This window comes from Gobius niger (genome assembly GCF_951799975.1).
Source record: "Gobius niger genome assembly, chromosome: 13".
In the NCBI taxonomy this organism is placed as follows: Eukaryota; Metazoa; Chordata; class Actinopteri; order Gobiiformes; family Gobiidae; genus Gobius; species Gobius niger.
This window is the reverse complement of record NC_136864.1, coordinates 2,204,142-2,347,189: the sequence shown is the minus strand read 5'-3', so window position 1 is coordinate 2,347,189 and position 143,048 is coordinate 2,204,142. Positions and strand designations below refer to the sequence as shown.

The window sequence follows — 143,048 nt, the reverse complement described above, 5'->3', positions numbered from 1 at the left end:
CCTGATGACGTGAGGATAAAGATCCATTCAGATGAGTTTTGTCGATCTTAGCTTTCAAATGAGGCGTCACACCGGCCTACAGGATTTGGGTAAAGCTGACCTGGAGAAAATGCTCTCGGTTCAGGCGGGAGTTAAGAGGTTAAAAGTACGGGGGGGAAAGGTCACCTGAGGGCATGCAGGGCCCCTCCCCCTGCACGCGCCTTACGAAAGCACGCACTACCTTTCCAAAAAGTGAGTAAAAGAGTCAAACTGCGGAGTGCGCTTGTGCGTCGGCGCGTGAGGAGTTAAACCTGTGACGGGGCTCCGGGCTCGGTGCCTCGGTCAGTGCGCACTTGTTGTACCTTGTTGAAGTGCACCTCGGGCTGGGCGCTGGGGGTCGGGATGGCGGCGGCTGCAGGAGCGGAGTAGTGGCGGCCGCAGAGCCTCTGCAGAGCGGGGCCGGAGCGGCGCAGGAGTCGGTTCATGACGGGGCCGAGCGTGTGGGAAGTTGACAGGACTGAGCTGCTCCAGGACTCGCGCTCCTTCTTCCTCTCTTATCAGGGGCAGAGAGCGCCTCCTCCCGGGGGTCCGGAGCATCAGCGCCACCTGCTGGACAGACCCGCACAAACAGTTTAACCTCTTTTTTAACCATCATTTTTTTGTTGGGTATTCAACTCATTTTTGGAACTTTTTTGTCATTTTTTTTTTTATCACATTGTTGTCATTTTTTTGGTCACATTTTGTATTTTTTTTTGTCAATTTTTTATAAAATTTTTGTCATTTTTTGGTCAATTTTTTATCAAATTTTTGTCATTTTTTTTGTCACATTTTGTCATATTTTTATCACATTTTTGTAAAAATTTTTGTCACATTTTGTCACAATTTAGTATTTTTTTGTCACATTTTTATCACATTTTTGTAATTTTTTTGGTCATTTTTTTGTCACAATTTTGTAATTTTTTTGTCAATTTTTTATCAAATTTTTGTCCTTTTTTTGGTCACATTTTTGTCATTTTTTGGTCAATTTTTTGTAATTTCTTGTCAAATTTTTATCAAATTTTGGTAATTTTTTTTGTCACATTTTGTCACATTTTTATCACATTTTTGTAAAAAAAATTGTCAATTTTTTGTCATTTTTTTGTCATTTCTTGTCAAATTTTTATCACATTTTTGTAAAAAAAAAAATCACATTTTTGTCAATTTTTTGTCAATTTCTTGTGATATTTTTGTGACATTTTTGCCACTTTTTCATCAATTCTTAATCACTTTTTTGTCAATGTTTTCTCACTTTTTTTGTCACATTTCCATCATTGTTTTCGTCTCAGTTTTGTCGCTATTTTCTCACCTTTTTTCCAGAAGCTTTTGGATTGGGGTAAAGCCAAACTGGAGAAAATGTGCTCGGTTCAGGTGGGAGTTAAGGGGTTAGATTTTTACTACAGTTTTACTACAGTTTCTAGACAGAACAGAAGAACTGGCAATGTACAAACGATGATCTTATATTCATTAAGGCATTGATTTTGAATAAATAACATGGAGGAAGTGGCTTTTAAAGTAAACAAACAGCAGCTAAAGACATTCCAGACCGACACGTTTCTTCTTCTGAAACACTAAAGAGGCACCGAGAGCCCCCACAGCTGCAGCGAAGAGGAGGCGAAACAAGGAAGGGGCAAACGAGGAGGTATCCGGGCAAGACTGACAGCGACGCCACACGTGTCTCTATCCTCCTCTTCTTCTGATAATGTTCATTCACTGGAGAATTAGATTGTGTTTGTCCGCCGCGCTCTATGGTGAAAGACTGTTGTGGAGCGGAGGGAGCTGCGCAGGAGGAAGAGGAAGGGGGAGGGGCTGGGCAGTGCAGGACACCACGCTCCGAAACAGATACAAAACCAAATAAACTGGCCTTTTTCCAGGTTATTTAATGTTTTCAATAAAAGGTTTACTTTGTTTTTTTCTCACTTTCTTTTCTTCTTTTTCCATATTGAAGTTCTCCTTGGAGCCTTGTTAACCCCTTAACTCCCACCTGAACCGAGCACATTTTTCTCCAGTTTGGCTTTACCCCAATCCAAAAGCTTCTGGAAAAAAGGTGAGAAAATAGCAACAAAACTGAGACGAAAACAATGATGGAAATGTGACAAAAAAGTGACGAAAAATGTATGAAAAAGTGGCAAAAATGTGACAAAAAAATTGACAAAAAATTTATTAAAAAATCGAAGAAAAAAATGACGAAAAAAAGACAAAAATGTGACCAAAAAATTACAAAAAATGTAATAAAAAATAACAAAAAAGTTACAAAAATGAGTTGAATACCCAACAAAAAAATGATGGAAAAAGATCCTCTCGGTTCAGGCGGGAGTTATTTTCTCCCATTCAGCTTTATCTAAATCTAAAATGTTACAGCATATAGGCCAGAGTAAGGCCTCATTTGAAAGCTAAGAACAACGAAACTCATCGAAACAGATTTTTTTTCCTCATGTTACTTTTGTCTTTTTTTTTCATAGACTTTTTGTCACTTTTCCCTTTTTTTTTCATGCTTTCGTCACTTTTTTTGTCACATTTTTGTCACTTATTCCTCACATTTGTTGCCATTGTGTTACTTTTCTTTTACTCTTCTGTTGTTTTTTTGTAGAAGGTTTTAGATTTGGGCAAATCCAAACTGGAGAAAATGTGCCGAGCAGAATGTGATTTTTTGTAACTTTCCGACGGGTCTTAAACTTTAGATCTGGACTGTGTCTGAGTCTGAGGAGGCTCAGAGCGGAGCCGTTATCTTATCTGCTCTGGACCAGGTCAAGGTCCAAGGCTGGGCAGAGTCAACATGCCCACAGGAGCTACTGTACCAGGTGACCAACACCCCCCCCCCCCCCCCCCCGCCCCCCGCCCCGACAGCGCCATGACTGACATGACGCTGCTAAAAATCCACAAGAGGAACCTGAAGGAGCCAGAGGCGGAGTCTCTCTGGCAGGTGTTCTCCAGAGATTAACCTTTAACTCCCGCCTGAACCCAGAGGATCTTTTTCCTCACGTCATCAGATTTTTTTTCTATCATTTTTTTGTTGGGTATTCAACTCATTTTGGTAACTTTTTTGTCATTTGTTTGGTCATTTTTTGTCAAATTTTTGTCATTTTTTCGTCATTTTTTTGTCAATTTTTTGTCATTTTTTCGTCAATTTTTTATCAAATTTTTGTCTTTTTTTTGACAAATTTTTGACATTTTTTCGTTAATTTTTTGTAAATTTTTAGTCATTTTTTTGTCCATTTTTTGACATTTTTTAGTCAATTTTTTATCAAATTTTTGTCTTTTTTTTCGTAATTTTTTATCAATTTTTTGTCACATTTCTGTCATTTTTTCGTAAATTTTGTATACATTTTTTGTAATTGTTTTGTTAATTTTTTGTTAATTTTTTGTAATTTTTTCATCAAATTCTTGTCACATTTTTGTCATTTTTTAGTCAATTTTTTGTTATTTTTTCGTCAATTTTTCATCCAATTTTTTGTCATTTTTTTGTGACATTTTTGTGACATTTTTGCCACTTTTTCATCAATTTTTCGTCACTTTTTTGTCAGTGTTTTCTCACTTCTTTGTCACATTTCCATCATTGTTTTCGTCTCAGTTTTGTTGCTATTTTCACACCTTTTTTTCCAGAAGCTTTTGGATTGGGGTAAAGCCAAACTGGAGAAAATGTGCTCGGTTCAGGTGGGAGGTAAGGGGTTAACGGACTGAGGGACAGGTCCTGGCTGCAACATAACCTCCATATTAAAATGATTACAAAACGCTGAGCTGTTTGGACCTTGAACACATCACACACTTAATAGTAAAAATAAAAAGAAGTGAAAGCCCATATTTCAAACAAGAGGCTTCTGGCATTAATGTGCATTATTCTGTTTGTGTCAAATTTTTCGGTTTTTTTTTTGTCCATTTTTTTGTCACTTTTTGTCACTTTTTGGTCAAATTATTCGTATTTTTTCGTCAAATTCATATAACTTTTTTTGTCCATTTTTTCTCACTTTTTGGTCAAATTTTTGTCAATTTTTTGTCACTTTTTCGTCAGTTTTTTCTCACTTTTTTCCCCATTTTCATCCTTGTTTTCGTCTCAGTTTTGTTGCTATTTTCACACCTTTTTTCCAGAAGCTTTTAGATTGGGGTAAAGCTGGAGAAAAGGTGGGAGTTAAGGGGTTAACAATGAATATAAAGTTTAACAGTTAGAGCCACAACTACCAGCAGAGGTGGTCAGTACTCAGTTACATTTACTCAAGTACATGTAGCTTTTTGAAGTGACTGAACTTTTGCAGTAACTTGTGACACTGCGAGTAAATCTTTATCTGACAAATCTTCATTTTGACGTAAAATAGGTTTATTTAGTTACTTAATTATTCTCAGTTTTTATACTATTTTCTTTGTTTTGTTTTTTTACATAATTACAGGTTTTGTTTCTCATAATTTATGTCACGAAAGAAACATGAATCAAATAAATACTCGCAGTACTCAAGTAAAATTTTCTCCAAGAACTTTTTTACTCTTACTCGTGTAGATATTTGGGCCACTACTTTTTATTTGAACTTCAGGAAAATTATTTAAAGTTAATTTATTTAAAGTAGAAAGCTCATTTATTTATTTATTTATATTTATTTATGTATATTTTTAATGTATATTTGTTTATTTATATTTATTTATTTATTTATTTATTTATTTATTTATGTATATTTATTTATTTGTTTGTTTTTATTTATGTATGTATGTATGTATATTTATTTATGTATATTTATTTATTTATCTTTATTTATTTTGTATGTATATTTGTTTATTTATATTTATTTATTTATATTTATTTATTTATTTTTATTTATGTATATTTATTTATTTATATTCATTTATTTATGTATATTTATTTATTTTGTATTCATTTATATTTATTTATTTATTTATTTATATCTATTTATTTATGTATATTTATTTATTAATGAATATTTATATATTTATTTATGTATTTATTTATGTATATATATTTATTTATTTGTATTTATTTATTTATGTATATTTATTTATTGTGTTTTTTAAAGCGATCGCTTATATCCGGCAGGAGGCGCTCGTGTCACGTGTGGTGTCGCGGGCGCCGAAGAAGAAGAACAAACATGTCGTCCTTCTGAAGTCAACAAACATGCGAATAAGCTACAAACTCCGCTCGCCTCGACCAGTTTAACCTCTTAAACCTGAGCCGTTTCTCCTCATTTTCTGTTTTACGGCTTTACCCAAATCACAGAGTCATCAGCCGGCGCGGGTTTGTTCGGAACCGCGTTAGAGGAGCGATATTGTGCTAAAGCTAAAGCTAACGGCTAACCGCTTATAATCTCCACGGCTCTCTGTGTTTACGTCTGCCAGGTACGAGCTCTCTGTGATTTATTTATTTATTATTTTAACACAAATCCAGACCGTTCGCGTCAATGTTTCAGGACAGTCAGGTTTGTTTTGTAGCTTTTGTCAATAAAGCGGTAGTTTTAAGCTAATCGTGCTAATGTCTCCGAGCCAGAAGTAACTGTTCATATAAACCTTTGCTGATCTCACAGTGGAGGAATTCACTTGTTACATTGAGCTCAGAAACACTGAGGCTGTGCAGGATATACAGGAAATGTGCAAACACTTCAATAGTAAATAGAGGTGTCTTACAATGACTACCAAAAAGTATAAACAGTAAAAAATGAAACGGACTCTATTAAAAAGTGTCAGTGTTCGCAGTGCATGTTCAGTTCCACGTCTCTATAGTCTGCAGGTAAAGACTGATAATCTGTGTTGTTTTCCCTCAGGATGGCAGGGAAACTGGGCGAGGATCGGCTGAAGGAGATGGAGGCGGAGATGGCTCTGTGAGTTCATCAATACAGTGCAATAATACCTGATAAATACACAGATATATGTACCTAAACAGGGCCGGACCTCTGTGAATACGACTTTCAAATGCAACTGAATCATTTTAGCTTATTAGCAGAAAAATAAAAGCTTTTATAGAGTAATATATGCAGGTTAATCAATGCAGTAAAATATAAACATGCTGTGATATGACTAGACCAAGAAGTTTAGATGTTATGTTGGATTGTTTATTAGTATTTCATAAACACGACTTGTCTGTGTCCCAAATCTGAGGTAGAGAAGTTCAAATCGAACATTTGTTCTACTGACTGACTCACAATTACTAATATATTTTACACAATGTGAAACATTTTATGTTTGCGTTATTTATTATTATTTTTGTTCTTTCAAGACTGTTATTCTACTTCCACAATCCCAACATCTGCTGTAATCCAGACTTAGTTCATTGAACAATTATTTATTAACTATATGTATGTATGTATATTTTTTTGAAGAAGAAGTAGTTTGTGAAGGTGGCAGCCCGGTGTTGTTTAGGCCAGTGTTGTTTTCGTCGACGAAGACGATAACGATATCTTTTCGTTGACGCCCCTTTTTTTAATGCCGATAACGTAACGTTGACGAGCTAAAATTAGCTCTTTGGGGACGAGAACATGACGAGACGTTTACGAGTTTACGTCAATGAGACGAGACGAGACAAAAATGGGAGAAGGTTTTTCGTCAGATCGTTCACAAACAGAGTTTGTTCGCGGAGTGAGAGAACACACGGTAAACGTGACCCGGAGCGGCGCCGTGATGCGGCAGCGGCGCCTCTTTCTCTCTCTCCCCCCGTGGCGTGCGGTCACTGCTCACGTACTTCCTCCTCGGAGCGTCAAACACAGGGACTTTATTGTTTCTCAGGACAGTTTTCAATACCGTGGCGTATGAGCACAGAACGCACGTTGAGGTCGGCTACATATGTGCAGACAGCGCTGTTGGTAAAAAAATAAAAAAATAAATCTGGAAGCGATGGACGAAGAGAGCGGGCGCTTTTGGGAAAAGTCCTGTTCACAGTCGGCCGACCACTTCTGCCAGTGCCTATCGTGGTGTCATCTTTTGTCAAAAGCCAATAGAAGCTCTTATTTATCCCAATTTCCAAGACTTATTGAAATTAGTTATAACTTCTTATAATGAACTGGACGAAAACTTGACAAAACCCTTTTTAATTTTCGTCTGACTAAAACGTGACTAAAACGATCACATTTTGAAATGACTAAAATGTGACTAAACCTAAAAGCATTTTCATCCAAAAGACTAAGACTAAAACTAAAAGGGCCAAAAACAACACTGGTTTAGGCGGCCGTCTAAATAGGAAAGCGCTCCCTGACAGGTGAATCCTCCAGCCAGGTGATTCTGAACATCTGCCTGACTCCACATCTCGAGATGGTCCCGGGCGCAGCACTGTCACCGCCCCCTGCGCCGCACAGGTCGCTCCAGCGGTAACGAAGCTTGGGTCAAATGCAGAGGACGGGTTTCCCTAAAGGGAGAATAAAGTTCACCTTAACCTTCTGTCTGTATAGTTAAAATCTGCTGCTTAAGGCGACACAAGTTCAGCTGTGGCTGTACAGCTGTTTATACCACTACATCTGCTTTCTTCTAACATTACCGTTTGGTTGGTCCTTATGTTCAGGGTTGCATTTGGAAACTTCACTGTTTGTATTGAATCAGCTGGATTTCAACTCTGAAACGTATTTAAAACTAAACCAAAGAGAATTCTGCTGTATTTTGTCTCGTTGCTCTGTGTTGTTGTATTGTCTGCTGACCTGAAGCCTCTGTGTGTAGTTTCGAGCAGGAGGTCCTGGGCGGGCCGGTCTCAGGCGGTCCCGCTGTGATCGAGGCTGTGCCCATGGCCCTGGCGGTCCCCATGGTGCGGCCCATCATCGGCACCAACACCTACCAGCAGGTTAGTCCTCCACACGCTGTTCAGAGCCGACGCCTGAGCGGGGAATCAGCTCCAAACTTCACACTCTCCCCTCTCAACGCTGTGTTCAGGTGCAGCAGACCCTGGACGCCAGAGCCGCTGGGTTTGTGGGACCTCCGACCCCTGCCTTTGTGTCTCCAGGTACCCCCCTTATCAATCCTCTTTAAATCACATCATAACGCTCACTCTTGAAGCTGTCCTTTGTTGACGTGTCTGGGCATTGACCTGTGCCCCCGTGTGTCCAGTGCGGCCCCCTCCCCCGATGATGCGACCCGCCTTCGTGCCCCACATCCTGCAGCGTCCCGGTGAGTGATCGAGCCGTCGCGCCGGCGCCTCCGAGGGCTTGTTCTGAATAACTGTGCTCTGTTGTAGGAACCAGGCTGCCCATGGCCCCGCCCCTGCCCCGCCCCCCTCCACCCCCGCCCATGATGGTGCCCCCTCCTCTGCAGGGCCAGCCGCAGGTGTCGCAGCCCATCCAGCACATGAACGTCGCACCTGTGGTAACTTCGACTATTACCTTTTATTTTAACCCCTTAACTCCCGCCTGAACCGAGCACATTTTCTCCAGTTTAGCTTTACCCCAATCCAAAAGCTTCTGGGAAAAAGGTGAGAAAAAGCAACAAAACTGAGACGAAAACAATGATGGAAATGTGACCAAAAAGCGAGAAAACATTGACAAAAAAGTGACGAAAAATTGATGAAAATGTGACAAAAAATGACAAAAATTTGATTGAAAAAAAAATGTGAAAAAAAAGACACAAGTGTGACAAAAATTGACAAAAAATGACAAAAATCTGACAAAAATGACACAAATTTGATTTAAAAAAATGACAAAAAAATGTCAAAAATGTGATAAAAATTTGACAAAAAAATGACAAAAAAAGACAAAAATATGACAAAAATGACACAAATTTGATTTAAAAAAATGACAAAAATGTGACAAAAAATGACACAAAAATATGACAAAAAATGACACAATTTTGATTAAAAAAAATGGCCAAAATGTGACAAAAATGTGATAAAAATTTGACCAAAAAATGACAAAAAAAGACAAAAATATGACAAAAATGACACAAATTTGATTTAAAAAAAAGCCCAAAAAAATGTCCAAAATGTGACAAAAAATGACACAAAAATATGACAAAAATGACACAAATTTGATTAAAAAAAATGGCCAAAATGTGACAAAAATGTGATAAAAATTTGACCAAAAAATGACAAAAAAAGACAAAAATATGACTAAAAATGACACAAATTTGATTAAAAAAAAAAAGGCCAAAAAAATGTCCAAAATATGACAAAAATATGATAAAAATTTGACAAAAAAAATGGCCAAAAAATGACAAAAAAAAATGACTAAAAATGCGACAGAAATGTGGCAAAAAATTACAAAAACTTCATATGAAAAATGACGAAAAAATGACAAAAAATTGGTTACAAAAATGACTAAAAAATTTCTAAAATGTGATAAAAAATTGACTAAAATGAGTTGAATGACGTGAGGAAAAAGATCCTCTCGGTTCAGGCGGGAGTTAAGAGGTTAAGCTCCTTCACAAAACAACAGCAGCAGATATTATAGTTTCAGCTCCATCTGATTCTAAAGGCCTTTCAGGACCTCAGATCCACAGCAAATCTGATCCAGACTCTCAAAAATACCTGGACTGGCCACCGATCCCGAGCACCGGATCAGGACATCACTAACTACTACTAGTCTTCTCTTCTAACTTACTCCTTTACTCCTTTACTTACTCGAGCTGTGGTGTGTTGTGAAGTTCTCATCCGGCCGTGTCTCCTCTCAGGTCAGGGACATGATGTCGCCCGTGGGTGAGAGCAGCGGCCCGTCTGTGGCCTCCAACAGCGCCCCCGTCATCCAGGCTGCCCCCACCGTCTACTCCGCCCCCCCCGCCACCATCCAGCGCAAACCGGAGCGGATGCAGAGGCAGGCGCGCATGGTGAGTCTGGAGATTTAACTCAACAATCCTGGCAGTTCCCTGAAAACATGTGAAACCCCACTCAAATGTGGAAACTGCCTACAGATTATAGACGTAGATTATTCCAACATGGGGTGTTTACGGCTGAGGCTCTGCTCGTTACAGGAGGAGCTGGCGGCGCGTGTGGCGGAGCAGCAGGCGGCCATCATAGCCGCCGGACTCCTGGACAAGAAGGAAACAGAGGAGAGCCTCAGCAGCAGCAGCTCGATGAGAGCCAGCAGATCAGAGCCAGAGCCTCACCACGCTGAGGTGACTGATCTCTCCTGAAGCAGACGCAGACGCAGATGCAGACGCAGACAGAGAGCTAACGCTGTTGTTTGTGGAGCAGGTGGAGAGCGTGTCTGAGGACAAGAGGAAGCCCAAGTCGGAGAAGATGAAGAAGTGTATCCGCACAGCCGCAGGCACCACATGGGAGGACGCCTCTCTGCTGGAGTGGGAACCAGGTACGACCCTAAGGTCAGAGGGCGGGGCTCCTAACCAGGTACAGCCCTGAGCTCAGAGGGCGGAGCTCCAGACCAGGTACAGCCCTGAGCTCAGAGGGCGGAGCTCCAGACCAGGTACGACCCTGAGCTCAGAGGGCGGAGCTCCAGACCAGGTACGACCCTGAGCTCAGAGGGCGGAGCTCCAGACCAGGTACAGCCCTGAGCTCAGAGGGCGGAGCTCCAGACCAGGTACGACCCTGAGCTCAGAGGGCGGAGCTCCAGACCAGGTACAGCCCTGAGCTCAGATGGTGGAGCTCCAGACCAGGTACAGCCCTGTGCTCAGAGGGCGGAGCTCCTAACCAGGTACAGCCCTGAGCTCAGAGGGCGGAGCTCCAGACCAGGTACAGCCCTGAGCTCAGAGGGCGGAGCTCCTAACCAGGTACAGCCCTGAGCTCAGAGGGCGGAGCTCCAGACCAGGTACAGCCCTGAGCTCAGAGGGCGGAGCTCCAGACCAGGTACGACCCTGAGCTCAGAGGGCGGAGCTTCTAACCAGGTACAGCCCTGAGCTCAGATGGTGGAGCTCTAGACCAGGTACAGCCCTGAGCTCAGAGGGCGGAGCTCCAGACCAGGTACAGCCCTGAGCTCAGAGGGCGGAGCTCCTAACCAGGTACAGCCCTGAGCTCAGAGGGCGGAGCTCCAGACCAGGTACAGCCCTGAGCTCAGAGGGCGGAGCTCCAGACCAGGTACAGCCCTGAGCTCAGAGGGCGGAGCTCCTAACCAGGTACAGCCCTGAGCTCAGAGGGCGGAGCTCCAGACCAGGTACAGCCCTGAGCTCAGATGGTGGAGCTCTAGACCAGGTACAGCCCTGAGCTCAGATGGTGGAGCTCCAGACCAGGTACAGCCCTGAGCTCAGATGGTGGAGCTCCAGACCAGGTACAGCCCTGAGCTCAGAGGGCGGAGCTCCAGACCAGGTACAGCCCTGAGCTCAGATGGTGGAGCTCCAGACCAGGTACAGCCCTGAGCTCAGATGGTGGAGCTCCAGACCAGGTACAGCCCTGAGCTCAGAGGGCGGAGCTCCTAACCAGGTACAGCCCTGAGCTCAGAGGGCAGAGCTCCAGACCAGGTACAGCCCTGAGCTCAGAGGGCGGAGCTCCAGACCAGGTACAGCCCTGAGCTCAGAGGGCGGAGCTCCAGACCAGGTACAGCCCTGAGCTCAGAGGGAGGAGCTCCTGTACCGAGGGGTCGAGTATTTAGTTGACTGTGTCGTTGCACAGACCTGAGACGGCTCAAAGGGCGACTCTGTCATGTTCAGGTTTCTTCTCGCTCTGCTCTGCATTGAGGCGCTACTTTTAGACTCTTCTCATTTTCCTTCAGGCGAGCGGCCAAGGCCTCCACACACTCACACTCACTGATATAAGAAACCAAAGCTTCACTTCCCTGCCCTGGGTCTGCCTGCTACTACACTGCCCACACAGTTACACCAGCCACAACAATACCTGACTGTAAAGCACTAGAAACCAAGAAGAGGTGAAACTCTAAACTTGATCCTCAGGCAGGATTGTGATGTTGAGTCCTTTTAAGTTTGTTGCTTTGGCTCATTCTGCTTTTCCCCCCTTGTGTCCGTGCGTTCCAGACGATTTCCGGATCTTCTGCGGAGACCTGGGCAACGAGGTGAACGACGACATCCTGGCCCGAGCCTTCAGCAGATACCCGTCCTTCCTCAAAGCCAAGGTGCGCCTCGTCCTCTCGCTCCTCTCGCTCCTCTCGCTCCTCCCCCTCCTCCCCTGCTCCTCTTGCTCCTCCTGCTCCTCTCCTGCCCCTCCTCTCGCTCCTCTCGCTCCTCCCCCTCCTCCCCTGCTCCTCCCCTGCCCCTGACCCTGTGACTGTAACGCCTCTGCCCCTGCAGGTCGTCCGGGACAAGCGCACGGGGAAAACCAAAGGCTACGGCTTCGTCAGCTTCAAAGATCCGAACGACTACGTGCGAGCCATGCGCGAGATGAACGGTGAGCGTGAAGCACTTCCTTATGAGACTCACCGGATGATCGGTCATGAAAGAGGTGTCCACTTTAGGGTCAGCTATGTGGCAGGAGTTTGGAGCTCGTTTTCTCCCTTAAAGGAATAGGCCACCGTTTTTACATACTGAGATATGTTCTTACCTCACTTTAGCCGAGTTAATATATCCCCGTCTGGTCTTTGTCCATGCGCTCTGTCACGCAAACGGAGCACATACGCAGCCTCTCCCACATGTCATATAGCTCCAAAAAAGCTCACGATAGAAGCTACCAAGCTCTTCCACGTGTTCCCTATTTAAATAAAGTTACGTGAAGTGTTTTCATGCGAAGTGTATTCACACAGAAATGTAACATGTCGATTTTATAAGCAAATAAAAAGGGGGACTATATTGTGAGGCGTAATGATACGAGGAGTAAAACATCTGCGCAGTAACTCCTAAAGGTTATTGACGGAAGTGAGCGGAGGAAGTTTTTATATGACATGTGGGAGAGGCTGCGTATGTGCTCCGTTTGCCTGACAGAGCGCACGGACAAAGACCAGACGGGGATATATTAACTCGACTAAAGTGAGGTAAGAACATATCTCAGTATGTAAAAACGGTGGCCTATTCCTTTAACGTCTGAGCTTTAATCTCAAAGTCACACATAAACAAACTCACCCTTTACGATGCTCCTTTTATAACGTTTTGTCACATTTTATCACCAAATACAAAATACATTACACATCCAAATATGGTCATTTCCTTTGAGGGAGACAGTTTGGAACATTTTGGATTATTTTTATTTTTTAAGTTTAAAAAAAAAAAGAAAAATGTACATAAAAAATTAAAAGGTTGGAAAATTTGTGGACCTGGAAAAAACGATTGAAAAAAAAAGTGAAATTTGGAACATTTTGGATAATTTTTTTTTATATATTTGGAAGAAAAAAAATAATAATAATAAAATAATAAATTAAAAGGTTGGAAAATTTGTGGACATTTTGGAAAAGTAAAAAAAAAAAAAATTGAAAAAAAAAAAGAGTGAAGTTTGGAACATTTTGGATATATATCTTTTTTAATATTCAAAAAAAAATAATTAAAAGTTGGAAAATGTGTGGACCTTTTGGAAAAGTCAAAAAAAAAAAAAAGTAACGTTTTTTTGTTTTTTTGTGAAATGTCCTCCAACATGTCTGACGCTCCCTGGCCTTTCCCACGCTTATTCATTCACAAATACTGACATGTTCGGTATCCACGTGTAGCAGGAAAGGCTGTGACCGAGACGACGCTGTAATCCAAATATGGTCATTTCCTTTGTGGAAGACGGCAGCCAAACTGGAGGAAATGTGCTCGGTTAAGGCGGAGGTTAAGAGGTTTTAATACAGGTGAAACTTGGAATAAATTCATTTGTTTCTGTAATACAACTTAACCTCTTACCACCTGCCTAAACCGAATGCATTCTGTCCTCTGGCTATAGGCCTGTGTAACGCCTCATTTGAAAGCTAAGACCAACAAAACTGACCTTTTTCCTCACGTTGTTGCTGTGTTGTGTCACCTTTTGTATGTTTCTGTCACATTTTTGTTGAAATTTCGTCACTTTTTTGTTGCGTTTTTGTTGCACTTTTTTGTTGCGTTTTTGTTGCATTTTTTTCACATTTTTTTCAAATTTTTGTTGAAATTTCGTCACATTTTTCACATTTTTGTTGCATTTTTTTCACATTTTTGTTGCATTTTTTTTCACATTTTTTCCACATTTTTGTTGCATTTTTGTAGAAATTTCGTCACATTTTTGTTGCATTTTTGTTGCATTTTTTTCACATTTTTGTTGCATTTTTGTAGAAATTTCGTCACATTTTTGTTCCATTTTTGTTGAAATTTCGTCACATTTATGTCACATTTTTGTTGCATTTTTTTCACATTTTTGTTGCATTTTTGTAGAAATTTCGTCACATTTTTGTTCCATTTTTGTTGAAATTTCGTCACATTTATGTCACATTTTTGTTGCATTTTTTTCACATTTTTGTTGCATTTTTTTCACATTTTTGTTGCATTTTTTTCACATTTTTGTCACGTTTTTGTTGCATTTTTGTTGCGTTTGTTGCATTTTTTTCACATTTTTGTTGCATTTTTTTCACATTTTTGTTGTGTTTTTGTTGCATTTTTGTTGAAATTTCGTCACATTTTTGTCACATTTTTGTTGCGTTTTTGTTGAATTTTTGTCACATTTTTATTGAATTTTCGTCACTTTTTAGTTACGTTTTTGTCACATTTTTTTCAATTTTTTGTTGAATTTTTGTCACATTTTTGTCACATTTTTGTTGCATTTTTGTCACATTTTTTGTCACATTTTTGTCACATTTTTTGTCACATTTTTGTTGCATTTTTGTCACATTTTTTGTCACATTTTTGTTGCATTTTTGTCACATTTGTTGCATACAGTCTTTCATCTCCCTGCCTCCGGGTCAGAGTCACCAAGAACATGAGTCTACACCCCGTTCTCCTGGTGTATTTGCCCGTCCTGACGAGCCTCTCTGTCCTCAGGGAAGTACGTGGGCAGCCGTCCCATCAAGCTGAGGAAGAGCATGTGGAGGGACCGGAACATGGACGTCGTCCGCAAGAAGCAGAAGGAGAAGAAGAAGCTCGGGCTGCGATAATGTGTCAGTGTCTGTTCCAACGTGACTGTGTGTGTGAGTCTTAGGTCAATAAAATGCTCCTTTTATTATCACGCCTTTGTTTTGTTCACCTGGTGCAAAAAAAACGATTTAAATACACAAAATCCAACATTCAAGATCGTTCTTTATTAAAATACTTCACTTTGCAGCAGGTCGTTCAATCATTTACATAAAGTTAATAAAGTAAAAAACAGAAACACTTCTTTTCGACGTCACTGATCAGCTCCAAACAGCTTCTCCACAGCCGAGCGTCCACTGAAGATGACATCATTCACAGACACGCCGTCATAGGAGGAGCCGACCAGGGACAGCGGCAGGAGGCGGGACTTGATGAAGCCGCGCATTTGCTCTGAGGAGAGGGAGAGAGGAGGGTGAGGAGGATGAGGAGAGAGAGGAGAGGGGGAGAGAGAGAGAGAGGGGGGAGAGGAGCAGGTGAGGAGAGTGAGGAGCAGGTGAGGAGGGAGAGAGGAGCAGGTGAGGAGGGAGAGAGGAGCAGGTGAGGAGAGTGAGGAGCAGGTGAGGAGGGAGAGAGGAGCAGGTGAGGGAGAGAGGAGCAGGTGAGGAGGGAGAGAGGAGCAAGTGAGGAGGAGAGAGAGAGGAGGTGAGGGAGGAGAGAGGAGCAGGTGAGGAGGGAGAGAGGAGCAGGTGAGGAAGGAGAGGAGGGAGAGAGGAGCAGGTGAGGAGGGAGAGAGGAGCAAGTGAGGAGGAGAGAGAGAGGAGGTGAGGGAGGAGAGAGGAGCAGGTGAGGAGGGAGAGAGGAGCAGGTGAGGAGGGAGAGGAGGGAGAGAGGAGCAGGTGAGGAGGGAGAGGAGGGAGAGGAGGGAGAGAGGAGCAGGTGAGGAGGGAGAGAGGAGCAAGTGAGGAGGGAGAGGAGGGAGAGAGGAGCAGGTGGGGAGGGAGAGGAGGGAGAGAGGAGCAAGTGAGGAGGAGAGAGAGAGGTGGGTGAGGAGGGAGAGAGGTGGGTGAGGAGGGAGAGAGGTGGGTGAGAAGGGAGAGAGGTGGGTGAGGAGGGAGAGAGGTGGGTGAGGAGGGAGAGAGGTGGGTGAGGAGGGAGAGAGGTGGGTGAGGAGGAGGGAGAGAGGTGGGTGAGGAGGGAGAGAGGAGCAGGTGAGGAGGGAGAGAGGAGCAGGTGAGGAGGGAGAGAGGAGCAGGTGAGGAGGGAGAGAGGTGGGTGAGGAGGGAGAGAGGTGGGTGAGGAGGGAGAGAGGAGCAGGTGAGGAGGGAGAGAGGAGCAGGTGAGGAGGGAGAGAGGAGCAGGTGAGGAGGGAGAGAGGAGCAGGTGAGGAGGGAGAGAGGAGCAGGTGAGGGAGAGAGGAGCAGGTGAGGAGGGAGAGAGGAGCAGGTGAGGAGGGAGAGAGGAGCAGGTGAGGGAGAGAGGAGCAGGTGAGGAGGGAGAGAGGAGCAGGTGAGGAGGGAGAGAGGAGGGTGAGGAGTGAGGGAGGAGGGTGAGGAGGGAGAGAGGTGGGTGAGGAGGGAGAGAGGAGCAGGTGAGGAGGGAGAGAGGAGCAAGTGAGGAGGAGAGAGAGAGGAGGAGGGGGAGGAGAGAGAGGCAGGTGAGGGAGGGAGGAGCAGGTGAGGAGGGAAAGAGGAGCAGGTGAGGAGGGAGAGGAGGGTGAGGAGGAGGGAGAGAGGAGGGTGAGGAGGGAGAGAGAGGAGAGAGAGGAAGAGGGAGAGGAGAGAGAGGAGCAAGTGAAGAAAACAGATGCTACACAGCCTGACGGCCATGTTTTACCAAATTATTTAAACTAAAATACAATGAACTTCATAAACACAAGTTCTTCTTCTTCTTCTGTTCTTCTGGGATTTCCAAGGATCAGTTTTGTGGTTTAAAACTAGCTTAATGTTCAATCAGTTTTTGAAATTGAGCCGATCCCACACTGACCTGGGCTCGTTCTCGTGTTTTGTTTGGACCTTTGTCTTTCGATCATCTGGATTAAGAATCTGCTCACGCACAAACCTGTTCATTTGAGTTTATGACTTTATCTCCTTTCCTGCACTGCCCCCAACGATGTGAAGGGGGCGCTGTGTCTTTATACAACAATAGACAGTTTACATGTGAAGGGATGATTCAAAGGGAAAACTTTCTGGCCTAAACCGTCTTTTTGAGGATGAAATGTGAACGACAAATGTCTATAGTGCAAATTTAACAGAAGATGCTGTTACAGAAGCAGCGTTTTCTATTTTGGTGACGTTATATCGGAGTCTCTACAACCTGTTCCTCACCGCACGCCGCTCACTAGTTCACTGTATTTAAAAGGACTTACCGACTCTCCGGGCGTGTCCCTCGTAGTACTGAGGGATACAGTCCTGTCAGAGAAACACAAATCATAAAATCACATTCAATTCACAATGTTTTGAGTTAATCCTCAGGTTAATCTGGTTTAATTCCGTTTCTTCTTCTTCTGTGTCGGTGGAGCCCCAGTCAAAGTCCTAGACCTGTGTTTGGTTAATCTCAGACAAACTAAAAGCCCTCACATAAAGGTAAAGATGGTTTAAGTCTATTGTAAGCCGGTTATTTAACCCCGGGTCCAAGGCCGTGGGAACCCAGGGTGCTGAGGGCGCTGCAGCACCCCCCGGTGGATAGTTTGTGAACTGCAGGCAATATCAACCCCTTAACTCCCACCTGAACCGAGCACATTTTCTCCAGCTTCACCCCCAGTCCAAAAGCTTCTGGAAAAAAGGTGTGAAAATAGCAACAAAAAAGTGACGAAAAATTTATGAAAAATGTGACAAAAAATGACAAAAATGTGATAAAAATGTGACCAAAAATGTGACAAAAAATTGATTAAAAAAGACAAAAAATGTGACAAAAAATGTGACAAAAAATTGATTAAAAAAGACAAAAAATGTGTAGCCTGGCTAACACCAGACTAAAATCACAAGTGATATTTAGTCTGGGGACACCAATTCATTTTCTCGTAGGAGAGGTGTGGTTTACGATCGTCCATAGTCGTTTATTGGGCGATACGAAAAAAAAAAAAAAAGTCTCTCATGCGTCTGCACGAGGCCATGGCCAATCATATCATCGTATGAGATGACGTATGACGTACCCGCTGTAAACTTTTGAATATAAACTATTTAGAACAAGGTCTAAGCTTGATCAAAAAATACCATCGTGTCTGCTGCCGTCATGTTGGATCCGTAAATAAACTTTTTTTTTATTATCCGTAAATAAACTACAAGCTTCCATATATCGAATAGCGCGTCATCGTCTTGCCGTCCCTCCTCGCTCTGTGATTGGTTCCCAAATCCACCGGAGATTTGGCCATGGTCCCCAGGCTGTTGTGCAGTTCGAAATAATTCGAGCGCACACAGCAGCCTGGTGTTAGCCAGGTTAAAAAATGTGACAAAAAATGTGACAAAAAATGGATTAAAAAAGACAAAAAATGTGACAAAAAATTGATTAAAAAAGACAAAAAATATGACAAAAAGTGACAAAAATTTGACAAAAATGAGACGACTGCCCAACAAAAAAATGATGAAAAAAAATCTGATGTGAGGAAAGTTTGTAGGTCTTAGCTTTCAAAATAAGGGTGTTACACTGGCCTACAGGATTTGGGTAAAGCTGAACTGGAGAAAATGCTCTTGGTTCAGGCGAGGTTAATAAATTGGATTTATGCACAGAAAAAGTATTTTGGGGGTATATTTTGTCCCTCAGCACCCCCTAACTAAAATATCTTCCCACGGCTCTGCCCGGGTCGTGTTGTGCTGGTGTGTAAATGTAAAGCCTGTGTAAAGTACCCGATGCACTTCCACGCTGCTCCACCGGGGGCTCTGTTTGACGCCCAGGTGTCGTTCGACCGCGGACACGGCCCTGGAGACGAGCTCGTCCAGGCTCACGAGGTCCGGGTCCCCGAAGGCCTCGTGGAACCAGGCGCCGCCCAGCATCACCTGCCACACACCGGGGTTACACGCGGGTTTGGATACTCACGGGGGGGGGGGGGGGGGGGGGGGGGTGCTCACCGTCAGCCGGGTGCTCTCTCCCTCAGGGCTGTTGTGTTGAGGGAAGAACTCCGAGTCGTAGACGACGCCCAGCACCGCGGGGTCCTCTGAGGAGGGCAGCAGGTGACCGAAGCCCTGGGCACAGACCGGGACAGGCTCAGAACCTAAACCTTTCTCTGATACTCGTGCCCGGTCTCAGTCTTACCTGGACCGGCAGAACGGAGCCCTCGTACTCCAGGCTGACCACGGCCACGGACACGTAGGAGACCTGCTGCAGGAGCTCCACCAGAGGAGAGCAGGAGGAGGAGGAGGAGAGGGCGGCTCCCAGTGCTGGAGAAAAGACAAGATGTTACTGCACTGGAGGAGGAGGAGGAGAAGAAGGGGGAGCACAGGAGGAAGAGAGGAGGAGGAGCACGACCTGAGAGGAACCCACCTTTAGCAGGAAGAGCTGAGACGATGTGGTCGGCCGCCGTCTGCCCGTGCTCAGAGTGGATCTACGGGAGACACAGAGGGACAAACACAGAGTCAGAGGAGCCTGGTCTGACCTCAGGAGCTCCTGTGAAGAGGCTGATACACGGTGATGGTCTCCTGGAGCTCCAGAAACACGAACTTTGACACAGACTGGTACAGCTGTTTTTGACATGTGTAAAGTTTCACATTAAACTGGCCCTCGTTAAAGAGCCCTGGTCTGATGAGTCAGTCCTGGAGAAGGTTCTCTGATCTTTCTCCACAGAATCTTCCGTGTGCAGTTTACTCTTCTAAACGATAACACAGCTGCAGCAGAACAGTCTGAACGCTGTGATGGACCAGATGTTTCTGAATCAATACCGATACTTTAGGAGCCGATGCTGCTCATTTCTTATTTCAACATACATCTCAAAAACTGGTTATTGATTGACTGCGGAATTCTTCCGCAGTCAATTATTGGTTTTCATGTTCTTTATTATTATTCCTCTTCCATCTTTTTCCCGATTTTCTAGAGCTTTCAGCACCTTCATGCTTTGTGCAATTTATGCAAGTTATGCATCAAAATGTTCCGCATGTTGAGGAGAAGGTGCTGTTACTTTTGGGACTTCTGCAACTTATGGTTTTTCCGCAATCGGCCAAAATGTCGGAGATTTTTCCCATTGACTTATAATGGGGCTGCCGCAAATCCATGCTTTTCTGCACTTTTTTCTGCAATTTCTGCACTTTGTGCATGTTCAGCTTCTGCAACTTGTGGGTTTTGAGAAAAAATTGTCCTTCTGCAGTTTTCCAGTTTTTTTATACGAGAGTTTGAAATGTTTGCATTGGTGTGTATGGGGGAATCCAGCCAATGGGGAGACTCCAGGCCTTTCAGCCATTTGTGCAGCTTCTGCCAATCAAGCACTGAGGCCATTTCAACAGTTTGACCAGTTTATGGAAGTTTATGCATTATATTAACAATATATGCAAATTAACCACTTTATGCATTTTAAACCATTTATGCAACTTAAGAGTTTATGCCATTTAGGATTTATGAATTTTAAAGAGTTTATGCAATTTACATATTTTATGCAAATTAACCCATTCATTCATTTTACCACTTTATGCAGTTTATACAGTTTATGCAACATGACATTTTATGCATTTTACCAGTTTATGCAAATTAGATTATGCAAATTAAGCAATTTCTGCAATTTGAACAGTTTATGCAATTTCTGCATTCGCTTCCCGCAATTCCGCAGTCAATCGCAATGGCGCAGCCATTGCATTTCTAGTTTAATGTGTTATTAATATGTAAATTAAAATGATGTTACTTTAACTGGAAATATAGAATTACATAAACATTTGACAAACAGAACCTAAAACTAGAATAATAATAGTTTGCTTCAGTTCAATCCTCTGTTGCTGTCGAGCCGTTTGTCACAGAATGAAGACAATCGTCCTTTTGTGTTTATAACTGTGCCACGCCTTCGTTTTGCATATGCTAATTAGGATCAATATTTTTCACCCAGTATCGATACATGCGTGAGAAAAGCTTCACTAACAATCTGTGTCTGCGTCTGCGTCTGTAAATGTGAGTCTGCGTCTGGGTCTGCGTGTGTCTCTCTCACCGTCCACCCGGAGCCCGTCGGCTCCAGCCCTGTGACCGCGGCTCCTGTGAGCAGCTCCACGGAGCCGCTGTTCTCCAGGCTCCGCCCCAGAGCCTCGGGGAGGGACTGGACCCCCCTGCGCAGAGACCACTGGGCCCAGCGCTCCCTCTGGGCCCTCTGAGCCAGGGGCCCCGGGGCCACGTCCGCCCGGGGTCCTGCAGGACACGCACAGGTCAGTTATGTAGAAACCAGAGGACATGTTATTACGCATGTGCATCATGTTATTACACATGAGCCTATGATCATGTTATTACACATGTTATTACACATGTTATTACACACCTGTGCCCAGGATCATGTTATTACACATGTTATTACACCTGTGCATCATGTTATTACACATGTTATTACACATGTTATTACACATGTTATTACACATGTTATTACACATGTTATTACACATGTTATTACACATGTTATTACACCTGTGGTCAGGATCATGTTATTACACATGTTATTACACATGTTATTACACATGTTATTACACATGTTATTACACATGTTATTACCTGTGCCCAGGATCATGCCCAGGACGACGGAGCCGCGGTGTCGTTCCGCTCGGAGCAGGTCGGGGAAACAGGCGCCGACGCTCAGCCTCCGACAGTCTCCGGCGAACACGCCGCGGCACAGACTGTCCACCGCGATGTCGGCCAACTGCAAAACGGCACAACACGGTAACTGAGCTGCAAACAGGAAGTACTGAAACAGGAAGCACTGAAACAGGAAGTACTGAAACAGGAAGCACTGAAACAGGAAGTACTGAACAGGAAGCACTGAAACAGGAAGTACTGAAACAGGAAGTACTGAAACAGGAAGCACTGAAGCAGGAAGTACTGAAACAGGAAGTACTGAAACAGGAAGTACTGAAACAGGAAGCACTGAAACAGGAAGTACTGAAACAGGAAGTACTGAAACAGGAAGCACTGAAGCAGGAAGTACTGAAACAGGAAGTACTGAAACAGGAAGTACCTCTGGGCTGAAGCGGCGGCTAACGAAGGCGTGAATACTCTCGTCGTCTCGCTGATTCTTGGACACGAACATCTCTCTGAGCAGCAGAGGCAGCAGCGGCCGAGAGAACGGGGGCGTGGTCTTCAGGAGCCCGCTGTGCACATACACACGCATACATACACACATATACACACACACACACACACACACACACACACATATACACACACACGGGAAACACACACGCAGAACAAGCAGAAACAAGGCCGTTCAGGAAGAGCTCCTTTCCACCGTGATCCAGACGGAGCGGGTCCTAACCTGAGGCCCGCGGGCATCTTCCACAGCTGACCACGCACGAACAGGAAGCGGTTCTGCGACGCCACGTGGCTGTAGGTCACCGGGATGACCTCTGACCCCAACCCCAACTCCTCCACCTGCGCTCACAGCAGACGCGGTTAATGTCTCTGTGCAGGAAACAAAAACTGTCACAAAGTCCAGAGCCTCGTCTCTCTCAGCACGAATGTTCTCAGGTCACATGACCGTCCCGTAAAGGAAGAGGAGACAAAATTACAAACGATGAAACGACTTCAGCCACAAAGTGAATGTGTCGGGTTTGTGGATCCAGTCACTTTCCCGGGCGTGTCCTGAAGCGTCGCCACATCTTGGAAGGAGCTCCTGCCTGAAAACTAACTGCTGTTTTGGAGCTAACTAGTCCCTCTTAGCTCCTGCCGTGTCCTATGGGTCTTTAACTACACCCCATGGTCTCCGACAGCAAAGCAGTGGGTCCTATGTATTAATATTGCCTGCAGTTTGTAAACTTTCCACCAGGGGGAGCTGCAGCACCCTCAGGACCCTAGGTTCCCACGGCCTTGTACGACAGGATCTCCCCAGTATTTAAAGCCTATATCCAGCCCGTACACTTGAATAGAGGGACATTACTTGTGGCAAGTGGCTCTGCTAGGTTAGCCCTGTTAGCATGCTACGGCTAAAGCTCATTGTTGATGAAAAGTCTGCAATAAACCACAGATGTATCCAGCCCGACTCAGTGTGTGATCATCATAAAGGCTGCTCTATGTAATTACGGCTTTATTGATGTTATTAGTGCATAATACAGCGGTACCCAAAGTGGGGCCCGCGGCCAAATTTGGCCCACCGAAACAATTTTGTTGGCCCGCGAGAGTGACCTACTGTAGCGCTGCGTGTGGTAAATACTAACTCTCTTCCATTCATTCTCAATGGTAAATATGGATGAAGTTCACTTTTTGACCACCAGCGTCAAATTGGGGGCGCTGTTTCACTCCTTTCACAGAGTTAAGGAAACACTGTTGTGGTGTCTTGGTGTTTATCAATCACAGAGCTTTGTTGCATCAACTTTCACAGTTTTCCAACATTTATTGCAAAGGTTGTTGACATCAACATCAGTATATGTTAAAAATGACTTATAAAAGAATTGATGCTGAACTGACACTTTCGAAATAATCTAATGTGGCATTTTCTTTTAACGAGTTAACGAACGAGGTAAAGTTACTGAGCTGCTGTAGATACACGTGTTTTCTTTTGGTTAATGGTTGATTTTGTTCTACTAAAATTAGGCTTTTGCCAGAGTTACAATTTGTTTTTATATAGCATGTTATTTGCACAGGTAGAAACAAATGCAAATGTATGTGCTTTCGAAAACATTAAAAGTAAATAAAACAAAGTAGCTTTATAATTTGCAGTTATATGTGTTTTTCGTGCTTGACATCCCTGTGTTTGGCCCGAGACTCGCAGGCACTTTTTCATTTTGGCCTCGGAGACAAAAAGTTAGGGCACCCCTGGCATAATACTTGTTTTCACAGGATCAATCTGAGCTAGCAGCCGGTCTGCAGCTAACTCCGGATGCTAACCCTACCCTGTCGGTGGCTCCGCTCCAACGTCACTGTCAACAATCCCAACACTGGCGATACGGCGACACCTCGGCTCTTTCAGCTCAGCCCTGCTGTCGTGAGCAGCCTGTGTGTTGTCCAGAAACTCACCAGGTTGAGGGTGTTTCGTCCCACGGCTCCGACCGGACGCACCCCCCTGGGCCCCAGCTCAAACACGGCTCCGTCAGGCCTCCGATTGGACCACAGCCAGCCCCCGAGCCGCTCACTGCCTTCCAACAGCAGCACCTGCACACAGGGGTCACACAGGGGTCACACAGGGGTCACACGGGGGTCACACGGGGGTCACACGGGGGTCACACAGAGGTCACACACACACAGACACAGAATCTTCAGGTACAGAACATCCATCTAACACATAGTTTCTGTAAAAGAGGTTAAAGTTAGAGCCTCACCTTGGCGCCCGCCGCGCTCTTGCGGAGGTAATGCGCGGCTGCCAGGCCCCCGATGCCCCCGCCCAGCACTGCCACCCTGCCCAGTGTGCCCATGGTTCAGGAGGGAGCCCGGCCCTGGACACACAGACCAGCCTTTTATAATGAACATACAGCAACACATTAAAACCATACATTTAAACCAGGCTCGATCCAGTATTCACATTCTATACGTTTGTGTGAGGGTGAGGGGGGGGGGGGGGGTGAGGGGGTGAGGCAGGGTGCGCCGGACACTCCCTGGGGCAGATTATCAGCCTCCGTCAGCCTCACACTGACCACACAAACCCCCCCCAGGCTCCGCTCTCTGATGAACCGTCTGTACCTGGACTCAGAGTCGGCCTCTTCCAGGAGCAGCTGCCATGAGACACTTCACTGATCTGTCCAAGAACAACAGAGCGCGTGCGTCAGGGCTTTATTATTTACACACATTAAACAACAAAAGTGTGAGCCCCGTCATCATCTTGGAATATGCCCGAAATCAGCAGGTGGAATAACCTGGTTCATGGCAGTCTATGTTTATGTGACAATCTGAGTACAACATCTATATATAATCACTACATATACTAAATATCAAAATAAATCAATGAATTTTACGAGAAGTGTCATAATTTCGCTAAACAAGAGCAGCGGATATGATGATAATTATCTCCAAAGTGGCAGGTTTAAGGTCAACCCCGTCTCTCCCGAGCACGAGCGCCTCTGCCCCGGCTGTGACCCCCCCACTCCCACCCCCACCCCCCCGGGAACCACAAAAAAAACAACTTACATGGCGGGACAGGAGCGGGTCAGGAGCGGTTTCCAAACAGTCACAAAGTCCTGTCACTGAAGCTCCAGCATGTGCGGCTCAGTTCTTGTGTGTTATGTACTGAGGGGACACCGCGCATGCGCACAACAAGGCGGAAGTAATGAAACCGACTGTACTTTTCTTTTGTAAAAATAAAGCTTGTGTTACTTCTTTATCAACTTTATGAACCTCTTAACCCGCACCGGGACCGAGGGCATTTTCTCCAGTTACGCTTTACCCAAATGTAAACGCTCATGAGTTGTTGCCGCACTGTCGTCCCTTTTTTTGGCCGTATTTTTGAAATTTTTTCGTTACTTTTTTACTATTTTCTTTTTGTCACGCTTTTGTATTTTTAATAGTTTTTTGGTCACGTTTTGGGATTTTTTTTGTCACGTTTTGTAAAAAGAAAAAAGTCACGTTTTTGTAAACATTTTTGTCACGTTTTTGTATTTTTAATATTTTTTTGGTCACGTTTTGGGAATTTTTGTCACGTTTTATAACAAAAAAAGTCACGTTTAAAAAAAAAAAATTGTCACGTTTTTGGAATTTTTTGTCACGTTTTATAAAAAAAAAAGTCACGTTTTTTAAAAAAAATTGTCACGTTTTGGGAATTTTTAATACTTTTTTGGTCACGTTTTGGGATTTTTTTTGTCACGTTTTGTTAAAAAAAAAAAAAAAAAATCACGTTTTTGTTTAAAAAAAATCGCTTTTTTTGTCACGTTTTTGCATTTTTTTGTTACCATTTGTTTTGTTTTTTTGTTAGGTTTTTGGCGCTATTTTGTCACGTTTTTTTTGTTGCTACTTTTTGTTAAAAAAAAAAAAAAGATAAAAAAAGAAAGAAAAGTTTTTTGTTGCGTTTTTGGCGCTATTTAGACGCTTTTTTCAAGAAGCTGTTTTTTGGTCAAGGCCAAACTGGACAAACTGTGCTCGCTTCCGGCGGGAGTTAAGAGCTTTACCTGAAAGGCTGAAACCAACAGAGGAGTTGTTGAACCCTCTCCACAGTAAAATAATACAAATATAGTCAGGCTAACGGACTAATGAGCACTCGTCCAGCAGAAGATTGGATGTTTTCTGTTACAAAGTGACAGGTTTGAGATCCAGCTGAAGGACGTGATGTTCATTAATGCACTTTTTGTCCAGATGATTTATTCCGTTTATCAGTAAAGCTGAAGGACTTTCCACCTGTCAGCTTCATCTGCCGTCAGTGGTTTTTGGCACCACCTGGTGGAGCGTGCCTGTCAGCGCAGCTTCTTTTGTACATGTAGTTCCCTCATGAATCCATCAGGGGGCAGTCAGGGCACACTCAGAGTCTGACCTTTCCCTTTGCCTTCGAAACCTTAGACCTAAAGGCTGGAACCTGAACTACAAAGGCCTGAACTCCTGAATCAAGCGGAGAGACTTTACAAAGATATAGTTAAATAGATACAATAAACTTTATTAATAACAATAATTCAAAGCTTTCCTTGTAGACGGACGGCGTGTCTGAGGGGAACGACCTGGAGAACCGTCGTTTATCGTGGACCTCGTGGACTGGTGTGAGCGTAACCACCTGTGCTTGAGCACCAGTGACACGAAGGAGGTGGTGATGAACTTCAGGAGGAAGACACGACCACACACAGCGCTGAACATCCAGGGGAGGACATGGAGGAGGTGGACAGTTTCAAGTGGGTGTTCACCTCAATGAGCTTCCTTCGCAGGGTGGCTGGGCGCACCCATCACCCCCGGGAGGAGCTCGGAGTAGAGTCGCTGCTCCTTCACGTCTAAAGGAGCAGCTGAGGTGGCTCGGGCATCTGTTCCGGATACCTCCTGGTCGCCTTTTGCGGGAGGTGTTCCAGGCATGTCCTTTTGGGACAAGGCCTCGTAAAAGATGACCTGGTGTGGCCCCGGGGTCAGAACAGCTGGAGGACGTGTGAGTGAATCGGGAAGTCTGGGCGTCTCTGCTGAGATAACGCGGAAGAAAATGGATGGATGGATGGATGGGTTTGTGTTCACCTCAACAATAAACTGGACCAACACCCTGAACAAGAAGAGCCAAAGTCGCCTCCACCTTCTGAGGAGACTGAGGTCCTTCTGAGGAGACTGAGGTCCTTCTGAGGAGACTGAGGTCCTTCTGAGTGAGCAGGCCTCTGCTCTCCACGACGCTGCCGTGTGCGGGGCCCCGGGCAGGACAGAGCGGGACAAGAACAGGAGGGCCAGCCCCGTCCTGGGCTGCCCCCTGGACTCTGTGGAGGAGGCGAGGGACAGGAGGGTGTTAGCCAAGCTCACCTCCATCATGGACAACACCTCCCACCCACTGCACGGGACTGTAGAGGAGCTGAGCAGCTCTCTCAGTGACTGAGACACCCTCAGGTCCTTCATCCTCACTGTGACTGTACAAGACTGTAAAGTAACATGTGCAATAACCCCCCACAAAAGTGCAATAACCTGTATCTGCGCCACTTGCACTATGATGACGGTGAACCGACATTTTGATATTCTACATTTCATCGTCTGTTCTAACTTGATTTTGTTTTATTTATACTTTTTGCCCCTAAAAGCCTTTTGTTCATTGTGTATAAGGCACCTCTGTTTAACCCCACGTGACTTCCTCCATAGTGAGATCCATAACGACTTCTCCAGGGGCGGACTGGCCATATGTCCATTCTGGAAGAGCACAGAAGGGCCACCGGTCCCGCCTCAACCGAGCTTTACCCAAATCTAACAGCTAAAAAGAAAAGCATCAAAATAGCGAGAAAAAAAGAGGATGAAAACATGAGAAAAACACGGACAAAAAATGATAAAGAAAATCATTAAAAAAACAAAAATATGACAAAAATGTGGCGACGTGACGAAAAGTTTCCGTCACTTTTGTCGGTCTTGGCTTTCAAATGAGGCGTTACATTGTTGATCTCCAGTCGAGAAGCTTTTAGATTTGGGTAAAGCCCAGTATAAAAAAAAATGAATCTAAAAGGAATTCCGTGGAGTATGGTGCACCACAAGGTTCAATTTTGGGACCATTATTATTTATTATTTATATGAATGATTTTGCTTCTGTTTCTACGACCACCTTTCCCGTTCTTTTTGCTGATGATGCCGATCAAAAAAAATAAAAAATAAAAAGTCGATCTGGGGAAAATGCACTCGTTAATGTTAAGGTTAATGTTAAGGCGTTAATGTAAGAGACTCCCACCTGAACAGATCCCATTTTCTGGCTTTACCCTAATCAAAAAGCTTCTTGAGAAAAAAGCATCAAAAATGTGACAAAAATTCAACAAAAATGTCACACACAAAAAAAAAGAAAAACATACAAAAGGTGACACAACACAGCAACAACGCGAGGAAAAAGGTCAGTTTTGTGGGTCTTAGCTTTCAAATGAGGTGTTACACAGCCAAAAGAGGACAGAATGCATTTGGTTTAGGCGGGGGGTAAGAGGCTAAAACATGTATTTGTGGAAGTGTCACAATTAGGCTAATTTGGGCCAGGCTGCTCAGAGTCCGGGGCTGTTTTTCAGTCCCAGTCCGGCCCTGGGCTTCTCTTTCCTCGTAGATTCATTTGCAACGAGCGCCTGCCTTACACCCGCCCGTACAGCAGGGGGCGGCCTTCTCCCCCGCCCCTGGAGGAAGCTCTCACTGCGCAGAATCGGAGCGAGCACATGTGAGGAGTTTGTGTTCATGCGCGTAACAAGCAGCCGGAGCCACGCGTAACAGACGAACAGCAGCTTTTCACGGCACAAACCCCCCGATAACAGCGACATGAGGCCCGGTAAGCGCACCTTTTCTCCCCGTTTCACCCCCTAATGTCTCCGTTTACACTTTAAAACGCAGCTGATTCGCTTCATCCGCGCTTTTCCGTGGATTAAACGCTCCAAACGTCCCTCCTGCGCCACGGGGTTTAGCCTCCCGACACGTGCCCGGGCTCCCGTTCACGTTAGCGCGTTCCCCACAGCTTTACGCGAATCTAAAACACACTTTATCCTTTCACATGAAGAGAATCGTGTCTTTTCCTTAGATTTTAAACCCGTTTTGTTCCGTGCGCGAGGCTCGTGCCGCGTTTAGGCCCGTGCACGGGTTAGCTTCGACTGTTTACGCACTAACTTTGTCGTGCGTAATTCTATCCAAAAAACGTGCCCAAGAGCGAATCTAACGGGAATATACCGACTCAGGCCTGGTTTTTAAAGTGTAAAGTTTATTTGGTTTAAAGGAGACTCTCAGGCAGAACTTTTAAAGCCGCACTTTGCAAGTTTTGGGGCCGTTTTTGCTCCGAACATGTGCTTCACCCGCAGAGACTGGTTTATCCGCGCGCTGTGGATTTAAACGGAAACGTGAGATTGTGCGGATTATAAGAAGGAGCTCATCGAAGTGAAACATTTATTTAGTGGTAATTTTGTTAACCGCTTAACTCCCACCTGAACCGAGCACGTTTTCTCCAGTTTGGCTTTACCCCAATCCAAAAGATTCTGGGAAAAAGCGACAAAACTGAGACGAAAACAATGATGGAAATGTGGCAAAAAAGTGAGAAAACATTGAGGAAAAAGTGACGAAGAATTGAGGGAAAAGTGGCAAAAATGTCACAAGAAATTGATAAAAAATGTGACAAAATAATGACAAAAAATGACAGAAATTTGATTGAAAAAAGGACGAAAAAATGACAAAAATGTGACAAAAAAATTACAAAAAATGACCAAAAAGTTACAAAAATGAGTTGAATACCCTACAAAAAAATGATTGACAAAAAAAAATCTAACCTGAGGAAAAAGAAAGTTCAGAAAAAAAAAAAGTTCAGGCGGGAGATAAGAGGTTACCCAAAAGCTTCTTGCAGAGGGAAAAAAAGTACCAAAAGGCGATAAAAGTGATGAAAAAGTCACACACACAAAAAAAAGTGACACAAAATTACAAAAATGTGAAAAAAAAGTAACAAAAAAATAACAGAACATTTGATTGAAAAAATGACAAATGTGATAAAAAATTGAAAATGGCAAAAATGACAAAAAAAAGTTAAAAAGAATGAGTTGAATACCCAATAAAAAAATGATGGGAAAAAATAATCTGACGTGAGGAAAAAGAAAGATCAAGAAAAAAAAGTTCAGGTGGGAGTTAAGAGGTTAAACACAGTCTTAACCACATTTTCTCCAGGTTGACTTTACCCTAAAGCTTCTTGCAGACGAAAAAAAGTACCAAAAGGCGATAAAAGGTGATGAAAAAGTCAATAAAACAAAAAATTGACAAAAAATGACCCAAATGTCACAAAAAATTACAAAAAGTGAAAAAAAAGACAAATTAGACAAAAAAAATGACATTTGATTCAAAAAATGTGAAAAAAAGTAACAAAAAATAACAGAAAATTTGACAAATGTGATAAAAAATTTAAAATGGCAAAAATGTGACAAAAAATGACAAAAACAAAATGACAAAAAAAGTTACAAAAATGAGTTGAATACCCAACAAAAAATGATGGAAAAAAAATCTGACCTGAGGAAAAAGAAAGTTCAGGAAAAAAAAGTTCAGGCGGGAGTTAAGAGGTTAAACACCGTCTTAACCACATTTTCTCCAGTTCGACTTTACCCAAAAGCTTCTTGCAGAGGGAAAAAAAGTATCAAAAGGCGATAAAAGTGATGAAAAAGTCACAACAACAAAAAATTGGACAAAAAATGACCCAAATGTGACAAAAAATTACAAAAATGTGAAAAAAAAGACCAAAAAAATGACAAATTTGATTTAAAAAATGACAAAATGTGAAAAAGTAACAAAAAAAATAACAGAAAATTTGATTGAAAAAATGACAAATGTGATAAAAAATTGAAAATGGCAAAAATGTGACAAAAAATGACCAAAAAAAATGACCAAAAAAGTTACAAAAATGAGTTGAATACCCTACAAAAAAATGATGGGGGAAAAAAATCTGACGTGAGGAAAAAGAAAGTTCAGGCGGGAGTTAAGAGGCTAAAAACCGTCTTAACCACATTTTCTCCAGTTCGACTTTACCCAAAAGCTTCTTGCAGACGGAAAAAAAGTTTCAAAAGGCGATAAAAGTGATGAAAAAGTGACACACAAAAAAAAGTGACACAAAATTACAAAAATGTGAAAAAAATGACAAATTTGATTCAAAAAATGACAAAAAATGTGGGGAAAAAAGTTACAAAAAAATAACAGAACATTTGATTGAAAAAATGACAAATGTGATAAAAAAAAAATTGAAAATGGCAAAAATGTGACAAAAAATGACCAAAAAAAATGACCAAAAAAGTTACAAAAATGAGTTGAATACCCAACAAAAAAAATGATGGGAAAAAATAATCTGACGTGAGGAAAAAGAAAGTTCAGGGAAAAAAAGTTCAGGCGGGAGTTAAGAGGTTAAACACCGTCTTAACCACATTTTCTCCAGTTCGACTTTACCCAAAAGCTTCTTGCAGAGGGAAAAAACGTACCAAAAGGCGATAAAAGTGATGAAAAAGCAACGAAAACACTGCAAAAGTGACGTGAAAGCTTTTAGATTTAGGTAAAGCTGAAAAAAAAGGAATGATGTTTGAACTTTTTGCTTTGAAGGACTTTTTATTAGCCCTTTAATTGCCAACTTTCTTTTAAAGTTACTATAGTTCACGGTCCAAAAACTCAAATAACTGCAACTAACAAGTATTTTTACGATTGGCTGCGACAAAAATAAAAAAAAATATCAAAAAGTGGCGCCGCTTCAGGACGTGTTGATGGTGTAAACTTACAGTAAATGTTTGTTTGAGGCTCTTGGTGCTAATTCTGCTTCTGATTGGACGAGACACAAACATAACAGACCCTAAGCATAAAAACAAAGTAGGTTTTCATCAAAAATACAAACATTTTCAGTAAGTTTGTGTGAACCAGAAAACTAGTAATCGATAATAATGGATAATTGTCGAAATATTTCAATAATCGATTAGTTGTTTCAGCCCTAGTTATGCTAAGAAAAACCTCCAAAAGCACCAAAGTGTGAGAGAGGGTTCAATGATGTCATGGTCAACAAACAAATGCATTTAAATCAGACTCTATGGAAATATATGAACTTTTTTGGGTCATTTTTCCCTTAAAAATGTCTCAAAAGACGTATCTATGAAGTATTTTGAATATTTCCTAAACATGGCCAAACTGCACGCTCATTTGTTTAAATAAATATATGCTTTTAGTTGACTTCAAATCATAAAAATGCCACCCAAGACTTGACTTCCTGTTTCGATCCAGCTCGCCAAAAGAAAAGCACCGTCTTATTCATTAGTTCAGAAAGAGAGTGACAAAAATCCAGAAAAAAGGTGAAAAAAATCCAGAGAAAATGTGACACAGATGCATCAAAAAAGTAACAAAAGTGCCATTTAAGTGACAAAAATCCAGCAAAAAAGTGACACAAATCCAGCAACAAAGTGACACAAATCCAGCAACAAAGTGACACAAATCCAGCAACAAAGTGACACAAATCCAGCAACAAAGTGACACAAATCCAGCAACAAAGTGACACAAATCCAGCAACAAAGTGACAAAAATCCAGCAAAAAATGTGACAAAACAGCAACAAAAAAGTGACAAAAATCCAGAAAAAAAGTGACAAAAATCCAGCAACAAAGTGACAAAAATCCAGCAAACAATGTGACAAAACAGCAACAAAAAAGTGACAAAAAAAGTAACAAGTGCCATTTAAGTGACAAAAATCCAGCAACAAAGTCATAAAAAATCCAGCAAAAAAACGACAAAAATTCAGCAAAAAAACGACAAAAATCCAGCAAAAAATGTGACAAAAAAAGCAACAAAAGTGCCATAAAAAGTGACAAAAACACATAAGGGAAATAAAAAGTGACGACAATGGCAAAGAGGAGAGAATGCATTTGGTTTTGGCGGGTGGTAAGAGATTAAAAAAAGTCTTCATCAAGCGATCGTCCCCGTGGTTGATCTGTGGTGTTTGTCCAGCGGGGGCAGCAGTGAGCAGTGTGTGTGTCTTTCAGGGTTCAGTCCTCGCGGTGGCGGCCGAGGCTTCGGTGGTCGTGGAGGTTCTAGCGACCGAGGCTTCGGTGGTCGTGGAGGTTTTGGCGACAGAGGCCGCGGTGGATTCAGAGGAGGTCGAGGTGAGTGTCGTCCTGAGAGGGAGGGAGGTCTGGTCCTGAGAGGAGGGAGGTCTGGTCCTGAGAGGGAGTGAGGTCTGGTCCTGAGAGGGGGAGGTCTGGTCCTGAGAGGGAGGGAGGTCTGGTCCTGAGAGGGAGGGAGGTCTGGTCCTGGGAGGGAGGTCTGGTCCGTAGAGGGAGGGAGGTCTGGTCCTGAGAGGAGGGAGGTCTGGTCCTTAGAGGAGGGAGGTCTGGTCCTGAGAGGAGGGAGGTCTGGTCCTTAGAGGGAGGGAGGTCTGGTCCTGAGAGGAGGGAGGTCTGGTCTTGAGAGGAGGGAGGTCTGGTCCTGAGAGGAGGGAGGTCTGGTCCTGAGAGGGAGGGAGGTGTGGTCCTGAGAGGAGGGAGGTGTGGTCCTGAGAGGGAGGGAGGTGTGGTCCTGAGAGGGAGGGAGGTGTGGTCCTGAGAGGGAGGGAGGTCTGGTCCTGAGAGGAGGGAGGTCTGGTCCTGAGAGGAGGGAGGTCTGGTCCTGAGAGGAGGGAGGTCTGGTCCTGAGAGGGAGGTCTGGTCCTGAGAGGAGGGAGGTCTGGTCCTGAGAGGGAGGGAGGTCTGGTCCTGAGAGGGAGGGAGGTCTGGTCCTGAGAGGGAGGGAGGTCTGGTCCTGAGGGGAGGGAGGTCTGGTCCTGAGAGGAGGGAGGTCTGGTCCTTAGAGGAGGGAGGTCTGGTCCTGAGAGGGAGGGAGGTCTGGTCCTGAGAGGAGGGAGGTCTGGTCCTTAGAGGAGGGAGGTCTGGTCCTGAGAGGAGGGAGGTCTGGTCCTGAGAGGGAGGGAGGTCTGGTCCTGAGAGGGAGGGAGGTCTGGTCCTGAGGGGAGGGAGGTCTGGTCCTGAGAGGAGGGAGGTCTGGTCCTGAGAGGGAGGGAGGTCTGGTCCTGAGGGGAGGGAGGTCTGGTCCTGAGAGGAGGGAGGTCTGGTCCTGAGAGGGAGGGAGGTCTGGTCCTGAGGGGAGGGAGGTCTGGTCCTGAGAGGAGGGAGGTCTGGTCCTGAGAGGGAGGGAGGTCTGGTCCTGAGAGGGAGGGAGGTCTGGTCCTGAGAGGGAGGGAGGTCTGGTCCTGAGGGGAGGGAGGTCTGGTCCTGAGAGGAGGGAGGTCTGGTCCTTAGAGGAGGGAGGTCTGGTCCTGAGAGGGAGGGAGGTCTGGTCCTGAGAGGAGGGAGGTCTGGTCCTTAGAGGAGGGAGGTCTGGTCCTGAGAGGAGGGAGGTCTGGTCCTGAGAGGGAGGGAGGTCTGGTCCTGAGAGGGAGGGAGGTCTGGTCCTGAGGGGAGGGAGGTCTGGTCCTGAGAGGAGGGAGGTCTGGTCCTGAGAGGGAGGGAGGTCTGGTCCTGAGGGGAGGGAGGTCTGGTCCTGAGAGGAGGGAGGTCTGGTCCTGAGAGGGAGGGAGGTCTGGTCCTGAGGGGAGGGAGGTCTGGTCCTGAGAGGGAGGGAGGTTTGGTCCTGAGAGGGAGGGAGGTCTGGTCCTGAGAGGAGGGAGGTCTGGTCCTTAGAGGAGGGAGGTCTGGTCCTGAGAGGGAGGGAGGTCTGGTTCTGAGAGGAGGGAGGTCTGGTCCTGAGAGGGAGGGAGGTCTGGTCCTGAGAGGGAGGTCTGGTCCTGAGAGGAGGGAGGTCTGGTCCTGAGAGGGAGGGAGGTCTGGTCCTGAGAGGATGGAGGTCTGGTCCTGAGAGGATGGAGGTCTGGTCCTGAGAGGGAGGGAGGTCTGGTCCTGAGAGGATGGAGGTCTGGTCCTGAGAGGGAGGGAGGTCTGGTCCTGAGAGGGAGGGAGGTCTGGTCCTGAGAGGGAGGGAGGGAGGTCTGGTCCTGAGAGGAGGGAGGGCTGGTCCTGAGAGGAGGGAGGGCTGGTCCTGAGAGGGGGAGGTCTGGTCCTGAGAGGAGGGAGGTCTGGTCCTTAGGGGGAGGTCTGGTCCTGAGAGGAGGGAGGTCTGGTCTGGTCCTGAGAGGAGGGAGGGCTGGTCCTGAGAGGAGGGAGGGCTGGTCCTGAGAGGGGGAGGTCTGGTCCTGAGAGGAGGGAGGTCTGGTCCTTAGGGGGAGGTCTGGTCCTGAGAGGAGGGAGGTCTGGTCTGGTCCTGAGAGGAGGGAGGTCTGGTCCTGAGAGGAGGGAGGTCTGGTCCTTAGGGGGAGGTCTGGTCCTGGGAGGGAGGTCTGGTCCTGAGAGGGGGAGGTCTGGTCCTTAGAGGAGGGAGGTCTGGTCTGGTCCTGAGAGGGGGAGGTCTGGTCCTGGGAGGGAGGTCTGGTGGTCTGGTCCAGGCGTTCCTCTGATCCCTGATGTGACCCTGTTGTGCAGGAGGAAGCTTCAGGTCCCCAGAGGGCGGCGGATTCCGGGGTCGTGGAGGCTTCGGCGGCCGGGGAACGCCCCGGGGCCGCGGGGGCTTCGGTGGGCGGGGCGGCGGACGAGGCGGCTTCGGAGCAGGAAGGAAAGTCATGGTGGAGCCGCACAGACATGAAGGTACAAGACCCGACTGCGGAACTTCAGGAATCAAAACTCTGATGACAAACTGATTCCAGAAATAAACTAGATCCAAAATCCGTCTTCATGTCATGTGTGACCCGGGACCTGGTGTTTGCAGGCGTGTTCATCTGCAGAGGGAAAGAAGACGCCCTGGTGACCAAGAACATGGTGGTGGGAGAGTCTGTGTACGGAGAGAAGAGGATGAGCGTGGAGGTGAGCGCCCGGGGTTTCCTCAACTAAGACCAGAATTATATCCAGGGTATCAGCGGGGTCTTAAAAAGTCTTAAAGGAATAGGCCACCGTTTTTACATACTGAGATATGTTCTTACCTGAGCTTTGACGAGTTCTTTAGGACCTGTCTGATCTTCAGTCACGTAAACACAGCTCAGACGGCGTTAGCATTTAGCCTCTCCCTCTCTCCTCTATAGCTCCAAAACAGGTCAAGATAGAAGCTACCAAGCTCTTCCACGTTTTCCCTATTTAAATATGGTTACGTGAAGTGTTCCACTACAAAGTATAATTACACAAAATTAAACAATGTGGATTTTCTAAGCGGATAAAAGGGGGAACTATATGGTAAGGCGTAATAATACCAGGAGTAATTTGGCATCGGCGCAGTAAAGTGAAGATTACTGCGCGAATTTCGAACTACCACCGCCCCTTTTAAACGCAGCAGGGAAGACCCCCGTCTGAAGAGAGCAATTCATCATGTTTAGAAGCTCGTCTCTAAAAGATCCATTAAATGTTTTAAAAAACGGGGTTGGGATCGGGTCCAAAAGACATGTGGTGGGAAAGCTTTATCAGGCATCTCAGCATTAACCAGGACAAAACTGTCCAGTGTTTCCTCTGGAACAAATAGACCGTCAGGTGTATTTAGAACCGTGTTACTTTGGGTAGATAAAATATTACATCTGATAGTGTCTATCTTTCCTCTGAAGTGTCTGCAAACTCCTCACAGAAGGCGCCTGTGGGGTCAAAAGGAGTTTTGTTAAAATTAGGGTTTAAAACATTTTCTATCGTTGAGAATAAGACTTTTGGATTATTTTTATGATTGGTGATTATTGTGGAAAATAATTTGTTTCTTGCATTTCTTATTGCTGTATTGTAGGTCTTTTGTTGGGCGCGTTAATCACTGAGTTAGTTTTAACCTCCGCAAACGTATCTTTGATAACATGGAAATACCTGAAGTAGCCTCATAAAATAACCACTGCTGAAGCCAAGTGTTTGTGTTTTAGTTTAAGAAATAACTTATGAACATATTTCTAATTATCAAATCATTTAACCCCTTAACTCCCACCTGAACCGAGCACATTTTGTCCAGTTTGGCTTTACCCCAATCCAAAAGCTTCTGGAAAAAAGCTGTGAAAATAGCAACAAAACTGAGACGAAAACAATGATGGAAATGGGACAAAAAAGTGACGAAAATGTGATAAAAAATTACAAAAAATTGACAAAACTGGACGAAAAAATGACAAAAATGTGACGAAAAAATGACAAAAATGTGATAAAAATTTGACCAAAAAATCTACAAAACTAGACGAAAAAATGACAAAAATGTGACAAAAATGTGACAAAAATGTGATAAAAAATGACAATTTTTTTTTACAAAACTGGACGAAAAAATGACAAAAAGTTACAAAAATGAGTTGAATACCCAACAAAAAATTGATGGAAAAAATGTTATATACTTTATACCATGTTACAATGTTGTTCTCATCAAAACATACCAGTGTGACAGGCCAGAGTTTACCCCCGATCTGGACTATACCAACCCCTTAACTCCCACCTGAATCGAGCACATTTTCCCCAGTTTGGCTTTACCCCAATCCAAAAGCTTCTGGGGAAAAAGCTGTGAAAATAGTGACAAAAATGTGACAAAAAATGACAAAAATGTGACAAAAATGTGATAAAAAATGGACGAAAAAATGACAAAAAATTTACAAAACTGGACAAAAAAATGACAAAAAATTGATAAAAATGTGACAAAAAATTGATAAAAAATGACAAAAAAAATTGATAAAAATGTGACAAAAATAACAATAAATGACAAAAATTTGACAAAAATTTGATAAAAATGTGACGAAAACATTGACAAAAAAGTGATGAAAAATTGATGAAAAAGTGGCAAAAATGTCACAAAAATATTACAAGAAAAATGAGAGAAAAATTGGACAAAAAAAGAAACAAAAAATTGACCCAAAAAAAAATACTTAAAAAATTAACGGAAAAATAACAAATGTGACAAAAATGAGTTGAATACCCAACAAAAAAATTATGGAAAAAAAATCTGATGTGAGGAAAAAGATCCTCTCGGTTCAGTCGGGAGTTAAGAGGTTAATGTGAGTTATTGATCTTAATATAACCTAAAGCCTCTCATTTACTCGAGGATATTTAGTGTAGAAAAGTCCAGTGATCCCTGTTCAATGTTTATCCACGAGTTTATCAATAGATATAATTGATAATTGATCTGTAACATGACAATGAAGTACAACTTTATTGATCTTAAACTGGAGAAAAGTCAATTCATTTTTCACTCGGAGAAAGACTCTTTTAAGTCTCTTGGTATCGGCAAATATCGGATAATCGGCCGATACTCAACCCAGTATCGGCATCAGAATCGGGGCATTTCCAGCCTCACCACAGGTCCCACATCCTGCATTTCAGCTAAAACTCTAACGTTAAAGTACTGGCTTTGGATGTAGCGTTGTGGGTGTGAGACTCACTAAAGTGCAGTACAAAAAACACTAAAGTACTTTACGTAAATACATTCAGGTCCCGGGATCATGAACTGAGTCTCATAAAAGTTCTACATCCGGTGTCGTTTGTTGCAGGAAGGAGAAACGAAGACCGAGTACAGAGCGTGGAACCCGTTCCGCTCGAAGCTGGCGGCGGCCATCTTGGGAGGAGTGGACCAGATTCACATAAAGCCCGGGGCCAAAGTCATGTACCTGGGGGCCGCCTCCGGAACCACCGTGTCCCACGTGTCGGACATCGTCGGCCCGGTGAGCAGCGCACTTTAAACTCTTTGACCACCAGGACACGACCGCTTTAGACCCGCCCCTCTGACCACCAGGACGTGAACGCTTTAGACCCGCCCCTCTGACCACCAGGACGTGAACACTTAAGACCCGCCCCTCTGACCACCAGGACGTGAACACTTTAGACCCGCCCCTCTGACCACCAGGACGTGAACACTTTAGACCCGCCCCTCTGACCACCAGGACGTGAACACTTTAGACCCGCCCCTCTGACCATCAGGACGTGAACACTTTAGACCCGCCCCTCTGACCACCAGGACGTGAACACTTTAGACCCGCCCCTCTGACCACCAGGACGTGAACGCTTTAGACCTCCCCCTCTGACCACCTTAGAACACTTTAGACCCGCCCCTCTGACCACCTTAGAACACTTTAGACCTGCCCCTCTGACCACCTTACAACACTTTAGACCTGCCCCTCTGACCACCAGGACGTGAACACATTAGACCCGCCCCTCTGACCACCAGGACATGAACACTTTAGACCCGCCCCTCTGACCACCTTACAACACTTTAGACCCGCCCCTCTGACCACCAGGACATGAACACTTTAGACCCGCCCCTCTGACCACCAGGACGTGAACGCTTTAGACCCGCCCCTCTGACCACCAGGACGTGAACGCTTTAGACCCGCCCCTCTGACCACCAGGACGTGAACGCTTTAGACCCGCCCCTCTGACCACCAGGACGTGAACGCTTTAGACCTGCCCCTCTGACCACCAGGACGTGAACGCTTTAGACCCGCCCCTCTGACCACCAGGACGTGAACGCTTTAGACCCGCCCCTCTGACCACCAGGACGTGAACACTTTAGACCCGCCCCTCTGACCACCAGGACATGAACACTTTAGACCCGCCCCTCTGACCACCAGGACACGAACACTTTAGACCCGCCCCTCTGACCACCAGGACGTGAACACTATAGACCCGCCCCTCTGACCACCAGGACGTGAACACTTCAGACCCGCCCCTCTGACCACCAGGACGTGAACACTTCAGACCTGCCCCTCTGACCACCAGGACGTGAACACTTTAGACCCGCCCCTCTGACCACCAGGACGTGAACACTTTAGACCCGCCCCTCTGACCACCAGGACGTGAACACTTTAGACCCGCCCCTCTGACCACCTTACAACACTTTAGACCCGCCCCTCTGACCACCAGGACGTGAACACTTTAGACCCGCCCCTCTGACCACTGGGACAAGAACACTTTAGACCCGCCCCTCTGACCACCAGGACGTGAACACTTTAGACCCGCCCCTCTGACCACCAGGACGTGAACGCTTTAGACCCGCCCCTCTGACCACTGGGACAAGAACACTTTAGACCCGCCCCTCTGACCACCAGGACGTGAACACTTTAGACCCGCCCCTCTGACCACTAGGACGTGAACACTTTAGACCCGCCCCTCTGACCACCAGGACGTGAACGCTTTAGACCCGCCCCTCTAACCACCAGGACGTGAACACTTTAGACCCGCCCCTCTGACCACCTTAGAACACTTTAAACCCGCCCCTCTGACCACTGGGACAAGAACACTTTAGACCTGCCCCTCTGACCACCAGGACATGAACACTTTAGACCCGCTCCTCTGACCACCAGGACGTGACCACTTTAGACCCGCCCCTCTGACCACCAGGACGTGAACGCTTTAGACCCGCCCCTCTGACCACCTTAGAACACTTTAGACCCGTCCCTCTGACCACCAGGACGTGAACACTTTAGACCCGCCCCTCTGACCACCAGGACGTGAACACTTTAGACCCGCCCCTCTGACCACCAGGACGTGAACACTTTAGACCCGCCCCTCTGACCACCAGGACGTGAACACTTTAGACCCGTCCCTCTGACCACCAGGACGTGAACACTTTAGACCCGTCCCTCTGACCACCAGGACGTGAACACTTTAGACCCGCCCCTCTGACCACCAGGACGTGAACACTTTAGACCCGTCCCTCTGACCACCAGGACGTGAACACTTTAGACCCGTCCCTCTGACCACCAGGACGTGACCACTTTAGACCCGCCCCTCTGACCACCTTATCAAACGGATGGTGTTCCTGCAGGAGGGTCTGGTGTACGCCGTGGAGTTCTCTCACCGATCGGGCAGGGACCTCCTGAACGTGGCCAAGAAGAGAACCAACATCATCCCCATCATCGAGGACGCCCGGCACCCGCACAAGTACCGCATGTTAGTGGGTAAGTCCACACGGGTACCGCATGTTAAGTCCACACGGGTACCACGCGGGTGAAAGTCTCTGAAGTCTTTGACCTGAGTTGTTGTGACCGAGTTATTCCGGTTTGTTTCAGGGATGGTCGACGTCATATTCGCTGACGTTGCGCAGCCGGACCAGACCAGAATCGTCGCTCTGAACGCTCACAACTTCCTGAAAAACGGCGGACATTTTGTAATATCCATAAAGGTAAAACCACTGCAGATGTTGTTGTTTTTTAGTATCGAGCTTTTTAAAGCGATCTGGAGACTCCTGTTTTCAGAGGAGGCACAGAATTATAGACACAACATAAGACGCTCTGTGTATTTGTGTATTTGGCTGAGGGGTTCACGCTCTTGCCTTACAACTAGAAGGTCCCGGGTTCGATCTCCTGCCTGGGCCTCTGTTTCCTCAGACAGTTGAAGTATCAGGATCAGCCCACAGTTACATTATGATGTGATTATGGGCTGTATGCACAGTGACCCCACGTGATTTCCGCCTGGACAGTAAACCAGGCGCTGTCCTTCCTGTCCGTTATCTCTTCCCATTAAAAATGAGCAGGTCCCACAGAAATGAAGCAATAGCTTAAAGGGGGCCTATTATGCAAAATCGACTTTTTCAAGCTTTACATCATGTTATTAAGTCATTCCCTCATTAAAACCATGCCTGAAGTGTTGCCTTGGCACATTCACGTATTTTCGAGTAATCTGTAGAAACTCTGATGGCAGCCATTTTAGGGATAAAACGCCTGATTCCTTCAGGAAACGCCCTCGACCTCCAGGATACGCCTCCGACCTTTCGTCACCAGCCGAGTAACCAACCACCGCTCCTCAGCAGAACCCCCTCCCCGCAGTGTCTAGCCCTAAGATGTAAACAGAGTCATCATGGATGATTAGCTTCATGTGTTGTGAACCGGAGCCACAGCAGACTTTTACAAAGACACACATCAGTGTTTCTGTTACCGAAACACCCAGGATTAAAACCGGTGACAAGAACACTTATTTCAGTGTCTGGTTCTGCGCTGGGCCTTGATGATGCACAGAGCCTCCGGAGAAAGCTAATGCTAAGCTAAACCTCGAGTCATCACGTGAAAACGAGAAATATGCACAAATAAAGTCAATAAAACCACCACACACATAAAGAACCGTTTAACAATGATCACACACGGAGCCAGGCTTGTTGATTTGGAAGTTTATTGCTCACATTTCATCTACAATGGGTCATAGCCGAGTGGTTTTCTCCCGGAGCTAACAAGCTAGCCGCGACAAGCTAACGGGAAAATTCACTGAATACAAGCATATTATGCATTGAAAACGTCACTAAAACAGGCAACTGCTTGAAGCAGCCTTTATGATGATCACACACGGAGCCTGGCTTGTTGATTGTGTAGTTTATTGCTCACATTTCATCTACAGTGAGTCGTAGCCGAGTGGTTTCTCTCGGAGCTAAGGCACTATTAGCCGCGACAAGCTAACAACCTTCACCTTCACAACATTCATTGAAAACAGGCAGCATATTATGCACAAATAACGTCAATAAAGCAGGCAACTACTCGAAGCAGCCTTTACGATGATCACACACTGAGCCTGGCTTTACACATTTGTGGTTTATTACAGACTTTTCATCAACAATGAGCTGTAGTCGATTATAACAAGCTAACGGGTAACCTCGAAAAACCACTGTCCACCTGCACAGATAATGTCCGTCTTTTGAATGGTATGGGCTCCTGCAGATCCTGGTGTCGTCCATGGGGGTATAGTTAGAGATCCATAGGGCATGGCAGATGCAAAGAGAGAGCCTCCAAACAGCAGTTATTTTTCAGGCAAGAGCCCCTTCCAAGCGTCCGGTGTGGAAGGTTTGTTTCCAAATAATATCCTGTGTGGCCATTGTTCACAAAGTGATAAACAGTAGGTCCTTTCCAACAATAAAAATTAAAATGCACCGATCGTAGTTTCAATACTTGAGACAACGAGCGCAGTGTTGTGATGCCACAGACAGCGTGTGGAGGGGGCGTGTCGGAAAGGGTCAGAGGTTCTTAAAGAGACAGGGGCCTATTTCAAGTCATTTGCTAACGCCATTTTGAAAGAGCAATTTTATACAAGGCAGTTATTCTAATTTACTGCATTGACAGACCAACAGAAGGTTTCGTCATCATTGTAGTGTCCTATAGACTGGTGCTATGTGGCTGAAAAAAGCATAATACCCCCTCTTTAAGATTTGGTAAAGGACAGCGAGTAAAAGTTCAGATGTGACGGAGCAGGTTAAAAATATTACATGAGACGCAACGACTTCACTGGAGGAAACTTCGTGTTCATAACGGTGGATGTTTTTGTCTTGAGGCTAACGCGGCTAACGCGGCTAACACAAAATAAAAAATTAAATCTAGCGCAAAGTTTTGAACGAGCCTGCGCAAAAAAAGAATCGTCCTGTTAGTTTAAATAATATTTACTTGCTCACATGTTATATTATCATTTTTCAACACTAGCCTTCAGCTCTAAGATAAAAGCTCCGCCCCTTACGAGCGCTGGCGTTTCCTTTGGGGCTGGATTCACAGTGAACATGATGTTTGTAATACGTTGCTGTGACTCCATCAGTAACTCGTTGTCCTTAACCAGATCCTGAGCTTCTCTATATTTGTGTGGGACCCTGATAATTGTGAATGTAAACGATCGCTGAAAGGAAATACAGCGTCTGGCGGACTGTCCAGGAAGACGTCACGTGGTAAAACTGCATATAGCCTATTGGTCTAACTTATCTAACAGTTTCCAGAGAGGGAGACACCCGCAGGAAATCGCACTTCTTAAATATTTACCGTCTTTGTCGTGATGATTCTGACCCGACATCTGCTCCCGTTCCAGGCGAACTGCATCGACTCGACGGCGGCGCCCGAGGCCGTGTTCGCGGCGGAGGTGAAGAAGATGGGAGCGGAGAACATGAAGCCTCAGGAGCAGCTGACCCTGGAGCCGTACGAGAGGGACCACGCCGTGGTGGTCGGGATTTACAGGTAACGCTCGAGCCTAACGTGTGTGGGGTTAGCAAACCGGCTTCTCCAGGAACGTCTGTTAGCATTTAGCTCATTTAGCCGTCAAATACAGAATGAGAGAGTGAATGGACTGGTTCCTTACGGTGAAGCGCTTTGGGCCTGAGAAAGGTTGAAAAGCTATTCACTGTTTTTACCATTGTTAAATTATGAACGAACCAGATGTTTTCAGCTGTTAACATGTGTTGTTCGTAGTTTAAAATGGGTGCACAGTGGTCCCTCGCGGTTCACATTTCGCGGTCTCGCAGATTTATTTTTAGTACAATTTTGTAAAAAGAAATTAGGGCTGCAACAAATGAATATTTTGTCATCGATTCATTTATCAATCGATTAATCGCTTGGTTGTGAATTGTGTAGTAAAAATGTTTAATTTTTAATTTTTTTTATCACATTATAGCTTAAGTCGCGCTGTTTAAGGAAGTGTTGATGGAGTTTAATTAAAGGGAAATGTGGCTCTATTCATGACATTTACATTGTACAAACCACTACAGACCCTAAATATAATCAATAACACTACTTTTTTTTTTGTCATTTTTGCTCCATTTTAGTCTGTGTGAGCCAGAAATCGATTAATCGATTACTAAAGTAGTTGTCGACTCTTTCAATAATCGATTAGTCGTTTCAGCCCTAGTTTTTTTTACAGCGTATGAACGCCTAATTCTAGAAACAAATGCGACAGCACCAATGGAACAAGAATTAAAACCCAACTTGAAATCAGACCAATAATTGTTTTTCACTTGATATGACACAAAATTATCTGAATTAAGAGAATAACTAATAGGTTTTATCTCATCTAAAACCAGACCAAATCCACTCAAACATTAATTCAAGTAGATTTATGTCATTTCTGACATAACTGGGTGTATTGACAGTATTTCTACCTTTGTTTCTCCCATTTAACTCTAATAATGTCAAAAGTACTCTCTGATTCAGTGTTAATTTTGACAACATATTTTAATTTAGTTTTAGGCTTAGTCTTTACTAAAACGTAATGTAATTTTCAATCAATCAATCAATCAAATTTTATTTGTATAGCGCCCAACAACAACCAGAAGGTGCCCAGAGCGCTTTCCAGGATAAAAACAAGAATCATCGTAGACAACAATAAATACAAAAACACATAAAAACAGCAGTCGAGACGGTGGCTATCCGAAGGCTTTCCTGAAAAAATGTGTCTTCAACTGTGATTTAAAAACACTCAGCTCTGTGATGTTTCGAAGCTGGACCGGAAGTGCGTTCCACAGCTTTGGGCCTTGCACTGCAAATGACCGGCCTCCAAACTTTTTGTATTTAAACTTGGGAGTGACCAGGGAGGTGTGTTCAGAGGAGCGCAGAGTTCTGGCTGGTTCGTAGACCGTTACCAATTCGGCAAGGTAGGCCGGGGCCAGACCATTGATGGCCTTGAAAACAAACATCAGGACCTTAAAGTCCACCCTAAACGCCACCGGGAGCCAGTGGAGAAAGCGGAGGACTGGGGTGATGTGTGAGCGTCTGGAGGTGTTGGAGAGGAGACGAGCTGCTGCGTTTTGTACCAGTTGAAGCCGATTGAGGAGTGATTGGTTAAGTCCAGTGTAGAGGGCGTTACAGTAGTCTATCCTCGAGCTGATGAAGGCATGGATGGCCTTTTCCAGGTCAGCTCGGGACAAGAAAGACTTGATCTTACTCAGTAGCCTAAGCTGGTAAAAGCTCGCCTTCACAACTGCACCTATCTGTTTATCAAAGATCATGCCACTGTCAAAAATAACACCCAGGTTGCGGATGGCGGGGGCAAACTGAGGTGTAGGAGGACCAAAACTGGGGGAACTGTGAGGTGAGTCCGGGGTGAACAGGATGTACTCAGTCTTTCCTTCATTCAGGTGAAGGAAATTCTGGGAGAGCCATTGTTTGATGGTGTGAAGGCAGTTGTAGAGAGGGTCCAATGCAGCACTGTTGCTCAGAGTCACAGGGAGGTAGATCTGGAGGTCGTCTGCATAGAAATGAAAGTGGACGTTGTGTTTAGAGATAAGTTGACCAAGTGGCAGCATGTACAGTGAAAACAGAATAGGGCCAAGAATGGATCCTTGGGGCACACCGGATGACAGAGGAGCAGCTGAGGAGGAACAGTCATTGAGCATTACGGAAAAAGTTCTGTTAGTGAGATATGATGAAAACCATCTGAGAGCCATGCCCTGCAGACCGACAGTGTGTTGAAGTCGGGAGATGAGGATGTTATGATCCACGGTGTCAAATGCAGCGGTCAGGTCCAGTAGCACCAAAACCACAGAGCTTTTACTGTCCAGGGCTCCCAGGATGTCATTGTGGACCCTCAGTAACGCTGATTCGGTGCTATGCCTAGACCTGAAGCCGGACTGGAACTTATCAGCTATTGCATGCAGTTGGAGGTGAGACTGAAGCTGGGAGACAACAAGCTTCTCCATCAGCTTAGACAGGAACGGCAGATGAGATATTGGGCGGAAATTGGACAGTGTGGAGGGATCAAGGTTGGGCTTCTTGAGCAGCGGTCTGACAATGGCATGTTTGAGAGCAGTGGGAACAGTGCCCAAACTGAGACAACTGTTTATAAAGGAGACGAGGCAGGGACCCACGATGTCAATAGCCTCCTTCATAATTTTGGTAGGAACAGTGTCTAGAGGGCAGGTGGTGGCCTTCAACTCATGGACCGCTTTTTTGAGGTCTACAAGGGTAACTGCCTCAAAGTTCACCAGCACACATTGCACCGCTTGGGAGGGCATGATAACAGAGGGGGCTTGTGTGATGGATTGCCTAACAGACGAAACCTTGTCCAAAAAGTACTGTTTGAATGCGTTACATGTTTGTTCAGATACATCAGTCAAACCAACAGACACCGGATTTATCACAGAGTTAATAGTGCTGAACAGGATTCCAGGGCGATGGCTATTGCTGTTGATGAGATTGGAAAGGTATTGTCCTTTAGCTTCCTTCACTGCTGTCTGATAGGTGGCAAGACTGTCTCTAAACATCTCCAGTGACACCTGCAGCCTATCCTTCTTCCATTTGCGCTCTGCCTGTCTACACTGACACCTAAGAGCCCGAGTTGTATCATTGAGCCAGGGGTCTGATGGGCCTTTGGTACCCATTGCCTTGTAGGGCGCAACAGAGTCCATAATCTGGGAGCAAATGGTGTGAAAGGAGGAGAGGAAAAGGTCAGGACATGGAGGCGATGCCAAATCAGCAGTAGAGCAAAGATCAGAGACAGTAAAGGCAGCAGTAAAGTCATTAACTGTTGATGAGGTAATGATGCGCCGACGTTGGGGGGCAGTGGATGTGGGTGCAGGTGGAACAGCACGGATGTCAAACCGTATGAGAGAGTGATCAGATACGGGAAAATCCAGGACCTCACAAGTTGACACTGTCACCCCACGTGAGATGATGAGATCAAGAGTGTGACCTAACCTATGAGTTGGGCAGGATATGGACTGGGTCAGATCTAGTGAGTCTAAAAGTGCCTTGAAATCATTAGCAGATTTATCAGAGGGGCAACAAACATGGATGTTAAAGTCACCACAGATTAGGATGTTGTCAAACTTTGGCAGAAACTCTGACAGAAACTCTGAAAAATCATTTAAGAAGTCCTTATTTAATTTAGGCGGTCGGTAAATTATTGCACATAAAATAGGACATGGGAGTGAGAGCACAAATGCTTGTAACTCAAAGCTGGAATACACTTTGGTGGACAGCTGGTGGCACTTCAATGACTGTCTGTATGTGGTGGCTATCCCCCCGCCCCTACCCGTTTGCCGTGGGGCGTTGAGGTAACTATAGCCAGAGGGGAGGAGTTCCGAAAAGGCACTGACGTCACCTGGGGGGAGCCAGGTTTCCGTGAGGAAAAACAAATCCAGATTGTGAGAGGAGATGACATTATTAAGGATAAAAGTTTTGTTATTGAGCGATCTGGTGTTACAAAGAGCCATGCGGAACGTGGTCGCGCTGACAGGCGGCGATGTCACGCGAGGAATTGGACGGAGGTTTCCGTGGACGCAGCTCCGAGTGGATGTTTTTGCGCGGCGGGGGCACGGACACGGAGGGCCGGTGTCGGGGCTAACCAGCCTAAGCCACCCGTAACAATCCCGCAATTTTGGTCGAGATTTAGTCGAAAAAATCCTTTCAATTTTAGTCTAGTTTTAGTTGACTAAATTTAAGACTAATTTAGTCGAATTTGCATTGATAATATTCATTATAATCATATTTAATCTTGTTCCTCTGCTTCATGGAGCTGCTCCTCATGAACAAAGCAAGTTCATTTGGCAGTGAATTTACATGATCTGAGGCTCTTTCAGACGGACAATATAAGTTTGGATGATTTTAGTCTCTCCTTTTCATTTTTATTTAGTCTTATTTTAGTCGACTAAAACATCTGGACATTTTAGTCATAGTTTTAGTCTCATGAGAAACTTTTTATTTAGTTTTAGTCCAATTTTAGTCGTCAAAAATATCACTTTCACTAAAATCAAGACTAAATATTTTAGTTGACGTAATTAACACTGCTCTGATTTGCGTCATAATGTTTCTCAAATCATCTTGAGGGCCAGAGGTTCTGGGCTGGAGGGCCAGATTTGACCCCCGGGCCTGACGTTTCCTACCCCTGGTTTAAATAATCGCAGAGCGGAGACGAGAGCAGCTCACGACGTTTCCAACCCCACGTCTGTAAAGTGAATTTAAAAGTGTTATTAATGCTAATGCTAATAATGCATTGGTTTTATACAGCGCTTCTCTGGACACTCAAAGACTCTTTACATTGCATTATTCATTCACTCCGTACTCGGTGGTGGTAAACTACTATTGTAGCCGCAGCACACTGGTTTTACAGCCTTAAACATATATGATAGTTGTAAAAAATGAAGCTGTCTACTTCACCGATTTCGTTTATTGTGGGTTATTTTAGAACGGAGCCCCCACGATAAACGAGGGACCCCTGTAATAAGACAAATCCACCTTCTGGGGCCCTTTACCTTATAACAATGTTTCCACCAGTAATCCTTCAATCTGGCAACATTTGAAAGTGTTTTTTGTTCATACAAGCTCTTTGCCAAGCAGAAACTCCTGGCTCTTTTCAAAAGCGCCGCTCGGTCATGAACGTCAGAGTAGTCCTGCGCTCGGGTCTGTTTCCTCTTTCCACACACACGGAGCTTCACTCTCAAACATCCCGCTCTCTTTTTAATACAACTGTTTGGTCAGAACCCGTGACTTTAAAGTTTGTGATTTGAACTTCAGCCGCTCGTCCGCTGTGCTGGAGCGCCCCCTGGTGTCTGCTGTTGGACACTGCTCAGCCGGGTTAAAAGTGGAACTTGTTAGTCTCACTAAAGATTTGTAAAGTGTAAAAAGGCTCTGCTGTTTCAAACAAAAGGTGACGTTTAGCCTCATCCACATGGTTCTGTTCTGTTTTCTAGAGCCCCCCCGAAGCAGAAGAAGTGACGTGGCCGCGCAGCCGGACGTTCTCCTGGACGTTCCCCTGGACGCGGGGGTTCTTCCTGGACTGTGATCAGTTTTGAGCTTTTTCGTTCCAGAGTTTGTATTTTTAATTATGACATGTATATTGCTATTAGTGTCTTTTTTCTATTGTTTCCCCCCTTATGTTCCCGGTCAAAGAAACCGCTTTTCATTACATTTACTGCAGCCATTTTGTGAACTGTAAACGGGACGAGTTTTGAAATGTACAGACGATAATCGATTATTAAAAACCTTTGGAGCTGCCGTCCTGTGTTGTGCTTAAGAAAAGGACAGACTCTTGTTCAGAGCAGAGCGGTGGAACAGCTTTGTTATATACAATCAAAACTCACTGGAACTCGTGGCCACAAGATTAAATAACATCACATGCGTTTGCGGTGACCCCGCCCTGGCCGACGCCGACTTCATCAGCAGGATTTTGCGGTGAAGTTGAGGCGACAGAGCAAAAAGTGACCGAGTTTTCTCAACTGGAGAGTCTGATTTTCCTTCTACAGGTTTAAAAACACGACCTGAGACGGCTACATTGGTTGTTTAGGCTCACCAAATGTATGAATGTTCAATATGTATAAAGTATTCAATTATTTTTATTAGTTTATTTGGTTAGGACCCTGCATGTCAATGAACAAACTCAGAAAATTAGAATATGGTTAGGAAGTGCATTCATTTGTTCAACTTAACCTGTGAAACTAATACATGTTAGACTCATTACATGCAAGCTAGAAGGTCCCGGGTTCGATTCCCACCTGGACGGGGCATTTCTGTGTGGAGTTTACATGTTCTCCCTGTGTCTGCGTAGGTTTCCTCCAGGCACTCTGGTTTCCCCTACCACTAAAAATATGTACAATAGATTCCCCTCTAGGGCCAGGACTCCCCTGAAAAAGAGATTCTTGACCTCAGTGGGACTATCCTGGTTAATTAAAGGTCAATAATTAAAATAGCCTTTATTTATTTTGCTTATTATGGTTCAGCTTGTATCAAATCAAATCAAATTTATTTATATAGCACATTTAAAACAACTGCTGTTGACCAAAGTGCTTCACAAAAGGTCTACAGTACAGAGAAAAACAACATATAAATATAATAAGAAACAAAACAAAATATACAAAACAGCAAAGCACCAACAGCTTAGATTTGGCCAGGTATGTGCTAGACAGTGTTAAAAGCTTTTGCATAAAAATGTGTTTTAAGCAATGATTTAAAATATTCAAGTGTGTGCAGCTCTAATGTGGAGAGGCAGTTCATTCCACAGTTTTGAAGCTGCAACAGAGAAAGCCCTGTCCCCTTTGGTCACATATTAAAAAACCTAAAATTAAAAATGTCATACATTTAGAATATATTACAAATGGACTGTAAACCATCCATTTTCTTCCGCTTTATCCGGGGCCGGGTCGTGGAGGCCTCAGCAGAGACGCCCAGACTTCCTGATCCACACACCACCTCCATGTTCTGACCCCGAGGCCACACCAGGCCAGCTCGGAGACGTAGTCCCACCAGCGTGTCCTGGGTCTTCCACAAGGCCTCGTCCCAATAGGACAGGGGCAACGTCAAATCCGACCCTTCAGCATAGAACCTTTGGCCCTCAAGATTATTTTGAGAAATATTATACAAATCAAAGTTATTTTAATCGTTTTGGAGTTTAACCTTAGCCAAGCACATTTTCTCCAGCTCCAGTCGAGAAGCTTTTAGATTTGGGTAAAGCTGAACTGATCAGCCTAAAACAGATTTTTGATTGACTCTTCATTTTTTTTTGCTGTTTGTTTTTCTTGTTGCATTTTTGTCATTTTTTGTCTTTTTCATCTTTTTTTCCCCAGAGTTTTGGGGGTTTGTCTCACTTTTGATTCTTTTTTTAAAGAAGCTTTTTAGATTTGGGGAAGGTCAAATTGGATAAAATGTGTTCCGTTTAAGGCAGGGGGTGAAGTACTGAAAAAAATGTGAGAAATACTGTCAATTACTTAAAAATGTCCAAACAGAAAACCAAATGAGGTCATACATTATGCACAGCACTGGCACTGGTAGAAAGTGGTGCTTTATTTTTGGCGAAAATTGTCAGATTTGGCCCTTAGACTATTTACAAGAAGAAAATCGACCCTCCACCAAGCGAACTCGCCTACCCCTGCAACAGGACATGCCTGGAACCCCGACCAGGAGGTATCCGGAACAGATGCCCGAGCCACTTGAGACTGCGAGGACTCCCCACCGACCTGAAGAGGGGAAGGAGAACCATGGCCTCGAATCTGGAGGAGCTGATCCTCATCCCGGTCACTTCACACTCTGTAAACCCGCTCGTCATCCCAAAGTGATTTCAAGCACTTTTCAAAAATCTGTAACTTACTGTTTGAGCTTATTTCCTTATGACATGTTTAAATATACTTATTATACTTACCATAGTTATAATTTTATTTTTCAGTGAAGCAGCAATTTTAATGAAGAAATGTTGGGCAGAAAAGTTAATTTTTATTGGGACAAATGTGAAGTTTGACTCATTTCCCATCGACTTAACATGGTCGTCACGGCAACGGTTCAAAATCGTTTGCCTCGATCTATAGATACAGACGGCATCTCGCCATAGAAGGGGGCGTGGCCTCGCCGAGGGGGAAAATAGAATCTTTTGGGAAACACATTTTTCCCTCTTTTTAGCCATTTTCTGGTGAAATATGAACTTATTTTTCACATACAAAGAAAGTCAGGTGTAAATCCGGTCCATATGGATATTTTCTCACAGCAGATTGTTCAGTAGAAGTGAAAAAACGGCAGTTGTAGCTAGCGCTAGCTAACCGTTATCATTAGCCCGATGCTAACATGTAGCATTCTGTTAGCATTCTCCGTTATTTATGTATTTATGGGCTGTGGAACCACTTTGCTCCTCTCCATGTCTTTGTATCTTCATTTAGTAGAAAACTATATTCATAATTCAGCGTTTGTTAAAGTACTTTTTTGAGTAATTAAGAGAAAGTTTACATTTTTTCAAAATTGTTTTCCCCTTTAACTGTTTTCAAACATGACCATATATGGGCGATTCCAGAGATGCCGTCTGTATCTGTCACTTCCTGTCAGTGTCCAATAAGGAAGTGAAACTCAACGCCGCAAAAATGGTTAAACTAAAGAAAACGGGACGATCTTTAGCAAAATCTTAAACATAAGTGAAGTTCAGCAGCAGCTTCAGCTTCTTTGTTGTGGTCTTTTGTTGCGTTTTCCTCTTTTCTTTTGTCACTATTTTGCCTCTTTTTTTTTTTTTTCAGAAGCTTTTAGATTTGGGTCATTTTCTCCTGTCCGGCTTTACCCAAATCTAAATACTTCTACTGCCCTACAGTCCAGTGTGTCTTAGGGACCAGGTCTGCAAATGAGCTTTTAGCTATATGACCTTATGACCTATGACATCGCCTATTTGTAACACCGCTTCTTGTTCTATCCCTTACAAATAAACATATTCATAAATTTGAAAGCTAAGACCCACAACACTAAAGACTGTTCCATGCATTGTTGCAGTGTTCGCTTTTTTCAGGAAGCTTTTAGATTTGGGTAATGCCTGGATACTTGTACAATAGCTGGAGAAAACTAGATTTTTTTTAGGTGGGGATTAAGAGGTTATTTTTATTACACTATCTTTGCATTATGTTATTACAAATGAAATCCTCATGCTTATTGTTCTGTCCCTATCAAATAAACATATAAAGAAATTTGAAAGCTAAGACCCACAACACTGACTTAAGACTTTTCCCCGTGGTTCCGTGCATTGTTATTACTTTTTTTGTTTGCTTTTTGGACACGTTCTTGCGTCTCCTTTTCATCGCTTTTTTCAGGATTTGTTTAGATTTGGGTAATGCCTGGATACTTGTATAACAGCTGGAGAAAACTAGATTTTTTTTAGGTGGGGGTTAAGAGGTTATTACACTGTCTTTGCACAATGTTATTACAAAGGAAATCCTTGTGTTTCTTGTTCTGTCATCAAATAAACATAAAATTTGAAAGCTAAGACCCACAAAACTAACGTAAGACTTTTCCTCGTGGTTCCATGCATTGTTACTTTTTGTGATTTTTGTTGTCACTTTTTGGACACTTTTTTTCAGGAAGCTTTTAGATTTGGGTAATGCCTGGATACTTGAGTAATATCTGGAGATTTTATTATTTTTAGATGGTATTTAAGAGTTTTTATTTATTTTTTATTACACTATTTTTGCATTATATTATTACAAAGGAAATCCTTATGTTTTTTGTTCTGTCCTTATCAAATAAACATAAAAACATTTGAAAGCTAAGACCCACAACACTAACGTAAGACTTTTCCTCGTTGTTCCATGTATTGTTATTTTTTGTGATTTTTTGGACACTTTTTTTCAGGAAGCTTTTAGATTTGGGTAATGCCTGGATACTTGAGTAATATATGGAGAATTTATTTTTTATTTTTTTTAGATGGTATTTAAGAGTTTTTATTTATTTTTTATTAAACTATTTTCGCACTATATATTATCCCAAAATGAAACCCTTATTTGGGTCGCGGCTTGTCCCCCTGAAGTGATGGAGGGTCCTGATGACACACCAGTTGAGAGCCACTGCACCGGGGCATTAAAGTGATTTCACCGACGGGTCGCAGCCTCGTGACCCGCTATGGTGAAGCCGACACGCGGGCAGGGGTCTCTTTCATAACCGATGCATATTTTAACCGCGAGGGAAGAGCTGCCAGAGGAGAAGCGTCCCCGAGAAGCCGAAGTTCAGCAGCAGTTTCCACTTCTTCGCTGCTGGGGCTGGATCCTGGCAGCCATTTTGTGGGAAACCGTGAGTGGAGCGCGCTGGGCCGTGCTCGCCTGGCGTCGGGAGTGCGCTCAGTGCAGCCCCTCTAACTGTGACCGATGTTACCACCACAGAGGGGCTGCCCGGCTATAGCCTTTAGCGACAACATTTGCTTTTCTCGTCCGTTTTCTCCGCGTTCAGAGCGCTAACGGCCGGCTTCACCTCCCCCCGGAGCGAGACTGCACGAGCGCGGGGACCGTCTTCCTCCCCGTTTCAATGGCAGCGTTTTTACGGACCGTTAGCATGCTAGCTACTAACAGCTAGCTAGTTCCCCGTTAATTATTATTTATATAAATATATTCGAGATGCTGGCGGGCTGCTGTTCGTCGCACGGACTTGTACTGTCGTGGCTTGAGTAAAAAGAAAAAAAAAAAAAAAAAGAAAAAGAAGTGCACACCAGAACCGCTCGGACACGCCGTTGCGGGAGCGGTCAGTGGGAGCTGTCAGCGGCCGCTCAGGCTAAGGAGCCGCACCGCTTCGAGACCCGTCTCCCTACACTGGGGGGGTGGGGGGGGCACCACCAGGATCTACCGGGAGGACAGAACACACCGCGGCCAGAGGGGGGGGGGAAGAGTTGGACACTTGTGGGGAAGAGAGAAGAAGGAAGGAAGGAAGGGGGGACCGCTGACCCGGAGGGGACAGGGAGAGCTGGTTCCGATCATGGCTGCTCCACGGCACTGGCACCGACACAGCGCCTGAGGTAAGAGCTGGATGATATTCTCCCGTTTGAAAGGTGGTGGTGTGGGGGGGGGGAAGCCGGTGTCGTTTCTCGGTTTTTTCGGGGCGTTCTCTGGAGCTTATGCAGCGGGCTCAGAAAGGAGGCCGGTACCGGTGACTCAGGCGGCCCGTTCTCCCGTATGCACCCCCCCTCCTCCTCCTCCTCCTCCTCCTCATCCTCATCCTCCCCGACCCTACCCATGCATCTGCAAACGCGTTTAATGATCGGCTTCATTATCACCGGTGCTTGTTTGACACTGTCTTTTTTATTTTATTTTTTAATATAAAGAACAGCGGTCGTGTCCATCAGTACCTGTGCATGAGCATCCTGTGCACGGTCAGCTTCATGCTTGTGTGTGTGTGTGCGTGCGTGCGTGTGCGAGGAGAGCCATGTCATCTGTCTACTGGAGGCAGAACACCCAGCAGAAGCGGAGAGGAGAGGATGCTGTTTGGGATTGGTTCGTGCAGATGCGTTGGGGCCTGTGCTCCTTTTTAATGCAACTGCGCTCGCCTCCTTCCTCCTTTCCCTCCCCAGCTGTCGCATATCGGGGCTGGATCCACTGAACTCCTACATTTTTCGGCGGCCTTTTGTTGTGTTGCTCTATAGCTTTACCTGCCTAAGCATCCCCTCGCTACCACCACCACCAACCCCCCCTTTTTCCCTTTTTTTCCCCCCCTTGCCATTCAACCAACCCATCCCTCCGACGTTCCAGCGCCCCGGCCTCACACCTGCACCGAGGCTGTCCTCACAGGCTGCCGCTGACCCACATGTGCCCGCCACAGCTTTGTTCATTGGCTGGCAACATGAGCAGTCCCCCCCCCCCCCCCCCCTTCTATACACGCTCATCTCCCATGAAAGATACCTGTGCGACGTCTGATGATTCGGTACAAATCGCACACGCCGTGGGTACGCGGGCCCGGGCTGCACTTTGTTAGCCTTCGCCGTACAGTAACGCTACAGTAACACCTAAAACGATCCCCCCCCCCTTTCTTCCTTTGTGGTCTCGGTGGATTCTAGTGTTTGGGGGGAAAGTTGATCACCCGCTTTTTAGCCGGCGACGCTCTCGGACTTATCGGTTGTGTGCTGCTGTGGGGTTTGTTGCAGTGTGAGCTCTTTGTGAGGAGATATCTGCGTTTTATCTACTGTACTACTGTAAAACACGGCCACGGCGGGGGATTCACGGCTCTTTCCCGGGAGCCGAATCTTTGTGCGCGTGAATGAAGCTTCGTGGCGCAATTAATGCAAAGCTATGCCATAAACTCACTCGAAAAAAGTAAATGTTTGACCTTGATTTGAGAAGGGAAGTAACCGGGCGGGAACAACTGATCGATTATTGAAATAGTTGGCGACTGTTTTAGTATTGCCTGATGGGTTTGTGCTTGACAAAGACTCAAAAAAGAGCAAAAATGACAGTCAGAGAAAGCAAAAAGATGATAAACGACAAAGTGAGGGTCTGGAGAGAGTTTCACGAGCTCCACTTTTATTGTTGCCAGGTCCGAGAGTTCAAACCAGTTTGGAAATAAACTTCCTTAACCCCAGCTCCCGAGGTCTGGAGGTTCTTAGCTTTCAAATGTTCACACAGACTCGTGCTTGTGTTCGTGTGCAGCTTCGAGCAAACCCAGTTCAAGCCTCAAGTGCCTCCTACAAACATTCCCTTTAAGTTTACTCCATGGACACGACATCGGCGCCACTTTAGCTTCATGTGGGACAAAGTTTGGAATAATGCAACTCTTCTTCCACGGCCAAACGGATCTACGGATTAAAGTGATTGTCTGTAAATTTGAGTAAACGATCAGATTCCTCCCTCTTTAAACCAGAAAGCCCGTCTTATGGTGCGTTCAAGGCGACTGGTAACTGGTAAATTTCCCACCTCCCACTTGGAAAAAGCCCTGGAGCTGCTCAAAGCGATAATTTCAACTCGTAAACTCGGAGATCTCCAGACTGCTCCTAGTTCAGCTACGTTATGAAGACAGTAATGGTGCCCCCCAGTGGACGAGCAGCTAATGATAAAACTGTAACAAAACCACTGCCTCAGTTACTAACACAACATTCTGTCGCATGTTTTGAATCATATCTGCTTTGGAGAAACGTTAGCATCGTATGAGCTAACTGTCATAGCATTAGCCGCTTTGTTTACGACTTTATTCACGCTCTGGGGTCGTGATTTTCAAGTGGGAAAGATACCGAGGAACCGAACTCTCAAAAGTAAACGATCAAACTCCTCCCCCCTCCCTCCTGATTGGCCCTGTCAGGTGGTTCACAGGAAAAGCTCATCTCATTGGTCGACGCGGGAGGATACTGGACTCTGATTAGTCGCTGAGATCCGGGAAGGAGGGACTTACACATTATTATTCACCATACATCAAAATGTAAGACGAGGTGGATGATTTTGCACATTTTATAACATTTGTAAAACATTGAGACTTCCAGAGTATCACTTTAATCATCAAGATAATCATTAGTTGCAGCCTTAAAGGGACAGGCCAGCGTTTTTACATATTGAGGTATGACGAGTTGATGTATAACCGTCTGGTCTTTGTGTGTGCGCTCAGTCATGCTAATGTTGTTAGCATTTAGCCTCTCTTAGCAAAGGTATCGATACAAACTGGGGTGAGTTAGAAGCTGCAACAGAACAGTTTGGTAACTTCTAACTCCACCCCAGTTTGGAGCTTTGCCAAGAGAGGCTAAATGCTAACAACATTTGACAGTTATACAAGTAGTATGAGGTAAGAACATATCTCCATATGTAAAAACGGTAAAAATCTGAATACCCGAAATTAAAGCATAATCTTATTCCATTGTCAGATTGTTTTTACCAGTTTTAAAATGAGGAACCAAAAGTAAACGATCAAACTCCTCCTTCTCCCTCCTGATTGGCCCTGACGGGCTGGTTCACAGGAAAAGCTCATCTCATTGGTCGACGCCGGAGGATACTGGACTCTGATTAGTCGCTGAGATCCGGGAAGGAGGGGCTTATACATTATTATTCACCATACATCAAAATGTAAGACGAGGTGGATGATTTTGCACATTTTATAACATTTATAAAACATTGAGACTTCCAGAGTATCAGTTTAATTATCAAGATAATCATTAGTTGCAACCTTAAAGGGACAGGCCAGCGTTTTTACATATTGAGATGTGTTCTTAGCTTAGACCAGTTGATGTATAACCGTCTGGTCTTCATGCGTGCGCTCAGTCACGCTAATGTTGTTAGCATTTAGCCTCTCTTAGCAAAGGTATCGCTACAAACTGGGGTGAGTTAGAAGCTACAACAGAACAGTTTGGTAGCTTCTAACTCCACCAACGTTTGGAGCTATACCTTTGCTAAGAGAGGCTAAATGCTAACAACATGTGACAGTTATGTTCTTAGCTTATACTACCTGTATAACTGTCAAATGTTGTTAGCATTTAGCCTCTCTTAGCAAAGGTATCAATACAAACTGGGGTGAGTTAGAAGTTACCAAACTGTTCTGTTGCAGCTTCTATCTCACCCCAGTTTGGAGGTATACCTTTGCTAAGAGAGGCTAAATGCTAACAACATTTGACAGTTTTGTTCTTAGCTTTTACTACTTGTCTAACTGTCAAATGTTGTTAGCATTTAGCCTCTCTTAGCAAAGGTATCAATACAAACTGGGGTGAGTTAGAAGCTACAACAGAACAGTTTGGTAACTTCTAACTCCACCCCAGTTTGGAGCTATACCTTTGCTAAGAGAGGCTAAATGCTAACAACATTTGACAGTTATGTTCTTAGCTTTTACTACTTGTCTAACTGTCAAATGTTGTTAGCATTTAGCCTCTCTTAGCAAAGGTATCGCTACAAACTGGGGTGAGTTAGAAGCTGCAACAGAACAGTTTGGTAGCTTCTAACTCCACCCCAGTTTGGAGCTTTGCCAAGAGAGGCTAAATGCTAACAACATGTGACAGTTATGTTCTTAGCTTATACTACTTGTATAACTGTCAAATGTTGTTAGCATTTAGCCTCTCTTAGCAAAGGTATAGCTCCAAACGGGGGTGAGTTAGAAGCTACAACAGAACAGTTTGGTAACTTCTAACTCCACCCCAGTTTGAAGCTATACCTTTGCTAATAGAGGCTAAATGCTAACCACATTTGACAGTCATGTTCTTGGCTTATACTACTTGTCTAACTGTCAAATGTTGTTAGCATTTAGCCTCTCTTAGCAAAGGTATAGCTACAAACTGGGGTGAGTTAGAAGTTACCAAACTGTTCTGTTGCAGCTTCTAACTCACCCTAGTTTGGAGCTTTGCTAAGAGAGGCTAAATGCTAACAACATTTGAAAGCTATGTTCTTAGCTTTTACTACTTGTCTAACTGTCAAATGTTGTTAGCATTTAGCCTCTCTTAGCAAAGGTATAGCTCCAAACTGGGGTGAGTTAGAAGCTACAACAGAACAGTTTGGTAGCTTCTAAATCCACCCCAGTTTGGAGCTTTGCCAAGAGAGGCTAAATGCTAACAACATTTGACAGTTATACAAGTAGTATAAGCTAAGAACATATCTTCGTATGTAAAAATGGTGGCCTGTTCCTTTAATCTATACATCTGAATTTACCCTTATTCCATTATCAGATAGTTTTTGCTCCAGTCATCTGAGCTCCCCCAGATAAAACCTCTTCCAACAACATGTTCTAGAAATGTGGACCCTTGACCGCCTGTTCCTGCCGTCCTTTCGCCGTTATTATTTTAGCGACCTGTTGCCGTACGATTCAGCCTTTCAGGCAGCCCCGAGCGCTTCCTGATCCCGTCATAAAGTAAAGTTCGAGAATAGAGCCACTTGTATGTTGTCATGCGGGGTAATTTAAAGCCACTTCCATTCTATTATTAAACGAAAGAAAAGTGACTCATACTGTGAACGAGCTCCAGAGATGGACATGAGTCTGAAAGTGACGGAGAGCAACAGCTGAGCAGGCGCAGCAGACCCTCTGAAGGCCTGACCTGTGGGGCGGCCCCGTGTGGGACGGCAGATCCAGGGGTCAGGCTGTGGACCGTCCCAGACACGCTCCTCCGCTCTGCAGTGATACTCAAATACTCCTGTATCTGCGTCGGGAAGGAGAGTTTCAGGGATCGTGGAAAGATTCATGAAAGTGTTTTGTTCCAAAGCTTTTCCCACATGAAGCTGAAATGTCCATGGAGTCAGCTTAAAGTGAACATTTGCAGGAGGATCTTAGTGCTTTAACCTCTTCACCCTCACCTGAAACGAGGACATTTTCTCGGCTTCATCCAAATCTAAAACCTTCTGGGAAAAAGCTTCAAAAAATATAGAGAAAAAATGAGGAAAAACGTGTTGTGTTTTCATAGTTTCTTTTGTCACTTTTTTATTCATTACTGTTGCTTTTCCACAACAAAAAAGAAGAGATGGAAACATGACTTAGCTTTCAAACGAGGCGTTACAATGGCCTATAGGCTAAGCAACTTTCACATTTGGGTAAAGCCGAACTGGAGAAAATGTGCTCGGTTAAAGTGATATTTCCGGATGTTTGACACAGGCCTCATTTCCGAGTTATCCAGAGTGTTGTTGATTTCTGGAGATGTTTTTTTTGTTGTAATTCATGCAGTTCTTATGTTTGAAGAGTTTCGTGGCGCTAGGCTAGTGCTAGGCTAGTGCAAGTCTATGGTATCAGCTAGCCTGCATTAAAAACAGTGTAACCCGCTCCACTTATAACACCAGACGAACCATATAAATGTCTGTGTCCATTGAATCATTTTAACCATTTTTCATTTAAAAAGTTATATTTGAGCAGCATTAGGTTCTTGGTTGTATAAGCCAGTGGTTCTCAACCTTTTGGAGCCGTGACCCCCATTTTAACAGTTAAAGGGCTTCGTGACCCCCCGCCCGGGTCACACTGTGAGAAGTCGGAACATTAGCCAACATAATTCTTAAAAAACAAAGAAAAAAACAAATGGCTAAAATAAAATTCCTCAAATTATGAACATATAATGGCACTCTGGTAAAACAGCACACATATGCCACAATACAAAATTATAATATATGCTAAAAAAAGTATGTTTATTTTATCTATGATCTGGCGACCCCCCAAATTTGTCCCCCAGGTTGAGAACCACTGGTATAAGCTACACAGCGGCGGAGTGATCTGCTAGAAAATAGTCCCTCAAAATGCGATCTTTCATGTCGGTTATATTCTATGGACTTCTATGGTCACAGACATTTATATGGTTCGTCTGGTGTTATAAGTGGAGCGGGTCAGACTGTTTTTAATGCAGGCTAGCTGATACCATAGACTTGCACTAGCACTAGCCTAGCGCCACGAAACTCTTCAAATATAAGAACTGCATGAATTACAATAAAAAAAACATCTCCAGAAATCAGCAACACTCTGGATAACGAGGAAATGAGGCCCTATGACAAAAATCCTGAAACATCCCTTTAAAGCAGTATTAAGTAACGTGTTTACCTTAATAAATCCTCTCCGTCGTCCCTGTGGGGGTGATACAAGTGTTTATGGGATGATTGGAGGGTCTTTCATCGCCCCCTGGTGTCTCTGGCCAGAAAACCATGTTTGCAACTTGACTGCCACCGGGCCGGAGAAAGCAATACACACTAATGGAATCACGAAGAAGGAGCTAACATGCTAACGGGCAAAGCTAACTGCGGGCTAGCGTCACTTTAAACAGTATTTACAGCCAAGTTTGAGTGAAAAAAAATATTTCCATTGTATAATTAGATGCACAGTAACCCTCTCTCCCTTCACCTTTCCTGTCAGCGTAGTATTTACTCTCCAAGACAATTAATACGTTAAAAAATCGTAACTTGCTATTACACCTGCAGTTGCGCTCATGGCCTCTAGGGGGAAGAGTTACTTAGTACTGCTTTAAGATTAAAAGTTTCTACGGCTGAACTTGGTTTTGCTCAAAGCTGCTCATGAAGAAAAGGCAGGGCGGTCACAATATAAAAGAGAAATATCACGACACTGATATATTTGACAATATAATTGACAATGGACAAATAGCTTCCCAGCCTTACGCCTATTGGAACTTATATGATCTACTTCATTTCATTTGACTTTTATGACGTTTATATATATGATATGGCCTACATGAATACAAGCCACAGGTTTGTGTGACCAGACCAGTCCTCATTTGAAAGCTAAGAACCTCCAGAGTTTATCCACTGACGCTAACTGGGACCTTATCCAGGGACAGGAGGAACTTCCAAACTAAACTCTCGGATAAAAGTGGAGCTCATTCTTGTTCCTGAGACACTAGAAACAGTCTTATCTAAGCAAAAGGTAATGCTAATGCTGATTAAAATAAAATAGCAGTCAATGGGTCGAGCATTAAAGCTGCAGTACCTGAAGTATCCCTGTTGTAGATGTAGAGTACTTTTTTTTTGGATTGTGGGAGCTAGAAAGGAGTTCAGGCCCAAACTAAAAGTGTTGTTTCAGCCCAGTTTTCTTCATTTGTTTTATTTCTAAGAAGGATATTCATAGCTTTGATTCAAGGCGGCACAATATCGAACAATCTCTCGATGTTCTACGAAATATCATCGAGTCAAAACGAGGCTAAAGTGGAACTAAACGCGCTCTAAAACTGAAGCTTTTGCACGTGTTTTGTTCCCGGCCGAGCATTACGTCGGGGTTGCGGTGACTTGTTGAGTATGTAGAGGAGAGTGGACCTTTTAATGCCACGGAAACTTACTCTAAAGGGTACGGACGACGAGCTTAAAATATCCCACAGCAAACAGAAAACTGACAAACTCAATCGTTGCTTTAGGAAAAACGGAAAAATGAAAATAAATGGACAAACGATAAGTACTGATGTTTATCTGTTAGTTGTGTCTTCGTACTTCATACAACTCGACTCTACTTCATGTAGGGATGGGCGATACCACAGTATTTGGAATCGATGCGATACCGATACTTTTGGGGTCATTTTTTTTCCAATACCGATACTGGTCATTGTATTTCAATCAATATACATTTCTGAAACTGGTTATTTTATATAATTAATTGGTCCATTAAAATGATATTACTTTAACTGGTTAATTAAACAGTACTAATGTGAAATTAAATACATAAACAACATTTGAAATTAATACTTAAATGACAAACAGAACCTAAACCAGAATGATATGAGCGGCTCAGTTCAATCCTTTGCTGTTGTGACTGTTTTGGCTCAGAACAAAGAAATAAATCATCCTTTTGTGTTGATAATTGCTGCCCCGCCTTCCTTTTACATATGCAAATTAGTATCGATACTTTTTGCCCAATATCGATGCTTAAAAAGTAGCCGTTTGGTATCGATATATCGATACTTTGGCATCGATCCGCCCATCCCTAACTTCATGACTTTGCACCAAACATGAACTCTATCTTTGTTTGTTTGAGCAAAAAGAGTAAAAGGTAAAGAAGGGCTTTTAATTTGAAAGTTCAGATGCAGGCGGCGTATGTCCTTTGGGTTTACATGTAATACTTGCGTAAAAGTATTAAAGTAAATGTACAGAAAGTGAAGTATTTTCCTCAGCTGGAACAGAGTGTTGAGAGTATAATGACTATATCGACTTAAATCGCAGATAAACGATGTTTTTTGGGCTCGATATTTATCGTCTGTTCATTTATCAGCTTTTGCCGCCTTTTCTTTCTTTGTAAAACTTGGATTTGTAACTGAAGCAAATACATTTTCATTATATTTCATGTTTGTTGCAGCTTGTGCGGTGTTTCAGGATGTGACGATGCACTTTTAGAACTGAGGTTTACTGTCATTGTTATGAGAGTCGACAGGATCCAGTATCGTTAGAGTCAATAATATCGTTTATCGCGATACTTTCCTGCCTCAGTATATCGGGCCGATGTCGGAGAATGAGCCTGTGTTTCAGCTTTTGAAGTAACATTTCGAATACTTTTAGTTTGAATGTAGTTGAAAACGTAGTGGAGTAAAGTGCAGATAATTATGTTTTTAAACAGTGAAGTGATGCCAAACAAAGTGAAAATAATGAGCATTTATTTCAAACGAATGATCTGAATTTGGTTCTTATTTGGGGCTGGGCACTGTTAGATACCAGTTTGGTGTCGGATATAAAGTTTAGATACCACTGGTACTGAATGCATGAAAGTATCGAAAGCAGATAATGAAGAATAAAGCTTATGTCTTCTAGATCGGGGTCACTGACCTTTTTTCAGCCGAGGGCCACTTCAAGAGCAAATCCTAAAGACCTACACTGTTTCCTTTTGGGATATTGACCCCATATTATATCTAGGGCTGAAACGACTCATCAATTAATCGACGACTAATCGATTATTGAAATAGTCGACAACCAGTGTTAATTTCGTCGACTAAAATATTTAGTCTTATTTTTAGTCAAAGTGATATTTTTGACGACTAAAACTAAATTAAAAGTTTCTCATGAGACTAAAACTGTGACTAAAATGTCCAGATATTTTAGTCGACTAAAATAAGACTAAATAAAAATGAAAAGGAGAGACTAAAATCATCCAAACTTCTATTGAGCGTCTGAAAGAGCCTCAGATCAGGTAAATTCTCTGCCAAAGGATCAGCTCTGAGCTTTGTTCATGTGGAGCAGCTCCATGAAGCAGAGGAACAAGATTAAATATGATTATAATGAATATTATCAATGCAAAGTCCACTCAATTAGTCTTAAATTTAGTCGACTAAAAGTAGACTAAAATTGAAAAGATTTTTTTGACTAAATCTCGACTAAAATTACATTACATTTTAGTCAAAAGACTAAAACTAAAATAAAATATGTTGTCAAAATTAACACTGTCGACAACTATTTTAGTAATCGATTAATCGTTTTCTGGTTCACACAGACTCAAATAGAGCAAAAATGACGTGAAAATGTAGTATTTTTGATGAAAACCTACTTTGTTTTTCATAGTAAGGGTCTGTAGTGTTCTGTACATTGTAAATTTCATAAATATCTGTTTGTGTCTCGTCCAATCAGAAGCAGAATTAGCGCCAAGAGCCTCCAACAAACATTTACTTTAAGCTTCCTCAATCAACATGTCCTCAAGCGGCGCCACTTTAGCTTTATGTGATGATTTTCTTTTTTTATCCAATTTTCCTACACCATTCACAGCCAAGCGATTAATCGATTACTTGTAAAAATGTTCGATAGATTAATCGATGACACAATAGTCGTCAGTTGCAGCCCTAATTATATCAAAATAGCTTCATTTTAAATTTGTGCTGTGTCACAAGAACAGAAATAACAGAATTTTTAAGGATCAGATTCAAGAAGTGTTTTACCCCTTAGAAAAAGTCTCAAGGGCTCCTGGACATGCCCCTGTTATAGATCCAAGTATGATTTTATTTCCCCCATTTTTTAATCTTTTTTTGCTCAGTGTTTGCTCCATTTCCCTGCCCTGTTTTTTTTCTAGTTTTTAAACTTTTATCCTAAGTTGGAAAGTTGTTGACAATGTGGAGTTTGTTGATCTCTGGGATTCTCTTCATGTCACTGGCTTGATTTAAAAGTATGTGGTGTACTCGGTGTATAATAGTAAAAGTAAATCACCCAATGAACTCTTCTCTTCTTCTCTCGTTAAGCATAACGCTAAGGCCATATAGCAAAGAGAAACTACTGGATATTTCACTGTTTTAGATCAACATCGCAATTTCCAACCGATAATGATAACGATGCGTTTGAGATTATTGCAAAAATCCCTGTTCAAAGTTGAATTCTCGCTCTTTAAGATGAAGATATTGCGATTCTATTTGCCATTTTAACATTTCATGCACAGCCTTTATATATATGTTGTTATATATTTCATGCAACTGAGCATCGAGCTGCAGATAAACTTCTGAAACTGTTGCTAAACATCACAATGCTCAGTTATTACATTCCAGCTTCATCAGCAACAAGATGCAAATCTACAAGAGGCAAAGAAAAACATGTTGAGTTTTAATAATTCTCTATTAAATGAACTTTCGCAGTATCTTTAGCCTAAGGTAAATCCTGCACCGGGCGATAACTGGGTTTGTAAACGGTGTTTCCTTAACTTGTCGTAGAAGCTTTTTTCTCACTGAGCTAATGGCTAATGTGTTAGATCAAGATCAAGTCTAGAACAAGTCTAAAAAGCGTGCAGGATCCGAAAAACTGCAAGACAAGGAAAGAAAAAGGCCCCGCACCGCTTGTTTGCTGTTTAATGTGTTATATATGGGAATTCAGCAATACAGGCTGGTGTTTTAGTGTTAGCATTAGCTTCAAACCAACGACACCAGACGTCTCCTCGGGTGAATGTTTTTTGTGTAGCTAAGGTCCAGTCGAAGTCGCCGCCGCTGCTTCTTTATCGCGGGTAGTTCCTCCTCACAGGGGCGCGTCCGGGGGTAACTGATCTGGGAACGTGACCGTAAATAAGCTTTAGAACAGGGGTCGGCAACGTCAAGCCCGGGGGCCAAATCCGGCCCTCCAGCACAGAACCTCTGGCCCTCAAGATTTTGAGAAACATTATGACAAGAAAGTACTTTAACATTGTTAGGGTTAAATGGGAGAAATACTGTTAATACACCCAATGAGGCCATAATATGAACAACTCTGGCATTTGTAGAAAGTGCACTGGAAAAATAATAATTTGAAAGAAGAAATGACAGAAACCTACTTGAATTAAGAGATTGAATCTAAAGTTTGAGTAGATTTGGTCTGGTCTTAGATCAGATAAAACATCTTATCACCAATGGAACAAGTCATTATTCTCTTAATTCAGATTATATTGCTTAATTTCAAGTGAAAAACAAATCTTTTTAAAAGTAGAAGTTCATTTGTGGGTTTTCTGCTTGTTCCACTGGCATCAGCATTTGTATCTTTATCTTAGATTAGTCCAAACAGACTCAAATTCAACATAAAGAACCTTTATTCAAGCAATTTTAAGTCATTTATCTTAATCAAGATGGTCTTTTTTTCCAGTGGCTTCGGCCCTCGGTCTTTTAACAATGAAAACAATTCTGGCTCCGTTAAGAAAACTTGCTTTAGAAGAAGGTTGTTTGTGTTTTTAGTTGGCCTGAAATGCTACACACAACGCGACGTGAACAGACGGAGGTTCTGATTGGCAAAAGAGAAAAACCTCTTAACTCCCACCTGAAACGAGCACATTTTCTCCAGTTTAGCTTTGCTCGAATCAAAATGTAGAAATGTGACAAAAAAATTGACAAATATGTGACAGAAAATGAATAGAAAGTGGCGACAACGCAAGGAAAAAGACCTGTTGATTTTTGTAGATCTTGGCTTTCAAATGAGGCTTTTTGATTTGGGTAAAGCTGGACTGCACTTGGTTAAGGTGGGGGCTAATATTTCACCTCGTCATACCACTGTTGAAAAAGGTGATTTCCCTGATGATAACATTAGCAGGACTTTAGCTTCTGTTAGCATAACATTAGCATCTTGCTTCGTCTTTTAGCGGCTTCTTTCCTCTAGTTTTTGCCTTGGCACCTCCTGAATAATTCCATAAACTCCACCAAAAGGGTGTACTCTGGTTTGTCTGGATACTTCGGGTCACAGTGGGTCAGTATTCAGGTTTGTCTGGATACTTCGGGTCACAGTGGGTCAGTGTTCAGGCTTGTCTGGATACTTTGGGTCACAGTGGGTCAGTATTCAGGTTTGTCTGGATACTTCGAGTCACAGTGGGTCAGTGTTCAGGTTTGTCAGGATACTTCGGGTCACAGTGGGTCAGTATTCAGGTTTGTCTGGATACTTCGGGTCAGTATTCAGGTTTGTCTGGATACTTCGGGTCACAGTGGGTCAGTATTCAGGTTTGTCTGGATACTTGGGGTCACAGTGGGTAAGTATTCAGGTTTGTCTGGATACTTCGGGTCAGTATTCAGGTTTGTCTGGATACTTGGGGTCACAGTGGGTCAGTGTTCAGGTTTGTCTGGATACTTGGGGTCACAGTGGGTCAGTATTCAGGTTTGTCTGGATACTTGGGGTCACCGTGGGTCAGTATTCAGGTTTGTCTGGATACTTCGGGTCACAGTGGGTCAGTATTCAGGTTTGTCTGGATACTTCGGGTCACAGTGGGTCAGTGTTCAGGTTTGTCTGGATACTTGGGGTCACAGTGGGTCAGTATTCAGGTTTGTCTGGATACTTGGGGTCACAGTGGGTCAGTATTCAGGTTTGTCTGGATACTTCGGGTCACAGTGGGTCAGTATTCAGGTTTGTCTGGATACTTCGGGTCACAGTGGGTCAGTATTCAGGTTTGTCTGGATACTTTGGGTCACAGTGGGTCAGTGTTCAGGTTTGTCTGGATACTTCGGGTCACAGTGGGTCAGTATTCAGGTTTGTCTGGATACTTGGGGTCACAGTGGGTAAGTATTCAGGTTTGTCTGGATACTTCGGGTCAGTATTCAGGTTTGTCTGGATACTTCGGGTCACAGTGGGTCAGTATTCAGGTTTGTCCGGATACTTCGGGTCACAGTGGGTCAGTATTCAGGTTTGTCCGGATACTTCGGGTCACAGTGGGTCAGTATTCAGGTTTGTCTGGATACTTCAGGTCACAGTGGGTCAGTATCCAGGTTTGTCTGGATACTTCGGGTCACAGTGGGTCAGTATCCAGGTTTGTCTGGATACTTCAGGTCACAGTGGGTCAGTATCCAGGTTTGTCTGGATACTTCGGGTCACAGTGGGTCAGTATTCAGGTTTGTCTGGATACTTCGGGTCACAGTGGGTCAGTATTCAGGTTTGTCTGGATACTTCGGGTCACAGTGGGTCAGTATCCAGGTTTGTCTGGATACTTCGGGTCACAGTGGGTCAGTATTCAGGTTTGTCTGGATACTTCGGGTCACAGTGGGTCAGTATTCAGGTTTGTCTGGATACTTCGGGTAGAAGTTTTTTTTTTTTGGGTGGACCCTAGGGCTGTGCAATCAATCGAAATTCGATTACAACAGTAAACGATTACAAAAATTAGCATAATCGCAAGAAATCGATTATAACTTATATTATATATACTTATATTATACTTATTATAACTATACACTTCATAAACCAAATGCTGTTTGACATTTATCAAAGTGTTAAAGCTGGTGTAGCTGATTATTTTTTTTATTTTTAGAATAGTTACATTCATTTTTTGAGTATGTTGTAAACAAAACAAAAAACATTTGTTGTTGCAGCGTCGTCACCTAAATACTTATTGAGTGATGGAAGATAGAAGTAGAAGTATTTATTTGGGGGTGAACTCTGTGCTGGACACGAGCGTGAAACGTGCATGTGATTCATTTTTAAATGAACAATCTGGATGTGCAGGAGGGAGTGTGAGAGCTAGAAACGAGTTCAGGCCAAAACTAAAAATGTCACAGTTTGATCAGGAAACAATCAGAAACCCCAGTTTTAAGATTGAAAAGTGCATTAGCGCATTGAGGCGCATTGAGTTGCCTTGTGTACGAAATACGCGGTATAAATAAAGTTGCCTTGCCTTGCCTTGCCCAAAATGTAACAAAGTTCTGTTACTGGAAAAAACTCCAAACTCGCGATACTTGATAAAGCAGGGGTAGGCAACGTCAGGCCCCCCAAGAGAATATCGAAGAAACATGTACGTGAAAAGGACGCTAAAATGTGCATTTCCCAGCAAAACCCCCCATTAGGTCATATATTATGTGCAAAACTTGGTGCTTTACTTTGGGCCACAATTGTGAGTTTTGGCCCTTGGTGTTTTGGCAATAAAGAAAATGGGCCCTCCATGACACTTGCCTCCCCCTGTGATAAAGTATCGATACCTGGTATTGCAGAACAAAGTATTGTGATCCGATATTTTGTTCCGCCCTCGTAAATAAAGATATTTCTTCGTCTAATAAGTCTATTGGAAACACTGAGCCACATAACGGTCAGTAGATACGTTTCAGACGTTTGACCCTTTACTACAGGGGGGGGCGAGTTTGTGTCATGGAGGCCGATTCGCATCATTCCCAAAACACCAAAGGGCCGAACCTCAACATTGTACCTAAAGTAAAGAACTACTTTCAGCAAATGCCAATGTTTTTCATCAGGGGTTCCCAAATGGCTTTGGGAGCCAACATTTCCCTCGGATGACGAGCCGAGGACCCAAATAAAACTGTAATTTGTCATATATTGTATAAAATATTGTATTTTCCACACAGGTTTTAGTTGAACAAGCAGCAGATTTCCCTTTAAGACTGAAATTATGATCAAAATAACATTAACTTTAACAGACACAGTTAGCGTTTCCGTGCAGTTTCAGATGGAAAATATTGAATAAAAGTTCCACTCGAAACCCACTGAAAATGGTTCCGTGACCCACTTTTGGGGGCCGACCCCCCAGTAGAGAATCACTGTTTAACATTATATATGAAGGGATAAGCGGGATGTTCTAACATTTTTATAATACTGACACTTCTTGCATTTTTAGACTTTAACAGGTATTTGATGTCTTATTTGCACAATAATATTTCTCAAAATCATCTTGGGGGCCAGAGGTTCTGAGCTGGAGGGCCGGATTTGGCCCCCGGGCCTGAGGTTGCCTTACTCTTTCAGTCCAATAATCCTCCATGTGTTCGACGTAACTGTAATTGTTTTACCTTTACCGTCACATGGAATCAGGCCTTTTCACCTGAAGGTCTGAAGTGGGGCCGGGTAGTTCCTGGAAGGGGGAGCGTGAGGGACCAGGAGGGACCAGGAGGGACTGTGAGGGACAGAGGGGGACCAGGAGGGACCGTGAGGGACCAGGAGGGACCAGGAGGGACTGTGAGGGACCAGGAGGGACAGTGAGGGACCAGGAGGGACCGTGAGGGACCAGGAGGGACCAGGAGGGACTGTGAGGGACCAGGAGGGACAGTGAGGGACCAGGAGGGACCGTGAGGGACCAGGAGGGACCGTGAGGGACCAGGAGGGACCAGGAGGGACCGTGAGGGACCAGGAGGGACCAGGAGGGACCGTGAGGGACCAGGAGGGACCAGGAGGGACCGTGAGGGACCAGGAGGGACAGTGAGGGACCAGGAGGGACCGTGAGGGACCAGGAGGGACCAGGAGGGACCGTGAGGGACCAGGAGGGACCAGGAGGGACCAGGAGGGACCGTGAGGGACTGTGAGGGACCGTGAGGGACCAGGAGGGACCAGGAGGGACCGTGAGGGACCAGGAGGGACCAGGAGGGACAGTGAGGGACCAGGAGGGACCGTGAGGGACCAGGAGGGACCGTGAGGGACCAGGAGGGACCAGGAGGGACCGTGAGGGACCAGGAGGGACCAGGAGGGACTGTGAGGGACCAGGAGGGACAGTGAGGGACCAGGAGGGACCGTGAGGGACCAGGAGGGACCAGGAGGGACTGTGAGGGACCAGGAGGGACAGTGAGGGACCAGGAGGGACCGTGAGGGACCAGGAGGGACCGTGAGGGACCAGGAGGGACCAGGAGGGACCGTGAGGGACCAGGAGGGACCAGGAGGGACCGTGAGGGACCAGGAGGGACCAGGAGGGACCAGGAGGGACCGTGAGGGACTGTGAGGGACCGTGAGGGACAAGGAGGGACCAGGAGGGACCGTGAGGGACCGTGAGGGACCGTGAGGGACCGTGAGGGACCAGGAGGGACCGTGAGGGACCGTGAGGGACCAGGAGGGACCAGGAGGGACTGTGAGGGACCAGGAGGGACCGTGAGGAACAGTGAGGGACCAGGAGGGACCGTGAGGGACTGTGAGGGACTAGGAGGGACCAGGAGGGACTGTGAGGGACCAGGTCTGTATGAGCGGCTGGTCCTAAAAATATCCTTTTGCAATATATATATCGCAATACTTTGGTTTCTCAACTCAAGTCTCAAAGGAAAAAGTATCCAATGCTTTTGACTTATTGTTTATGAGTTTTGGTGCTGATGCCTCTATGTCGGACTGATTTATATTTAGTTTATACCTTTTGGAAACTTGTGCTTTTTTATTCAATCAGGGTAAAGTATTAGTCATTATAATGACTAATCATAATACTTAACGTATGAGAATAGTATCACAGTTTTGACAGAAATGTATCTCCACTAAATATGTCTTCAGTCTCTGCAACGGTGCAGCGCCTCTCAGGTTTGTCCCTGTTTCAGAGCGTGGTGTCCTGCACTGGTCAGCTCCTCCTCTTCCTCCTCCGCTCCAGTCTTTCTCCATCTTCCCCTGGTTTGTCCCTTCCCTGTTTCCTGTAGCTCCTCTTGTGCTGCCTCCTCTGTGCTGCAGGGGGGGCTCTCGTGTCGGTCTCAAATGCCTTTAGCGCATAAGCTAGCTGTTTGTTTACTTTTACCTGCGTCCTTCACGGCCAGAACGGCGTCTCTGCAGTAAAAAAAAACACATAAAGATGGACAAAGTATCCGTGAAACAACGTGGAAACCAAACCCACAAATGCAGCTCACAGAAAAAGCACAGCTGTACCAAGAGAGAGGGAAGTTGCTGTTTGTTTACACGTCGCCACTACAATTCACTGCAAATTTCGTGTGAACACAAAGCTCAGGCGCTAGCAGCCACAGACCCCACTTCTCCAGCTTCACTTATACTTTTTTCTTGATAGTTTTTGACTCCAGATGTGAATAGAACAAAGACGGTGTAGCATCATTAGCCTGCTAGCCGCCCAATTCATCTCAAACTAGGCTTTGGCATCACTTGATTATGGTTGAAAACATCTGGATTGTTCAGAATTTGCTGATGTCTAAATGCTAACCGCTATAGGAAACATACATTGAGCGGGCTAACAAACTGGATTGCTAATTCCGTTAAAGGATCAAATGGCGCTTCTCCCTTCTCATTTCTTGGTGGATAATTCTTTAAAAACATTTCCTCGGCTCAGCTCGTCTCCCTGAACCCGACTCTTGTTATTTCACGCCGCTTTGATGATTGTTTCTGTTTCCTTCGTCTCCCACGAGCTAAAGGCTCAGGCTTCGGTCCGACATAAAAACATGAGCGCTGAGTGATGATGTCATCAGGCCGCGCGGCTCTGTTTGCTTGGACAGGTGTGGGGGCTGGCCAGCAGGGGGCAGGTGTCTCTCAATAGAGGATTAGTTTAGAAATGTGAGAATATTTAATTTTTTTTTTTTTATAGTCCAAAGAAAATGTTGTGCATAGTTGTTGAATAGAAAAATGGGTTAGGCAACAAATAATAGTTTGAATAATCGTGATTATTATTTTTTTCTATAATCGAGCAGCCCTAACAAATAGTGACATTGTTTGACTTTTTTACTCAAAATACAGAATAATATCATCTCATATTAACTTTCATTTGCAAGTTTTGCTTAAAATGTTCCATATTCTTTCTAAATTTTCCTAAATTCCTCTTTATTGGAATGAACAATAAACTTAAGAAACAATAAATGCATTGATTTTGCATTTGTGGGATTAAAATATAGTGTATTTGCATTTCAATGGCTCTTACCACCCGCCTGAACCAAATGCATTCTGTCCTCTTTTGGCTGTGTAACACTTCATTTGAAAGCTAAGACCCACATGTTGTTGTTGTGTTGTGTCACCTTTTGTATGTTTTTTTTCCCCTTTTTTCTTTTTTTCTTTTTGTTGAGTTTTTGTCACATTTTTGTTGAATTTTTGTCACATTTTTGTTGAATTTTTGTCACTTTTTTGTTGAATTTTTGTCACTTTTTTGTTGAATTTTTGTCACATTTTTGTTGAATTTTTGTCACTTTTTTGTTGATTTTTTGTTGCATTTTTGTCACATTTTTGTTGAATTTTTGTCACTTTTTTGTTGAATTTTTGTTGAATTTTTGTCACGTTTTTGTTGAATTTTTTCCACATTTTTGTCACGTTTACATCCTTGTTTTCTTCTCATTTGTTCTGGCTATTTTGGTGCTTTTTTCCCCAAGAAGCTTCTTGATTCGGGTAAAGCCAAACTGGAGAAAATGGCGTCCATTCAGGTGGGAGTTAAGAGGTTAAACAGCACATATATTTGACTTGTTGCTCCCTGTATAAACCCTGCACAGTATATTTAAGTCAATCTGAACAAAGCAATTGGGGTTTTACTCATAATATTATCAAAACAAAACTTAAAATGTCATAAATCTGCACCACAAGGATTGAACTCAGGAAAACGAGTAAAACTGAACTTGTGTGCATTTCAAGTCCTCTTTACTTTTTATTTTAAGTTCATTATAAAACATATAACCCGGAATGTCCCGCATCGTGTCTTTAAACGCAAAGAGAAATAAAAAATAAAAAAGAAGTACTGAAAGGGTTCGCGTGGCCTCTCCACTGCCCCTGCGCGCGCTCACATACAGGTCCATCAAACGCTCCGTGCCTGCCCTTCTTTTATTTTTTTCCTTTCCTTTTCCTTTTTCTTTTTCTATTTTTTTTTTCTTCTTTTTTTTTATCTCTCTGGCACCGCCAAGTGCTGAGACAGAGAAGGCCGGCGCTTCTCGTTTGCTGACAGCAACCCTGCAGTAGCGGGGGCCATGGTAATTCTGCTCTATCTTTCTCCTGCATCATGTTTACCTAGCAACAAGCATCACCCGCAGCCGGCGATCCCATTGGTCATTGGAAAACGCACCGGGGACCAATGGCGGCGCTGTTACTATGGTGCGGCGTGTAGTTGCCGGGTGGAATTTTGCTGCAAGGCACGTGAGACTCGGGGTCCGCTCTCCCCCCCCCCCCCCTTCACCAACCCTCCCTCCCTCCCCCTTCCTCCTCCCTCCTCCTCCTCCTCTCACTCTGGCTTGGTAATCTCCATTGTCTGGTTTGTTAGCACAGCTTCCCCTCCTTCTTCTTCTCCTCTTTTTTTTTTTTTTTTTCCTTTGCAAAGGGAGAAGCTATAGTCACCGATATGTTTACATGAATGTGCACTCATGAATTAACAACAAGGGCGGAAAACAGCCCAGAAACTCATTCCTGCGTGTGCGTGTGTGTGTGCGTGTGTGTGTGTGTGTGTAACCTAAACCAGTGTGTTAGCATCCGAGACGACCTCCTCCCATGTCCACCCGCTGCAGGTTCTGGACGTGGCTGACCCCTATTCTGCGCAGTGTCGTGTTACAGGGGGGGCTACTTTTAAACCGAAGGAGCCGTCAGCCGGAGCGCGCACTTTTTCGACGCGGCGTTCGCTTGTTCCCGGGCAGCATTGTGCCTGATTTAGCCGGTATGCTTGGATAGCAACAGCAACAACTTTTAGCCTTGAAAGGTTTGTGTGAGAGAGAGGGGAAGTGGCACATCTCAGCTGTGAGCATGTGGACTAGCCCCCCCCCTCCACTGCTCCTCCTCACCTCCTCCTCGTCCTCCCCGCCCCTGTGTCTCCACCCCCAGCCTGTCTGCCTCCCTTTAACCCCCCCTTCCCCTTCCCCTCCCCTCCCCTCACCACCACAGCCTTTTTTACCTGACATCTTCAAACTATTTCCGCGTCATTCCTGCTCGCTTATGTTATGAATCTGCAGGGCGGAGCGGCTGCACATCCAGGGCCCCACATTCAGGGACGATCTGAGCCCAATAACATCACCGGCTTATTAACCACTTTGAATCTGCTCGTTTCATAATAATAAACCTCTGGAGTTATTCCTCACGTGAAAACCTTTGGAGTGACCTGGAGTTGTTCCTCTGCCCCAGGGGTAGGCAACGTCAGGCCCGGAGGCCAAATCCGGCCCCCCAGAACAGAACCTCTGGCCCCCAGTATGATTTTGAGACATATTATTTTGTAAGTAAGAGCTAACCTCTTACCACCCGCCTCAACCAAATGCATTCTGTCCTCTCTGGCCATTATATAGGTCTGTGTAACACTTCATTTGAAAGCTAAGACCCACAAAACTGATCTTTTTCCTCGCGTTGTTGCTGTGTTGTCACCTTTTTTTTTTCTTCACATTTTTGTTGAATTTTTGTCACATTTTTGTTGAATTTTTGTCACATTTTGGTTGAATTTTTGTCACATTTTGGTTGAATTTTTGTCACATTTTTGTTGAATTTTTGTCACATTTTTTGTTGAATTTTTGTCACTTTTTTGTTGAATTTTTGTCACATTTTTGTTGAATTGTTGTCACATTTTTGTTGAATTTTTGTCACATTTTTGTTGAATTTTTGTCACATTTTTGTTGAATTTTTGTCACATTTTTGTTGAATTTTTGTCACATTTTTGTTGAATTTTTGTCACTTTTTTGTTGAATTTTTGTCACATTTTTGTTGAGTTTTTGTCACATTTTTGTTGAATTTTTGTTGAATTTTTGTTGAATTTTTGTTGAATTTTTGTCACTTTTTTGTTGAATTTTTGTTGAATTTTTGTCACATTTTTGTTGAATTTTTGTCACATTTTTGTTGAATTTTTGTCACTTTTTGGTTAAGTTTTTGTCACATTTTTGTTGAATTTTTGTCACATTTTTGTTGAATTTTTGCCACATTTCTGTTGAATTTTTGTCACATTTTTGTTGAATTTTTGCCACATTTTTGTTGAATTTTTGCCACATTTTTGTTGAATTTTTGTCACATTTTTGTTGAATTTCTGTCACTTTTTTGTTGCGTTTACATCCTTGTTTTCTTCTCATTTCGTGGCTGTTTTGGTGCTTTTTGATTAGGGTAAAGCCAAACTGGAGAAAATGTGCTGGGTTCAGGTGGGAGTTAACAGGTTAAAGTGTCAGTGTTTTCAAAGAACATCCCGCTTGGTCATATATAATGTTAAACAGCGATTCTCAAACGGTGAGGGACCCTAAAGTGGGTCACGGAACCATTTTCAGTGGGTCTCGAGTCTATAGGGAACTTTTATTCAGAAACACTCACTGTGTCCGTTATAATGAATGTTATTGGGTTGTTTTGATCATCATGTCAGTCTTAAAGGGAAATCTACTGCTTGTTCTACAAAACGTGCGTGGAAAATACAATATTTTGCTCTACTCTATATGCTGTTTTTGGACAGTGTTTGCTAGTACCCTCAAACAAGGAGTTCACAGACGTTTATGTTGGACCAGTTCTTTACATAAACGAATGGAAACAAGTGCATTACAAGGTGTGTTGTAAGAACCTGTAAGAACTTGCAAAATCATAATATGAAAACTAGAAAGGCACCGGTCTGTTTTTGTTTTATAATTTTTTACATGAAAGAAGCACATCGAATGTTTTTGTTTATGATGGAGAGAAGATTCCATTCTGAACTTGTATCATATTTTTGTCATATTCTAGTGTTTCCCTCGTGTGCAGCGTTTATCCACACTGAGATATGTTCTTACCTGAGCTTAGACGAGTTCATGTGTACCTGTCTGGTCGTCACGCGTGTCCTCAGTCACGTAAACACAGCACAGACGCCGTTAGCATTTAGCCTCTTTAGCTCCAAACCAGGTGAAGATAGAAGCTAAATTATGAAGTATATTGTAAAGGCGTAATAACATCTGTAAAGTGAAGATATTACTGCGCGGATGTCGAACTACTCCTGGTATTATTACGCCTTATAATATAGTTCCTCTTTTTATCCACTTAGAAAATCCACATTGTTTAACCCCTTAACTCCCGCCTGAACCGAGCACATTTTCTCCAGCTTTACCCCAATCCAAAAGCTTCTGGAAAACAGGTGTGAAAATAGCAACAAAACTGAGACGAAAACAAGGATGAAAATGTGACAAAAGTGAGAAAAAATTTACGAAAAAGTGAGAAAAACTTTACGAAAAATTGAGGAAAAAATGGACGAAAAAGTGACAAAAAATTTACAAAAAAGAGACAAAAATGTACAACAATTTGACAAAAAAATGTGAAAAATTTGACAAAAAATGTACGAAAAAGTGATAAAAAATATACGAAAAATATACAAAAAAATCACAAAAAATTGACAAAAAATTCACTAAAAATTCACTAAAAATTCACAAAAATGGACAAAAAATTGACAAAAAAGTGAGAAAAATTTGACGAAAAATTGAGAAAAAATGGACGAAAAAGTGACAAAAAATTGACCAAAAATTGATAAGAATTTGACCAAAAAAAATCGACAAATTTGACAAAAAAGTGACAAAAAAGTCACGAAAATTTGACGAAAATGAGACGACTGCCCAACAAAAAAAGTGATGAAAAAAAATCTGATGACGTGAGGAAAAAGATCAATTTACTTTTGTAGGTCTTAGCTTTCAAATGAGGCGTTACACAGGCCTACAGGACTTGGGTGGAGAAAATGCTCTCGGTCCAGGCGGGAGTTAAGAGGTTAATTTTGTGTAATTCTACTTTATCGCGTAACACTTCACGTAACCATATTTAAATACGGGAAAACGTGGAAGAGCTCGGCAGCTTCTATCTCCACCTGGTTTGGAGCTATAGAGGCTAAATGCTAACGCCGTGGATTTTACAAAGAATATAAATAATAATAACACAATAACTTCTTTCCCACTCATGATCGGTGCTCGTGTGAAGCCATTTATTGTTTCTGTGTTTCCTCTTAACCATAACGGCAGCAGAAAATCTTCCAGGGTTCGTAAACTCACTTAACTATATCCTGAGGAGTCACTTAATGCACGTGAACAGGCCCAGTCTAGGTGGGAATAGAACCCGTGACCCACTTTCCGGGTTGAGAACCACCGGGTTTGGGGTTCATTTGTGTCGGGGTTCGAGCGCTCTCTGATATCGATGCCTTTAACCTCTTAACCCCCACCTGAACTGAGCGCATTAATCCAGTTTTGAGAACAAAGTGTCAAAACAAGGATGAAAATACAACAAAAAAGAGCGACAAAAACATGGCAGGAAAGCAACAATAACACAATTTTTAACAAAGCGACGAAAACACAGTAAATAAGCGTCAAAAATCAAGGAAAAAAGAGGTGAAAACACGACAAAATGCTTCAGAAATTTGACTAAAATGTGGTAAAAATTTGACCCAAAAAAGCAATGAAATCATGACAAAAATGTGACTATAACAAACAAAAGAACAAGCTTAGATGAGTTTTGCAGGTCTTAGCTTTCAAATCAGACGTCACCCTGGCCTATAGGCTGTGAGCTCCACTCCAGAAGCTTTTAGATTTGGGTAAAGCCGCCCTGTAAAGGCTGAGGGTTGTGAGGTTAAAAAGAAAAGAGGGTCTTGAAACCGCTGTTGTGGACGTGCAGCCGCTCCGGCCTGCAGCCTCCTCCCCCCCCTCCCCTCCCCTCCTCACCCCAACCCCCCTCCCCCCCCCCTCCGCGTCATTCCTGCTCGCGCTGTTGGAGGAGACACTGGGAAACCGAGGCCAGGGCCCCTCCCACACGCTCACTCGCGGGCCAATCAGGCGCTCCGGCAGGGCGCGCGCGGCCCAATGGCGGCGCTGCTGCCGTGGCGTCGGGTAGCAACAGAGGCTTGAGAGGGCGCGTGCTGACGGGCTACAGGCACTTTTCTCTCAGTAACAAGTTTCTATCTGATCTGAGGACTCGCGCCGACCGGAGACTGCGTCATGTGTTCACACGCAGTCGTTTGGAGAAATAAAAGCTCTAAAAAAAACACTGTTTGTGCAGGATCCTCTTGTTTTAGTGGGTCAGGGTTTCAGCCACAGGTGCTAATGCAGGCATTTTCTACAGCTGTGCCCAAATCTAAAAGAGCTGACAGCATGTGAAACACCTCATTTGAAAGCTAAGGCCTACAATACTGATCTAAGCTTCTTCCTGTTTTTATCAGGTTTTATTTAGAACATTTTTGGTCACGTTTTGTCTAATTTTAGTCACTTTTTTGTCCAATTTTTGTCACTTTTTTGTCCAATTTTGGTTGCTTTTTTCCCCAATTTTTGTCACTTTTCCCCCCAATTTTTGTCACTTTTTTCCTCAATTTTTGTCACTTTTCCCCCCAATTTTTGTCACTTTTTTGCCCAATTTTTGTCACTTTTTTGCCCAATTTTTGTTACTTTTTTTGCCCAGTTTTTGTCACTTTTCCCCCCAATTATTGTCACTTTTTGGTCAAATTTTTGTTACTTTTTTGCCCAATTTTTGTCACTTTTTTGCCCAATTTTTGTCACTTTTTTGTCAATTTTTTGCCCAATTTTTGTCACTTTTCCCCCCAATTATTGTCACTTTTTGGTCAAATTTTTGTTACTTTTTTGCCCAATTTTTGTCACTTTTTTGCCCAATTTTTGTCACTTTTTTGTCAATTTTTTGCCCAATTTTTGTCACTTTTCCCCCCAATTTTTGTCACTTTTTGGCCCAATTTTTGTCACTTTTTTGCCCAGTTTTTGTCACTTTTTGGTTCAATTTTTGTTGCTTTTCCCCCCAATTTTTGTTACTTTTTGTTCAAATTTTTGTCGCTTTTCCCCCCAATTTTTTCCCCCATTTTTGTCAATTTTTTATAATTTTTCGTCCAATTTTTATCACATTTTTCTCGCTTTTTTCACGTTTTTGCTGCGTTATTCCCCCACACTTTATCACATTTCTCTGCAACAAAAAGCGTCACATAAACCCAACCGATAAGGACGAAACCATGACAATCAACACTAGGAAAGAAGCTTCGGTCTGTTTGGCAGGCCTTAGCTTTCAAATGCACGGGGTCAAGGACTGTGTTGACCTCGCGATGGACGAAATAAACGCGCACACAAATAGGCCACTGTGAGTAAAACAGATAAATAATGAAAGTAGAGCAGGGGGCGCATATGCACGGCCACATCTAAAGTTCCAGTATATATATCCTGCTGTTACTATAAATGGACAGGACCGGAGAGGACTGCTCGGACCGGACGACTGCCGCGCTCGGGGGCCCGGTCTCGGCGCTTTGTCGGGGTTACCTTGAATAAATCCCCCCCTTGTTTCCTAAAAGCCCCTTATACGTGTTCGAGCGCGTAAAAACGCAGGAGAAGCCGCTCTCGAGGCCGTCTCCGTGTCCGCGCGCGGCTGTTCCCGGTGACGCCGCGTCCACCCCCCCCTCCTTTGCGCACGGACTTGGTACGGTCCTCAGGGTGGGGAGCGTTTTGGGAGAGCGGCGGCGGCGATTTCGTTTAGCGAGAGAAGTCCGAAAAAGGGAACGCGAGAAAACATGATTTCACCGCGTCTTTTCCTGCGCGATTCGATCCCGTTCGAAGGAGAAAAGTGAGATTCTGGGGCGAACGCGGTGCGTCAGAGAAGAAGGAGCGAAGCGGCGAAGGCGGCAGCGGCAGCGGCAGCGGCGGCGGCTCTCCCTCCCCTCCCTCCAGCTCAGGAGTGCGGATTGTTTTGTGTTCCTTCCCTCGCTCCCTTTTCTTTTTTCTCCTCGGGGACTGTGAGTTCAGTGAGTCGGTCCCGGCGGTGACAGAAGCGGGAGTGCGGAGGATGCGGGGCGGGTTTGGAGCGCGCTCTCCCTCGGCCAAGGAGTAACTTTTGAGTCCCGCGAAAGAGGCTCGGATTTCCGCCCTGCGCCGCCGCTTTGTTACGGTCTGTAAACAGGTGGAACAGTGAAGCGGACGTGCTCTCCTTGGATATACACACACGCGCGCGCGCAGCGGGAGGAATATACGGGACAGTTTTGGGGGGATTGTGTTTTGTGACCATGCGGAGCTTTTACCCCGTCCGGCCGGAGGAAGAGGAGATCTGAAACCAGTGGGATTTAAGCTTGAGCTGCGGCGCTTCAGCCCCGTCGTGCTGCGGCCAGAGCCCCCCACAAAGTGTCAGTAATCGAACTATTTTTAGTGAGAGGCATGGGGTAAAGGCAGATGTCCTGTCCCTGCGCTCTGCCCCTTCCACCGCTCCTGGCTCAGCCCCACAGGCAGCATGTAGGCTGAGGCCGGCTCTGCCCCCTCCTCAGCCCCTTCTTTCTTTCTTAAGCTCCGTCACCAACTCGAAATGTGAAGTCGTGCTTTTAGTTGTGACTGTTTTAAGACTGGATCTAGTTTATGTGACACTTTAGACTACCTAGTAACTACACCAGCAGGCCGGAGGCGAGCGCACAACCTCAGCAACAAAGAATGCATCCAAGAAGAGAAGGGACGCACCTGTCTTACCAAATGTTCTTTCGCCCCCCGCCCCCTTAGAGAGCCCTATATGTGTAGAGTGACAGATGTCTATATCTATGTAGTGCGCTATAGAGTTTACATCTTTTATATTTTTACATCAGACTCAAGCTGCCTGTTCACCGGTCGTTTGCCTTAGAAACCACAGTAATGACAAGCTACGGAGAGGAATAGATGGTGCCTTTGCTGAACTAGTAAGAGTTGGATGTACGTTTTTGAACTCTGGGATCAAACGCCTGATGAGGGTGACGTAACGCGCTCTCTCCGAGCCCCCAGCGCAGAACTTTAGTGTTTCCCGACTGGATCGATCCGCTGCCAAACGTTTCCATGGTGATCACATCATCTGTGGACGACAAGACTGTGCCCAGGATGGTCCAAACGGACCCTTGGATGTCCTCAGGCCTTCTCCGGAAGAACAAGAGTCAGTACCCCCTCCCACTCTGTGCTCACTCTCACTCTGTCCTCACTCTGTGCTCACTCTGTGCTCACTCTCTCTCTGTCCTCTCTCTGTGCTCACTCTGTGCTCACTCTGTGCTCACTCTGCGCTCACTCTGTCCTCTCTCTGTTCTCACTCTGTGCTCACTCTGTGCTCTGTGCTCACTCTATCCTCTCTCTGGTCTCTCTCTTTCCTCTCTCTGTGCTCACTCTGTCCTCACTCTGTGCTCTCTCTGTGCTCACTCTGTCCTCACTCTGTGCTCTCTCTGTGCTCACTCTGTGCTCACTCTGTGCTCTCTCTGTGCTCACTCTGTGCTCTCTCTGTGCTCACTCTATCCTCTCTCTTTCCTCTCTCTGGTCTCTCTCTTTCCTCTCTCTGTGCTCACTCTGTCCTCACTCTGTGCTCTCTCTGTGCTCACTCTGTCCTCACTCTGTGCTCTCTCTGTGCTCACTCTGTCCTCTCTCTGTGCTCACTCTGTGCTCTCTCTGTGCTCACTCTGTCCTCTCTCTTTCCTCTCTCCGGTCTCTCTCTGGTCTCTCTCTGGTCTCTCTCTGGTCTCTCTCTGGTCTCTCTCCGGTCTCTCTCTGGTCTCTCTCTGGTCTCTCTCTGGTCTCTCTCCGGTCTCTCTCCGGTCTCTCTCTGGTCCCTCTCCGGTCTCTCTCTGGTCTCTCTCCGGTCTCTCTCCGGTCTCTCTCTGGTCCCTCTCCGGTCTCTCTCCGGTCTCTCTCCGGTCTCTCTCCGGTCTCTCTCTGGTCTCTCTCTGGTCTCTCTCTGGTCTCTCTCCGGTCTCTCTCTGGTCTCTCTCCGGTCTCTCTCTGGTCTCTCTCTGGTCTCTCTCTGGTCTCTCTCTTTCCTCTCTCTTTCCTCTCTCTGTCCTCTCTCTGTGCTCTCTCTGTCCTCTCTCTGCCCTCTCTCTTTCCTCTCTCTTTCCTCACTCTTTCTTCTCTCTGTCTTCTCTCTGTCCTCTCTCTGTCCTCTCTCTGTCCTCTCTCTGGTCTCTCTCTCTCCTCTCTCTGTCCTCTCTCTGTCCTCTCTCTGTCCTCTCTCTGTCCTCTCTCTTTCCTCTCTCTTTCCTCTCTCTGTCCTCACTCTGTCCTCTCTCTGTCCTCTCTCTGTCCTCTCTCTTTCCTCTCTCTTTCCTCTCTCTGTCCTCACTCTGTCCTCACTCTGTCCTCTCTCTGTCCTCTTTCTGCCCTCTCTCTTTCCTCTCTCTGTCCTCACTCTGTGCTCACTCTGTGCTCTGTGCTCACTCTATCCTCTCTCTGGTCTCTCTCTTTCCTCTCTCTGTGCTCACTCTGTCCTCACTCTGTGCTCTCTCTGTGCTCACTCTGTCCTCACTCTGTGCTCTCTCTGTGCTCACTCTGTGCTCACTCTGTGCTCTCTCTGTGCTCACTCTGTGCTCTCTCTGTGCTCACTCTATCCTCTCTCTTTCCTCTCTCTGGTCTCTCTCTTTCCTCTCTCTGTGCTCACTCTGTCCTCACTCTGTGCTCTCTCTGTGCTCACTCTGTCCTCACTCTGTGCTCTCTCTGTGCTCACTCTGTCCTCTCTCTGTGCTCACTCTGTGCTCTCTCTGTGCTCACTCTGTCCTCTCTCTTTCCTCTCTCCGGTCTCTCTCTGGTCTCTCTCTGGTCTCTCTCTGGTCTCTCTCTGGTCTCTCTCCGGTCTCTCTCTGGTCTCTCTCTGGTCTCTCTCTGGTCTCTCTCCGGTCTCTCTCCGGTCTCTCTCTGGTCCCTCTCCGGTCTCTCTCTGGTCTCTCTCCGGTCTCTCTCCGGTCTCTCTCTGGTCCCTCTCCGGTCTCTCTCCGGTCTCTCTCCGGTCTCTCTCCGGTCTCTCTCTGGTCTCTCTCTGGTCTCTCTCTGGTCTCTCTCCGGTCTCTCTCTGGTCTCTCTCCGGTCTCTCTCTGGTCTCTCTCTGGTCTCTCTCTGGTCTCTCTCTTTCCTCTCTCTTTCCTCTCTCTGTCCTCTCTCTGTGCTCTCTCTGTCCTCTCTCTGCCCTCTCTCTTTCCTCTCTCTTTCCTCACTCTTTCTTCTCTCTGTCTTCTCTCTGTCCTCTCTCTGTCCTCTCTCTGTCCTCTCTCTGGTCTCTCTCTCTCCTCTCTCTGTCCTCTCTCTGTCCTCTCTCTGTCCTCTCTCTGTCCTCTCTCTTTCCTCTCTCTTTCCTCTCTCTGTCCTCACTCTGTCCTCTCTCTGTCCTCTCTCTGTCCTCTCTCTTTCCTCTCTCTTTCCTCTCTCTGTCCTCACTCTGTCCTCACTCTGTCCTCTCTCTGTCCTCTTTCTGCCCTCTCTCTTTCCTCTCTCTGTCCTCACTCTGTCCTCTCTCTGTCCTCACTCTGTCCTCTCTCTTTCCTCTCTCTGTCCTCACTCTGTCCTCTCTCTGTCCTCTCTCTGTCCTCTCTCTTTCCTCTCTCTTTCCTCTCTCTGTCCTCACTCTGTCCTCTCTCTGTCCTCTCTCCGGTCTCTCTCTGTCCTCTCTCTGTCCTCTCTCTGTCCTCTCTCTGTCCTCTCTCTGTCCTCTCTCTTTCCTCTCTCTTTCCTCTCTCTGTCCTCTCTCTGGTCTCTCTCTGTCCACACTCTGTCCTCTCTCTGTCCTCTCTCTTTCCTCTCTCTGTCCTCTCTCTGTCCTCTCTCTTTCCTCTCTCTTTCCTCTCTCTGTCCTCTCTCTGTCCTCTCTCTTTCCTCTCTCTGCCCTCTCTCTTTCCTCTCTCTGTCCTCTCTCTGTCCTCTCTCTGTCCTCTCTCTGTCCTCTCTCTGTCCTCTCTCTGTGTTGTCGTTTGGCTCCATGTCCTGCTCTCTCAGGCTCAGTTTTTTCGATCCTCCTCAGGTCTTTCAGTGAGCTCAGTTAATGTCGACTTAAGTTGTTTTTACTCCTCATTTCTCGTCTCCTCTAAAAGTCTCGTTCTGTTTATAATCGAACACCAAGCAGAAAGTACAAGTACTCAGACACCACAGACTCCAGGTACTGAGCGTGAACACTTTTATCGGACTCCGGTCCTGCGTCGATCTGAGGCCGGTCCTGGTTTCTCTTTGGTTGTTAAAGAACGAAGGCCGAGTTCAGAGCCAGAGGCCGAGTATAGGTTAAAGTTATTTTTAACAAATCGGACATAAAAGAGTCAGTGACACACGACGAAGTAGCAGCAGTATTTGGGGAGTAGAATAAAAATACTTCAAAACTAATGATTTAAACCAGTACGTTTTTGTACTAAAATATTGTAACAAACGGCAATACTCAAACAAAGCACACGTGGAGCTTCCTAAAATATGTCAATGGAGTTTAAATCATGAGAAGTTATTCAATTAAGTCTAGTTTTAGTCGACTAAAATTGCAAGTAAATTTAGTCGACTAAATTTAAGACTAATTTAGTCGGCTTTGCTTTTATCATATGTATTATAATCATATAGGGCTGCTCGATTATTGAGAAAATAATAATCACGATTATTTTTGTCATAATTGAAATCATGATTATTCAAACGATTATTTGTTGCCTTTAAAAAAATCCATCAAAAAAGTGACAAAAATCCATCAAAAAAGTGACAAAAATTCATCTAAAAAGTGACAAAAATCCAGCAAAAAAGTGACAAAAATCCAGCAAAAAAGTGACAAAAATCCATCAAAAAAAGTGACAAAAATTCATCAAAAAAGTGACAAAAATCCAGCAAAAAAGTGACAAAAATCCAGCAAAAAAGTCACAAAAATCCAGCAAAAAAGTGACAAAAATCCATCAAAAGAGTGACAAAAATCCAGCAAAAAAGTGACAAAAATCCAGCAAAAAAGTGACAAAAATCCATCAAAAAAGTGACAAAAATTCATCTAAAAAGTGACAAAAATCCAGCAAAAAAGTGACAAAAATCCAGCAAAAAAGTGACAAAAATCCATCAAAAAAAGTGACAAAAATTCATCAAAAAAGTGACAAAAATCCAGCAAAAAAGTGACAAAAATCCAGCAAAAAAAGACAAAAATCCAGCAAAAAATGACAAAAACCCAGCAAAAAAGTGACAAAAATCCAGCAAAAAAGTGACAAAAATCCAGCAAAAAAGTGACAAAAATCCCCAAATTAGAAATTAGAAAAAAAAAATTGAAAAAAAGAACAAAATATTTGAAGAAAAAAAAAAAATTGAGAAAAAAAATTATAATCTATTTTTTGCGATTATGCTAATTTTGTAATCGTTTACTGTTGTAATCGAAATCGTAATCGAATTTCGATTAATTGCACTGCCCTATAATCATATTTAATGTTGTTCCTCTGCTTCATGGAGCTGCTCCACATGAACAAAGCTCAGAGCTGATCCTTTAGCAGAGAATTTACCTGATCTGAGGCTCTTTCAGACGCTCAATAGAAGTTTGGATGATTTTAGTCTCTCCTTTTCATTTTTATTTAGTCTTATTATAGTCGACTAAAACATCTGGACATTTTAGTCATAGTTTTAGTCTCATGAGAAACTTTTAATTTAGTTTTAGTCCAATTTTAGTCGTCAAAAATAACACTTTGACTAAAATTAAGACGAATTTAGTCGACGAAATGAACACTGGCTGCTGGCATACATTTTCCATAGACTAGCATTGGATAAAAACAGTATAAAAAGTGGAGAAAAAAGCCGTGGAACAGCTCCGTTAGCTGCTGAGTTACTGCTGGTAAATACACCCAACTCACTGTGGTGTCCAAGTGTTTTAATGTGAACAATAACTCCAGTATTTTACCTCCTAAAATCTCCATTAGTTTACAATTGCTACTAATCCCATAAAGCTTAGCGATATGACGTCACATTCCCGAACTCTATAGAAACACTTTTCAGGGTCACAGTCACAGAAATACAAGAAAACTCACCTGTAAGTTCATTATACTGAGCTCCAGGCGCTCTGAGTTTAAAGTATACCAAACAAAACACATTTCATTCCATTACTAGAGAAATCCAATCCAATTTTAGTCGTCAAAAATAACACTTTGACTAAACTCATGACATTGCTCAACAAGTTTCAGGAATGCAGGGTTTCCGAAAGCATGAAAAGTCACAAAATGAACTGAAAATCAAGGCCTCGACTCATTTAAAGGCAAATTAATTCAAACTGGCTTTAAATCCGAATGTATTGTTTTCGTTTTACTGTAAAGACTCATTGAAAATACAAAAAAAAGGTGAACTGTAGTTTCTCTCTTGATCCGAGTTGTGTAAACATTGCGTGTACAGTCTTTGTCAGTTCCTAAAAGTTCCCATTTATTTCATTTCATTTGTCATAAACTTGAACCGCTTTACTTTCACTTCCTAACTTAATTTAAAAGGATGTTGAATTAATCGTAATCAAATCAGAATTGCCGTTTTTATGGCGGCGATAAAGGAACGACAAAGACTGCAGTTGTTTGGTAATATGATTTCCTCCGGCTCCGCGAGCTTTTATTATTCTAAAACCCGCTGACCCACAAACATTCAGATTCAGAACCTCTGAACTGAAGATGTTTCTGATGAGGGAGGGGGAGGAGCTTGATCTTTTACTTCCTACTCTCCTCATTTTGCAGACTAAGAAGGGCTTTCTGGAATTACATTGTTAACTTTCAAATTTCACTCTACACGCTCTACACGATCACTTTAACCTCTTAACTCCCACCTGAACGGATCCCGTTTTCTCCAGTTTGGCTTTAACCTAATCAAAAAGCTTCTTGGGGAAAGAAGCACCAAAACAGCCACAAAAAATGAGAAGAAAACAAGGATGTAAATGTGACAAAAATGTGACAAAAATGTGACAAAAATGTGACAAAAATGTGACAAAAATTCAACCAAAAAGTGACAAAAATTCAACCAAAAAGTGACAAAAATTCAACCAAAAAGTGACAAAAATTCAACAAAAAAGTGACAAAAATTTAACCATAAAGTGACAAAAATTCAACCATAAAGTGACAAAAATTCAACCATAAAGTGACAAAAATTCAACCAAAATGTGACAAAAATGTGACAAAAATTCAACCAAAAAGTGACAAAAATTCAACCAAAATGTGACAAAAATTCAACCAAAATGTGACAAAAAAGTGACAAAAAATCAACAAAAATGTGACAAAAATTCAACCAAAAAGTGACAAAAATTCAACAAAAAATGTGACAAAAATTCGACCAAAAAGTGACAAAAATTCAACCAAAATGTGACAAAAAAGTGACAAAAATTCGACCAAAAAGTAACAAAAATTCAACCAAAATGTGACAAAAAAGTGACAAAAATTCGACCAAAAAGTGACAAAAATTCAATCAAAAAGTGACAAAAATTCAATCAAAAAGTGACAAAAATTCAACCAAAAAATGACAAAAATTCAACAAAAATGTGACAAAAATTCAACAAAAATGTGACCAAAATAAAAAAAATAAAACCTAAAAAAGGTGACACAACACAGCAACAACGTGAGGAAAAAGATCAGTTTTGTGAGTCTTAGCTTTCAAATGAGGTGTTACACAGACCTATACAATGGCCAAAGAAGACAGAATGCATTCGTTTCAGGCGGGTGGTAAGAGGTTAAGGCTCTACTGGCAAAACTCTCACAACACATACAAACTTTCACCTGGAAACAAAAACCACCTAATCTCCACAATACCTGCCGTGTTTCTCCATAGATTTATTCGGGAAATTGTAACTTCAAGGCGACAATATTTCCTACAGACCTGATTTATTAAGTCTCCTACATATCGAAACCGTTCAAGAAAATGAATTATACGCTCCCGTGTACAGCTTTGTGAAGCAGGAGGAATAAACTGCACTCACCTGACGTAAAAACCTTCCAGTCCTACGATTAATAAGAGTGTTATAACATCCTCCAATGGCATAGGCGTGATCGTTTCTAAAGCTGCTGTTTGTTTTTAGCGCCTAAATGTCCAGTGTGCACAGAAAAGTCACTCACTGCCCTTTCCTTTTGTGTTTTTTGCCTGTAATTCCACTTTAATATCTGCTTATTCCTCATCTACAACATCCTCCTCTCCCCCTGTGGATCTGTCAGTGTGTTTGATGCTAATGCTACGTTGCTAAGCTAGCACCTCTGTTATTCTGCAGCAGAAGCTAAACGCCGCTTCTGTTCCTCGTTTGAAAGCTCTTCTTCTGCACTTCTGTGTTTGTCGCTGGGTTTGTTTTACAGATGCTAAAAGTCTCTGAGCGAGAAAGTCGGAGAATCGGTTGACTCGTTAGCAGCTAGTTAGCAACGGCTCCTCTTGTAAACACTTAGTATAAATTGTCTGATTTGGGGAATGTCGCGTGGACCGACACTTCTTTGCGTCTCATTTTCCAAACTTATGCATGTTCTCGGTTAAGTTTTGTCGTGCGGTTAAAGCTATCGAGTTAGCATTGATGCTACACCAGCAGAACAGTATCAGAATGTGACCGTCTTCATTATTTTTTGTGTGTGTTTGACCTATATTGTGGGCTACAAAAACATCCCGTGGTTTGCTGCAGGGAAGAAGGTTGGGATCTACTGTTACCAACATCATTTCTTATGGATACATGGATTTCAATCAATATTAGGGCCCGACCGATGTGGATTTTCGGGGTCCGATACCGATATGAAGGGGTTTGCATGGCTCATAGCGGATATAAAGGCAGATATTTTAAGTAATTTAATTTTTTGTTGTTGTTTTTGTTAAATCTCTTGGCCCTCAAGATGATTTTGAGAAACATTATGACACAAATCAGAAAGTACTTTAGGTTAAATGGCAGAAATACTGTCAATATAGGGCTGCTCGATTATTGAAAAAATAATAATCAAGATTATTTTTGTCATAATTGAAATCACGATTATTCAAATGATTATTTGTTGCCTTTAAAAAAATACAGCAAAAAAGTGACAAAAATCCAGCAAAAAAATGACAAAAATCCAGCAAAAAAATGACAAAAATCCAGCAAAAAAATGACAAAAATCCATCAAAAAAGTGACAAAAATCCATCAAAAAATGACAAAAATCCAGCAAAAAAAAGAAAAAAATCCAGCAAAAAATGACAAAAATCCAGCAAAAAATGACAAAAATCCAGCAAAAAATGACAAAAATCCCAAAATTAAAAATTTGAAAATTTTTTTTTTTTTTGAAAAAACAAAATTTGAAAAAAAATGTATTATCGATTTTTTGCGATTATGCTAATGTTGTAATCGTTTACTGTTGTAATCGAAATCGTAATCGAATTTCGATTAATTGCACAGCCCTATGTCAATACACCCAATTAGGTTATATCATGAACAACTCTGGCTTTTGTAGAAAATGCACTGGAAAAATAATAATAATTTTAAGGAAGAAATGACAGAAACCTACTTGAATTAAGAGATTCAATCTAAAGTCTGAGTAGATTTGGTCTTAGATCAGATAAAACATCTAATCACCAATGGAACAAGTCACTATTCTCTTAATTCAAATTATATTAAAAGTTCATCTGTCTGATTTCAAAGTGGGTTTTATGCTTGTTCCATTGGCATTTGTATCTTTATCTTACATTAGTCCAAACGGACTCAAATTCAACATAAAGAACCTTTATTCAAGCAATTTTAAGTCATTTATCTCATTTAAGATGGTCATGTTTCCAGTGTCGTGCTTTACTTTGGCCTAAAACTGGCGGCTTCGGCCCTCGGTCTTTTTACAATGAAAAAAATTGGCCTCCGTTAAGAAAACCTGCCTCACCCTGGCCTAAAGTTAGACATTTATTATTATAGTAAAGGTTTCGATCATAGAAATGTATCGACCGATGTGGGTTTTTCCGTAGAGCTAAATCTGGTGCAGCATCTTCGTAATGTAACCGCGCACTGTCCTTTCAATAAACTAAACGATTATCGGGTGTTTTGATTCAGGGAAGTCTCTATCACTCTCGGTCCCGGAGATATCGGCCTTTTTATCGGTCGATATTGGCCCGATAGCCGACATATCGGTCTGGCCCTAATCAATACTTCCTGAACTGGTTATTTTCTGTGAACAAATGCTAACGTTGTCCCCTTGTCTTAAACAAACCCGGAGTATTTCACTATTTCACTTCATTTGAGCAGCTTTGAGGAACCTTTTGGTCGTTTCTTCTTCCGCTGCTGAAGCTCTGATCTGTATTTACGGGATTTTACTCTGTCATAAACCATTTTTAAAGTCCATAATCCATCAGCTGTGGATGTGCTAGCCGCCTTTAGCATCACCGTGCCTGCAGAGGGCGCTCAAGGCAAACAGGAATTGTTTATTGTTTCTCTCACTCGTTGCTGTCGTTTCCTAACACGCTGTTGTGGATAAACTGTGACGAACTTTGAGCTCTTTGTGATGTTTTTGTTTTGCTTTTTAGCCTCGATGCTTTGGCAGCTTTTGGCTAAAACCGCCGTAACTGTGAAACTGTGGTGTTTGTCATTGATTTTCATGACGATTTATATAAAAAAAGCTACTCTAAGCATTAGCTCTTCTCTGCTGAAGTTAACCAAGCCTTTTGAAGAACTAAATTTGATTTGAAAATAAACTATAAGCTCCTTATTTATCCAGTAGCAATGTAATGTATGGAAAGTCGGACCACCAGAGAAGGTTAGCCACGGCGTTAGCTTCCTGAGTCCGTTGCTAGCTACAAATGCATAACTTCCCAGACTTGTCCGCTATTTGTGTACTTGCATTTTCCGTCCTCAGTTATTTTCACGATCACGGACAGATTCATACAGTAAAATCTCAACCGTCTGAATTCAGTGATGGCCGCGATGGATGAGTTGACTGATGCTAATGCTAACGGCTATAGGAAAAATACACTGAACAGGTTAATGAAACTGGCACTAGCTTCCACACGCTAGGATTGATGCCGTTTCTGTGGCTGTTCATAAATGTGTGGAAATGTTTTTGTTGGTTTGTTGTGTAGTTGTGTTTAACAAGAGAGAAAGCTCCTCACGAGGCGCAGATCCTCACGAGCAGGAGACCGGTCGATGCAGAGACGGGAAACTGTGATGTTTGTTCCGTGGTCAGAAAGTAGTTTGTTTGTTTGTTTGTAGCAGAGCGCTAACGTGACGCTAACAGCTGCAGTTAGACCCGCCCTCAGAAGCAGGACTGTGTTTATAGAGCTCCACAGTCCCGCCTCCTCTCCACAGTCCCGCCTCCTCTCCACAGTCCCGCCTCCTCTCCACAGTCCCGCCTCCTCTCCACAGTCCCGCCTCCTCTCCACAGTCCCGCCTCCTCTCCACAGTCCCGCCTCCTCTCCACAGTCCCGCCTCCTCTCCGGTCCGGAAGTAAAACTCCCCTTTGCTTTGAGACCGTGTTGATTTGGAATAAAGTCTTTAACTCTCGGGCTGAATCCAGCTCTGTGGTTCTAAAGCGACCGCAGAGTCAGACGCAGGTGAAAAAAGCACGTCTGAGATCCATCTAGTTTAACTGCGAGCCTTCGTCCTAGAACTACATTACCCAGGATGCTCGGGGAGTCCCATGATCTACTACGAGGCTTTTGATTGGTGGAGCTTCACGTTCCCACACGTGTTTATTTATTGTAATGTAGAAAACATATTATAAACAATGTATTAAAACATAATGCAGGCAGAGAGTTGACGTTTTATCCAGATCTAACACTGAGAGTAAGAAAAACGTCAGATGGCCAGAAGCAAAAAATCCCTGTCTAAAAAAATGACAAAAAGGTGACAAAATGTGACAAAAATGTGACAAAATTTGACAAAAAAATTACAATAATTTGACAAAAAAATGACAAAAATGTGATAAAATGTGACAAAAATATTACAAAAAATTGATAAAATTTGACAAAAAAATTACAATAATTTGACGAAAAAATGACAGAAATGTGACAAAAAAATGACAAAAATGTCACAAAAAAATGACAAAAATGTCACAAAATATGACAAAAAATTGACAAACAATTGACAAAAATGAGTTGAACACCCAACAAAAAAATGATGGAAAAAAAATCTGACGTGAGGAAAAAGATCCTCTCGGTTCAGGCGGGAGTTAAGAGGTTAAATGATCTAACACTGATAGTAAGAAAAACATCAGATGGATCAAAAAAATGTTCCCAACGATCCAATTAAACGAACCCCCATCATTTTCATTCACATTAGCAGGATTCAGATTGTTTAATAGTGAAATAATATAGAACTTTTGTCTGCAAAGTAAAAGAAACTGGCCGTGTTTGCTGAAAACCTGGTTGCCTTGACCAGCGGGTGCGATGTCGCAATGGTTCTTGGGATACGGAGTTTCTATAGTCAGGAAGTGAATGATGTCACAGCCTTGTACCTTTGCCTTTTCTTCAACACGTCGTCTTCTTTTTGGATTGAAGTGAAACATTTTATGGTCACGAATTGCTACATCGCTGATTAGCTTTTGCGGTGACGTTAAACTCTTAATATTTGAATTTTTGGGAAATCGACGGTCGGGATTTTTTGCTTCCGGAGCAACAGGACGGCAAGGGGCGGGACTGTGGAGCTCTATTCAGTCCTGTCTGTTTCAGTTTACTTCTGGGTTGCAGGTTCTTGAATGTGATGACCTGTTGTGTTTTGTTTTCCTTCTCACTGGATGAGTCTGATTAATAACATAGTATTTGGCAGTAAAAGTGTATTTTTTTAAGAAGTGGCCGTTATTGCAGAAGTGACAACTGTCGAGAAAGAAAAGTACATTTACAGCATCAGCACCGATACTTTAATACGAGCTTCATGTCCGAGTGTGAACAGTGTTTCCTCATTTAGGCACATGGACGTCTCTGTAACGAGGAAGACTCGAGGAAACACTTCTTTATCTCTGTAAAACTCTTCAAATATGACTTTTCTTTGTAATATGCTGATTATTGAGCCCAAGTATATAGAGGTTTTCTGTTAATTACTGAACGATGAGTCAATGTAGTCGTCTCTGTGACACGGAGAACTGGAGCTGGGCAATATGTCGCTGATAAGATATTAGTAACATTTGTGGTTTGGAAGATTTGGAGGAAGCAAATTTAGAATCTCGAGAATGTGGATAGAAAAATCACAAACCCATGGGGCAAAAAGTGTTAGGGAGCTGGAAAATAAAAGTGTTATGTGTCTTTTTGAGTGATGTAGATGAACTTCCTGATGAATTTGCAAACATATCGCTTCATCAGGGTTTTCGAGAAACTCCCAAAGCTAATGAGATCTTCACTTTTACCCAGATCGCACATGCTTTACTGTTCGTTTCCACTGCGTGGCCGGGATTCTCCACATTAGAGACGTGTTGTGTCCTTATATCTGAGGAGACTTGTTCTTATATCTGAGGAGACTTGTTCTTATATCTGAGGAGACTTGTTCTTATATCTGAGGAGACTTGTTCTTATATTAGGGAGGCACCGATACCACCTTTTCTAAAACCGATACGAGTACTTGGATTTAAGTACTCGCCGATACCGAATACCGATACGAGTACAAGGCGTTTTCTTACTTTTTTCACAGCAGACTGGTTTGTAATTAGTAAATTTACTCATTTACATTTCCTTAAGTAAAGTCGGCGACACATTTAAGAGCAGTTATAGTAGATTTGTGCTGATGCCATTTATTTACTGTCCATCATAGACAGAAAAGCCCATGTCCTAAAGCTCCCAATGCCTGAGCTTTATTCATTTATGTGTTTTTATTTAACAATAGTATTGAGATGTTCCTTAAATGGTCTCTTCTCGTCTTTACTTCAGCTCCTGTAGATTTTCCCGTGTGTTTGTAGTAACTTAGCGAGTAGCTACAGCGTTTTCATTGTTCTGCTGCAGCTCATTTTCCCTCAATATAAACATGCTGTATGTCTTTGATTTGGAATTTCTGAGGACTTTTTAGTCGCTGGGTTAGTTTTTCAGATGAATAAACCCCTGGGCTGAAAACGGCGTCAGAATGGCCTAAACTGTTAGCCGCGAGTTAGCGACGTTAGCCTGTATGTTGTAAACACTGCAGACGCTGCAGCACTAACAACATTAAGCTCTGGTTAAATCCAGCTCAGACTCTGGTTTAGAGAGCGCAGTCTGTAATAAAGTCAGCTCTATGTGGATTATTGTGTTTACACTAAACAAAAAACGCCGGCCGCACGTCAAATGGTATCGGTTTCTGGTATCGGGACCTCATGAATGAGTACGAGTATGAGTACGAGTATGAGTACAAGCATGTGGTAGAGGCCCGATACCCAATCCTGGTATCGGTATCGGTGCATCCCTATCTTATATCTGAGGAGACTTGTTCTTATATCTGAGGAGACTTGTTCTTATGTCTGAGGAGACTTGTTCTTATGTCTGAGGAGACTTGTTCTTATATCTGAGGAGACTTGTTCTTATATCTGAGGAGACTTGTTCTTATATATGAGGAGACTTGTTCTTATATCTGAGGAGACTTGTTCTTATATCTGAGGAGACTTGTTCTTATATCTGAGGAGACTTGTTCTTATATCTGAGGAGACTTGTTCTTATATCTGAGGAGACTTGTTCTTATGTCTGAGGAGACTTGTTCTTATGTCTGAGGAGACTTGTTCTTATGTCTGAGGAGACTTGTTCTTATGTCTGAGGAGACTCGTTGTGTTCTTATATCTGATGTTTTTAACTGAAAACCTGCTTGTTTCAGAAAGTGTTTTAACTCCAGAGGAACACGGCTGTTTTGTGACTGTAAATGTAAAGTACTTTGTATTTGTAGCTTTGTGACCTTTCTCTGTGAACGGCGCTGTATAAATAAACATTACTTAGTTACTGCTAATTGATGTAGTGTCCCAGTTCCTCCACAGAGGGGCGCTATAAAGATGCACGTTTATACTGACACGGGGCAGCTGGATGTGGATGTGAGCGATATCGATGTTGAGATCTTTTACTAAAGCGTTTGAACCATGTTTCATTCAGTTTGTAAATAACACAACTGTAACTAAGTCCCGCCCACAACTCAGGCCGGCAAAAAAATACAGAAAATCCTGAACCCGGAATGTTTAAAAGTAGTAAATTCTTCAATGCCAAAACACCAAGGGTCCAAACTCACTATTGTAGCCCAAAGTAAAGTATAGAAGTCATATATAATGCGCTAATGGGGTGTTTTTTGGGAAATGTGAGAATATTGACAGTATTTTCCACATTTTAGAATCTTTTTCACATATTTAGTCTCTGATTTATGAACGAATGTTTCCTAAAAATTCTCTTGGGGGCCAAAGGTTTTATGCTTGAGGGCCGAATGTGGCCCCCGAGCCTGACGCTGCCTCCCCCTGTAGTAAATGCTCATCGTCATTGGACAATATACAAGAAGCCCAAATATACGTGTTAAAGTTCAGTCCTGATGTTTTTGAATTCTTCTTTTGACCCGATTTGCTTCTGATTTGTGTTCGTATCGTCGTGTCGTTATCGCGATGCTTCACAGTCGTATCACATATCGGTGTGAGCTGCTACTGTAGCCACCGCTGCCCTGGAAGAGCGGCTGCCACTCACTCCATTCACCCTGGCCTCTTGTACATGTTTTAGCGGTAGGGGAAACCAATGCAGGCACGAGGAGAACATGTCAACGACTAAAACCCGGCTCAGGAGCGTCATTACTTCTGTTATATTTATATTTATGACTAGATTTAAAGTTCTGTGTGTTTTCTTGAACCGTGAATGGTCTGAACTTCGACCCCGAGACGACCGGCTCTTCCATCTGCACCTCCTTTGTTTTGTTTTCGGCTGAGTTTGGTGATGCCAGATTTGCTGAGATGTTTTGTGCGGCACAAACCGACAGTTGTTTTGTATCTTTAGTGTTTTATGAATCAGAGTCTTGTTGTTCTGAGGTTTTATTGTATCTGCGTTCATTATAATCAGGGTTTCTTTGTCATTAAAGAGCTTTGGACTAGATTCAAACTGGCATTTATTGGAAAATGACGTCAGTTTTTACTGCATCAAAAATACCACAATGACTCGGAACATTTTAGCTGAAATTTACCACTTGTTTTGTCTGTTTGGTCCAGTTCTTTCCTCTGTTTGACGAAATGTTTGCATGAAATGTTTGGAGCTGATTTCTTTCTACGTGTGGTTGGGCTGAACGTTCAAGATTTTAATATTGACAAAGCCGGATATAAACGATGAGGATTTTCATCAATGAAACTGCACTCTTAGGATGTTTTTATTTCTCTGAAAAGTGCTTGGTTTTCACTGAACCCGTATCGATATCGAGATATGAAACTTTGTCCGTGTGGTTCAGCCCCAGTGTGGCACGAACATATCGTGTTTGGGCTTTAAAAAGATTTATATTTGACTCAAGGGCTGCTCGATTATTGAAAAAATAATAATCACGATTATTTTTGTCATAATTTAAATCACGATTATTCAAATGATTATTTGTCTTTATTTTATTTATTTATGAATCAAAACACTATGATGATGTTTTAAGTTTTCTGGACAGTCATAAAAGTACAAATGATTTCAAGTACGCCTTGATTAAAGAGAGGTCCCTGTTTCACACCTGCCCCCTGCTGGCCGGCCCTCACAATTATGCTCATTTTGTAATCGTTTACTGTTGTAATTGAAATCGTAATTAAGTGACTTGCTTCAGTTTTATATCAGCTCAGACACTCGCTGAACCGAGCTGTGAGGAAAACCCCAATAAAGACGTTTCAACACTTCAGGACGTTTCTCACCAGCCTGGAGACTAGTTGGAGACTAGTTGGAGACTAGTTGGAGACTCCAGAGTTTGCCAGTCAGGGTGACGTCTCCGAAATGTCCCCCGGAGATAAGTCTCCAGGTTTCAGGTTTGATTTCAGCCTTTTCCGAGTCTTCGATAGGTCTCGGAGACGTCTCACTGATCGAGGAAAACAAATAGTGTTTACGACGTTGCCACAGCGGCTTGAGGACCACGTGGACCTCTCTGAGAACATACGAGACCACCTGGAGGGGACGTCTCGGAGACATGTCCACCTCGAGTCTCCCACTAGTCTCAGCCGGTGAGAAAGGGCCTTCAGTGCTTGTATCAGTGTGAGGGACAGGCCGTGTCCTCCTGAAAGAGTCGAGTAGGAAAGTGTTCAGTTAATGGTGAAAGTCAGAGAATCCTCCGCAGAATGTTTTCTAATGAAGACGAGGAGCGCCGGCGTCTCTGTCTTTACTTTGTCTGTAGCTCCGCTGTTAACACGAGACTTTTCATCATCATCGACTGGACCGGGCTGGTTGAGTTGAACGTTGGCTCTTGTGGTTCTTTGAGTCGTGTTGGTCATAACAAGGACCACACGTCTTAACTCCTCTTGAACTTTCCACACTGTCCAGATCAGACGAGCCTTTATTGATCTGACAGTGGAGACTTGTTACATTCAGCTCTTAGAAACACTCAGGGCAAAGGCAGGAAATAAAAAGTAAAATAATGGCGTCTTATACAATGATTGACCATCAAGGACTTTGTGTGGACAAAAGTATAAACAGTAAATCAAGACATTTGTTCATATTTACTGGACCAACAGCAGATAATAATATAAGTGTTTATATGGACCAGGGCTGCAACTAACGATTATTAGAATGGTGCAGGAAAATGTCATTTTTTTCTATTTTTTGTAATCACATATAGCTTAAGTGGCGCTGCTTGAAGATGTGTTGATGGAGGAAACTAAAGGGAAATGTTTGTTGGAGGAATGAACAAAATGTACACAAACCCTAACTATATAAACAAAGTAAGATTTCATCAAAAATACTACATTTTTATGTCATTTTTGCTCCATTTGAGTCTGTGTGAGCCAGAAAACGATTAATCGATTACTAAAATAGTTGTCGACTCTTTCAATAATCGATTAGTCGTTTCAGCCCTAATATGGACCTGGATCATTAATTTCATATTTTCTCAGCTCTATAGAAGGACCATTGTTTCCATCTTTAACTCATTAACCGATGGATTTCTGAAGTCGTTTTTCCCAGACCGAGCAGCGTCTGAGCTCCGTCCTGACACTCCTGCTTTAGTGTCGTTTTATTTCCAAAATCAAACCAAACCGACCTGATCATCGAAACAAAGCGTCGACCACGGGAAGATGGAAACGAACTCATCGCATTCAGTCTGACGTCGTGAACACAAACACGCGACTGTGTCAGACGTAGGAAGTGTCGTGTTAAAAATAAGAAAATCAGGACCGAGTCTGAACGTTTGCACATTTTCAGGTTCGTGCTCGGCTTTGTTTGAGACTTTGTTAAAAGAAACGTGAATCTTAGAACGAAAGATCTCAGTTTGTTACTGTGATATAGTGTGTCTGTTGTTGTGATAGTGTTGTTGTGATATTGTTGTGATATTGTTGTTGTGATAGTGTGTCTGTTGTTGTGATAGTGTGTCTGCTGTTGTGATAGTGTGTCTGCTGTTGTGATCTCCTGCACACGCCGGTGAGGAGCAGCAGGAGCAGCAGCGTCGGGCCGGGGGTTGCTAGGGAAGAGTTAGTCAGAGCTCTGCGATTGGAAGCCTGTGCCTGTTGTTGTGATATTGTTGTGATATTGTTGTTGTGATAGTGTGTCTGCTGTTGTGATCTCCTGCACACGCCGGTGAGGAGCAGCAGCAGCAGCAGCGGCGGTGGTGTCGGGCCGGGGGTTGCTAGGGAAGAGTTAGTTAGAGCTCTGCGATTGGAAGCCTGTGTCTGTTGTTGTGATATTGTTGTGATATTGTTGTTGTGATATTGTTGTTGTGATAGTGTGTCTGCTGTTGTGATCTCCTGCACACGCCGGTGAGGAGCAGCAGCAGCGGCGGCGGTGTCGGGCCGGGGGTTGCTAGGGAAGAGTTAGTCAGAGCTCTGCGATTGGAAGCCTGTGCCTGTTGTTGTGATATTGTTGTTGTGATATTGTTGTGATAGTGTGTCTGTTGTTGTGATCTCCTGCACACGCCGTGAGGAGCAACAGCGTCGGGCCGGGGGTTGCTAGGGAAGAGTTAGTCAGAGCTCTGCGATTGGAAGCCTGTGCCGGAGCAGGAGGTGCAGGGGAGAGACGGCACATATGACGAGTGTGGGCCTGTGCTGAGGCAGCACTGCGTTTATTTATAGAGAGCTGGCCAGCCAACCCTTAGATACCAGCAGCCAATGGGTGAAGCCGTGCGGGAGGGGGGGGCGGCCAATCACGGCGGCTCCGGGATAATGCCAGAGTGAGGAAGTGCTGGGAGTCCGGGAGGCTCTTAAAGAGACAGCGCTCAGCTGTCAGTGACGAACGGCCAACATTATCAAACAGCTGTGGAGCGTTTTAGGCCAGTGACGTCTGCCACACGAGCGGCTCTTTTCAGCGGCTCTTTCAATAAATCAGCATCAACAACATGAGGGGGGCTGGTCCTGTTAAACGATATCAGGCTGATATCGGGGAAAAAGCTTAGGAACGACCGGTATCAGAATAATTAAAGTATCTAAAGCAGGTCCTGAAATATATATATGTAATTATATATATCTTAAGAGCCAGGTTTTGATGCTGTTACTCCAGAGACAGCTTTAACCTCTTAACTCCCGCCTGAATCGAGAGCATTTTCTCCAGTTCAGCTTTACCCAAATCCTGTAGGCCAGTGTAACGCCTCATTTGAAAGCTAAGACCTACAAAACTAAATGATCTTTTTCCTCACATCAGCAGATTTTTTTCCAGCACTTTTTTTGTTGTTTGTCTTTTTTTTGGTCAATTTTTTGTTAATTTATGTCACTTTTTCGTCAATTTTTTCTCACTTTTTTCACATTTCCATCATTGTTTTCGTCTCAGTTTCGTTGCTCTTTTCACACCTTTTTTCCAGAAGCTTTTGGATTGGGGTAAAGCTGGAGAAAATGTGCTCGGTTCAGGTGGGAGTTAAGGGGTTAAAAGAAGTCACTTGGTTGTTTTATTTTTACTTTTTAAATAAAAAATAAAACCCAATGTTTGCCCCATTTCTCCCGATGTTTTGCACATTTTTTTTCATATTTTTACCCCAATTTCTTCTCCTTTTTCCTACTTTTTTCCCCCTTGTTTTTGCTCATTTTGCCTTTTTTCAATCCTTTCTCTGTTTCACACATTTCTTGGAGATGAACCCGATATTGTAAAGTTGCAGATCTTCCACACATGATTCTGTTTTCTGGTTCTGGATCAGGTTTTAGTATCGGAAACAGAGTCTGGGTAAAGTCCTGGAACAGTCGACTGTGACGAGAGTGGATTAAAGTTAATAATTTTACAATAAAAGCAGCAAAGGTTCGAGGCGACGACAGGGAATCAGATCATGTTTTTGAAGCGACTGATCTTTTTCCTTTTTCCGAATATCTCAGTATTTTTGTGGACTTTCTCAATAATGACAATGAAGCGATACTTTTGCAAACCATTAGAAATCGAGCTGAAACTACGATCGATCAGTCACACTCACTTTAAAGCAGTACTGAGTCACTGATGCCCCCAGAGGCCACAAGCGCCACTGCAGGTGTCGTAGCATGTTGTGTTTTTTACTCATTAATCGTCCGTGAGAGTAAATCCTACGCCGACAGAAAAGACAAAGGGACAGAGGGATATTGTTCATCCAGTTACACAATGGAGATCATTTATTTCACTCAGACTTGGCTGTAAATACTGTTTAACCCCTTAACTCCCACCTGAACCGAGCACATTTTCTCCAACTTTACCCCAATCCAAAAGCTTCTGGAAAAAAGGTGTGAAAACTGAGACGAAAACAATGATGGAAATGTGAAAAAAGTCAGAAAAAAAAAGTGACGAAAAAGTGACAAAAATGGATGAAAAAGAGGCAAAAATGTCACAAGAAATTGAAAAAAAAATGGAAGAAAATATGACCAAAAAGTGAAGAAAAAAATGACAGAAATTTGACCAAAAATTGACCAAAAAAATAAAAAAAATTGACCAAAAAATGACAAAAAATGTACAAAAAATGACAGAAATTGAGGAAAAATTTGACGAAAAAATTGACAAAAAAGTGTTAAGAATTTGACAAAAAAATGCAAAGAATTTGACGAAAAAGTCCCGAAAAAAAGTCCAGAAAATTTGACAATAATGAGACGACTGCCCAACAAAAAAAGTGATGAAAAAAAATCTGATGACGTGAGGAAAAAGATCAATTTAGTTTTGTCGGTCTTAGCTTTCAAATGAGGTCTTACACTGGCCTACAGGATTTGGGTAAAGCTGAACTGGAGAAAATGCTCTCGGTTCAGGCGAGAGTTAAGAGGTTAAACGGTGCTAGCCCGCAGTTAGCTTTGCCCGTTAGCCTGCTAGCTCCTTCTTCGTGATTCCATTAGTGTGTGTTGGTGGCTCTGACTCGGAGGCAGGAAAGTTGCAATTGTGGTTTTGTGGCCAGAGACACAAGGGGGAGATGAAAGACCCCCCCAATCATCCTGTTAACACTTGTATCATCCCCAGAGGGACAACGGGAAGGATTTATTAAAGGTTAACACGTTACTTAGTGCTGCTTTAACCCCTTAACTCCCACCTGAACCGAGCACATTTTCCCCAGTTTGGCTTTACCCCAATCCAAAAGCTTCTGGAAAAAAGCTATGAAAATAGCGACAAAACTGAGACGAAAACAATGATGGAAATGTGACAAAAAAGTGAGAAAACATTGACATAAAGTGACGAAAAATTGATGAAAAAGAGGCAGAAATGTCACGAGAAATTCACCAAAAAATGGAAGAAAAAATGACAAAAATGTGACAAAATATGACATAAAAATCGTAAAAAGGTGATTAAAATTTGACCAAAAAAGTTACAAAAAATTTGACAAAAAATGACAGAAATGTGACAAAAAAATTACAAAAATGTACTAAAAATTTAACAAAAAAAATACAAAAAATTGACGAAAAAATGAAAAAAAATTACAAAAATGTGACAAAAAAAATACAAAAATATGATAAAAATTTGACAAAAAAAATACAAAAATTTGACAAAAAAAATACTAAAAATTGACGAAAAAATTACAAAAAATTACAAAAATGTGACAAAAAAAATACAAAAATATGATAAAAATTTGACAAAAAAAATACAAAAATTTAACAAAAAAAATACAAAAAATTGACAAAAAAAAATACAAAAATTTGATTTAAAAAAATGACGATAAAATGACAAAAAGTTACAAAAATGAGTTGAATACCCAACAAAAAAATTATGGAAAAAAAAATCTGACGACGTGAGGAAAAAGATCCTCTCGGTTCAGGCGGGAGTTAAGAGGTTAAATTTACTCCATCAACATGTCCTCAAGCGGCGCCGCTTTAGCTTCATTTTATAAAACATTTGGAATAATATAAGTCTCACCAAAATAATCTACATCTTGCATTTCTATCGCTCAAAGTAATGGTTGTCCCGAACAGACGACAAAAGGGCAGAAAGAAACACATTTATCCCTCATTTTCTACCTTTATTTTCCCCCCCAAGTTCCCCTCATTTTATATCCAGTTTTATAGAACCCCATTTCCCATTTTTGTCACATTTTCCCCCCTAAAATGTCGCCCATGTTTCTTGACACTGGAGACAAACTCGCTGTTTTAAATTTCCTCGTTTCTTGTGTGATTTTCCGTCAGATCTGGAGCGTCTTTGACATTAAACCTTTCCCCCGAGCGTTCGTCTGTCCCGGGTCACACGGTGCACCTGTTGAATCCTCGTCTCGCTCGACTCCAGCCTCTATATTTAACGACACCACGACTAACATCAGTACTTTACTATCTTTCACTTTACTTTAAACACAGAAACACACGCTTTTATTTGGACCCGACTTGAATCCAGCTTTTGCAAATGAACTTTTGTAAACGGTTGAAAAGTCAAACCGGCTCCTGGTTCCTCGCGCTGCTTCTATTTTCGGCGCTGAGATTCTGTTTCATCAGTGTTTGTTATTCACAGGCGGCCGGTTAAATGTGGCTGTTGCTGAGGGACTGAGAGGAAACCAAAACGTCAACCAGACTGAGGTTTAAAGACCAGGGTCTGATCCGGGACTGTTTTCTGAGGTAGAATAAAGACCGGGGAGGGTTGGGTTTACTTTCTCTCCTCACTTTGCAAACTTACAAACTATCTCTTTAACTAAAGTCTTAAAGTCTTTTGTCAGTATCGCCCCAGCTCTAGTTAAAGGTCTCCTGTTGCTGCTCCGTCGTGTTGAAGGTCCTCTGTTGTGTTACATTCTGACCACTCACCTCAGTATTTAAAGGGGGGTATTATGCAAAATGGACTTTTTCAAGCTTTCCATCATGTTATTCTGTCACTCCCTCATTAAAAACATGGCTGAAGTGTTGCCTTGGCACATTCACGTATTTGTGAGTAATCTGTAAAAACTCTGATGGCGGCCATTTTAGGGACAGGTTTGCCTGAGTCCTCCTAGGAACGCCCCCACCTCCTGGAGACGCCTCCGAGGTCAGAGGTTCTTAACCCCTTAACCGAGCACATTTTTCTCCAGTTTGGCTTCACCCCAGTCCAAAAGCTTCTGGAAAAAAAGCTGTGAAAATAGCAACAAAACTGAGACGAAAACAATGCTGGAAATGTGACACAAAAGTGAAGAAAAATTGATGAAAAAGTGGCAAAAATGTCACAAAAATGTCACAAGAAATTGATGAAAAAATGACAAAAATGTGACCAAAAACTGAACAAAATGTTATTAAAAAATTACGAAAAAATGACAAAAATGTGACAAAATGTGACAAAAAAATGACAAAAATGTGATAAAAAATGGACGAAAAAATGACCCAAAAAAATTTCAAAAAAATTACAAAAAAGAGTTGAATACCCAATAAAAAAATGATGGAAAAAAAATCTGATGACGTGAGGAAAAAGATCCTCTCGGTTCAGGCGGGAGTTAAGAGGTTAAAGAGACAGAGGCCTATTTCAAGACATTCACTACAGCCATTTTGAGAGAGACATTTTATACAAGGCAGTTATTCTAATTTACTGCGTTTACAGACCAACAGAAGGTTTGTCATCATTGTAGTGTGATATAGACTGGTGCTATGGGACTGACAAAAGCAGAACACCCCCTCTTTAAGGTAATATACAGCTTGAACAGAGGGACATTATTTGTGCCGGTGGCTAGGCTAGGTTAGCCCGTTAGCTTGTTTCAGTCGCCTACAGCTCGAAAAGTCTGCAATAAACCACAAATGGCTCAGTGTGTGATCATCATAAAGGCTGCTCTATGTAGTTACGGCTTTATTGACGTTATTAGTGCCTATTATCTGTTTTCACAGGATTGATCCGAGCTAGCAGCTGGTTTGCAGCTAGCTCAGGATGCTAACTGATCGGCTACAGCCCATTGTAAATGAAGCGTGAGCGATAAACTTCACAATCACCGGCTCAGTGATCACGGTTACACGGTTCTTTATGTATGCGGTGCTTTTATTGACTTTATTGCCGTGTTTTTCTTGTTTTCGCGTGATCGTAGCATTAGCTTTAGCGCGTAGCATTAGCTTTTGAAACGCTCGTGCATCATCGAGGCTCAAACACATTCCCAGCGCAGATCCAGACACTGAAATAAATTTCCTTGTCTCTGCTTTTCGATGCCTATTTTTTATAATATTTGCCATATAGAACCATAAAACAGATTAATAATGTCAGTTTATTCCTTTTCCATTTCATTTATTTTGCATTTGTATCATTTGTTTGAGGCGAAACAACCGAGAAACTTCTTATTCCTCTCATTTTTATCAGATTGTTTCACGTATTCTTCCCAATTTGTCCATATTTTTTCCAGGTTTTTCCACATAAAAACTGATTTAAAGATGTAGTATTTCCTTTCAGTACCTACTTAGATACTTTTATGTTTCCGACACCTGTAGTACCCGAACCTCATATTTAATCTGGTTTGGTTTAACGGCTCCCAGCCCAGTGTGAGTCTGCGTTTGTCCCAGAGTCGCTGCAGCTCCATGAAGCTCCTCCACCATGAAGCTCCTCCTCCATGACTGTTCTCCTCCATCAGAAGTTCATCTCAGAAGCTTGTCATCATCTGCGTTTAAACCTGTGCCTTAAAGGTCCTCTGTTGTGTTGCAGGTGCGAGCAGCTCAGGATGTCCTGCCACATCCTCTTCGTCCTCCTCCTCTTCCTCCTCCTCCTCCTCCTCCACTGCCCAGGGATTCTCCCTCGCTGAGCCAGCCATGACCAGCCAGCACACGCACCCACACCCCTCCTTCAGCTCCATCCACTCCATGGCCGAGCAGCAGCAGGTGAGCACCGGGACCGGACACCAGGAGAACCAGTAGAACCGTGATTGTGTTTCCAGGGTCGAGGAGGGATTTTCTCCAGTTTGGCTTTACCCTAATCAAAAAGCTTCAAAAATGAGAAGAAAACAAGGATGTAAAAAAAGAGACAATAACTCGACAAAAGTGTGACATAAATTCAACCAAAAAGTGTCAAAAATTCAACAAAAATGTGACAAAAATTCAACAAAAATGTGACAAAAAATGACAAAAATTCAACAAGAAAGTGACAAAAATTCAACAAAAATTTGACAAAAATTCAACAAAAATGTGACAAAAATTCAACAAAAAAATGACAAAAATTCAACAAAAATGTGACAAAAATTCAACAAAAAAATGACAAAAATTCAACAAAAATGTGACAAAAATTCAACAAAAATGTGACAAAAAATCAACCAAAAAATGACAAAAATTCAACAAAAATGTGACAAAAATTCAACAAAAAGTGACAAAAATTAAACCAAAAAGTGACAAAAAATCAACAAAAAAGTGACAAAAACTCTACCAAAAAATGACAAAAATTGAACAAAAATGTGACAAAAATTCAACAAAAAAGTGACAAAAATTGAACAAAAATGTGACAAAAATTCAACAAAAAAGTGACAAAAACTCAACCAAAAAATGACAAAAATGCAACAAAAATGTGACAAAAGTGACAAAAATTCAACCAAAAAGTGACAAAAATTCAACAAAAATGTGACAAAAAAGTGACAAAAACTCAACCAAAAAATGACAAAAATTCAACCAAAAAATGACAAAAATTCAACAAAAAAATGACAAAAATTCAACAAAAAAATTACAAAAATGTGACCAAAAAAGTACATAAAAAAGGTGACACAACACAGCAACAACGCGAGGAAAAAGATCAGTTTTGTGGGTCTTAGCTTTCAAATGAGGGTTTACACAGACCTATATAATGGCCAAAGAGGACAGAAGGCATTTGGTTCAGGCGGGTGGTAAGAGGTTAAACATTAGCACCGCAACAAAATGAGAAAAAGACGAGGGAATGCGAACCTCTGACCCTGCTGACCCGCTCACGTAAGTTACTCAGACAGAGCGGGGCCTAAACACATGTACAAATGCAGAATAATACTGTCTATATTCAGTATTGTACATAAGAATCCATTAGTATGATGTCAACAAAAAGAAAAATACTAAGTAGGAAGTAGTAGTAATATTATTATATTTTAAATGATGTGACACAGACGAGCAGAGTCAGAGTCAGACCTGCTCAGATGATGAAGAGCTTTTAGAAAACAGTGGAGACTCAAACCCAAAGTAAAGCTCAGTATTTGATTTTGTTAAGTTTGGCTGGTCTGAGCTTTCAAATGAGCTGTTGCACTAGCCTATCGTCTGTAAGCTGCAGTCCGGAAGCTTTCAGATTTGGGTAAAGCTCACCTGGAGAGAATGTGCTCAGTTAAGACGGGGGTTAAGAGGTCAAAGCCTGTGTTTTCAGCTCTTTACGGGTCAGTTGTTTTAGCCGCTGATTCAACAAGGCCTTATACCTTTTTATTACAAACTATGAAATCAGACTCTTTCCTAACTTACACATTTGTAGCATAGACACAGACGGCATCTCTGGAATCGCCCATATATGGTCATGTTTGAAAACAGTTAAGGGGGAAAACAATTTTGAGAAAAATCTAAACTTTCTCTAATTATTCAAAAACTACTTTAACAGACGCTGAATTATGAATATAGTTTCTACTAAATAAAGATACACAGACATGGAGAGGAGCAAAATGGTTCAACAGCCCATAAATACATAAAAAACTCAAAAACATCCACCCGATTTACACTTGAATTTATTTGTATGTGATAAATAAGTTCATATTCCCCCAGAAAATGGCTAAAAAGAGTGAAAAACTGTGTTTCTCTAAAGATTCTCTTTTCCCCCTTGGTGAAGCCACGCCCCCTTCTATGACGAGATGCGTCTGTATCTGTCTCAATAGAGTTCAGGAAAATCCACAGTTACCATGGAGATCCGCCATCTTTGCAGCTGTTAGCAGTGTTAATTTTGACAACATATCTTCTTTTAGTTTTAGTCTTTTGACTAAAATGTAATTTAATTTTAGTTGAGATTTAGTCAAAAAAAACTTTTCAATTTTAGTCTAGTTTTAGTCGACTAAAATTGCATGTCAATTTAGTCGACTAAATTTAAGATGAATTAGTGGACTTTGCATTTATAATATTCATTATAATCATATTTATCCTTGTTCCTCTGCTTCATGGAGCTGCTTCCACATGAATAAAGTACAAATCTGTTCATTTGAAAGTGAATTTACATGATGAGGCTCTTTCAGACGCTCAATAGAAGTTTCGATGATTTTAGTCTCTCCATTTTAGTCATAGTTTTAGTCTCATGAGAAACTTTTGATTTAGTTTTAGTCCAATTTTAGTCACAAAAATATCACTTTGACTAAAATTAAGACGAATTTAGTCGACGAAATTAACACTGGCTGTTAGCACACATTTTCCATAGACTAACATTGGATAAAAACAGTATAAAAAGTGGAGAAAAAAGCCGTGGAACAGCTCCGTTAGCTGCTGAGTTACTGCTGGTAAATACACCTAACTCACTGTGGTGTCCAAGTGTTTTAATGTGAACAATAACTCCAGTATTTTACCTTCTAAAATCTCCATTAGTTTACAATTGCTGCTAAACCCATAATGCTTAACGATATGACGTCACATTCCCGAACTCTATAGAAACACTTTTCAGGGTCACAGTCACAGAAATACAAGAAAACTCGCCTGTAAGTTCATAATACTGAGCTCCAGGCGTTTAAAATATACTAAAGGAGGACAAAGACATTTCATTCCATTTGAAAAATATACTAGAAAAATCATGGAAAACACCAAAGTCTGAAACATTCAGCTGCAGCTTTGGTGGGTCTGTCGGGCCCCACTCGTCGCCTCCGCCCCACTCGTCGCCTCCGCCCCTGACCTGTGACCTCTGTGCTGCAGGTGCTGTCTGATATGACCATTCTGCAGCGGAGGATACCCCCCAGTTTCAGAGACCCTGCCAGTGCCCCCCTGCGCAAGCTGTCCGTGGACCTCATCAAGACCTACAAGCACATCAATGAGGTGAGAGTCCAGCCCGTTCCTCTGGCGTTCCTGAGTCCCGTGTTCTGATGTTAAAGTGTCCTGTTTGTGCTTTAACAGGTGTACTACACTAAGAAGAAGCGGCGGGCCCAGCAGGTGCCTCCAGAGGACAGCAGCACCAAGAAGGAGAGGAAGGTCTACAACGACGGCTACGACGACGACAACTACGACTACATCGTCAAGAACGGAGAGAAGTGGCTGGACCGCTACGAGATCGACTCGCTGATCGGGAAGGGCTCCTTCGGACAGGTGCGTTTCACTCACCGCGGGAGGTTCCACCAGGACGCGTTTTACCCCCGAGCTGCTTTGGCCACTGCAGTGTGAGGCGTGTTTCTGTATTTCTTTATTTAAGGATCTTCATTAGTCTTTACCGACACAAAGACTGCTCCTCGTGGGGTCCAGACACACCTGTGTGACTCTAGGGCTGGGAGGCTCTACTCACCTGGTTTAAATCAGGGTTTTTCATCACTAATAAAGGAGTCCCCCAGGGCTCTATACTAGGTCCATCACTGTTCACAATTTTCATAAATTCTATTGGCTGCAAGATCAAACATGGCTCTAGTTAGTTATGCAGATGACGCAATTTTGTCATAGACATATTATTTAGTCAGGATTAAACACCTCCGCATCGTGCGTTACACAGTGTTGTTCCTCCTGCTTTATAACGTCTAACGCGGCTCCTCGTTGTTTAATCCGCTTATACCAGGGTCCCACAAACCTAACATTTATAATAAATGTGTTTTTCATTGACTAAAGTCACTAAATCTGCCAGACTACGGGACTATTTTGTGTGGGTTATTAGCCGGTCACTGAAGGCTGGTCTCAAAGCGAGTCATTCTCCGCAGCTATTACGAGGATCTCAGTCAGGCTCAACGACACAACATCAGCACAGAATCACAACACAACAGGACTAACCCGGAAACACTTTTCCCTGGAAGTAAACACCGATATGCGGCACTCGTGGGCAGGAGTTATTTCACTTTTACGCTGTTTAACCTGAAGCTAGCTAGCTAGCTCAACCAGCTCAACTGTTTATGGAAACAGCTGCGGTGGAGTCGCTCACACCTGGGCCCAACTCAAACTTTTATGATTGACTTTACTAATCCAGACAAATATGCTTCAATGCAGGATCATTTTATGTACGCCTGAAAATGATGAATAGCCTTAACCGTTTTCAATAGAAATGTAAAGCTCATATGTTATTAACAGTAGCTAACCTAGCTGCTCACTCTCCTCTACAAACATTTAGCAAACGCTTTGTTTTGGCCAAAAACGTTGAAATTAAACAAAATCCATCTCATACGTTGTCAGTCACTAATTACGCCTTTATCTGATTCAGCTGTGTCATGCGTTGCTATGGCGACGCCACAGCGGAGTGATATCCCAGTGATTTAACTACCGGACTACGTGTGCGGTTTTACCAAAATAATGCACCAGCCAATCAGAATCCAGTATTCACCCAGACCATGGTATAATAGTCATTCCTCACTCCTCCCCGTTTGCCTCAATGACCACGCTCGAGGGGGACATCATGGCGGATTTACAAACTCCGCCTCCCCAGCTCTGACGAAGCCTGTTCCTGAACAGGGCAAAAGGGGCGGGATCTCCACTGTAGACTCCGCCCTCGCGTGACGTGCATCTCGGTCATAGCGGCTCCAATGCTAACAGTCCGGCCCTCATCAGTACGAGATTTCTAAAAGAAATTATTATGAAAACCAGCCTGGTCCCTTTGATATAACTAACCCAGTGTTATTACGGGAGGAATATCAGCTGTAGGAAGTTTAAGAAGATTAGAAACCAGGCTTTAAAGTTGTTTTTAACGTGTCTAAAGTGCAATGGAGGCGACATGGAGGCACCACAGCAATGGCCTCTTCTACTGTCACAGAGCAGAGCGGCCATTGAATTTTGTAACCAGAGCTCCCTCTGCTGGACAAGCCGAGTGTCTACTGGAAGATTCAGTAATAAAACTTCAAAACTATTATGCTGTTTTACAGGAGAAGTTCAGCCTTATATCCAGACATGTGACGGCACAGCTACAGAAACAGATTCCTTTTAAATGTTCTTTGGTTTCTGACTGGATGAGAAATTGACTTTTAAAAACATGTTTCAGAGTTTATGCCATAGCCTTAACCTCTTACCACCCGCCTAAACTGAATGCACGCTGCCCTCTTTGGCTATAGGCCTGTGTAACACCTCATTTGAAAGCTAAGACCCACAAAATTGATATTTTTCCTCGTGTTGTTGCTGTGTTGTGTCACCTTTTTATTTATTTATTTATTTATTTATTTTCAAATTTTTGTCACTTTTTTGGTTGAGTTTTTCTCACGTTTAAAAAAAAAAATTGTTCGTTAAATTTTTGTCACATTTTTTTCACATTTTTGTTGATTTTTTTGTCATTTTATTGAGTTTTTTCATTTCTTTGTTGAGTTTTTGTCACTTTTTTTTTTTTTTTTTTTTTTTTGGTCACTTGTTGGTTGACTTTTTTGTCACATCTTTCTTTAATTTTTTTCACCTGAACCGAGCACATTTTCTCCAGTTTGGCTTTCCCCCAGTCCAAAAGCTTCTGGGGAAAAAAAAGCTGTGAAAATAGCAACAAAACAATGATGGAAATGTGACAATAAAGTGAGAAAACATTGACAAAAAAGTGACGAAAAATTGATGAAAAAATGGCAAAAATGTGACCAAAAAATGACAAAAAATGGATAAAAAATGGATCTGATGATGTGAGGAAAAAGATCCTCTCGGTTCAGGCGGGAGTTAAGAGGTTAAAGGACATGGTCGGCTGATCTTTGTGGAAGAGCAGAGTGTTTAAGGTGTTTCTGAGCGTCTCACATGTGACTAAACTCCACCAGGTCACATGACTGCTTAGTTAAAACAAATGGACTCGTACAAAGGCTTTTCTTCTGACGCCGCCCACGTGGAAGGAACCACAGAGACTTTTACACTGTAGCTCTGTCACGTGTAGAACCCTCAGAGATGTATAAATGTGATCTGACCTCTGACCTCTGACCTCCGTGTCTCTGGCTGTTGCAGGTGGTGAAGGCCTACGACCACCACGAGCAGGAGTGGGTGGCCATCAAGATTATCAAGAACAAAAAGGCTTTCCTGAACCAGGCACAGATCGAGCTGCGCTTGTTGGAGCTCATGAACAAGCACGACACGGAGATGAAATATTACATAGGTGAGTGTGATGTTATATAGGTGAGTGTGATAGAAGCTGTTTTTTGGATGTTCTCATCTGGTTCAGCTCCAGTTTGTCGTCGCTGCACAAAAAATGCAACAAAATTCAGGCACATTTAAATCCAGGAAGTGACTCCGACATGTCTGTGTCCCTGGTCTTTCCCGCGCTCAGTCATTCACACTGACCCGTTTGGTATCCACGTGTAGCAGGAAAGGCTGTGACTGAGCTGACGCTGAAATACAAATATGGTCATTTCCTTTGTGGGAAACAGTTTGAATATATATATTTTTTATTTTTTATTTTTTTTGTAAATGTACAAAAAAAACTTGGAACAGTCTGGGGGGAAAAAATACATTTAGAATTGTTTATTTAATTTCCGAAAAATTATGATAATGTAATTATATATATTATTATTTCTTTTAGAATTGTTTATTTTATTTTTTATTTTTTTTTTACAAATTTCAGATATTTCGATTTTTTTATAACTTCTAAAAAATAATAAAAATCAAGTTCTTAACATTTTGGAACCGGTGTGGGGAAAAAATACAGTTTGGAAACCTTTTGTGAACATGTTTAAATAGTTTGTAAAATGTCCTCCAACATGGCTGTGTCCCTGGTTTGAAAAAATATAGATGTTTTATTTTTATGTACAAAAAAAAAGGATGTTTTGTTTGGGGGGGAAATGCTTTTTTTTTTATTTCCAAAAAATATGACAATGTAATTGATCATTTTTTCATTAGCATTATTTCATTTAGAATTTTTGATTAATTTTTATTTATTTTTAGAAATTTGTGATTTTTTTTTTTTTACAACTTTAAAAAATCTATAATATTAATGTTTTGAACATTTTGGAACATTGAAAATTGTGGCTTTTCTTTTGTGAAAATCTTGAAATAGTTGACAAGTTTGGTATCCACGTGTAGCAGGAAAGGCTGTGATGTAGTGTAATCCAAATATGGTCATTTCCTTTGTGGGAGACAGCGGCGGCTAAAGACAGGAGACAAAAGGACTAAACTTTAGGGCCGTTTGTTCCCATGTTTTCAGCCTCACTGTGTCTGTTTGAAAGTTTCTCTTCTTGAATGTTTGGTGAATGTTTGGTGAATGTTTGGTGAATGTTTGGTGAATGTTTGGTGAATGTTTGGTGAGTGTTTGGTGATAATGCTCCGCTCTCACCGTCTCTCCTCTTTCTCCTCTTTCTCCTTTTTCAGTCCACCTGAAGCGTCACTTTATGTTTCGGAATCATTTGTGTTTGGTTTTCGAGCTGCTGAGCTACAACCTGTATGATTTACTACGGAACACCAACTTCAGAGGCGTCTCGCTCAACCTCACCCGGAAGTTCGCCCAGCAGCTCTGCACAGGTCAGTATACATATATATATATATATGTAATATATATATATGTAATATATATATATACAGGTTATTTTATATGTGCAGCTCTGCACAGGTCAGTCCCCACGGCCGAATATACATACATATACATATACATATACATACATACATATATATACGGGTTATTTAATATATGTGCATCTGTGAGACGGGTGATTTATTTAATATGGAAAGAGCTGTTTGGAAGATACGCACATTCACAACATGGAGTTTATGTCCGCGCCAATAAATGTGGGGAAAATGGAGAAAAAGGTGCAATAATGGGAAAAAATAGAAAATTACTAACAAAAAATGGGGGGAAAGGAGCAATAATGGTGAGAGATTTGGAAAAATAAGAGGGAAAAAAGCTATATATTTGGACAAAAATAGCACAAAAAAATAATCACAATAAATAATAAATTAGGAAATAAAGTGAAAAAACTGAAAAATGATAAAATGAAAGGAAAAAATTACCACAAAAAATAAAAAAAGCAAAAATGGAGAAATGGGGGAAAAGTTTAATAATGGCTAAAAATTAGGAAATGGGGAAAAATAGCAAAAAATCTGAAGAATAAAAAAGTGTAATAATGTTTAAAAAAAAAAAAAAAAGGAAAGGAAAATAGAGCAAAAGAAGTAAAGGAAATATGGAAAAAAATGTGAAAAAATAAATAGATAGAAAATAGAAAGGGTGAATAGCAATAAAAGGGGAAAAATAGGTTTAAAAACAATAGGAAATGGAAGGAAAAAAATGGTTTGAAATTGATAAAATGATCAAATAAAATGAAAGGAAAAAATTACCAAAAAAATAAAATAAAAGCAAAAATGGAGGAATGGGGGAAAAGTTAAATAATGGCTATTTTTTATTGGAAATAAAATGGGGTAAAATTGCAAAAAATCTGAATAACAAAACAGTGCAATAATGGTAAAAAAAAAAAATTGCATAAACAAAATTAGAAAAAAAAATGGGGGGTGCAATAATGGTTAGAAATTAATAAAATAATGAAATGAAATGAAAAAAGCACATAATAAAAATGCGTGAATGGGGGAAAAAGTGCAACAATGGTTAAAAACAACTGAGGATAATGTGGGGAAAATGACAAATTGCAATGGGTAAAAAGTGCAATAAAACAGGAATAAAAAAAAGTTGGAGGGAAATATGTGAGTGTTTTTTCTGCCCTTTTGTCGTCGATCAGGACAATGATCTTTTTGAGTAAAGTGAAATCATGGCTTTTCTGATCCTGAAACCCCTTTGTGCTCAGAGGAGATGCTGAACTTTGTACAGTTTTTTCTGTCACAAAGATCCATTTGCAGTTTGAGTTCACTGGTTTTTGCGATCCTTGTGTCTCTCGTCTGAGCTCGGTTTGGTCTCTGTGTCGGCAGCGTTGTTATTCCTGGCCACGCCGGAGCTCTCGATCATCCACTGCGACCTGAAACCGGAGAACATCCTGCTGTGCAACCCCAAGAGATCCGCCATCAAGATCGTGGACTTCGGCTCGTCCTGCCAGCTGGGACAGAGGGTGAGAACATTCCCAAACGCTGCGGCCCTTCGCTGCCTGTAGAGGGCGCCGTGGTCCCGCCGTGGTACCAGGAGCTTTGACCTCTGTCCGCTCTGTCCGCAGATCTACCAGTACATCCAGAGCCGCTTCTACCGCTCTCCAGAGGTGCTGCTGGGCATGCCCTACGACCTGGCCATCGACATGTGGTCCCTGGGCTGCATCCTGGTGGAGATGCACACGGGAGAGCCGCTCTTCAGTGGCTCCAACGAGGTACGGGACCACCGGGGCAGATACCACCGGGGCAGATACCACAGGGGCTCATACCCCAGGAGTCAATGCCACAGGGGCTGATACTCCAGGGGTCTATACTCCAGGGGCTGATACCACAGGGGTCTATACTCCAGGGGCTGATACCACAGGGGTCTTTACTCCAGGGGCTGATACCACAGGGGTCTATACTCCAGGGGCTGATACCACAGGGGTCTATACTCCAGGGGCTGATACCACAGTGGTCTATACTCCAGGGGCTGATACCACAGGGGTCTATACTCCAGGGGTCTATACTCCAGGGGCTGATACCACAGGGGTCTATACTCCAGGGGCTGATACCACAGGGTTCTATACTCCAGGGGCTGATACCACAGGGGTCTATACTCCAGGGGCTGATACCACAGGGGTCTATACTCCAGGGGTCTATACTCCAGGGGCTGATACCACAGGGGTCTATACTCCAGGGGCTGATACCACAGGGTTCTATACTCCAGGGGCTGATACCACAGGGGTCTATACTCCAGGGGCTGATACCACAGGGGTCTTTACTCCAGGGGCTGATACCACAGGGGTCTTTACTCCATGGGCTGATACCACAGGGGTCTTTACTCCATGGGCTGATACTCCAGGGGCTGATACCACAGGGGTCTTTACTCCATGGGCTGATACCACAGGGGTCTATACTCCAGGGGCTGATACCACAGGGGCTGATACCACAGGGGTCTAATACTCCAGGGGCTGATACTCCAGGGGTCTTTACTCCAGGGGCTGATACCACAGGGGTCTTTACTCCAGGGGCTGATACCACAGGGGTCTATACCACAGGGGCTGATACCTCGGGCTGGTATAAAAGTATCAAAAGCAGGAACCAAAAAATATCTCAATGATAAATATTTCAGTACAGGTATCCGGAAAAGACCGTTCAGGTATCGTTAAAGTACTGATATCGGGGGGAAAAAGACACAAATGTAGTGGTACGCAGCCCTTTAATGTCTGACCGGTGAAGTACCGCCTCATGAAATCAGGGTTTTACAAAGCGTTAAAAGTCACAGCAGCACAAAGTCATCTTAAAATAAGTTTAATCTCTTAACCCGCGCCTTAACTGAGCAGAAAAGAGATGAAAACGCCACAAAAAACGTGACGAAAACGTAAATATGAACCAAAATAAGCCCTTCTCTATAGTTTTGATTTGACTTAACTTCTTATTGCATGTTAGCGTTAAGTACTGGGGAGTGGAAGTAGGTTCACCAAGAAACAAGAGATGGACTGTGAGGATTATTCTTGCCTGACGGTGGGAGATGGTGCTACATTCAGCCCTCACTGAACCACTGAGCGTCTCCTGCCCCCGAGCTCCTTCTGATGTTCCTAATGTGTTTGTCTCCAGGTGGACCAGATGAATAAGATAGTGGAGGTGTTGGGCGTTCCTCCCAGTCACATGCTGGACACAGCGCCCAAAGCCAGGAAGTATTTTGACAAACTGTCGGACGGTCTGTGGACGGTGAAGAAGAACAAAGACATTAAGAAGGTACGGCTTCAGGTCTGGTGTTCAGCTCACGTGTGGGACCTGCTCCTAATGCTCTGCTCTGTGTTCAGGAGTACAAACCTCCCGCCACACGCCGCCTTCATGAGATCTTAGGAGTAGAGACAGGGGGCCCCGGGGGCCGCAGGGCAGGAGAGCCCGGACACGCCCCCTGTGACTATCTCAAGTTTAAAGGTAACATTCACAGCGTCTGCATCAGTGTTAATTTCGTCAACTAAAATATTTAGTCTTAATTTTAGTCAAAGTGTCATTTTTGACGACTAAAATTGGACTAAAACTAAATTAAAAGTTTTTAAGGGGAGACACTACAGGCAAAACTCCTTTTTTTCAGTTTTCAGGTTTTGGGCCAAATTGGTCTCTGAACATACAAGCTTTCACCCGGAAACAGAAAATATGCCTAATCTTCACAATAACATGTTTAAATGTTGCGCTGATTCAATGTTCCCCCATAGACTTATATGGGAGAATGCAATTTCAAGGGCCTTTTTCTCAAAACACATGTTTCTGTCATTGTTGCGACACTATGTCCACGTCAGTCGGACCTAAAGACTTCACATTTTCCAGCTTTGGACTGAACAATGTTTGGAAGATTTTTTCAGAGGGATTTTTTATTATTTAATCCCTTAAGCCCCATTTATTGAGTTTTGAATGTCAAAAAATAAGGCGAAAATTACATTTTTACACATTTTTCCACTAAAAAACAGCTGATTTTAAAACTAAACAAGAAATCCTAAATCCCCTCTGAGAAAGTCTTGGCAACTCATTTATCAATAAAATGAAACCATAAATTTGAATGTAGCTCTATCCATTATTCAGATTTCGTCACCGAAAAGATGGGAAATTTGGGGCATTTTTAGGCATAAAACCTCTTGTTCTCACATTTATGTCAGTGATCGACAGCAACAGTTTCAAATTGATATCTGTAAATATAAATTTTTTTCCTATTCACCTGCAGTGTCTCACCTTAATGAGACTAAAACTGTGACTAAAATGTCCAGATATTTTAGTCGACTAAAAAAAGACTTAATACAAATGAAAAGGAGAGACTAAAATCATCCAAACTTCTATTGAGCGTCTGAAAGAGCCTCAGATCTTGTAAATTCTCTGCCAAAGGATCAGCTCTGAGCTTTGTTCATGTGGAGCAGCTCCATGAAGCAGAGGAACAACATTAAATATGATTATAAGGAATATTATAAATCCAAAGTCGACTAAATTAGTCTTAAATTTGGTCGACTAGGCAAGGCAACTTTATTTATACCGCGCATTTCGTACACAAGGCAACTCAATGCGCCTAAACTAAATTTACTTGCAATTTTAGTCGACTAAAACTAGACTAAAATCGAATTACATTTTCATCAAAAGACTTAAGGTGCGTACACACCAAAAGCGTCCACGCCTCCAACTTCCATGTTAACCCTATGTAGAGGCGCTTCAACGCGCTTCGAAATGCAAGCAAAGCTGTCCGCGCGTATTGAGCGTAGCAAACGCGAGCGGATGTGGAAGGACGCGCGTCAAAGCCAGGGAGAACAGCGCGGTGAGCGAACAGGGAGGCCGCGCCCACTGCTTCATGCACTCAAGTAATCCAATCTACACGTGCGTTCATTTATGCCTTGTTAACCAATCAGGGATGCTGACTGGGCTCAGGCGTCACCTGTTACCTGCAACAAACCATGCCCGAGTCGGACTCGGTTCCGGACTGTGGCCGCTTGGAGGAGGGGGGGCCAGAGCGCGGCTCGCGTTTGCTCGTGTATGCGCACACGCACGGATACAAGCGGCTGTTGTATGGGCGGGTGCATTTGTCACGTAAAACAGTGAGAAAAGGCTGTATTTATCAAACAGAGCAGGGGCTGCCTCGCTCTCGTCTCCCCGGCCCCGACCGCTTCGCTCCCGGGCGGCTCCCCGGACCCCCGGCCACATACCGCTCGTTTCCCCGACCGCTCACTCCCGACGCCCTGGCCGCTTCACGCGCGTCTCGGGCTGACTATACGGGGAGCGGCTGCGCTTCTCCCGCCCTCTCTGCTACTGTACCCGGTTTGGCCACAGGCTTTAGTGGGACAGATAAAACCTGCGGGTGCTTTTATCACTTGTGATTTTGGTGCGCGTTCGTGTTGCTTTGTTGTAACGTAAAGCGTAGACTTCAGGAGTTCACCAACATAAAGCTGTTTAACCAGTGGCCGAAGCAGCAATGAATGACATAAACTGAGAGTCAGATCTTCTGTTCAGGCTGTATATGACTCCAAAGAAAGGCTCAGAGCGGCAGGTGCTGCTCCACCCCCCCTCCCCCTCAGCTGAGCGGGACAGGGGGACGCGCACTTCTATATTTCTCTGCTTTATTAAAATCGACTGTTATTCACCACAGCCCTTTTTGTTAAACTGTAGTAAAATGCAAAGAAAAGTGGAGTGAAGAGATTTGACAGGGCTCATAGTAGACATTATTTCACGCAGCTTAGGTTTTTTTTTCTTCCGCATTATGTTGCGCTGCTGCTGCTCACGTGCACTTGTAAACAACTCCTCGTGTTCGGCCACGGCTCGGTTCGTTTGTGTCAGTGTGAGCGCGGCCGTTCGGGGCATCCAGGCCTTTCCTCAAACGAGCTCGAGAGTGGCAGGTTCGGATGTCAAGTGTGAGTGCGCCCTCAACAACCGGTGGCCAGACACGCCTCCCATGTCTGACGCTTGCCAACCTTCACGCGCCAGCAAACAGGCGTTTGTCGCGTGTGTGAAGCGGCGTTGTTTGGCGTCCAACGAGAGGCAGATGGGGCGTGGACGCACGTTTGGTGTGTACGCACCTTTAGACTAAAACTAAACTAAAATATGTTGTCAAAATGAACACTGGTCTGCATGAAGACATGATGTTTGTGCGACTGTGTTGGACGTTACGTTCTGTCTCTGCAGACTTGATCCTGCGTATGCTGGACTATGACCCCAAAAGCCGCATCACGCCCTTCTACGCTCTCCAACACAACTTCTTCAAGAAGACGACGGACGAAGGAACCAACACGAGCTCCTCCACCTCCACCTCTCCTGCCATGGACCACTCGCACTCGACATCCACCACCAGCTCCGTGTCCAGCTCCGGTAAGAACCAGAAAACACACTCAACATCCACCTCCAGCTCCGTGTCCAGCTCCGGTAAGAACCAAATAACACACTCAACATCCACCACCAGCTCCGTGTCCAGCTCCGGTAAGAACCAAATAACACACTCAACATCCACCACCAGCTCCGTGTCCAGCTCCGGTAAGAACCAAATGACACACTCAACATCCACCTCCAGCTCCGTGTCCAGCTCCGGTAAGAACCAAATAACACACTCAACATCCACCTCCAGCTCCGGTAAGAACCATCACCCTCATAACACACTCAACATCCACCTCCAGCTCCGTGTCCAGCTCCGGTAAGAACCAAATAACACACTCAACATCCACCACCAGCTCCGTGTCCAGCTCCGGTAAGAACCAGAAAACACACTCAACATCCACCTCCAGCTCCGTGTCCAGCTCCGGTAAGAACCATCACCCTCATAACACACTCAACATCCACCTCCAGCTCCGTGTCCAGCTCCGGTAAGAACCAAATAACACACTCAACATCCACCTCCAGCTCCGGTAAGAACCATCACCCTCATAACACACTCAAGAACCACCTCCAGCTCCGTGCCCAGCTCCGGTAAGAACCATCACTGTCTTAACACACTCAACATCCACCACCAGCTCCGTGTCCAGCTCCGGTAAGAACCATCACCCTCTCATGACACACTCAACATCCACCACCAGCTCCGTGTCCAGCTCCGGTAAGAACCAAATAACACACTCAACATCCACCTCCAGCTCCACCTCCAGGTCCACCTCCAGCTCCGGTAAGAACCAACACTGTCATAACACACTCAACATCCACCACCAGCTCAACATCCACCTCCAGCTCTGTGTCCAGCTCCGGTAAGAACCAAATAACACACTCAACATCCACCACCAGCTCCGTGTCCAGCTCCGGTAAGAACCATCACCCTCATAACACACTCAACATCCACCTCCAGCTCTGTGTCCAGCTCCGGTAAGAACCAAATAACACACTCAACATCCACCACCAGCTCCGTGTCCAGCTCCGGTAAGAACCATCACCCTCATAACACACTCAACATCCACCACCAGCTCCACCACCAGCTCCGGTAAGAACCAAAGCTCTCATAACACACTCAACATCCACCACCAGCTCCGTGTCCAGCTCCGGTAAGAACCAAATAACACACTCAACATCCACCACCAGCTCCACCTCCAGGTCCACCACCAGCTCCGGTAAGAACCATCACCCTCATAACACACTCAAGAACCACCTCCAGCTCCGTGTCCAGCTCCGGTAAGAACCAACACTGTCATAACACTCAACATCCACCTCCAGCTCAACATTTACCACCAGCTCCAGTAAGAACCAACACCCTCTCATGACACACTCAACATCCACCACCAGCTCCACCTCCAGGTCCACCACCAGCTCCGGTAAGAACCAATGCTCTCATAACTCACTCAAGAACCACCACCAGCTCCGTGTCTCCGTGAGAACCAGCCGAGTGAAGATGTTCCTGAAAGTCTAAGGTTGTCTTTTCTCCTCTCCCAGGTGGCTCCAGTGGTTCTTCCAACGACAACCGCAACTACCGCTACAGTAATCGCTACTACAACTCTGCTGTGACGCACTCGGACTACGAGATGACGAGCCCTCAGGTATGTGTGTGTCTGCGCCGGGAACACGTGACCTTTGACCCTGACCTAAGGAGAGAAAGAAGGAAAGAGAAAGGGGTCGAATGGATGCAGTTTCACACTTTCGTCACTGTTATCCAGGGCCCTGACTTATTTCAAGGTGTAAACGTGAAATGGCGGGAAACCATCTCGATAAACGATAATATAGACGACCTTATGAAGCCACGGAAACTCTAAAGCTTAGGTTCTGTTCGAAAAGGACTTAATCTTTAAATATGAACATGAAAAACAACGAGACACAACTACAAAAATGGAAATGGGAGGAAAATGTAAATAAATCCCCTGTTGATAAATACTGAGCCTTCAAAGCTGTCAAATTAACTCTCCAATGTTGTGTGACTTAAGTTTCTAAAATGGAAGTTCCCGCGGCTCACCCTGTACTACCAGTTTGTAGAAGGAGTAATAGAAGTAGTAGTTGCAGTATTAGCCGTATATTAACTCCGACTGCTGCCATCAGTGTTACTGTTATTTTATCACCCGTTATTTCTTCCAGTGTAGAAAAGTGTCCCCTGGTGTGTCCCCAGTAGCGTGTCCCCCATTGCCTCCCTCACCCGTTGTGTCCCCCTTTGCCTCCCTCATCCTGACCCTGTGGGCCCCTCTCCCTGACCCGTTGCCTCCCTCGCCCTAACTCTGTGTGTCCCCTTGCCTTGACCCGTTGTGTCCCCCTTTGCCTCCCTCTCCCTGACCCATTGTGTCCTCTCCCCCTGACACTGTGCGTCCCCTCCCCCTGACCCGTCCCCTCCCCCTGACCCGTCCTCTCGCCCTGACCCTGTGTGTCCCCCGTTGCCTCGTCCTGACCCATTGTGTCCCCTCCCCCTGCCCCGTTGCCTCCCCCTGCCCCGTTGCCTCCCCCTGACCCGTTGCCTCCCTCGCCCTGACCCTGTGTGTCCTCTCGCCCTGACCCGTTGCTTCGCCCTGACCCTGTGCGTTCCCCATTGTGTCCTCTCACCCTGACCTGTTGCCTCCCCCTGACCCGTTGCCTCCCCCTGACCCGTTGCCTCCCTCCCCCTGACGCGTTGCCTCCCCCTGACCCGCTGCCTCCCTCGCCCTGACCCTGTGCGTCCCCCATTGTGTCCTCTCACCCTGACCTGTTGCCTCCCCCTGACCCGTTGCCTCCCCCTGACCCTTTGTGCCTCCTCCCCTTGACCCGTTGCCTCCCCCTGACCCGTTGCCTCCCTCCCCCTGACCCGTTGCCTCCCTCCCCCTGACCCGTTGCCTCCCCCTGACCCTTTGTGCCTCCTCCCCCTGACCCGTTGCCTCCCCCTGACCCTTTGTGCCTCCTCCCCCTGACCCGTTGCCTCCCCCTGACCCGTTGCCTCCCTCCCCCTGACCCGTTGCCTCGCCCTGACCCGTTGCCTCCCCCTGACCCGTTGCCTCCCTCCCCCTGACCCGTTGCCTCCCCCTGACCCGTTGCCTCCCCCTGACCCGTTGCCTCCCCCTGACCCGTTGCCTCGCCCTGACCCGTTGCCTCCCTCCCCCTGACCCTGTGCGCCCCCCGTTGCCTCCCCCTGACCCGTTGCCTCCCTCCCCCTGACCCGTTGCCTCCCTCCCCCTGACCCGTTGCCTCCCCCTGACCCTTTGTGCCTCCTCCCCCTGACCCGTTGCCTCCCCCTGACCCTTTGCCTCCCTCCCCCTGACCCGTTGCCTCCCCCTGACCCGTTGCCTCCCTCCCCCTGACCCGTTGCCTCCCCCTGACCCGTTGCCTCCCTCGCCCTGACCCTGTGTGCCTCCCCCTGACCCTGTGTGCCTCCCCCTGACCCGTTGCCTCCCCCTGACCCGTTGCCTCCCCCTGACCCGTTGCCTCCCCCTGACCCGTTGCCTCGCCCTGACCCTGTGTGTCCTCTCACCCTGACCCGTTGCCTCCCCCTGACCCGTTGCCTCCCCCTGACCCGTTGCCTCCCCCTGACCCGTTGCCTCCCTCGCCCTGACCCTGTGTGTCCCCCGTTGCCTCCCCCTGACCCGTTGCCTCTCTCGCCCTGACCCTGTGTGTCCCGCAGGCGCAGACCCAGTTGCGGATGTGGCCGGGCAGTGACAGCGGCGTGGGCGGCGGTCAGGACGGGGCCTACACCCAGCTGCTCCTGCACAAACCCGCCGCGTCCCAGCAGCACCAGCGCCACTTCCTGGACGCTCCGCACCACCCGCACCCCTCCTACCCCCACCACGGCAACAACGGGCGCGGCCCCCGGCAGAGCGGCCAGGGGGGCGGGGGGGGCTCGCCGCAGATGAGCGACAGCATGGATGTGGGCGTGTCCCTGGGGCTGCACCACCTGGGCGCGGTGTCTTCCGTGGACGCCTCGCAGTTCGGCTCGGCCTCGCTGCCGCTGGGCCTGCCCATCGGACTGTCGGCCTTCCGGACTCGGGCGGCCCCCAACGCCCCCGGGCCCCAAGCGCCGCCCCCCGAGGACTACTACCCCGCCTCCAACAACAATAACCCGGCCGCGGCGCCCGGGGGAGGGCGGGGCAGGCCGGACTCAGACGAGGGGCCCGCCAACTCTTGATAAACCCTGAACCACGCCCTAAAGCCATACGATCTGAAGTGTACACACCCACACAGAGACACGGAGCTGTGTGCTGCCCCCTGGTGTGCATGAGAGGAGGAGCAGGAGGACCCGGCCGCCTGCTGAAGGCTCACCACGCTCTCGCTCGCTCGCCGCTCCGCTCGCTTTGTGTCTTTGTTGTGATTGTACGGGGGGGGGGGGGGGGGGGGGGGGGAAGGAATGGCTGTGACCAGTGAGTTTGCCTCATGTTCTTGTTGACTCTGAGTTGATTTCTCTGTTTGAGGAGTTGTGTGTTCTCATTGGGGGAGGAGGCGGGGAGACGACGCGCGCCCGCTCGCCCGCCCGCCCGCCCGCCCGCTCGCCGCCATCTTTATTTCCGCGTCGTTTTCGGGATTGCACTAAATGACTTCTTTAAATCATGTTTGAGTGATGTAGGAGTGAATGATCGATGGAAAAGTCAGTGCACTTTCATTACGTTTACAGCGAGAATCAAACGGGATGGCTAGCAAGAAGCGTTAGCCCGCTCAATGTGTTTTTCCTATAGCCGTTAGCATGTAGCCATCAACATCCGAAACGATCCACACTATATCAGACCGATGGAACGCCGATACAAGCCGAGACAGGGCTTTAAAATGAGCTCACCCACAACTTCCTTAGCAACACGTTAGCTACACGCTAGCTCAACACGAGCTACTAAACCTCAGTCAGTATGGACGAGCTGCACCTCATTTTGAAGCTCAGAAGAGTTAGTTTTAACCTCCGCAATTGTATTTCCGATCGCCGGCTAGCAGCAGTGCGCTAATGCTAGCCGCAGCTCATTAAGGCTGGGGACGGAAACTACGATAAATACAATAAAATCAGCCACTGTAGGAGCGGTTTAGGAAAAAACTGAAACATATTTGATCAGATCACTTCATGTGAGGTGTTTAGGGTAAAAAAAAGTCCAGTGATCCTCGTTTATCGTTGAGAGAAAAGATGCTAAACGACAGATTTGATATATTGAGGCAGGAAAGTATCAACGATAAACGATATAATTGACACTAATGATTAGGGACGCACCGATGCCATTATCGGAGGTAGTTAGTATCGAGAATTCTTTAGTGGAAACACAATAATCCACATAGAGCCGACTTTATTACAGACTGCGCTCTCAAAATCAGAGTCTGAGCTGGATTTAACCAGAGCTAAACGTTGCTTAGTGTTTACAACATACAGGCTAACGTTGCTAACTCGCGGCTAACAGTTTTGGCCATTCTGACGCCGTTTTAAGCCCAGGGGTTTATTCACTATATCAGACCGATGGAACGCCGATGCAAACCGAGACTGGAAAGAACCGAGACGGGGGTTTAAATTGAGCTAACTTCCTTAGCAACACGTTAGCGACAAGCTAGTTCAACACGAGCTACAATGGACGAGCTGCGCCTCATTTTGAAGCTCAGAAGAGTTAGTTTTAACCTCCGCAATTGTATTTCCGATCGCCGGCTAGCAACAGTATGCTAATGCTAGCAGCAGTTAATTAAGGGTTAGCGCTAGATCGTCTGCTCCGGAGGGACGGTCTGCTGTTTGTATAGATCTATGAGTTGGTTTGTCTAAAAATACAAATAATCCTAATCCAAACCCTAATCCGTAAAGTTGACCCCTTAACTCCCGCCTGAACCGAGCACATTTTCTCCAGTTTGGCTTTACCCCAATCCAAAAGCTTCTGGAAAAAAAGCTGTGAAAATAGCAATAAAACAATGATGGAAATGTGACAAAAAAGTGAGAAAACATTGACAAAAAAAGTGACGAAAAATGTATGAAAAGTGGCAAAAATGTCACAAAAAATGGACAAAAAATGGATTAAAAATGGACCAAAAAATGTGACAAAAAAATGATGAAAAATTGACGAAAAATTGACGAAAAAATGACAAAAATGTGATAAAAAAATTACAAAAAAGTTACAAAAATGAGTTGAATACCCAACAAAAAAATGTTGGAAAAAAAATGTGATGACGTGAGGAAAAAGATCCTCTCGGTTCAGGCGGGAGTTAAGAGGTTAACCATTTCCCTGGCCCTAACCTTAATTTGTGTCATGATATTAAGGCTGGGGACAGAAACTACGATAAATACAATGAAATCAGCCACTGCAATACAAAAAGTAAATATCAAGCATTGGCTTAAATGACCTAAATTGAGGAAATACATCTTGTTTTGAGCGGTTTTCACTCATTTAGACACTTTTCCTGATCTGACCAAGATTATTTTGCTAGTTTGAAGAGATTTCAGACCAGTTCTAGGGTAAATCTCGCTTAAAGTAAGAAACTGCCAATGGGACAAGACCGTTTTTCTTACCCCACTGGCAGGCTAACGTTGCTAACTCGCGGCTAACAGTTTTGGCCATTCTGATGCCGTTTTAAGCCCAGGGGTTTATTCACTATATCAGACCGATGCAAGCCGAGACTGGAAAGAACCAAGACAGGGCTTTAAATTGAGCTAACTTCCTTAGCAACACGTTAGCGACAAGCTAGTTCAACACAAGCTACTAAACCTCAGTCAATATGGACGAGCTGCGCCTCATTTTGAAGCTCAGAACCTGGAGAATCCAAGAGTTAGTTTTAACCTCCGCAATTGTATTTCCGATCGCCGGCTAGCAACAGTGCGCTAATGCTAGCCGCGGCTAATTAAGACAGAAACTATGATAAATACAATAAATATAAATATCAAGAATTGGCTTAAATGACTTAAATTGAGGAAATACATCTTGTTTTGAGCGGTTTTCACTCATTTAGACACTTTTTCCTGATCTGACCCAGATTATTTTGCTAGTTTGAGGACATTTCAGACCAGTTCTAGGGTAAATCTCGCTTAAAGTAAGAAAGACCATTTTTCTTACCCCAGAAACGCAACAAAAATTAGGATTATTTTGCTCAAATTGAGACTTCTAAACTAATCTAGTAAATTACTTTTTGCCGTGTGTTGGAGCGGTTTAGGAAATAACTGAAACGTATTTGATCAGATCACTTCATGTGAGGTGTTGCCGAGGATATTTAGGGTAAAAAAGTCCAGAGAAAAGATGCTAAACGATACAGTTAGGCCTGTCACGATAACACATTTGAAGTTCGATATATCGAGGCAGGAAAGTATCGCGATAAACGATATATTTGACACTAACGATAAGGGAGAAGAAGCAACAAACTGGAGGATTCTTTAGTGTGAACACAATAATCCACATAGAGCCGACTTTATTACAGACGACACTCCCTAAACCAGAGTCTGAGCTGGATTTAACCAGAGCTAAACGTTGCTTAGTGTTTACAACAGACAGGCTAACGTCGCTAACTCGCGGCTAGCGCAGTTTTGGGCCATTCTGACGCCGTTTTACGCCCATCATCTGGAAAAAACCCAGCGACTAAAAAGTCCTCAGAAAATCCAAATTAAAGACACACAAACACACGAGAAAATCCACAGGAGCTGAAGTAAAGACGAAAAGAGACCATTTAAGTAACATCTCAATACTATTGTTAAATAAAAACACATAAATGAATAAAGCTCAGGCATTGGGAGCTTTAGGACATGGGCTTTTCTGTCTATGATGGACAGTAAATAAATGGCATCAGCACAATTCTAATATAACTGCTCTTAAAAGTGTCGCCGACTTTACTTAAGTCAAGTAAATTAACTAATAAGAAGCCAATCTGCTGTGAAAAAAGTAAGAACGTTGAAGAAAATTCCTATCGGTATTCGGTATCGGCGAGTATTTAAATCAAAGAACTCGTATCGGTTTTAGAAAAAGTGGTATCGGTGCCTCCCTAGTGTTTATATTGAGGAGCCGAGGATATTTAGGGTAAAAAAGTCCTCGTTTAACGTTAAGACACGATGTTAAATTTGAAGTTCGATATATATTGAGGCAGGAAAGTATCGCGATAAACGATATAATTCACACTAACGATACTGGATACTGTCGACTCTCATAAAAAATGACAGTAAACTTCAGTTCTAAAAGTCCTGAAACACCACAAGCTGCAAAAAACGTGAAATATAATGAAGCTCAATCAAAGTTTACAAAGAAAACGTTAAATATCTGTTATTTATCGAACGATACGTCGATATAGCGATTACCGTGGCAGCCGTAGACACGATATACTTTATTAAATCTGACGGAAACTCAGTTCACGAGTCACTCATTCACCTTTTCAGCCACAGAATCGGTCTCGGTATCGGCCGATACGAAAGACGTCGGTGTCGGTTCGTCTCCAGTGCCGACCGGACAGGAATGTTTTAAACAAATCCGCCTTATAGAGATAAAGCGCCCCCTGCTGTCCCGGTTTTACAGCTTCACACACACACAGGATTTACAAACCCACACACACATCTGTCGCCCTCAGATGTTTGTTCCCCAAACGCCGGTCCGCGGGGGGGGGCGGGTGGGCGTGGCCGGCTCCTCGTCTCCTCCTCCTCCTCCTCCTCCCCCTGACGGCTCCTCCTCTCTGTGCTGCTAATCACCACGACGACTGGTCCGGATTGCTGCTAACGACACAACACAGATCAATAAAGATACTTCTAAAAAGAGATAGAGCGAACGCCACACGGACTCTTTGGAACGATTCAGAGAAAAAAAAAGGAGGACGTAAGAACCACTGCATCTCCATGTATTTATTACTATTTAACAAGAGGAACTCAAAGTAACCTTTTTTCTGCTCTTCTTTGTTTGGTTGCCTTCTTTCAGCAGGTGAGCTCTGATTGGCTATTGTAATAGTGACAGTGACTGGTGAGCGGGGAATGCCACTGGTTTGGGGTCGGGGCGAGGGATGGGGTGGGCTCAAATAAAAGTTGGATATATAATAAGAATAAGAATAAAGAGTATACTTTTGCACACCAAAGTAAACCACATCTCTCTTTTACTGCATCCGCTCAGTGTGTCGCTTATTTCCCCCCGTGTGTTCTGTGTGTGTTTTCTGAGGGAGTGGCGCCCCCTGGTGGAGGCCGGGCACATGTGCAGGGACGAGCTGTGGGTTTTGTGGGATTTTCAGGTTGAACGTTTGATTTGGGGGAAAGAGGAGGAAACGGTTTTGGTGCCTGGACGCTTTAACCTCTTAACTCCCGCCTGAACCGAGAGCATTTTCTCCAGGTCAGCTTTACCCAAATCCTGTAGGCCCAGTGTAACGCCTCATTTGAAAGCTAAGATCTACAGAACTCATGTAAATGGATCTTTTCCCTCACGTCATCACATTTTTTTTTCCATCATTTTTTGGGGGGGTTTCAACTCATTTTTGTCATTTTTTTGTCATTTTTTTTGGTCAATTTTTCATGACATTTTTGCCGCTTTTTCATCATTTTTTCGTCAATTTTTTGTACATTTTTCGTTATTTTTTTTGGGTCATTTTTCATCGTTTTTTTGTCATTTTTTTGGTCAGTTTTTGTAAAAGAAATTTCATTTTTTTTTGTAAATGTTTTGTCTTTTTTTTTTGTAAATGTTTTGTCACATTTCTGCCACTTTTTCATCATTTTTTTGTCACTTTTTGTAAATTTTTTGTCATTTTTTTTGTAAATGTTTTGTGACATTTCTGCCACTTTTTCATCATTTTTTTGTCACTTTTTGTCAATTTTTTGTACATTTTTCGTCATTTTTCGGGGGTCATTTTTCATCATATTTTTGGCAATTTTTCATCATTTTTTTGTCACTTTTTGTCATTTTTTTGTCTTTTTTTTTTGGTAAATTTTTGTGACATTTCTGCCACTTTTTCATCATTTTTTTGTCACTTTTTCATCATTTTTTTGTCACTTTTTCATCATTTTTTCGTCAATTTTTTGTACATTTTTCGTCACTTTTTGTCATTTTTGGCTATTTTTTTTTACATTTTTGCCGTTTTTTTTGTTTTCTCACTTTTTCATCACATTTCCATCATTGTTTTCGTCTAATTTCTGTCGCTATTTTCTCACCTTTTTTCCAGAAGCTTTCGGATTGGGGTAAAGCCGAACTGGAGAAAATGCTCTCGGTTCAGGTGGGAGTTAAGAGGTTAAACTAAAATAGTTAAAACAATAAAATACTGTAAAACAAAGTAGGAAGTAGTACTCGATACAATCTGTACTCGACGAGTCCTTGATAAAGTGAGGAAAGAGTCGCCAAATCTTTGACTTTAACCCCTTAACTCCCGCCTGAACCGAGCACATTTTCTCCAGTTTGGCTTTACCCCAATCCAAAAGCTTCTGGAAAAAAGCTGTGAAAATAGCGACAGAACTGAGACGAAAACAATGATGGAAATGTGATAAAAAAGTGAGAAAACTTTGACAAAAAAGTGAGAAAACTTTGACAAAAAAGTGATGAAAAATTACAAAAAAAAGACCCAAAAAATGACAAAAAATGTGACAAAGTGATGAAAAAATGACAAAAATGGGGCAAAAAAAGTGACGAAAAATGACAAAAAAAAAGACAAAAAAGTGACAAAAAAATGACCAAAAAATGACAAAAAAGTGGCAAAAAAAGCCAAAAAAAATGACAAAAAAATGACAAAAAAAAGACGAAAAAGTAACGAAAAAATGACAAAAATGGGACAAAAAAATGACAAAAAAGTGACAAAAATGGGACAAAAAAGTTACAAAATGAGTTGAAACCCCCCCAAAAAAGATGGATAAAAATGTGATGACGTGAGGAAAAAGATCCATTTAGATGAGTTTTGTAGATCTTAGCTTTCAAATGAGGCGTTACACTGGCCTACAGGATTTGGGTAAAGCTGACCTGGAGAAAATGCTCTCGGTTCAGGCGGGAGTTAAGAGGTTAAAGGCACGAAGTGTGTCCATGAACTCGACTCTGAAGAACTGAAGAACAAATATGTTGGAAAGTTAGAAGTGAGTTTGGAAGTTATGATCAGGTGTCGGACTTTAAGAGGAAGTTTTTCTCTTCACATAGACTAGGATTGTGACAATGTAGCGATTTTCCGATATATCGCTGTGTTTTGCAGGACGATACAATACTTTTTATTCTGATATCGATAGACACAGACGGCATCTCTGGACTCGCCCATATATGGTCATGTTTGAAAACAGTTAAGGGGGAAAACAATTTGGAGAAAAATCTAAACTTTCTCTAATTATTCAAAAACTTCTTTGACAAAAGCTGAATTATGAATATAGTTTCTACTAAATAAAGATACAAAAAGACATGGAGAGGAACAAAGTGGTTCAACATAAATACATGAATAACAGAGAATCATGCTAATGCTAATGGCTAACTAGCGCTAGCTTTCACTTCTACTGAACAACCTGCTGTGAATAAACATCCACATGGACCTGATTCAGACTTGACTTTATTTATGTGATAAATAAGTTTATGTTTCGCCAGAAAATGGCCAAAAAGAATGAAAAACTGTTTCCTAAAAGATTCTATTTTCCCCCTTGGAGAGGCCACGCCCCCTCCATGCCGTCTGTATCTATAGGACCTTTAAGAAGAACTTATTCTTTCCAGAAGCAGAATCACACATAGGCTAGGAGTCTGACAGTATATCGATTTTCCGATATATCGTGATGTTTTGCGGGATGATACGATCATTAATATGCATGACGTAGCTCATTAATATACATGATGTCATCAAAAGTATCAATATCGGAATAAAAAGTGGCAGCCGTGCTCCACAGTCCCGCCCACTCCCGGTCACTAAAAAAATATTTTGAGTGTTGACTTTTTGAAAAAGTGAATTAAGGGTTTAATGACACGATTCCAATTCATGGAGGATTTACAGACTCCCCCTCCCCAACTCTGACGAACCATAATTGTGACTCACCCAGCGTTTTCTCAGGAGGAAGATCTGGCCTATAGTGTCGAAAACATCGAAACCAGGCGTTAAAGTTGTTTTTAAGGTGTCTAAACTCCAATGCTTTTCAATGGGGGCCTAGTGGCGATAGTGCGCCCTCTGCTGGTGAAGACGGATACACGACGGTGTCAGGTCTTGGGAAGATTGATTTGATCAACTCAACGAACGTGAGGTTTTAACAGTTATTTCATTTTTTGATTTCTTATGAACCAATGTAGAAATCGTAGATGCTTCTGTTTGATAAAGATAACATTTAATGACACGATTTCAATTCATGGAGGATTTACAGACTCCGCCTCCCCAACTCTGATGAAGCATGTTCCTAAAAAGGGCATAAGGGCGGGATCTTCACCATAGACTCCGCCCTTGTGTGACGTGTAGCTCGCGCTGCTCCAATGCTAACAGTCCGACCCTCATTAAGTACCAGATTCTAAAATTCTTCTTACGAAAACCAGCCTGGTTTCTTAAATTGTGACTAACCCAGCGTTGCCTCAAGAGGAAGATCTGGCCTATAGTGTTGAAAACATTGAAACCAGGCATTAAAGTTGTTTTTAAGGTGTCTAAACTCCAATGCTTTTCAATGGGGGCCTAGTGGCGATATGAAGGTACTACAGCAATGGCGGCCTCTAGTGTCGTGGTCATAAAGCAGAGCAGCCAGAGCCCATTTACCCCGAGTGGGCGGGACTGTGGATGATCACGTATTCAGTCGGGACAGCAGGGGGCAGTACTGCAGTTTTAAGCACTTGGACCAAACACTGTCACACAAATGATTTACTTTTAATGATAGTTTTTAAGTAAGGGATAATGTATAGAACGCTGGTCATTATCGAGTAAATAAGCACCGACAGAAGCTTATTATTCGGCCATTTGCAACTGAACACACACAGCATAAACTTCGTACACTTTTATTTTTTTTTATTTTTTTTATTATTATTTTTTTTATTATTATTTCAAATTAAAACCATACATGACAGGACAGGACAATTGACATCGACAAAGCACACAAAAAAAAAAACACACACACACATGCATGCATGCACACCACATTCTATGAAATGTACATGGTCTTTTAACTTAATCAAGGAAATATAGAAGGCAAATGTTTAAAAGTAGATAATAATAAATATAACTAAACAATGCAAACTAAAATCATGATTAAATACATACATATTACAGGGAGGGAAAAAATAAATAAAATGAAATAAAATGAAAAAAAAAAAAAAGGAAGACTCATTTTGAAATATATTAAACCGGGGAAAGGAGGAAACTTATAACTACCAGTGACTAAGTAGTAGTTGCCGTACAAACAGACAAAACAGAAAAATGCATTTCTAATGGAATGATTTGAATTTTATACAAAAAATAAAAATAAGAAGATCACCTATCTCTCCTAGATATCCACTCCGTACAACTTCGTACACTTTTATGAAGGTCGAAAGGTTTATTTAATGACTTCCGCGACAAATAGTTCCCAAAAGTTTGCGCGTTGCTCGGCGACGTTTTGCTAGGCTAGAAGCAGCGAGGCTAGCAGCTAGCCTAGCTACTTAGCTGAAGGCGCAGTTGGAGGAATGGTGGTGAATCTCTGGGTAAGTTGAAAGTCAGACTCACGTTAACTTCACGAGCGATTCCCCGACTTCTCTCTCAGTGACGGGACAGATAGTGTCGCTGCTACGTACGCGTGGAGTGATATGAAAGCACCAACCTTCCTTTATCAGAAAATAATGACCGGGAGAACGTTGGGAAATCCCATTCAAATCAACGGAGCTTCTACTTACGTTGTGAAGAGCCGGATAATAAGTTTATACAACATCTTTTTGAGGTTGATTTCTTCCTTTTTAAACAGGACTGTTGTTTTATTGTTTATTATTTATTTAAGTCTCTGACAGATCTATAGACCATCTTCAGTGAGTGAGTCTGGGATCATTTATAGACACAGAAAAAAGGGGAACAAAGCAAAACATGAAGAGAAATGTAAATGATGAACAATATGTTAAGGTGCGTACACACCAAAAGCGTCCACGCCTCCAACTTCCATGTTAACCCTATGTAGAGGCGCTTCAACGCGCTTCGAAATGCAAGCAAAGCTGTCCGCGCGTATTGAGCGTAGCAAACGCGAGCGGATGAGGAAGGACGCGCGTGAAAGCCAGGGAGAACAGCGCGGTGAGCGAACAGGGAGGCCACGCCCACTGCTTCATGCACTCAAGGAATCCAATCTACACGTGCGTTCATTTATGCCTTGTTAACCAATCAGGGATACTGACTGGGCTCAGGCGTCACCTGTTACCTGCAACAAACCATGCCCGAGTCGGACTCGGTTCCGGACTTTGGCCCGCTTGGAGGAGGGGGGCCAGAGCGCGGCTCGGTTGCTCATGTTTGCGCACACGCCCCCGACCGCTTCGCTCCCGGGCGGCTCCCCGGACCCCCGGCCACATACCGCTCGTCTCCCCGACTGCTCACTCCCGACGCCCTGGCCGCTTCACGCGCGTCTCGGGCTGACTATACGGGGAGCGGCTGCGCTTCTCCCGCCCTCTCTGCTACTGTACCCGGTTTGGCCGCAGGCTTTAGTGGGACAGATAAAACCTGCGGGTGCATTTAGATCACTTGTGATTTTGGTGCGTTCGTGTTAAGTGCTTTGTTGTAACGTAAAGCGTAGACTTCCAAGAGTTCGCCAACATAAAGCTGTTTAACCAGTGGCCGAAGCAGCAATGAATGACATAAACTGAGAGTCAGATCTTCTGTTCAGGCTGTATATGACTCCAAAGAAAGGCTCAGAGCGGCAGGTGCTGCTCCCACCACCCCCCCCCCCCCCCACCCCCCGCCTTAGCTGAGCGGGACAGAGGGACGCGCACTTCTCTATTTCTCTGCTTTATTAAAATCGACTATTATATTCACCACAGCCCTTTTGGTTAAACTGTAGTAAAATGCAAAGAAAAGTGGAGTGAAGAGATTTGACAGGGCTCATAGTAGACATTATTTCACGCAGCTTAGGTTCTTTTTTCTTCCGCATTATGTTGCGCTGCTGCTGCTCACGTGCACTTGTAAACAACTCCTCGTGTTCGGCCACGGCTCGGTTCGTTTGTGTAAGTGTGAGCGCGGGCCGTTCGGGGCGTCCAGGTCTTTCCTCAAACGAGCTAGAGAGTGGCAGGTTCGGATGTCAAGTGTGAGTGCGCCCTCAACAACCGGTGGCCAGACACGCCTCCCATGTATGACGCTTGCCAACCTTCACGCGCCAGCAAACAGGCGTTTGTCGCGTGTGTGAAGCGGCGTTGTTTGGCGTCCAACGAGAGGCAGATGGAGCATGGACGCACGTTTGGTGTGTACGCACCTTTAGAGTTAAGGTTATGGTCTCTCGGTCGCTTCTAACTTCCCCCCGTTTGGAGCCATAGGAAAACACTGGGAGAGGCTAAATGCTAACAACATCTTTGGTCTTTGTGCGTGACTGAGCGCACGTGTAAAGACCAGACAGGTACGGATCAACTCGACTAAGCTCAGGTAAGAACAGATCTCAGTCTGGAAACACAGTGGCCTGTTCCTTTAAAAGTATCATGTTTTTTATGGTTATTTTTGTGGAATATCTCGATTATCGCAGTATCGGCGCATCGTGCGATTATCGTAAACCATGTATCGTATCCTGAGCTTCCCAGAGGTTCCCACCCCTGATACAGACGACATCTGCTTTAACCACTGGGAGGCGCTAGATCTCCCCCCAGGCTGAAGTAAATAAAGGGAGTCGGGAAAGCTGCAGACCCGGAGCCGAGACAGAAACACCGTGAAGCAAATCCACCGTGACAGTGCGCCCTCTGCTGGTACAGACGGATACACGACGGTGTTAGGTCTTTGGAAGATTGATTTGATCAACTCAACGAACGTGAGATTTTAACAGAGTTATTTCATTTTTTGATTTCTTATGAACCAATATGGAAATCGTAGATGCTTCTGTTGTTTGATAAAGAAAACATGACACATTAATGTTGTTTGATAAAATGACACATTATTGTTCTGCTTAAGATGCATTTATGCTTCTGTTGTAAATGAGTAAAAACAATTAATAATCCCAGTCACATGCCACCCAAAAGTGCAAATGCTGTAAAGTAAATATATAATTTATTCATAATGATGTAGAACCTTTTACTTTCTGTGGCAAATTATTGCATGTTTTAATTCTAAAGAATCTTGGCCTGGACTCAGGAGATTTTTAATCTGAACGAATTTAATCCTGGATAAATAAAGGACAAACAGAATTTAAAAAATAAGTCATGACACCGTTATTAATGGCACAAATTTGTATATGTCATTCCAGACCAGTTTTGACCGCAGTATTATTATTATTATTATTATTTTCATTATTAGCTCAGAATTACAACATTTGATTTTCACACATTAATGACGTCAGTTTGATCTTTTGTTTTGCTGCTGAATTTAGGAAACAGGGACGACCCTGACGGTACAAATTGTATTTTTTACTTTGTTTTTGCATCTGCAAACTAACAATATTAACCCTATGATTCTCTCCTTCTTTACTGATTACAGCAATGGCCGTCACCACAATAAAAATATTGTCTCTGTCCCTTATTGAACAAATGGAGGTTCTGTCCTAAACATAGTTTTAATTTCATAAAATAACCCAAATAATAGTACCTGTCGCCTAAACTAAGTTACATGTCAACACTAAATTACACAAAATAATACAACTGTAAAACATGAGCTAAACACCGTCGTGTATCCGTCTGTACCAGCAGAGGGCGCACTATCACGGTGGCTCCGGGTCTGCAGCTAAACATTACTGAACAAAGCTGCTTTTCCTACTTTACTGCTCATGTTTGTGAGGATATGAAGAAGTCTGGTAAGTCGTCACAGGGCGTGGGGTTGGTCGTCACAGGGCGCGGGGTTGGTCGTCACAGGGCGAGGGGTCGGTCGTCACAGGGCGTGGGGTCGGTCGTCACAGGGCGCGGGGTTGGTCGTCACAGGGCGCGGGGTCGGTCGTCACAGGGCGTGGGGTTGGTCGTCACAGGGCGCGGGGTTGGTCGTCACAGGGCGTGGGGTAAGTCGTCACAGGGCGCGGGGTCGGTCGTCACAGGGCGTGGGGTTGGTCGTCACAGGGCGCGGGGTTGGTCGTCACAGGGCGCGGGGTAAGTCGTCACAGGGCGTGGGGTAAGTCGTCACAGGGCGCGGGGTCGGTCGTCACAGGGCGTGGGGTTGGTCGTCACAGGGCGCGGGGTTGGTCGTCACAGGGCGTGGGGTAAGTCGTCACAGGGCGTGGGGTCGGTCGTCACAGGGCGTGGGGTTGGTCGTCACAGGGCGCGGGGTTGGTCGTCACAGGGCGTGGGGTAAGTCGTCACAGGGCGCGGGGTTGGTCGTCACAGGGCGTGGGGTTGGTCGTCACAGGGCGTGGGGTTGGTCGTCACAGGGCGCGGGGTTGGTCGTCACAGGGCGTGGGGTAAGTCGTCACAGGGCGCGCGGTTGGTCGTCACAGGGCGCGGGGTTGGTCGTCACAGGGCGCGGGGTTGGTCGTCACAGGGCGTGGGGTAAGTCGTAACAGGGCGCGGGGTAGGTCGTCACAGGGCGCGGGGTTAAGTCGTCACAGGGCGCGGGGTTGGTCGTCACAGGGCGCGGGGTTGGTCGTCACAGGGCGCGGGGTTGGTCGTCACAGGGCATGGGGTAAGTCGTCACAGGGCGTGGGGTTAAGTCGTCACAGGGCGCGGGGTTGGTCGTCACAGGGCGCGGGGTTGGTCGTCACAGGGCGCGGGGTTGGTCGTCACAGGGCATGGGGTAAGTCGTCACAGGGCGTGGGGTTAAGTCGTCACAGGGCGCGGGGTTGGTCGTCACAGGGCGCGGGGTTGGTCGTCACAGGGCGCGGGGTTGGTCGTCACAGGGCGCGGGGTTAAGTCGTCACAGGGCGCGGGGTAAGTCGTCACAGGGCGCGGGGTTGGTCGTCACAGGGCGCGGGGTTGGTCGTCACAGGGCGTGGGGTAAGTCGTCACAGGGCGTGGGGTTAAGTCGTCACAGGGCGCGGGGTTGGTCGTCACAGGGCGCGGGGTTGGTCGTCACAGGGCGCGGGGTTAAGTCGTCACAGGGCGCGGGGTTGGTCGTCACAGGGCGCGGGGTTGGTCGTCACAGGGCGCGGGGTTGGTCGTCACAGGGCGCGGGGTTGGTCGTCACAGGGCGAGGGGTTGGTCGTCACAGGGCGCGGGGTTGGTCGTCACAGGGCGCGGGGTAAGTCGTCACAGGGCGTGGGGTAAGTCGTCACAGGGCGTGGGGTAAGTCGTCACAGGGCGTGGGGTAAGTCGTCACAGGGCGTGGGGTAAGTCGTCACAGGGCGCGGGGTCGGTCGTCACAGGGCGTGGGGTTGGTCGTCACAGGGCGTGGGGTAAGTCGTCACAGGGCGTGGGGTAAGTCGTCACAGGGCGTGGGGTAAGTCGTCACAGGGCGTGGGGTAAGTCGTCACAGGGCGCGGGGTTGGTCGTCACAGGGCGCGGGGTTGGTCGTCACAGGGCGCGGGGTTGGTCGTCACAGGGCGCGGGGTTGGTCGTCACAGGGCGCGGGGTAAGTCGTCACAGGGCGCGGGGTAAGTCGTCACAGGGCGCGGGGTAAGTCGTCACAGGGCGCGGGGTAAGTCGTCACAGGGCGCGGGGTTGGTCGTCACAGGGCGCGGGGTTGGTCGTCACAGGGCGCGGGGTCGGTCGTCACAGGGCGAGGGGTTGGTCGTCACAGGGCGTGGGGTCGGTCGTCACAGGGCGCGGGGTTGGTCGTCACAGGGCGTGGGGTTGGTCGTCACAGGGCGTGGGGTCGGTCGTCACAGGGCGTGGGGTTGGTCGTCACAGGGCGCGGGGTTGGTCGTCACAGGGCGCGGGGTTGGTCGTCACAGGGCGCGGGGTTGGTCGTCACAGGGCGTGGGGTCGGTCGTCACAGGGCGTGGGGTCGGTCGTCACAGGGCGCGGGGTCGGTCGTCACAGGGCGCGGGGTCGGTCGTCACAGGGCGTGGGGTCGGTCGTCACAGGGCGCGGGGTCGGTCGTCACAGGGCGCGGGGTCGGTCGTCACAGGGCGCGGGGTCGGTCGTCACAGGGCGCGGGGTCGGTCGTCACAGGGCGCGGGGTTGGTCGTCACAGGGCGCGGGGTTGGTCGTCACAGGGCGTGGGGTTAAGTCGTCACAGGGCGCGGGGTTGGTCGTCACGGCGTGGGGTTGGTCGTCACAGGGCGTGGGGTTAAGTCGTCACAGGGCGTGGGGTTAAGTCGTCACAGGGCGTGGGGTTAAGTCGTCACAGGGCGCGGGGTTGGTCGTCACAGGGCGCGGGGTTGGTCGTCACAGGGCGTGGGGTTAAGTCGTCACAGGGCGTGGGGTTAAGTCGTCACAGGGCGCGGGGTTGGTCGTCACAGGGCGTGGGGTTAAGTCGTCACAGGGCGTGGGGTTAAGTCGTCACAGGGCGTGGGGTTAAGTCGTCACAGGGCGCGGGGTTGGTCGTCACAGGGCGTGGGGTTGGTCGTCACAGGGCGTGGGGTTAAGTCGTCACAGGGCGTGGGGTTAAGTCGTCACAGGGCGTGGGGTTAAGTCGTCACAGGGCGTGGGGTCGGTCGTTACAGGGCGTGGGGTTAAGTCGTCACAGGGCGAGGGGTTGGTCGTCACAGGGCGTGGGGTTAAGTCGTCACAGGGCGTGGGGTCGGTCGTTACAGGGCGTGGGGTTAAGTCGTCACAGGGCGAGGGGTTGGTCGTCACAGGGCGTGGGGTTAAGTCGTCACAGGGCGTGGGGTCGGTCGTTACAGGGCGTGGGGTTAAGTCGTCACAGGGCGTGGGGTTAAGTCGTCACAGGGCGTGGGGTCGGTCGTTACAGGGCGTGGGGTTAAGTCGTCACAGGGCGAGGGGTTGGTCGTCACAGGGCGTGGGGTAAGTCGTCACAGGGCGTGGGGTTAAGTCGTCACAGGGCGTGGGGTTGGTCGTCACAGGGCGTGGGGTTAAGTCGTCACAGGGCGTGGGGTTAAGTCGTCACAGGGCGTGGGGTTAAGTCGTCACAGGGCGTGGGGTTAAGTCGTCACAGGGCGTGGGGTTGGTCGTCACAGGGCGTGGGGTTAAGTCGTCACAGGGCGTGGGGTTAAGTCGTCACAGGGCGAGGGGTTAAGTCGTCACAGGGCGTGGGGTTAAGTCGTCACAGGGCGTGGGGTTGGTCGTCACAGGGCGTGGGGTTAAGTCGTCACAGGGCGTGGGGTTAAGTCGTCACAGGGCGTGGGGTTAAGTCGTCACAGGGCGTGGGGTTGGTCGTCACAGGGCGTGGGGTTGGTCGTCACAGGGCGTGGGGTTAAGTCGTCACAGGGCGTGGGGTTGGTCGTCACAGGGCGAGGGGTTGGTCGTCACAGGGCGTGGGGTCGGTCGTCACAGGGCGTGGGGTTAAGTCGTCACAGGGCGTGGGGTTGGTCGTCACAGGGCGTGGGGTTAAGTCGTCACAGGGCGTGGGGTTGGTCGTCACAGGGCGTGGGGTCGGTCGTCACAGGGCGTGGGGTCGGTCGTCACAGGGCGTGGGGTCGGTCGTCACAGGGCGTGGGGTCGGTCGTCACAGGGCGTGGGGTAAGTCGTCACAGGGCGTGGGGTCGGTCGTCACAGGGCGTGGGGTTAAGTCGTCACAGGGCGTGGGGTTGGTCGTCACAGGGCGTGGGGTTGGTCGTCACAGGGCGTGGGGTTAAGTCGTCACAGGGCGTGGGGTTGGTCGTCACAGGGCGTGGGGTAAGTCGTCACAGGGCGAGGGGTTAAGTCGTCACAGGGCGTGGGGTCGGTCGTCACAGGGCGTGGGGTCGGTCGTCACAGGGCGTGGGGTCGGTCGTCACAGGGCGTGGGGTCGGTCGTCACAGGGCGTGGGGTCGGTCGTCACAGGGCGCGGGGTTGGTCGTCACAGAGCGTGGGGTCGGTCGTCACAGGGCGCGGGGTCGGTCGTCACAGGGCGTGGGGTTGGTCGTCACAGGGCGTGGGGTTAAGTCGTCACAGGGCGTGGGGTCGGTCGTCACAGGGCGTGGGGTTGGTCGTCACAGGGCGTGGGGTTAAGTCGTCACAGGGCGTGGGGTTGGTCGTCACAGGGCGCGGGGTTGGTCGTCACAGAGCGTGGGGTCGGTCGTCACAGGGCGTGGGGTCGGTCGTCACAGGGCGTGGGGTTGGTCGTCACAGGGCGCGGGGTCGGTCGTCACAGGGCGTGGGGTTAAGTCGTCACAGGGCGCGGGGTCGGTCGTCACAGGGCGTGGGGTCGGTCGTCACAGGGCGCGGGGTTGGTCGTCACAGGGCGTGGGGTTGGTCGTCACAGAGCGTGGGGTCGGTCGTCACAGGGCGTGGGGTCGGTCGTCACAGGGCGCGGAGTTGGTCGTCACAGGGCGCGGGGTTAAGTCGTCACAGGGCGTGGGGTTGGTCGTCACAGAGCGTGGGGTTGGTCGTCACAGAGCGTGGGGTTAAGTCGTCACAGGGCGTGGGGTTGGTCGTCACAGGGCGTGGGGTCGGTCGTCACAGGGCGCGGGGTTGGTCGTCACAGGGCGCGGGGTTGGTCGTCACAGGGCGCGGGGTTGGTCGTCACAGGGCGTGGGGTTGGTCGTCACAGGGCGTGGGGTTGGTCGTCACAGGGCGTGGGGTTAAGTCGTCACAGGGCGTGGGGTTGGTCGTCACAGGGCGTGGGGTTGGTCGTCACAGGGCGTGGGGTTGGTCGTCACAGGGCGCGGGGTTGGTCGTCACAGGGCGTGGGGTTGGTCGTCACAGGGCGCGGGGTTGGTCGTCACAGGGCGCGGGGTTGGTCGTCACAGGGCGCGGGGTTGGTCGTCACAGGGCGCGGGGTTGGTCGTCACAGGGCGTGGGGTTGGTCGTCACAGGGCGTGGGGTTAAGTCGTCACAGGGCGTGGGGTCGGTCGTCACAGGGCGCGGGGTTGGTCGTCACAGGGCGAGGGGTCGGTCGTCACAGGGCGTGGGGTTGGTCGTCACAGAGCGTGGGGTCGGTCGTCACAGGGCGTGGGGTTAAGTCGTCACAGGGCGTGGGGTTAAGTCGTCACAGGGCGCGGGGTTGGTCGTCACAGGGCGCGGGGTTAAGTCGTCACAGGGCGAGGGGTCGGTCGTCACAGGGCGTGGGGTTGGTCGTCACAGAGCGTGGGGTCGGTCGTCACAGGGCGTGGGGTTAAGTCGTCACAGGGCGTGGGGTTAAGTCGTCACAGGGCGCGGGGTTGGTCGTCACAGGGCGCGGGGTTGGTCGTTACAGGGCGCGGGGTTAAGTCGTCACAGGGCGTGGGGTCGGTCGTCACAGGGCGCGGGGTTGGTCGTCACAGGGCGCGGGGTTGGTCGTCACAGGGCGCGGGGTTGGTCGTCACAGGGCGCGGGGTTGGTCGTCACAGGGCGCGGGGTTGGTCGTCACAGGGCGCGGGGTTGGTCGTCACAGGGCGCGGGGTTGGTCGTCACAGGGCGCGGGGTTGGTCGTCACAGGGCGTGGGGTTGGTCGTCACAGGGCGTGGGGTTGGTCGTTACAGGGCGTGGGGTTAAGTCGTCACAGGGCGCGGGGTTGGTCGTCACAGGGCGCGGGGTTGGTCGTCACAGGGCGTGGGGTTGGTCGTTACAGGGCGTGGGGTTAAGTCGTCACAGGGCGCGGGGTTGGTCGTCACAGGGCGCGGGGTTGGTCGTCACAGGGCGCGGGGTTGGTCGTCACAGGGCGCGGGGTTGGTCGTCACAGGGCGCGGGGTTGGTCGTCACAGGGCGTGGGGTTGGTCGTCACAGGGCGTGGGGTTGGTCGTCACAGGGCGCGGGGTTGGTCGTCACAGGGCGCGGGGTTGGTCGTCACAGGGCGCGGGGTTGGTCGTCACAGGGCGCGGGGTTGGTCGTCACAGGGCGCGGGGTTGGTCGTCACAGGGCGCGGGGTTGGTCGTCACAGGGCGCGGGGTTGGTCGTCACAGGGCGCGGGGTTGGTCGTCACAGGGCGCGGGGTTGGTCGTCACAGGGCGCGGGGTCGGTCGTCACAGGGCGCGGGGTTGGTCGTCACAGGGCGCGGGGTTGGTCGTCACAGGGCGCGGGGTCGGTCGTCACAGGGCGCG

General features: G+C 44.6%; 5 protein-coding genes across 7 annotated transcripts in view; 3 read left to right on the top strand and 2 right to left on the bottom strand.

The window, feature by feature from the left end:
• The window catches only part of aldh2.2 (aldehyde dehydrogenase 2 family member, tandem duplicate 2), a 21,533-nt gene extending 20,983 nt beyond the window's left edge, over positions 1-550 (bottom strand). Inside the window, exon 1 of the mRNA XM_079569776.1 lies at positions 342-550. Coding sequence (XP_079425902.1) covers positions 342-464 — 123 coding nt within the window. The 5' untranslated portion in view covers positions 465-550. The remainder of the gene's footprint in view (positions 1-341) is intronic.
• A 4,537-nt stretch (positions 551-5,087) lies between these two features.
• rbm42 (RNA binding motif protein 42) lies at positions 5,088-14,910 on the top strand. Its single transcript, XM_079569836.1, has 12 exons — positions 5,088-5,352; positions 5,775-5,831; positions 7,654-7,774; positions 7,864-7,933; positions 8,038-8,097; positions 8,165-8,292; positions 9,592-9,744; positions 9,889-10,032; positions 10,112-10,226; positions 11,839-11,936; positions 12,112-12,208; positions 14,734-14,910. Exons 2-12 carry the CDS (start codon positions 5,776-5,778, stop codon positions 14,844-14,846), a joined length of 1,155 nt encoding a protein of 384 aa, XP_079425962.1. The 5' UTR covers positions 5,088-5,352; position 5,775; the 3' UTR covers positions 14,847-14,910.
• A 166-nt stretch (positions 14,911-15,076) lies between these two features.
• Positions 15,077-24,292, bottom strand: ppox (protoporphyrinogen oxidase; the record flags this gene model as incomplete). The annotated part of the gene is made up of 12 exons (XM_079569806.1): positions 24,186-24,292; positions 23,884-24,018; positions 22,187-22,302; positions 21,890-22,022; positions 21,430-21,574; positions 20,882-21,075; positions 19,240-19,300; positions 19,012-19,136; positions 18,828-18,941; positions 18,606-18,755; positions 17,129-17,171; positions 15,077-15,213 (listed from the first exon to the last, which is right to left on the bottom strand). The coding sequence occupies exons 1-12, from the start codon at positions 24,276-24,278 to the stop codon at positions 15,077-15,079; spliced, it is 1,446 nt and encodes a 481-aa protein (XP_079425932.1). The 5' UTR covers positions 24,279-24,292.
• Positions 24,293-28,653: 4,361 nt separating this feature from the next.
• On the top strand, positions 28,654-49,496 carry fbl (fibrillarin; the record flags this gene model as incomplete). 3 transcript variants are annotated; one of them, XM_079569872.1, is made up of 10 exons in its annotated part: positions 28,654-28,747; positions 32,945-32,989; positions 33,023-33,064; positions 35,372-35,533; positions 35,655-35,749; positions 38,368-38,538; positions 40,641-40,773; positions 40,885-40,997; positions 43,646-43,791; positions 49,236-49,496. In XM_079569872.1, the coding sequence occupies exons 1-10, from the start codon at positions 28,738-28,740 to the stop codon at positions 49,258-49,260; spliced, it is 942 nt and encodes a 313-aa protein (XP_079425998.1). In that variant the 5' UTR covers positions 28,654-28,737. The 3 variants fall into 3 exon arrangements, with proteins under 3 accessions (XP_079425998.1, XP_079425997.1, XP_079425996.1); XM_079569870.1 differs by having other exon boundaries at positions 28,655-28,747; positions 32,945-33,064; XM_079569871.1 differs by lacking the exon at positions 49,236-49,496 and having other exon boundaries at positions 32,945-33,064; positions 43,646-43,795.
• Positions 49,497-81,623: 32,127 nt separating this feature from the next.
• dyrk1b (dual-specificity tyrosine-(Y)-phosphorylation regulated kinase 1B) lies at positions 81,624-124,571 on the top strand. The gene is made up of 13 exons (XM_079569737.1): positions 81,624-82,001; positions 105,810-105,982; positions 108,983-109,102; positions 109,181-109,369; positions 112,154-112,301; positions 113,510-113,659; positions 115,052-115,188; positions 115,291-115,437; positions 116,822-116,962; positions 117,031-117,151; positions 119,870-120,052; positions 121,589-121,692; positions 123,726-124,571. Exons 1-13 carry the CDS (start codon positions 81,908-81,910, stop codon positions 124,224-124,226), a joined length of 2,208 nt encoding a protein of 735 aa, XP_079425863.1. The 5' UTR covers positions 81,624-81,907; the 3' UTR covers positions 124,227-124,571.
• Positions 124,572-143,048: the final 18,477 nt, after the last annotated feature.

Bases quoted from the DNA above. Each gene is read 5' to 3' on its own strand.
- rbm42 (XM_079569836.1), top strand. From the start codon at position 5,776: ATGGCAGGGAAACTGGGCGAGGATCGGCTGAAGGAGATGGAGGCGGAG. The intron at 5,832-7,653 runs GTGAGTTCATCA...CTCTGTGTGTAG, and splicing joins ATGGAGGCGGAGATGGCTCT to TTTCGAGCAGGAGGTCCTGG. The intron at 8,098-8,164 runs GTGAGTGATCGA...GCTCTGTTGTAG, and splicing joins CCACATCCTGCAGCGTCCCG to GAACCAGGCTGCCCATGGCC.
- dyrk1b (XM_079569737.1), top strand. From the start codon at position 81,908: ATGGTGATCACATCATCTGTGGACGACAAGACTGTGCCCAGGATGGTC. The intron at 115,438-116,821 runs GTACGGGACCAC...GTTTGTCTCCAG, and splicing joins TCTTCAGTGGCTCCAACGAG to GTGGACCAGATGAATAAGAT. The intron at 121,693-123,725 runs GTATGTGTGTGT...TGTGTCCCGCAG, and splicing joins ACGAGATGACGAGCCCTCAG to GCGCAGACCCAGTTGCGGAT.